We start from the raw sequence: 144,179 nt of genomic DNA, 5'->3' as shown, positions 1-144,179 counted from the left end.
GAAGATTCTGGGAAATTCAGCCTTCCCACCCCAAAAACCCAGCCAAAAATACCTTCTTGACCCCCCCAAAAACCTCCCATCCTAGAAGTCCTGCCCCCTTTAGCCTTCCCATAGTGCCTTGCACCCCCTGACCCAGATGTTCCGCCCCCATTCTGGGAAATTTGGGGGCATTTCAGGAAGCCAATCAGGGAATTTCCTTTGAGGGTGATTGGCAACACTGCCCTCCATGTCAACTGTCATCATCCAGGAGGGAGTGAAAATCCAGCCCAACTCCATCGGGCCTAGCCTGAAGAAGAAGAAGAGCCCTCCCCCCATGGCATCTGACACCATCCAGCCTGGAGGGAGTGAAAAGGCAGGCCCAGCTCCATTGGGCCTGGCCTAGATTATGAAGCAGAGCCCTCCCTCTGGTCCATCGGCCTTGGTCCAGGCCTCAGAGGGAGAGAAGCACTGCTGGCCCTGATCCTCTTCCCCACCACCATTCCCTTCTCCTTTTGTGTTGTGTCTTTTTAGATTGTAAGCCTGAGGGCAGAGAACCATCTTATTAAAAATTGTATGTACAGTGCTGTGTACATTTACAGTGCTATACAAATAAAGCTTAATCATAATCATAATAATTATTATTATTATCAGTGTTTCCCAGTACACTCAGGATCCATACATAAAACATTGGACTTCCAAATATAACTCCAGTGTCCCTACCTATAGGTCACATGCCCATTGAAATGTTTTTTTTAAAAGATAAAATAAATTAGCAGAGAGTGAAACAAGGACAGTACTTGTTGATCAATGTATTGGCAGGAATAAGGAATGATATATTATGGATGTTCCCCCTTAATAAGTTCTGCCCAGATATTTTTGACTGGTTTTCTTTTTCTGTCAGTTGATGAAGCTTTCTCAGCAAGTATTATTGGTTTGCTTTTTAATACATTGCCAACAAATTTTGTTATAGACTCCCTTTTCTTCTACATCTTCAATAGATACATGTACACATATCAAAAGTAAAACACTTAGGAAATTTATAAGCTCTGTGATGGATGTGGAGAGTGGATCAACATGTCCTTTTAGGTGAAAGGGAGTTTCTCAGACTGCATGATTCTCCCAGGAAATAGCAAGTGTGGTCAGAAAAGGGAATTGTGTGTCCTTTGATATGAATTAAAGGCAAGTGGAAGATCTAGGAAAGGGACCACTGATGGCAATACACATCATATACCATTAGGAACAGACATGCTCCCCTGTTAAAAACATCTCCATTAATCTTACTGGAGCATGAGAGGAGCCAGTGATTGATCAGTAACAATAAAAATTAAATTTGTTCCCCACTGTGCCAGGAAAACAGTTCTCCTTTGTCTTTAGGAGACTCTTCAGCTTCATAAACGGCTTAAATGGCCTAACATAAATCTATTGGCAAAACTGATCTCCTCCCCCTCTGCACTGATTTATCATATAATTGGTCAATATCCATCATGCATTGAGAGGGATAAAGGGGTTGAATCTGTTAGCCCTGTCTCTCTTTACCTGATCTTCAGTGGCTTTGGGATTAATAATATGGCCAGAATAGCTTCAGATGAATTTGATTATCCTAGGATCTCCCTTTTGTGTGAAGGGGCTCCCAAACTGTCCTATGGTATGAATATAAGGTCTTTTCCATTCTGTTCAAATGTGGAACAAATAAGGTATTTTAGGTATTATAGCTTGATAGTCGGTGTGGTGTAATGGTTTGGGCATTGGACCAGGATACTGAGAGACCAGGGTTTAAATCCCAGCTTGGCCAAGGAAACCCACTGGGTAACCTTGGGCATGTCACACTCTCTCAGCCTCAGAGGAAATCAAAGGTAGATCTCCTCTGAAGAAACTTGCCAAGAAATCCCTATGATAGGTTTACCTTGGGTTTCCACCATAAATCGGAAATGACTTGAAGGCACAAAACAACAACAACAACAAAGCTTGATAGCTCTAGGGATGCATGATCTATCTATAAAAACTGCTGAGACATGATCCTGGATTAGAACTAGTTTTGAACCACTTGACTTTCTCCTTCAAGTATTCACTCCATGAGCCCTCCCTTTCCCTATGTATGTTTCCCTATTCAATTAAGTTTCAGATATCTGTGTAAGAAATCCAATGTCTAAATCTAATTGCTAGTCCCCATTCAGCCATGGAAACCCACTGGGTGACTTTGGGCAAGTCATACTTCTCAGCCAAAGAGGAACTCAATAGCAAACCTCCTTTGAACAATTCTTGACAAGAAACACTCACAACTTTAGGACTGTCATAAGCCCTGGTGGCGCAGTGGTTAAAATGCCTGTACTGCAGCCATTTACTCAAAACCACAAGGTTGCGAGTTCAAGACCAGCAAAAGGGCCCAAGCTCGACTCAGGCTTGCATCCTTCCGAGGTCGCTAAAATGAGTACCCAGACTGTTGGGGGCAAATTAGCTTACTTGCTAATTAGCTTACTTGCTGTTCACTGCTATGATCTTTGGAATAGCGGTATACAAAAAAAAAAAAGTAAAAATGACTTAAAGGCACACAGTATGAACATTTATGTAAAGCCCATTGGATCTACTCTGGTTGGGACTAGCTGTTGGGTTTAGGCCATAGTCTTTATAGTTAATTACATATAGTATATAGTATAGATTTATTTAGAACCAGTGTGACATACTGGTTTGAGTGTTGGACTATGACTCCAGAGACCAGGGCTTGATTTCCCGCTTGGCTATGAAACCCACTTGGTGACTTTTCTGTCTCTGTGGACAACATTTCTATTCAACCAGTCCAGCAAGCCCACAGTCTTGGTTTTATCTTTGATTCTTCTCTGTCGTGTATCCCTCAGATCCAGACCACAGCCAAGGCTTGTAGATTCTTTTTATACAATATTGCCAAAATCCGACCATATCTCTCTGCCTCTACTGCCAAGATCCTGGTCCATGCCCTAGTGGTCTCACAACTTGATTACTGTAACGTCCTCCTGGCTGAGCTTCCTCTTTCCCACCTCCGTCCTTTAATTTCTGTCCAGCATTCAGCTGCACGCATTATCACATCCGCCCACCGCTCTGACCACATCTGTCCTGTGTTGGCATCCCTTCACTGGCTCCCACTCCCTTTCCGCATTCAGTATAAGCTCCTGCTGTTGATGTTTAAAGCCCTCCATGGACTGGCCCCTCCTTACTTATCAGACCTTCTTTCTCCTCACCTTCCCACTAGGGCCCTCCGTTCTGGTAGTCAAGGTCTGCTGTCCCAGCCCAGGATTTCCTCTGCCCCATCTTGGATTCGCCCCTTTTCACTTGCTGCCCCTCACTCCTGGAACCTTCTTCCCCCGCAAGCAAGAGCCATCACTTCCTTAACCAGTTTCAAAACGGAGCTGAAGACCATCCTGTTCAGAGAAGCGTTCCCAGGCATTGCATAATTGTCACTTGCTATTTGATGTTCTTTTGTTGTCTGTTTTATTGAATCATTTCCTGTATTGCTATGTATTATCTTACTAGACAGGCCCCTTCCCCACCACCACTCCCTTCTCCTTCTGTGTCGTGTCTTTTTAGATTGTAAGCCAGAGGGCAGGGAACCGTCCAATTAATAAGAATGTATGTACAGCGCTGTGTAAATGTACAGCGCTTTATAAATAAAGGTTAATAATAATAATAATAATAATAATAATAATAAGTCACATGCTCTCAGTCTCAGGGGAAGGGAATTGCAAATCTCCTCTGAAAAAATCTTGCCAAGAAAACCCCACAATAGGTTCACCTTAAGTGAACCACTGTAAGTCAGTAATGACTTGAAGGCACATAACAACTGCATAGGTCTATCTATAGTATAGAGCCAGCATGGTACAGTGGTTTGAGCATTGGACTACAACTCTGGAGACCAGGATTTGATTCCCCGCTTGGCCACGGAAACACACTGGGTGACCTTGGATGAGTCACACATTCTCGGCCACAGAAAACACCATGATTTGAAGTACATCTAATACCAACCATATTAGCAGTCCATCAATCAATCAATCAATCAATCAATCAATCAATATAAATTAGGTTAAAACAGCACTGGTTTAAAAATTCAGGCTTACAGTTGTCATAAGACAGAAACGACTTGAAGACACACAGCAACAATAACAATAGATTTATTCTAGTAATATATTCAAGCAATTTATATTATTTCCCTGAGGGGGTGAGCCATATTACATTAACTGCATAAAAAAGCAAGAAAACCAAACCAAAACAAAGAAGTTTGTGACACATAAAAGAGCAACATATTGGTTGTAGCATAGTCCATGAAAGCTTATGCCCCTTCCACTGGCAGGGCTGCTGCACTTTTATTTTTCTTCTGAATTTTTAATTTAGTACTGTTTATATTTATTGGTTGGTTGGTTCTTCTTGTCTTAAGGAGGCAGTGGTCAGACCACTCTTTAAAAAGCCCTCCCTGGACGCCCTGGATAGAAATAACTATAGGCCAGTCTCGTTGTTGCCATTCTTGAGCAAGGTGATCGAGAGGGCGGTTGCCAATCAACTATAGGCAGTCTTGGATGAAGCCGATTATCTGGATCCATTTCAAACCGGATTCAGGGCGGGATACAGAGTTGGGACTGCCCTGGTCGCCTTAGTTGATGATCTCCATCTGGGCATCGAAAGGGGAAGTGTGACCCTGCTGCTGCTCTTAGACCTCTCAGCGGCCTTCAATACCATCGACCATGGCATCCTTCTGGAACGCCTGAGTTAGGTATCAGAGGCACTGTTCTACAGTGGTTCTGGTCCTACCTCTCAGGCAGATTCCAGATGGTGGTGCTGAGAGACAGTTGCTCTTCTAAAAGAGAGCTAAAATTTGGCGTACCCCAGGGCACCATATTGTCTCCCATGCTGTTTAACATTTACATGAAGCCGCTGGGTGAGATCATCCAGAGACATAGGACAGGGTGTTATCAGTACGCTGATGACACCCAAATTTATTTCTCTATGTCTCAGACTGATGCAGTGACTAAGGATGGCATCTCTCCTCTGAATGCCTGTCATAATGCGGTAATGGACTGGATGAGAGAAAACCGACTCAAGCTAAATCCAGGTAAGACGATGGTACTCATTATAGGAAATCCAAGCCAAGGTATGGAATTATGTCGGCCAGTTCTGGATGGGGTCACACTTCCCCTGAAGGACTCTGTCCACATCTGGGGGTGCTCCTCAACTCGTCATTTCACCTGACAGCTCAGGTGGATGTAACAGTCAGGAGCACTTGTTATCAGCTTTGACTGATACGCCAGCTGCGCCCATTCCTGGAACCGGGAGACACTGAAACAGTTGTACAAACACTAGTAACCTCTCAATTGGACTTCTGTAATGCGCTCTACATGGGGCTACCCTCATGCCAAGTTCGGAAACTTCAACTTGTACAAAATATGGCAGCCAGGTTAATTACAGGTTCTTGTGGTAATGATCACATAACACCGGTTTTGAAATCCCTTCACTGGCTGCCAATTAGTTTCCAGGCAAGGTACAAGGTGTTGGTGATTACCTTTAAAGCCCTACATGGCTTGGGTCCAGAATACTTAAGGGAACGTCTTCTTCCGTACTGTCCGTCCCACACTCGGGGGAAGGTCCTCGGGGAAGAATCTACCTCAGCCAATAAAATCTAGGCTAACTTCAGTCACCCAGAGGGCCTTTTCCATCGCTGCTCCAAAGCTATGGAATGACCTGCCAAAGGAGATCCATGACGTTTCTACTCTTACAGCCTTTAAGAAGGCTCTTATGATGGATCTCTTCTGGCAGGCCTTCCCTATTTAGTTCCTCTCCCCGTTTACTGTGATTTACGTCACTCTCTCCACCAATTCTTCTCTTAAATTAATGAGAAGAATTAAATTAAAATTAATAAAAATTATATTATTGCCTCAAGAAGAAGAGCCCTCCCTCCTTCCCAGCTGTCATCATCAGACCTGAGAGGGAGTGAAAAAGACAGGCCCAATTCCATCAGGCCTAACTCTGAATTTCTGTAACTCACGTCGCTCTCTTTTATTTTATTGTATTGTATTTTTTTGTATTTTATTTTATTTTATTCTCTGTATTTTTATTACTGTAACCCGCCCAGATTTCTTGTGATTGGGTGGGCTATAAATAAATCATCATCATCATCATCATCATCATCATCATATTGGTTGACTGACTGAATGCTATTATGGTTGGTATTTAGCTATATTCTGTTTTAATCTCTGTTAGAAGCCACTTTGAGCCCCACACTGGGAGAAAGGCAGGATAAATAAATATATATATAATTAATAAAGTAATGCCTCTTTGTACCTAACAATTAGAGGACACTGATCATTGTCTGCAATGTAGAAGTTAACTGGATCCATTTAAACCCAGAGAGACTATCCTGTACAAACTGATGAATTTGCTTAGATGGCATTTCTACCTGTTCCATGCTCTTTGGACAGTATATTTTAGGATAAAGTTGAGAAATATTGCTCTGTTCAGCAGGAATTTGAGTCATTTGACTTTTTGAATTGAGGCATTAAAAGCCAAAGAGATTACAAGGACAAAAGGAAAATGTTTCCATCAGCCTAAGTGATACAATGGAATCGAGGGTGAGGGTATAGTTGGATGCAGATAAATGAATCTGAACAGTCTGAAAACAGACAATAACTTTTTCAGAGAGTTGGAAGCAGTGTGAAACAGGCATTGTAAACTCATTTGTCAGTTCTGGAAACAAACTGTTTGCATGCATTTGTAGCATTTCAGAACATACAATGCTCAGTTTCATTTGTTTTACTTGTCGTTTCATACCACTTTCAGTGTAGACCAGGTACATCAGTGTGCCTGTCAAGCAACTTTTTACATTTATAAAAACTTTTGTCAGCCTCCAACTTCAGACACAATAATAACTCCTCTTTGAAAATGACTTCATTAGACCATGCTGTCCTTAAAGAGGATAAGCTGCCTTTAAAGATGTCACCTTCCTACTTTTCCCTTACATTCTTTTCTATCATTTATCTGTTCTTACAGAGTTACTCAACATTACAGTTTTAATACAGCACTAGACTTATTCATAGTGTGTTACAGAACAAAGAGAGTTCCTACACCAATGTGAGTGCAGCCTAATTATATCAGAATGGTGCAACAATCAGATTAAGAAGATTCAGGCTGGAGCAAAGGCCTGGTATGTAACTGTGAATCTGAAGCAGAGCTGGCCCTATAATTAGGTGGAATGAGATATTTCCTTCAGGTAGCAAGAGCACTCTGCTGCTGCCTCCTGAGTCCATTCCCTCTCTTTACCTACTTAGCCTAGTTTTAGCTGCTGGGGAGCACTTCACAGCTGTTCACTACAGATCATGTTGCTGCACTTCTGCTACCTGTCACTGATTCCTCAAATAGCACAGGGCAAGCTACTAGTACTCTCTCAGAACTGGTAAGCCATTACATGGTCCTTCTGGCAACCTCTCTGTTTACTTTCTCCCCCTACCTCCACAGCTCACCATCCAAGCACCACCAAAAGAAGAGTAGGGAGGAAGAATGACCTATCTGTCTGTCTATCTGTCAAACAACTCATGAACAAGTGGACTGATGTGATCTGCAATAAAATGTGTCCCTGTAAATTCAGGGGTATATGGGATGGGGCAAAATTTGCTGCTTTGCCTCAGGCAGAAAAATGTCTTGAGTCAGGTCTGGTATGAAGTAGGCCACAGACAGGATAGTGAAGTAAGACAGAAAGCAGAGGAGGAAAAGTCCATTCATAGCATTCCCATACCTGCCCATTGTATGTGCCTGTGCTTAAGTAAACACAGGAAATGAACACAACAGATCAATAATGGGGAGAAAAAAGAAGACATTAATTATGTAGTTTCTCAGGGCAGGTTTACACAAGATGCATCTGAGCCATCCTCACCACTCCAAGGTATGCATTTGAATGGAAAGCATAATATATGAATGGAGTGATCATAGATAAGGCCAGTAGCACTTCCCATGATTGTGGTGGCACTTTGCCCCAAAATCTAGTCAGAGAAATCATTGCCAATTGTGTCCCCAACTGTTTGGTTTATGTATTGTATGAGATACAGTGAGTGTGTACTCAAGGATCATTGGTTGTTTAGGTTTAGAGTGGGGTGGGAATCATGTGTGGTTTCAGATGTTGTAAGACTCCATTTCCCAGTAGCTCTGGCCAGCATAGCATTGGTGAGGAATACCAGATGTCCAACACCATCTGGAAGACCACATGATTCTCACCTTGGTGAAGACAGCAAACTGATCCTTAGCCTTTTCCAAGGTGACTAACTGGACTTTCTGCTGAGATTATCCCTACAGGTTAGTCTGAGGGTATTTCTTCTTCTTGCCAATAAGATCAAATATGTTCTATTTTTAAAATAACAACAACAACAACAATAATGAGTTATAAACTCAGATAGCCCTTTGCCACTCTGGACCCTTTTGTCAGATATCTTTTACATCCAGCTCTCTCTTTCAAATTATTACTCCATATTCTGACTGGAAATACTCCAAGGAGGCCTCACCATTGCAAAGGCCTAATTATCACCTAATTATTTACACAATATTTTTGCAACCTTGTGGCACTGTGATAACACATTTGTTGTATCATCTATAATAACCAGTCATTCTCACTAGTATTACTCATTGTTAATTTTTTGTTTCATCACAGTACTTTGACTATATACATCCTACATTAACTACCCTGAGATATATGTTATACATGTTTTGAATACTACTCTATTATTGGTTTTCCCATTATTATAAAAACAAGAAGCACGTGTGGTAGCTGGGTATCAAACATATAAAAAGTTGTGTATTATTTTAATCAAGAGCCTTCTCCTCACCATTGTTTATGTTCTTAACTTTAAAATAGTGTAAAGCCTTACACTGATTTATTTTGCTGATTTCAACACATTGGCTGTATTGCATATCCTGATGCTTAACATGATAAACATTATTTTTTCCCCAAGGTTTGCATAAGACATTTTGTTGTGGGATGCAAAAGACAAAGATCCCCTACACACACACACACACACACACACACACACTTTCCATGAACAGAATCCAACTGGACTTATTTGGACAATGGTGATGGAATAATGTCATCCCCTTGCAACCCTCCTCATCTACCAAGGGCAGTAGGCTAGTTAGTGGATGCAGAGCAGACAGCATGAAACACACACACAAACACCACTGCTCCCTGATTAGTATGAAATACATGCTACATTGCCCATGATAGTTTGCACCTAAGAGAAGGACAAGACAGAACAGATGGTGACTGGACTGGCAACTGAATCTCACTTCAATTTTAATGGCAGGGCAACATCCTCCAATGCACCTGAGGTTAGCTTAGGGGATGCAGAGCCTGCCATACATTAGGCACAGCCCTGTTCTCCAACAGAAAGGAAAAGATGGAAAGGCATAGGAGAAATGGGTGAGGAACCTATCACTGCTATCTCTCACAAATGCTCCCAGCATCTGCTGCTTGAGGCAGTTGCCTCACTCTGCCTAATGCTAAGGATGGCCTTGTGCTTCTCCCCCCCCCCCCCGCCAATACACTCCTTCTTTTCCATTTCAGTACAACCATTTTTTTTAATTTTAATTAACCACAACTGTCATCACATTCCAGCCTTGAACTGTAGTTGAATATTACTATGGTTTTTGGAAACAAGCCAAATTTATAAATTATGCATTGAAGTGGGGCAGTTTTAAACCAATAGTTAGTTAAGCTTAACCACAGTTTGTCAGATTGAGACAACATGGCAAGTTACAACTAATAAACAACTGAAAGCATGTGGAGAGATCTTGTAGCACCTTTGAGACTAACTGAAAGAAAGAAATTGGCAGCATGAGCTTTCCTAAACTTCTGTCTAGTTCCTCAGATGCATTTGGCAGAGTGGAAGCCAGGTACAGACATATACCGGAATATGCCATTGGTATGTGAGGATTTCAATTCACATTACAAATCCTTTGTAATTTGAACTGAAAGCATGGCTCATCATGATATTCAAATGGACCTGTTCCGTCTCCCTTCTGCAGTTTTATTCTACCTCTTTCTGAGATGAGACATCCAGCACAATATGCCTTGATGAAAATATAGCAAATATTTTTAAAATAAAAACTGTTCTCAGTAATTAAAGAGGAACTGTTTTAAAGAAATACTGTGTGCCCGTGCCCTTATACAAAGTTTATTTTTAATTTATTATATAAACAGTTTACTTTAATGTTACATTAAACTCAGAGAAAGGGGAAATTGTCCACTTACGTTATAACATTACATCAATGGTTCCTAATATTTTTTATTAAAGGAATTCAGTATCTGACTGCTGTTTTTGTTTCACTCCTTCCTCTTTCAGAGATCCCATAGACACCACCTGGATTTATTTGCAACTACATGTATTTACGATTCCAGCATAATGCTATAATGCTAAACACCCTTATTTTGAAGTAAGCTCCACTGCATCTAGAGTGCCTTGCTTCTGAATTAACATACATGCATCTGAGCTGTTACTCCATTCAAGTTATTAGTCTGTGTCTGTTACTCTGTCCGTAAATTATGCATTTTACAATTAGACCCAGTGTGTACAACTGAGCTTATACTCTGGCGTGTAGCACATAGGTGCATGTTGTTTTAAGAGCTAACTTTAAATGAATGTAAATGACATGTGAATGAATAAACAAATGAAGCCACAGTGTCACAATAATTTTACCATAATGTTGCAAGCAGATCCATTGGGATTAGTGTACCAGTCTCACAATGAAAGCCCTGCTATTTTAGCTTTAAACCCAACTTTGACCGAATTATTTGTAATTAGGTTAAGGTTCCTTGCGTCAGCATTAGAAATAAACTTTTGACACAAATATAATTTTTTCCTCCTCCTCTGGGGCCATTTTGAAAAGTACTCATGGCTTTCAGATTTATTCTAAAAAGCAGGAGGGTTAGAAAACAAGGTAAAAGAGAAATATTCTCGTTGTTCCTGACCCTATTGGTTTGAAATCATTTTTCAGGCAGCATTTTTTAGGATCGGCAGGCAGTAGGGAGTTAAAAACTCAGAGACATCTATATTGTAGCCGTATCTGGGTTAGCACAAGGGGGTGTGGTACCCACCATCATCTTGAACAGAGGCTTTCTCTCTCTGCTGCATTAATTCCTTACTTTATAACACAATTTAACAGTATTCAAATCTAATAGCTATCTTTGATGCAACACAGAACAAAATTAATTTGCTGTGATTTTAAACGCCCTGAATCACTGCCTTTGAAACCAGCTCTGACGCTGACAAGAATAGGAACCTAAATTTATGATTAATAGCCGGGGAATACGGATATGGTACTGTGTATAGACCAAATATTGAATGGATAGGCATTTAAGCATTGAGGGGAAATTTCTTTATGAGCTGCCTGTGGAGAAGTGGAAGACCAGTGCTTTGAGAAACAAAGTAGAAAGGATATCTGATGTCCTCATTTTCTAATGGCACAATAGACATGGCGGAGAATCTGTTCTGCTCACACGCTTGGGCTCTTTGTGCAGCAATGTGTATTTAGTAGCAGCTAAAACTGAGGAGAGAAATGGCCCTCCTTTCTTTCTCCCAGGATCTGGGGAAATGATGAAGGTCTGGGCTGTGGCAGCCTGCCTTCCCTGCCTGGCATCAAAATGGCTGGATGCAGAACACTTGCAATGCAGCAAGGCTTAGCCTCCATCCCTCTCTCCCCTCTTGCCATACACTCCTCCCCTTCCTTCCACAGCCTCCCGGTGATGCACACCTCTTCTTCCCTGGCAGCCTCCTTTCTCCATCACCCATTATTACAAAATCTCAACGCAAGAAGCTGTTGCTCTGCAATTTCTAAAGAAGCCAAGGAGAGTGATTTACTCATCAAGCCATTTTAAGAGAGGACCATATGGTGAAACTGAAAGGAAGGAGGGGATCTGGGAAGTGGCTTTTGGAGGAGAGACCCAGCTGCTTGGAAGAGAGAGACAGTCTAGTCTCTACTACTTCCTCACCCAAGCGTTGCATCTGTCTTCCTATGTTCTTCTCCTCCAGCCACCCCCAATACCTGGAACATCTGGAAGGAGAATGAGGAAGAATAAGCATTTGTGTTATGTATGACTCTGGCATTCACCAGAGCAGCTGTCTTTTCTTCTTGTGTCAGGAGGAATGTTTATCATTCACGTGTTTGAGCTTAAAATTGCAGATGAGAAGATGGTGTTCTCTGTAGTTACACAACTAGGGAATGAAATGAGAGTGTGTTCAGAGATGCATTTCTCAGCTTTATGAAGCTGATGTAAGCATGGGTTTTGTTCCCATGTTTCCTCTCCTCCTCCTCCTCCTCCTCCTCTGAGGTCCTCCTAGGTATTCATTGAGTCATTTCCCGACCAGATCTAGAAACCACGGTTACAAAGACTGGGATGAAGCAGAACCTGAAACGAATGTCCAAGGGCGCTTTGCCTCGAGTTCCTGCCTGGCAGAATGGGGTGGGGCCGGGTGGCCCTTGGGCTCTCTTCCAACTCCAGCCTCCTGGGAGTCTTCTTCTATGGTCCTGTGTACAGCGGACCCTTCTTGCCTTGTGCGGACAGAGAGGCCCCGCTGCCTCTGCCATGCAGAAGAAGCACCTGCAAGAAGCTGGCCTGCCTGCCTGCCTGCCTGCCTGCCTGCCTGCCTGCCTGCCACCCTCCTTCCCTTCCGCCTGAGCTTCGGGCCCAGCCTCTATTCCCAACCGGTGATGCGTCGCAGCCGGTGGAGAGATTTGCATCCGCACCGCAGGGATAGATCCGGCCCGAGCCCGCTTCCCTGGCTGCCTGGCATGGGATTCTGGGGAGCCCCTCGTTTGTTGCGGCGCCAACACAGTGGAGGAGCCATGATGGCAGAGAGAGTGGGCTCACTCCGGATTCTTTCTGCAGCAGTGCGGATGCGGCCCCCGAGGAAGCCGGCAGAGGCAAGGAGGAGGCCCCTTTCGGCCATGCCTCCATTCCTGGAGCCAAGGCTGCTGCCTCTCCCGGCGCCCTCAGCCAGGGCCAGGGGCCTCCGGGGAGCCCCGACGGGGAGGGAGGGAGGCCAAGAGCAGGGGCTAGCCCTCCGGCCTAGTAGGAGCAGGCCCCGCCGCTGACTCCCAGGACTCAGGGACCCTCGCTGCTGGCCAAGGAGCGAGAGAAAGGGAAACCCAGGCCCAGAAAGAAGGGCAGGCTCTCCCACAGGAACAGAAAGGGAGACTGGCCCCACACAGCTCCTCCAGGGAGGCAAAGGCCCCCTAGAAGGAAGGAAGGAAGGAAGGAAGGGCAGCTCCCCTCCTGCAGAGGCCGGCCCTCCTCCCTCGCCAGCAGCAGGGCTCCTGCGGAGGGGTGCCCAAGATGGAGAGCCTTCTTCCTTGGGGCGCCCTCCAGGAGGAGGAGGAGGAGGCCGGGCCAGAGGGCCGCGCCGGGTCCCCTGCTTACCTGCTGCTGCTGTCGCTGCTGCTGCTGCTCCCGGGGGCCAGGCGAGGTCCCTGCTGGCTGGGGCCACAAGAGGCGGCGGGTGCCTGGGGTCCGGGGGAGGAGGATGCTGCTGCTGCTGGCTCCTTCTTGGGCCACTGGGCACTCACTCACTCCCTCACTCCGGCGGCGGATGCGCAGGACGGAGGCGGGCGATGGCGCTGGCGCTGGCGCTGGCGCCGGGTCTGTGGTCCCTCCTTCCCGAGTGCCTGCCTCTAGCTCCCAGCGGCTATTTAACCAGCCGCCACCTCCGGAGGCCACGCCACATGGGCTGACAGCTTTGCTCCTGGCCTCTGCGCCAATGGGAGCCCGGGAGGGGCCTGGGACACCGCCAGCCCTGCCCGGCAGAGCAGAGGAGAGCAGAGCAGGAGAGGGCGCCCTCCTTTCCCCGGACGCGCCCGCACCCGCCTCCCCTCCGACCGAGGGGCCTCCGCCTCTCCCGCCACTCGGCGCCCGCCTCGGGAGCGGGCTCTCAGGCTTCCTCCTCCTGGGCAGCACTCAGAAGCCCACGGATTGGACAGATCCAGGAGTGTTTGGAGCTTTTCATTCAGCCATGCCTTACACTTCCCTTGGGAGCCCTCCATTTTGAGCACGACGAACTCATTTAGAGAAGCAGGCTCTGCCCTGGAGGAGGAAGGCCAAAAGGCCCTCCCTTCCGAGCAGGGATTGATTTGTCTTGCAGCTTTTCATTTGCTCATGTCTTTAAGAAGCACACATTGACATTTCTAGGAGTGTGGGGAGCTTTTTCTTTGGCCATGTCTTACACTTCCCTTGAATGCAAACAAAACTCCACCAGGGATGCCTTTCTTGTGGCAAGCTTTGGGGCTCCATGGGCTTCTTCGCCAGGCGAGAGGAGAAAGAAAGGGAGGAAACAACGGGAGATGTTAGTCAGATGCCATCATGCTCTTTCAGCCCTTACTAGAGAGGGGAGGATGGGGAGGAGGATAGCTTTTGCAGACAGGGACTTCCCTCTAATGGCCTCCGTTATCAGCAGGACTAAGAAGCATGGATTTGCATTTATATGCGTGTCTTTAGCATTTTATTTGGTCGCATCCTCCATATTTTTCTCAGCTGCCCTTCATGTTAGGGTGCCTCGTCCTCTTTTGTGCTGAGGACACATCTGGTGCCCATCTCCCCCTCCATCCCTGAGGGCTGCCATGGAGAGGGACCAGCCTGCCACCTGGATCTCATCTAAGATCACCTTAAATCCAAAAACAACTGGGAGGCACACAACTACAACAATGGTTTTTTTAAAACATCTTTACCTGATGAAGAAGCCAGTGGCACTTTGAAAGCTTGCAACATATATTTGTGTGTGTGTGTGCTTTTTGGTTGGCCCCAAACAAAAGGTGGAAGGGACCATCTGCTTTTGTAGAGAGTTGCTCAGCCTGGCCAGGCCCAAAGGACATGCGGCCTCCTTCCCTCCACTTGCCTTCAAGGGACGGAGGTGCCCCTGAGGCGCTCTTTCATGGGGAAGCAACACAGAGCCTTCTTGTGGCGAATATATGTTTCATTTGGCCTTAGCTTTGTGGGACTCATTGTCACTCCCTTCCTCAGAGAGGTACCCCAGCCAGGCTGCCTAAGTCTGGGGGAACAGACTGCTTCCGGCTGACATCTATTGTGCCCTGGGGTGCGGGGTTTCATAAGCATGGCTTAGTAAACTACTAATGTTGGACTATGGCTCTGGAGGCCAGGGTTTGGCCATAAAACCCACTGGGTGGCCTTGGGCAGGTCACACTCTCTCAGCCTCCTCAGAGGAAGGCCATGGTGGCAAACTTCCTTTCAAGAAACCTAGCCAAGAAAACCCCAGGAAAGGGTCCAGTCGCCTTAGGGTCACCATGACACCAGAGGTCCTAACTGCAGTGGTTAAATGCCAGTCCTTCAGCCACTCACTCAAAACCCTAAGGCTGCAAGTTCAGTCCCAGCCAGGGAGGGGCTCAGGGTCGACTCAGGCTTGCAGCCTTCCATCGGTGGCTAAAATGAGTGCCCCGCTTGTTGGGGGCAATTAGCTTACACTTTGCAAACCACTTAGAGACTGCTTAGGTGGTATGAAGTGGTATATAAGTGAAGCTGCTATTGCAATGGCTGACCGCCAAGGAGGGCAAGGCACTGCAAAATGTAGGACGTTGAAGGAGAATGTACACACATTCTTGCAAACGTAAACGTGTACATTGTTTATACATTTTAATGGTTTCTGTGCTAACATGTTGTGTTTTAATTTATAACTGTTTCAACCCCTTCAACTGCTTAATGAATTTTTAAAAAAATTATATTGATATATTTTAACATTCTTATGCTGTTTCTAATTGTATTGTTTTATACATGTGGTTTGCCACCTTGAGTCCCTGTGTTGGGAGAAAGGTGGGATATAAGAAAATAACAACAGCAGCAACAATAACAACAATAGAAACCTATTCTTCTGAGTCCTGCTCAGAAGGGAGGGCCTTTTGGGAGTCCTCTTGGACAGAAGGCCGAAATGGAGGACGTGTCCGGGAAAAGGGAAACAAAAGAAAGAAGTTCAGACTTTCCCATCCTGAAGAGAGAGAGTTGCCAAGCAAAGGACAGGGTCGCCATAAGTAAAATAAAACGACACACAGCAGCAGTAGCAGCAGCAGGAGGAGGAAGACTTGTGTAGTACTCCTAGTAGCAGTAGCCCATCAGTGCCTAACTGATTCCTTGCCTGCCGCCTGGGGAGAGGAAGGCTGAATGAGGCTTCTGGCTGGGAGCAGGTGGCCCTGGAGGGCCGGAGCCTGTCCCTGGGGCCCTGGAGGAAAGGAGCCCCCCTCCTGTGCCCTCTGGCCGGGTTCCTCCCCTGCAAAGCGGGCAAAAGGGAGGAAAGGTAGCCAAGCGGCTAGCCCCTTCTCCTCCTCCTCCTGCTGCTGCTTCTTCTTCCTCGGGGGCTCCCCTCCGTCCTTGAGGCCCGAGGCCAATGGGAGGCCCGGGGACGAGGGGGGAGGCTGGCCTGTCCAATCTGGGAGGCTGCGGGGGAGTTGCTAGGCGATAGGGTGATCAAGTGGTGACTCTGCCGGGGGATGGCTCTGTTTAGGAAATGAAGCGCCGGGCGGTGATGCAAGCAGCGCCTCTCCAGTGCGGCTTATTTCAGGTCATTCACCTCAGCAGAGTGCGAGCTTCCTGGGTTACTACAGTTCAGGCCTGCATGCAAGGCCCCAGCTCCATCCCATGGGCCCTGGCACTGCATTTGCTTCCCCAGCACCACCACCACCACCACCACCTCACACACACAAACACAGGATCCTGGGCAATGATTGTCTCTTATGGTTATGGGCAGCCAGTGCCTCACCACTTTCCACAGCCTCCACTTAGATCTAAAGGGAATGCTCTCTCTCCTGTTGAAACTGGGAACTTGTAGGATCTTGTTCATTTGTTCATCCGCTGGCACTAAAGTCTTCTGCCAGGCTCCCGAGTGCCGACGTCCTTTATCTTGTGCAAGAACCTTGCGGGAGCGCTGAACTTATTCACAGCCTCCCACTTGCTTTGCCCAAATGTAACACTCCCTATTCTGGGACAAAGAGAGGCCGCCTCTTCTTCTTCTCCGGCCTTCTCAAAATTGCTTTTGCCTCTGGTGAAACGGGCTCCAATCCACACCATTACACTGTTATTTAATAACAAAGCAACACCAATGATGTTCAAAAGATGACTGGCAGAAATGGAGGCTTGGAGAAGGAAGCGGAACCTAAGTCATTTTGCACATTACAAACGTGCTCCTACTTGCTCCAAGCTGTGTTTCAAATCAATATGATGTAGTAGTTATGGGTGCTAGACTAGAAACAGTCCAGAAAGGAGGAGGGCAAACCCACTCGGCCATAAAATTCATTTGGTGATCTTTGCCGCTCAGACTGCCTCAATAAAGTGATGTAGGATGGGGATGGGAGAATGAAGAGCTTTTTACAGTAATAATAGTTAGTGTTTTGTGAAGTCAAAGGCCTTCATGGCTGGCATCCATAGTTTTTTGTGGGTTTTTCAGGCTTAGTGGCCATGTTCTAGAAGAGTTTATTCCTGACGTTTCGCCAGTATCTGTGGCTGGCATCTTCAGAGAAAGTTAGTGTTTTCAACATTAATGCATAAAGACGTTGCTAAAATCAAGCAACTTCCAAAACCCTATTTACTCCCTCTTATATTATTGGTAAAAGTACCTGGTTTTGCACAGGCTGGGATAAATGACACTTCAATATATCAATAAAGTAATGCTGCTTTCAGTTGTTCTGCACATTGCACTTGCTCTGGCTGAGTGAAGCCATAGAACCTCTAGGTTTGCTTGCTGCCATATTACTTCCCTAGACTCCCAATGGGGAGGGGTTGCCCCATAGCAAGGGAAAGGGGACAGCACCATAATTTTGTTCCTTGGTCTTCTCCTCCCATGATTCTCTGCAAACATATGCACAGGTTGGAGAAATCTGCCAACTACTGATTGATGATCATACTGCAGGCCTCAGGCAGAGAAATGTAAAATAAGTTAAACAAATGAGCGCTGAAAATAACTCACAGTATATATGCCAAGTTTGAGGTGTCTGCCCCTCATAATGGCTCCAAGAAATAGACAACCTTTAAAATAATAAAAGACTGCCAATTTTTCTCATTTATATATGTGGCCAAATTAAAAGAAATAAATGAGAATAAGGTACTTAACTTTTATCATTTTTCAAAATTAGTTTCCCAAAGTTCCCCTATTTAATTTAAAAAGGTGGAAGGAAGGGTGAGGGGGGGGAAAAGGAATGGTGGGTGGGGGGGAGAAAATATGGTAATGCCTTTAAGACTATGGTATTTATTTTCACATGAGCTTTTGTGGATGCAAACCCACATCCTCGGATGCAGTAGTCTTAAAGGAACATAAAGAAAACCAAAATAATGACCACAGAGGAGCTACACACATTCAATCTAGACAATTAGAAAACTGAAACAGTAAAAGAATTCTTGTACCTTGGATCAAACATTGATCAGAATGGAGATTACAGTCAAGAAATCAGAAGACTGGGAATGGTAAGGGTAGCTATGAAAGAGCTAGAAAAGATCCTAAAGAGTAAAGATATACAACTGAGCACTAAAGTTAGAATCATCCAAGCTACTGTATTCCTCATTACTATGTATGGATGTGAGATCTGGACAGTGAAGGAAGCATTGATTTAAGATGTGGTGCTGGAGAAAGTGTGCTGAGAATAGGATGGCCAAAAAGACAAACAAATGGGTCCTTGAGCAGCTCAAGCCTGAAATGTCCCTGGAAGCTAAGAGGATCCAATTGAGGCTGTCATAATTTGGCCACATTTTGAGAAGGAACGACTCATTGGAAAAGACAATAAGGCTAGGAAAGGTGGAGGTAAACAAAAAGAGAGGAAGACCACAAGCTAGATGGGTGGACTCTATTAGGGAGGTCACAAGTATACATTTACAGGACCTAAACAGAACAGTGGAGGACAGGGAGGCTTGGAGATATCTAATCCACAGGGTCACCATGAGTCAGGGTTGACTTGAGGGCAGTTAACAACAAAAGCAACAGTCTTAAAGATGCCACTACATTCTTTACCCCCTTTTTAATGCTGCAAGAGACTAAAATGGCTACTTCTTTGAAAACTATTTAATTTAAAGCATCTTTGTTTGATCCCAGTCATAAAGGTTCTTTAGTTTCTTGTTCTGTTTAGAAAACTAGATTCAAGAGTATTAAGGTATTCTCTAGACCCTAATTTAAAAGTAACAAAAGGGAAAAGTTGGGAGAAAAGAGGGCTAGGATAGGCAGAATGTAATTCTAAACAGAAAGATTCCATGTCCTATTTCAGCATCTAAAATCCTCTTATATTTTATGTTCTCTTTGACACAGTTAATATCTTCACTTGGTTCCATTTACCTGCACCTATTGCTCCTGGATTCTCAGTGCAGCAACAACACAGACTGGGCTGTTTTCTCTAAGGATTCCATTTCCCTGTGGAAGAGTCCTGCTTAACTAAGCTCCAGTTCTCGGTACAGTCGGCCCTTCTTATACGCGGATTTGCCTTCTGCGGATTTGAGCATCCGCGGAAGGCAAACCCGGAAGTTGTCCCTGGCTTACCCTCACCTTTCCTTCCCTCCCTCCCTGCCTCCCCCCTTCCCTCCCTCCCTTTCCCCACTTACCTTGCTCGTCGCCGCCGCTGCCGCCTCCAAGTCGCTGTTACCGGCGGCGGCGGTGGCAGCAAGGAGGCATGGCCCTCGGCCTCCGCGGGAAGGCTGGGCTGCGCTGGAGGCCAAAGGGCCTCTAGGCAGCCACCCGGCCCTTCTGCGGAGGCGGCGGCCACGAAGCCCTTTGGCCTCCAGCGCCACCCAGCCTTCCCGCGGAGGCCGAGGGCCATGCCTCCTTGCCGCCACCGCCGGTAACGGCGACTTGGAGGCGGCGGCGGCGGCGGCGACGAGCAAGGTAAGTGGGGAAAGGGAGGGAGGGAAGGGGGGAGGCAGGGAGGGAGGGAAGGAGGGAGGGAAGGAAAGGGGAGGGTAAGCAAGGGACTTTTGTCCCCAATGGGGCGCGCGTGCACACGCGCCGCCATTGGGGACAATAGGGACTTGAGTATACGCGGATTTTGGTATACGCAGGGGGGTCCGGAACGGATCCCCCGCGTATATCAAGGACCCACTGTATTTGTACTTGGTGTGGGCACAAGGGATAGATTAATAATTCCAGCACTTTAGGAACCATCCAATTGGCTAATGGCCTTCCACTTCAACCTATGATGGCGATCTCATACTGTTGTTGAGACCCTGGACCTAGGCTTGTTCTTCAGGAACGAGCTCAGGAAATCTCAGACACTTTGTTAAGCATGAGACTTTAGCAGCAAGTCATCACCCCAGCCTGTGATGCAGTTTGAATTTGTGTGTTCTCAGCTGTGCAGGAATATAGTGTTTACTGACTCCTTTGTCCAACTGTTTCTTGGTAAAATTTACACTATCTCTTGCTATTCTCTGAAAGGATGATGGGTCTATTATGATAGTCTGTCCCAGATGATGGAATGTGTGAAATTTCCAAATACTCTTGAGGAGTATCCTGTCAGTATCGCCAGTGCATCTTTCAATGCCCTTGTCGCTTTCTGGGACATGGAGATCACCTGGGCAGCAGAAACAATTGCCCCTAAATACTCTCCCTTGTAATGCAGGTAATTTTTTTTGGGGGGGGGGCACAATGGACAACAAAGTAGGCAAGAAAATGGCTACAAGTCCAGAGTCAGAACTTGGGACCCTTCTATACTGCACAATTATAGCACTATGATTCCACTTTAAGTACCATGGTTCCAACCAATGGAATCCCAGGGTTTGTAGGTTGGCCACAGCCACTAGAGGAGCTGGCAATTCTAAAAGTCCCTCCTTGAACCAATATCTCATGATTCCACAGAATGATGCTATGGCAGCTAAAGTGGAGTCATATAGCTATTATTGTATAGTGTGTTAGAGCTTCACACGTGAATCTAAACACAGGTGAGAGATTATTATCAACCCCACAGTGTGGCAGTATGGCAGTGAAAAATGAGCAGTTCTGTATCATCAGTACAGTTTGGCCCACAACATAATGCACTGTAAAGGAACCTTCAGAGGCATCTTGTGAAATATTTGCTAAGCACTCAGAGGATAAGAATGCTTATCTCTGATATGGTTTCTACAGATGAACCCAGAGCACCATCTAGACACTAACAAGCACCATCAAATAAATTTCAGTTGCTGCATTCTGAGAATGTGGACAAGGTGCTTGACAGAATGCGGTCTGCTCATCACTTCCCATATTGTAAAGGGCACAGTGTTTTAATGATTCAAGTCCTATCTGAAAGGCCAATTCCAGAAGGTGGTGCCGGGGGCTACTATTTGTCTGGGCATTTGTGTTCCTGAGCTCCAAAGGGCTCTGTCTAGACTCCTGTGATCGTTTAACATCTTTACCAAGGATGGGAAACCTCTTTCAGCAAGAAGGTCAAATTCAATTTCACACAACTGTGTGGATCAAAAATACTAGCATATTGTAGCTTAAAGCATTTGCTTTCAGAAAGCAAACTTTAGAAGAAGCGTATCGATTTTTCATACTGAGAGAAAATCTATAATAAAGCTAGGAGCCAGTGTAGTGTAGTGGTTTGAATGTTGGACTAGGTCCCTGAGAGACCAGGATTTGAATTTCTGTTTGGCCATGGAAGGCTACTGAGTGACCTTTGGCAGGTTACACTCTCTCAACCTTATAGGAGGGCAAGGGGGAACTGCCCAACTGTGGCGAAACCTGCAGCTGGGAGGCAAAAGCAAAGGCAGGAGTGAGTGGGTGCCGCAGTGTGGACACCTCACCCTCCCTGCCCCGCGTTCAACCCATGCCACTGCCACTGGCCAAAAGGGATTTAAGTTAATGGGCAGTTCTGCCACCACTAAATGGGGCAGCTTGAGATGTCAGAAGTATGTGCTGAATTGAGTTTTTTCCTCCTAACAGCCCAACTTGTCGCTGTCGCTGCCGGGCGGCTCCCTGGGCGGAGAGGACACCTGCGCATCTGCGCATCGCCACAGGGGAGCCGTCTTCGGACTGAAACCATCTCGACACCTCAGCAACAAGCCAGGACTGAGGAGGGATGAGTAACACCTGGGGGAAGGCGGGGGAGAGGGCGTGTCGGTGGGAGTGGCGTGCATATAGCCGGCCTGCCTGGCTTCCTTCCCCGTCCCACCCCCGTGCCTGCCTCCAAGGAACTGTGCGAGTTGCTGTTGCTGTTGTCGCTGTTGGGCGGCTCCCTGGGCGGAGAGGACACCTGCGCATCTGCGCATCGCCACAGGGAGGCCGTCTTCGGACTGAAACCATCGCAACCGCGCAGCTGCGCAGTTGCGCAACTATTTTGTCCTGGGGGAGGCAGGCACTGAGCTGTGCCCCGGCTAGCTTGTTGTAAATTTGATATTGTATTTTATTGTATTGTGCTGTTTTGCCGCTGGCTGTATTGAGATATGCATTGTTATTGCTATTGTCATGTACTGAGATTTGTATTGATATTTACTGTATTGAAATGTATTGCTATATGCTATTGTGATATGTATTGATATTTGTTGTACTGAGATATGCATTGTTATGTTATTATTATGTGAATCTGTTGTAAACTGCCTTGATTAAGTTTTTAGAAGGGCGGTATATAAATAAACCTTATTATTATTATTATTATTATTATTATTAACTTGTGTTGCTCCTCGGCTGAACTTCTGGAGGCCGTCAGCACTGAGGCCAGCTTGGCTTTGCAGCACTTGAGGGAACACATCCTCCACCACCAGGGCCACCATCCCGACACACCAACCTTGGCGTCTTCCTCCTCCTCCTCCTCTTCAGCTGGGCACGGGGCCCCCCAAACAGGGCCTGGGCTAGAGGAGAGGCGAGACGAAATGGCGGTGGGAAGCTGGAGATGTCGGTAGGCCGGAGGAGAGGCGAGCAAGCCAGTGGACAAGAGTGGCACAGGGTGTGCATGGAGTGGCATGTGCACGCATGGCCTAGAGTAGTGTGCAGGGGGGCTGACTGAATGTCACCCGGTGTGGTCCGCACCCCCCACATCTCCCAGTGACACTACTGGGTGGAATCTCTTTTCCTGTAGTTTGAATCAGATTCAAATGAGTCAGTAGAAATATTAAGTTAGTAGGGGGGGGGGGGCAGAACAGAATAGGCCTGAGAAAATGGAGGTTCTGCTGGTAAGTTGTCTGCTCAGGAAAGGCAGTGCTTGACTTAGTCTAACTAGGATTGTTTTTCTACCTCCTACAATTTACGAATGATGTCTACATTTTGGATATGCTCTTAGATCTGATTTTATCACCACCAGTCCAAATGGTTTCAATATTACAGAGTTCCTTCCATCAGCTGAAACAAGTGTGCCAACTGTGACCCTTCCTTGGACCAAGAAAGCATGACCACAATAATTTATTCCATGTGAATGGATGTGCTGAAAGTAGAGAGAGAATACTTAACAGCTGCAGAGTTCATCCTGATATTGTTCATACCACACTCTGCCTTCTGTAGCTTGCTCTTCTGTTTTCCCCAAGAAAAAAATAAGTCTAACCTTGAAGCAGCAAAGATGCAGAAGTAGCTGTGTTGGCCATTTAGTAAATTCAAACAAAAATCCACCAAAGAATGATACCTCTATTGGCCAACCAAAATGCACAATATACTTGTTGCAAGCTTTTGAAGCTCCACTGGCTTCTTCATTAGGCAAGATGTTACATACCAAACAGGAGAAAAATTGGAAATGTTAGTAAGATGCCTGAATTTTTTTGTTTCTGTCCTTAGTAAAGATGGTATGAGGAGCAAATGATGGGAGAGCTCGCAATCCAGTCCCACCTTCTCTAGTTGGCAAAAGTGCTCAGGTTGCAATTTCCTACCATAAGAGGGGATAGGGGTGTCAAATAAGGGTATTCCCCCGTCCCCTGATAATTGATCATTATACCTCCTCAGATGAAATTTTATTTCAGTTAAACCTCTTTTATAGAGACCCATGACTCAAGCCATCTGCCCTTCTGTTTTTGTCTCTGCTGACCAATGAAAGTTGTCTCACTACATCCCTGAGAAGAAGAGGCCTGTCAGGCTCCCCTCCTGTCTGTTCAGAGGCCTCTGCTGTCTACTACTTCCTTCTTTGTGATAAAGTTTTTTTCCTTGTGAAAGGAAGAGAAATGGGTTGCTCTGGCCAAATACTGACCCTTCACAAACATTATTGACAGAGGCTTGGAGGACCCTCTCAAGGGTTCTCGAACCTTCAATAGTAATGGCCCTAAGGTGCAAGTGATTTTGAAGAGTGAGCACAGCGATGTTTACTCATCATCCTTATACACAGCAGTATCAGCAGTATTCACTTTCTTGCTTCACGCAAGGCTATCAGTGTTTGTGAATGTAGCTTGCTGAGAGGGACTGAACTGAAGAAATGCCTTTCTCTGGCTCTCCACCATCTTTAGAGCAAGCATTTACAAAGATATGGATATTTCTTTCAGCTCTATTTCTGTCTCTGCACAGAAGAGGAGAAGCAGCTGATGGGCCAACACTAAAATTAGGTAAAGGATTTAAAGTACCAGTTCTGGTATCTATCATTGTGGCTGCAGCAGTTCCTGCAGAAGCACCTAATGACTTTCAGGGCTAAATGAAAACTTAATATGGGACAGTATGTGGCTATTAGGTGTGTAACTCAGCAGTGTTTTCCTGGAAGGCGTTGTTTCTCTTGTTGCTTGATGGAGAGAATCAACCCCAATAGTTATGGTACTCAAACTTTTTACCTTTGAGATCCCCCTTTACAGATGTACATACATGTGGATCCTGCCCCTCCCAATGTAGTATAAGAATAAAAATATTTTATTTAGTGTGCATATTTTTATTTGCACATTTGTGTACAGCGCACCTACACCAACCATGGGCTTGCCATCTGCGGTTTGAGCTTCCGCAGATGTTAAATCCTGGCTTTTTCAATGGGCACATGTGTACACAGCAGCATGAGTGGGTGCGTGTGCCCACTGAAAAAAATGGGACTTAAGGTCCTGTGTTTTCTGCTATCCATGGGGGGGGGGGGGGGGGGTCCCAAATGAATATTCCATAGATAGCAAGGGCGTACTGTATATTCATGTTTTAACATTTTATAAGGAAATAAAACTGTTCATCTTAGAACAGTTTTTAAAAAATGAATTCAGTACTGAATTCAACACGTGTACATTTTACATATCAAAGAATTTGGGAAGAGGATGGGGAGAGATCAGGGCCTCCACGTCTTGCAACCCCCTTGAGCAACTCTCGCACTCCCCCCAGGGGTCCCACCCCACCATTTGAGAACTATTGCAATATCAAAGTAAATTGTCTTTTTGAAATAATTTGCAGGAGGGGCAGAGAGAAGCAGCAAGGGAACTACTGTAGAAGATTACCACACTATACTCTTATAGTGCTGCTATTCCACTTTGACTGCTCTGGCTGCCTCCTGTTACTTTCTGGGGTTTGTAGTTCAGTGAGACCTAAGAGCTCTCTGGCTGGGAATTCTAAATGCCCCTCCCTAAACTGCAAATCCCAGAATGCAACATGAGGCAGCCAGAGCAGTTAAAGAGGAATAGCAGGACAATGGAGTATTAATTATCCCTGATGAAAGAAGGCAACAAGTGAATGCAGGTGAGAGTTACGTTGTCAATACTAACAGTAGAAAAGGATGATTTGGGCTAGGAGCAGTGATCAATGCAACATCCCTCCACCCTCGAGCCTGTGAAGTCGTGATGGCTTAAGAAATGTCTACCTGCCACCTAATTTCCTTAGAACATGTTTTTTGCAAACTATTCTAACATTATTTTATTAATGCTGTTTTGTAACTGTACTTTTGTATTCTGGTGGGTTTTGTTTCATATGTTTATCATGTAGGCTCAAGCATGTCTTTCTTTCAGGTTGTCTTGTACCTCATCCTGGGAGAAAGACAGGATATAAATCTATCAGCCATACAATCAAATGCCATGTTCAGTCTGATTTTACTTTCCAGAATAACTGATGGTTGGTTTCATGTGTTCTTTTTTATCTGTTCTACATTAAAGTAGATTTTGTGTGTTTTAGATAAGGTAGGTGTTCCATCTTCCCTAGGAGAATTTTGCCACCACCAGCCAAGCAAATAGCCTGAGTGTGATTTAAATGAAGACAAGGAACACAGTCCTCAATTTAAAGTGTGCATACAGACCCCTCTCCAGATCACTGGTGGTAAGTGGGGGGAGGCGTGAAATGATCTCAGTGTGCACAGAAAGGAAAACTAAACCTCCTTATCTTTGTTTATTGAGATTAGATTGAGGTATGTATGCCTGTAAAAACATAATATATCTATATGAGTTACAAGTGTGTGTATATATGATCATGATAAAAATTTAGGCATAATGTAGACTGTTGTATGAGTGAACTGTTATATGATATATGGAGAAAACAACTGAATTCCATTATGTCTGGTTTCTAAGTTACAGGAAAATGAGACTAGGGACTATAATGAGTGTAGAAACAAAAGTTATGGTGTAATACTACATTACTGTGGATATAGCGCTGAGATTCATTTTCCATGGCTATTCAGACTCAAACATTTTTCACTTAACTCTGTCAAAGACTGAAGCACACTTGAAGCACACTGATTCAACAGTCCTTTAACAGGTTAAAATACAAAGGAAAAAGATGAATTAAGCATTTTCAGAATGTAAGAACACATACACTAATGACATTTTATTGCCAAATCAGAAATGAAGAGCTTAGTTAGTGACTTTTTTTAAAAAATGAAGTACTAATGAAATGGATGAATTAATACTTACATTTGATCTCACTGTTTAATAGCAAAAATCTCTGGATATTTTAGATTCCAAACTTTGTATCATTTGAAAGGCGCAATTTATATCACTGAAAGGTTAATCCTTTACATTGTAGTTTCGGATTTTGGTTATTCGTTGAGAGGTTTGAGGCTTCCTGGACTGTTTATAAGATGGCTTTTTTGGTTTTAGCTTTGAGTGGACATGAAATTTAGTCCCCATAATATTCAAGGGAGTTTCTAGTGCTTCTTGTATATGTCTTGCTTGGTCTTCATCTTCAGATTTATGGGCAACCTGGGATTTTTCTGAAAATCAAAAGGAACAGAAAGCTTACATTATTCTCAGATCATGCCATCTGTCCAGAGCAGCAGCAGCAGCAAGAACAACAGTGACACTGGGTAGAGCATCTGCCCACTTTTATGTACTACTGCCACCTTTTAGGGGAGCACACAGTGCTACTCTGACTGGATCATGGGGCACAGGTCTAGGCCTCTACAGCCTAGGAGGCTTCCAAGTGACAGTGTCAGCAGCTGCCATCACTTTACCTTTTATAAAGCAACCAGGGAGCATAGGGAGGAGGAGGAGTCCTCCAGAGGGTATCTGCCACTCAGGAGAGGAGCGTCAGAGGCCATATTATGGCACTATTTGCTACCAGTTGTTATTCTGAGGGTACTACCACCTGCCTACAAATATTACATTATTATGCATTACTTTCAGAACCACCATGTTTGAGAAGGGTTATACAAATAATTATTTGTTTCTTTTATTTTGAAATATTTGTATCACGTAATCAAGAAATACTGTAGAAAATTACATCTTTGCTAGTCTGCTGCATGTATTGCCTTGTCCTCAACTACAGTTATATGGCATTTCTATTTGTCTGAAATTCTGTTTTCTAGTTTATGTTTAGTATTTGTATTTTATGTAACTGGAAAAAAGGCTGCAGTCTGAAAGCAGAGTCTTTTCAAATCATAATATTGAAAGAAGACATAGCGATCCTTAGAGCATAGATTTATCTCAAAAACTTACATATCTATTACTGAAACCTAGTGGTCAATAAACTCCACCAATCCTATTCCTAATTACCATTAACTGAAGTGAATTTAGGAAAGCTACTGTCTGCAAACATACATTCCCCATGTGAATACAGGTAATGCTACATGCTACTGGAGAAACAGGTTATAATCTAGTCAAGAAATGGAATGGTTCATTTCTTTACTATCAGCTTGCTTTCCATACATACTAGGCTAGCACAGAAGCATTTTGTTCCCCACCCAGAACGAAAGATGTCTGAAGGAAGGTAACTGAATGGAAGATGGACAGAAGAATGTGAATGCATGTTAGTGTGAATGTGCGTAACAGTATGAGAACATTTGAGTGCAAGAATCTAGCCACAATTGCTATTGTCTCCACCACAGCTAGCACTTGAGGATGCAAAAGTTGTTCATCCTTGCGCTGCATGGAAGACAAAATGGAGAGGCTAAATGGTACTTTGCTGCGTTTACAAAGGTAAGAAAAATGTTTACATTATAAATACCTTAAAGATCTTCCTTTCCAATATGAAGTGCTCACACTTTTGAGTATAGGTGTATAAGATGTATATAACTGTTGGGGTGTTTTGGTTGGTTTTGTTGTTGCTGAATTACTGTTTTGCCTTATGGTTTGTTAACTGTAATAAAGGCTTGTTGTTATTGTTGTTAAAATAGCTTAAAGGTTCTGTTTAAGTTTTTGTTTTAATTAAGGAAGGAACTATTTCCTGAAAATGTAAGACCTTCATCTTCTAATGATGTCTTTACTCAGACATAACTGAATGGAAATTTTGGTCATGCCTACATCATTTCCAAGAAGCAGAGAATTTGGAACAGACTGACCTGATCTGGCTTTGTGACCATTATTCTTATAGTTAAAATCACTTCTTCTCATACTTACCAGCTTTGGTTTCAATGGTTGAAATTCTCAAGTACAAAAAATCACATCAGAATAAGCTAATATTTGTAAAGCACTTGGAGGATGAAATGTCTTACATAAGAGAGAATGGAAATTGCATGCTTTGAACAAAAAAGAAGTTCGCATCTCTTTATTAGTTAATATTTTACCCAGTCCTCTCATTGTGTGGTGTTTTTTTTACCCAGATCATGGGTAGGGTGTTGAAATTTTGTCTGAAAGGCAAGAGTGAAAGATAACATTTGACCCAACAATAATTGGACTCAAACTGATGAATTATAATAAAAGTGGCTCTTCAGTTTTCATCATCTGTGTTCAGATATTGCAGAATAACAACTGTTACAGTTGAGACCATCCACTTATTTTTCTACCCTTTGCCATCTTTTTTACATGCAGCTATAATTTCTCAAGGTCTGGAGCTCTGAAAATTAAAAACAAACAAACAAAAAAAAACCACCATAGCCACAGTAACCCACTATTCTTCTTTTTCAAGGTTGACATTGAAATTATTCATCTAAGACTGTGTCTCAATGCAGTTAATTGTTTCAGCAGAAGAGGTGAGCCATTTTCTCACATGTAAAACAGTACAACATGGGAAGCAACTATACTGAATGACTGATATTTAAGGAATAAAGGCATATATCAGCGGTGGGCAGGCACAATGAGTGCAGGGACTAACTTCTGCACCTGCTGTGAGCAGCACCACAGCAATCTGGCATAACATTCATTTAAAAATGATCACATATGAGATTGGGCATATTAGAAACCCGGGGTAACAGAGAACCTGTGGAACAAGCACAGTTCTCAAACTTAGGTTTCATACAATGAATGCTATTTAGTCATAATGCTTGCTTCATATTTGAGGGAAACATTAAGTTTGTGTTTCTGAATCAGGAAATGTGAGTTCTAGCAACACCATTATGATGGTCTTTAAGGAGGATTGCAAACTCATACTGAACAGGTGGTCTGATAAACCATTAACTAGTACTTGTCATGTTAAAGACTGAGCTTCAGTTGTGTTACTGTGAGCAACAGCAGATGAGAGATATTATTTTCACTCCTGCCTGCATGGTTTCTCATTGTATTCTATGGCACACTTAGGGGCTGTGCAGACAGCCCCTAAGGGGTGGCCTGCAGCCACATCAGGACCGCAGCAACCGCATGCTGCAGCTCCAATCTAGCCTTTGCAGGGTGCAAAAAGGAGCCGCCAAGGGCATGATAGCCACGCCTCTGCAGTTTTATGGCACTCCTTTGGTGCTGTGTCATGCAGATGCAATGCCAGAGGAGTGCCACGATGCCATGCACGGTGTGGAGTGGTGCATGGCATACGCCACCCTAGGGACAGAGTCGAGGTGTGCATCATGTGGATGCCATGCCCTGACTTTGCCCCCCCCCCCCCAGCCAGCCTCTACGGCTGGTGTGCACAGCCCTTTAGTCTTTCTCATGATGTGACAATTCAGTGTGCATATTTTTGGCCATGAGCAACTACTTTCAACTGAGAATAACCAAGAGGTGCTAGGCTTGAATATTGTTAATGGTCAGGTCCCAAAGTTCTGTTGAATCCCCACACCACAGTATTTTCCAATGAAGAAACAGAATTCAGGATTGGGATAAACAAGTGAAGGTGCAGCCTATACAGGTGCTTCCAAGGTGTCCTCCCCCAAATTATTTGACACAGAGTAAATGGCTAATATCTAAGAGATAGTGTGGGTGGGTGGAGGCTGCCTAAGATTCAGATGGCAGCCAAGGCAAAGAGCAGTTTTTACTCTCTGCTCTTGTACCACCAAGTGAGCCACACTCTTGTCTCTCATAGGTAAAGGTGTGCCTTTCACTCCTATGAGGAAAATGAAGCATTAGAATCATGGATAACTTGACACTGTGAGGAAAATCTGTCCAGTACTGACACTGGGTAATCTGGTCTTCAACAGCAGTAAAAGATGAGATTTCCTGTCTCCTTCCCAGAGATGTGTATGCAGCACAGAAGCCCACAGATCTGTAGGCAGCACAGAATTCGAACACAGGCAGCTATCATAATAACAGCCAATTCAGCTTTAGCCTAATCAGGCCTAGCCACAAACTTTGCCAGCTTCATGAAGTACTCTAAAGGGAGATAAATTAGTTGGATGAAGGGGAAAATATTTGGGGGTTCTTCTTAGCGATGGTGATGGAGTAGATGCAAGTCTAATCTTCCCTCCAAACCAGTTTTACCTATCTTAGGCAACAAGAGCTTAATTTTTATCAAATATTGACAAAATACAAATCTCTGCCGACAGTTATTCTGGACAGCTGGGAGGGAGGGCAATGGGCACGACACAGCTCTCCCAATGCCCTTTCCCCAGCCAATCTGCAACTGTTTAAATGTGTGGGGAGATGCAACTGGCATTGTCCAGCTGCTATTGCACAGCCTGGGCAAAACCACTGCTCAAGGAGGTACTAGATATCTCCTTATACAACATCCCCAAAAGTACTTGCACAGGTCATTCTTGGATACTCCGATCATGAAGAAGATTCTAGTCAATGTTTCTAAAGCTGAGACAGAGGAATAGTTCAGTGATTTTTTAAAGCAACACAAAATATTAAGTGTTGCATCCAGGTATACAGAGTGTGAAACATCAACCAAAAGCCATTATCAGTAATTGGTGCAAATGACACTTTACAAAAGACTTTACAAAACCATAAGCTTTATATGTTATCCTTAAAAAAAACCCACCAAACAACTAAACAGAACAGTTCAGTGTTTCAGACATTTACCACCCATTCAGATTAGGAATCGTTGAGGTTTATTGCCAACTGGTGTCAAGTCAACTTCGACTTATAACGACCCTATGAATGAAAGACCTTCAAGTCACCCTATCTTCTACTGGCCTGGCCTGCCCAAGTCTTGCAGACTCATAGATGTGGCTTCCTTGATTGAGTCTATCTGGAATGTGGGCTTCCTCTTTTCCTGCTGCCTTCTACCTTGCCAAGCATTATTGTCTTTTCTAGTGAGTCATGTCTTCTTATGATATGGCCAAAATATAATAGTCTCAGTTTAGCCATCATGGCTTCTAGTGATAGTTCAGGCTTGATTTGCTCTAATACTCATCTGTAGTCGGCCCTCGGTATCTGCAGAGGGATCAGCAGCAAAAGCCCGTGCTATTTCCGATGGTGGTGTGGCCACATAATAAGCAACATCAGGGACTGCCTGAAGGAAGAGGCCCCTCCCTCTTCAGCTGTCATCGCGGCCTCAGGGGGAGCCATCAGGCAGACCCGGCAACATCGGGGACTGCCTGAAGGAAGAGGCCCCTCCCTCTTCAACTGTCATCTCGGCCTCAGAGGGAGCCATCAGGCAGACCCAGCAACATCGAGGACTGCCTGAAGGAAGAGGCCCCTCCCTCTTTAACTGTCATCTCGGCCTCAGAGGGAGCCATCAGGCAGACCCAGCAACATCAAGGTCTGCCTGAAGGAGGAGGCCCCTCCCTCTTCAACTGTCATCTCGGCCTCAGAGGGAGCCATCAGGCAGACCCAGCAACATCGGGGACTACCTGAAGGAAGAGGCCCCTCCCTCTTCAACTGTCATCTCGGCCTCAGAGGGAGCCATCAGGCAGACCCAGCAACATCGGGGACTGCCTGAGAGCTGGTGGAGGACTACTTCTGCCGCTGCCCCCCCCCCCATGTCACCTGGGAAGAAGCTCCCCAGAACTGCGGAGGACTATCTTGCCGCTGTGGTGGCTTTTTACCAGGGGGGGAGGGGTCAGTGAGAGAGGGGTGTTTTTATGTATTCTTAATTGTTTTATTGATATTTGCTGTGAACCGCCCTGATCTATGGAAGGGCGGTATAAAAATAAAAAATTTATTTATTATTATTTATAATAATAATAATAATAAATGATTTATTTATAGCCCGCCCAATCACAAGGAATCCGGGCGGGTTACAGCAATAAAAATATAGAGAATACAATAAAATAAAATACAATAAATAAATAAAATAAAATAAAAGAGAGCGACGTGAGTTACAGAAATTCAGAGTTAGGCCTGATGGAATTGGGCCTGTCTTTTTCACTCCCTCTCAGGTCTGATGATGACAGCTGGGAAGGAGGGAGGGCTCTTCTTCTTGAGGCAATAATATAATTTTTATTAATTTTAATTTAATTCTTCTCATTAATTTAAGAGAAGAATTGGTGGAGAGAGTGACGTAAATCACAGTAAACGGGGAGAGGAACTAAATAGGGAAGGCCTGCCAGAAGAGATCCATCATAAGAGCCTTCTTAAAGGCTGTAAGAGTAGAAACGTCATGGATCTCCTTTGGCAGGTCATTCCATAGCTTTGGAGCAGCGATGGAAAAGGCCCTCTGGGTGACTGAAGTTAGCCTAGATTTTATTGGCTGAGGTAGATTCTTCCCCGAGGACCTTCCCCCGAGCGTGGGACGGACAGTACGGAAGAAGACGTTCCCTTAAGTATTCTGGACCCAAGCCATGTAGGGCTTTAAAGGTAATCACCAACACCTTGTACCTTGCCTGGAAACTAACTGGCAGCCAGTGAAGGGATTTCAAAACCGGTGTTATGTGATCATTACCATGAGAACCTGTAATTAACCTGGCTGAAATATTTTGTACAAGTTGAAGTTTCTGAACTTGGCACGAGGGTAGCCCCATGTAGAGCACATTACAGAAGTCAAATCGAGAGGTGAACAGCGCATGTACTACTGTTTCAAAGTCTCCCGGTTCCAGGAAGGGGCGCAGCTGGCGTATCAGCCGAAGCTGATAACAAGTGCTCCTGACTATCGCATCCACCTGAGCTGTCACAAGCTGTATGTGGCCACATGGTCATGGCGCCATAAGGGATAGCCCTCGTTGTCTCATGGCAGCCCATGTACACAGCCACACCATCACTGGGGACAATAGGACTTAATGGCAGCATGGCCAAGTGCAAGCACTGCCATAGGAGCTATCCGTAATAGTGGTGTGGCCACATGCATGCACCACCATTGGGGACAGCATGGGCTTGCCGTCCACAGATGCTTGGATCCACAGATGGCAAGCCCATGGATACTGAGGGCCGACTGTATTTGTCTTTTTAGCAGTCCACATTAATTGCAGAACTCTTCTCCAGCACCACATCTCAAATGAGGTTATTCTCTTCCTATCTGCTTTCTTCATGTATTGTTTAATTTGGGGTAGGTATTGTTGAACTTTTTTAAAATTTTAAGTTAATGGGAACTACTTAGCTGTCCTATTCTAAGAGCTTTTATTTTTGCCAGTTCCACTTTTGTCATAGTATAATTATAGGGAATTGTATGTGATAGAGGATATGTTACCTTCCTTATCTTTCTTGTTAGGCCAATAACTGATCATCCCAGTTACAAATGCAAATTAACTTTCCCCTGAAGAACTCCTTCTACCACACCTTCCTTCCCAAAGCCAAAACAAACATAACCCATCATCTTGAAGTTGCTTTCAGACAATCACCCAACCTGGAATGGTTACGTATCAGCAACAATGCAGACTTTGGGGCAGACAAAGTATCCAGACACAAGGACCAGTGACAAACCCAGATGCAAACTCTTTCCCCATGTCTGCCCTGAATACACTATTACAGGACCCAATAATATTATCCATAACATCAGTGGTTCATACACGTGCTCATTCTTCAGTGCAATCTATGTCATAAACTGTCACCAATATATTTCCTTTTTACATCAGACAAACAGGTCAGTTTTAATGCAACAGAACAAATGGACACAATCCTGACATCTGAGGCAGCATGACTTACTCACAAATAACGTTGAACCTTTAGACTGTTGTTTCCCCACTCACCAAGCCTTCGAATGTCTTGGACAGTTAAACTACTCCAGTTATGCATCTCAATTTATATGTGCTATTTGCCTAAGGATTTCGGGAACAGACCAAGCTAGCGTCTCAATTTACATATGTTAACCGAATAATGAAATGGGGAGCAGAGGTCAATGAAAAGGATTTGCAGATTATTTCCTCCCCCCCCCCCCAAAAAAAAACCCCGAAACCTCAGGCCCTCCATCCCCTGATGTCTTTACTGAGCCTTTCAAAATGGATCCTGGCTTCTGAAACCTAAGAATCCTAAAGTCAGTGAGGATAAGCTAGAGAAAGATATTGTGCAACAGCTTTAAGATGAGAATCCCCAAGCTAAGGCATTGCAGCTCATAAACATGAAACTGGTTAGGCTAGCAGTGAAACCAACTTGATTGGTGGTGGTGGTGGGACCTATCCCTTGGTACAGCCCAGGGATGATAGTTGGAGAAATCACCTACTATACTTTAGCTTCAGATTTGCAAGAATTGGTCACGAATCTGGAGAACTACATTGACAGGTTGAACCTCTGAATTTATAGAATGATAGAATGTGAGGAGGGAGCCGATATGATCACCTTTATAATATAGGTTGGCTCTGCCATGAGGCTGGGTTTTAGAGTTCTACTCAGCAGCACAGACATACATTGGCAACTGTTTAGTGACATAGGAGGGGTTATTTTGTACTACATTAAGGCTAGTGGGATATTTTGTGGTACCTGGGCGGTTTAAAGAGATAAAGGCAGGAGTTAATTTGCCTTCTTATGAGAACATCAAAATACCCATGCCTCTGCCTGTGTCCTACCTAGGAATGATGTGGTGGATGACTTTTCCTCTTAGTGGGCTGTTGTTATTGTTATTGTTATTATTGTTGTTATTATTATTATTATTATTATTATTACATCTTCTTGAACAGATGCTGGATTCAAAGTTGCACAATAAGAGTTCTTTTTTATGCCTCCCAGCCTATTTAAGCTTTGGGATCCTTCTTACAATTGTCTCATCCTAAGTGGGTGATATACACCAGCTTATTCATGCACAGGGAATCTGTTGTTTTAGCCCTGGGAGTCTAGGTAGGCTTAGTTGTTTAGGAAACCAGTTATACCATCTGCTGTAAAAGAATACTGGAGAGCCAACAGATAATGAACCAATAATTTCCTCTGCTGAAGTTTGTCTACTTCATCAGTTTATAACCACTAAAGCTCCAGTGATGTTTATCAATCTCTGTACCAAGCAAAAGTGTTGAGAGGCCTACAACTGTGCTTAATTCCAGCTCAGAATGACCTTCTTCACCTGTTGGCTGAAAGAAATTTGTCCAGATCTCTATGTAACAAGTGCAGATAGTGAGTGTACATAGGACACTGGGCATGAGATTACAGTATCATGATAGGCCAGAGACATTATCATGTAGTTTGTCCCAAACACAGGAGGAAGGGAAGTCTCAAAGTGGAAATATAAGGACTCTGGATAGCCTTAAAATAATACTGTTAAATACAAATGGGTTCACAAATGTCTGCAAATAGTCACCTAGATTCCCTGCCTTCAAGAAACTAATCACAGCAACTAACTTTGCTATTTAATAGTGTAAGGGGACCTAAAACCTACTTAAAAGGTCCTCTCCCCTGCTCTTCTTTCCTAGAAGTCTCTAGCACAGAAAAATAGGCAGTCTGGGGGTTTGTAACACTGAATTTCCACAGTAATCATTGTGCATGGCAGGCCTGGCGGCCAATTTTAATATCCTAAAGCTAAGATATAGTTGGAGTAGAAGGAATAATCTTCCAATTACTGGATTAAAAAAAAGTCTTATGATGTATTGGTAACAATGTGAGTTAATGTATAAAGGAGTCCAGAATTGGTACACTATAGTATAGTGGGATCTTGGTATCCCTTGGGGATTGGTTCCAGGACCCCCCATGGATACCAAAATCCATGGATGCTGAAGTCTCATTAAATACAATGGTGAAAAATTGTGTTTCTTGTATAAAATGACAAAATTAAGGTTTGCTGTGTGGAATTTTTTTTAAAAACTATGTATTTTCAAGCTTTGGTTGGTTGAGCCCATGGATACTGAGAGCCAAGTGTAATATCTTCCCAGGCGCAGAAGTCTAATATAGCTAATATAGCTATATCGGATTATGTATTTATTGTATCTAAGTCATAATTTCTTACCTTTTAAAAGATGCACATGCTATATCTACTTTTTGCTAGTGCTGGGGGAATCACATCAGATTGTCAGGCAGTCAGAGATATGATAATATCTATTGTTTTGAGACCTACTCCCTAAAAATAAATGGAAAGATTACAGCTGTATATGAGACCCAAGCTTGCCAGTTTCTATAATTTAAGCAGACAGATGCTTCAGTTAGTCCATTAAATTAATCTTTTGCTTTAAATGTGGTACAGCCAAGGCCTACTCTTTTGCACATGATTGACAGTGGGGTGGGGAAAGAAGCATCTCTTTATTCCAAATACTGTGACTGGATTGTCAGGTCTATGTATATCAATTCTGAACACTTTGAAGAGGATATTACATTTCTCACACCCTTTATGAAAATTGTCTGTTGCCAGGTTGTTGGGTGTGCTTAGCAAAGTCTGCCCACATGAAATGATAGCAGCAATCAGACTGTGTAAGGCAGGGGTCGGCAACCTACGGCCCGCGGGCCGGATCCAGCCCGCGGAGACCATGGGACCAGCCCCAGGCCGGCCCTGCCGCCGATTGCCGCCGGCAGCCTGCTCCCTCCCCCACCCTCTGGGGAGGCCTTGGCCTTCCCACAGGGCGGGGGGGAGAGGCTCTGGGGCTGCCGATGAACGCGCCAATTGGCGCAATTGCCGGCGGCCTGCTCCCTCCCCTGCCCTCCGCGGAGGCCGAGGAGAAGTGCACGGGGCCACTGGCTTCGTCCTCAGCCTCCATGGGGCCCTGGCTCCGCGGAGGCCGAGGAGAAGCGCGCGGGGTCGCTGGCTTCGTCCTCGGCCTCTGTGGGGCCCTGGCTCTGCGGACAGCAACCCGGCCCCCGGCTCAAAAAGGTTGCCTACCCCTGGTGTAAGGTGTCTATTCGATAGTAAGCCTCATGAGTTCAAGGGGCATATTCTTAGGTAAATGTGTATAGGACTACAGCTTTAGCTGTCTTTAAGTGAATCTTTCACTTTCTCTTTGCTACATCCATCTATTTAAGGAACTCATTCATCTATTTCAGACTCTTTCCTAAGCATCCATGATATTCATATTCTGTAGAAAAATCCCTAGGCTGTTTTTTGGGAGACTTGGTAGCTGGGTTTTGTTTTGGACTGAAGATTACAAAAATGATTATATTCAAGTTCAGGATGTGTTTCTTCCTCTGGGCCAGACTTATTTGTAAGGACTGTGTTTTGTAATGTATTGCACAACAGGATGGCCAACCACTATGAGTCCTGGAGCTATTTTTCTGCCCTTGGAATGCTTTGGGGTTCATGCAGACTGCCCAGAATGTCCCCAAGCCCAAACAAAAACCAGCTAGAAGTCCACTTCTGAGTTTGAAAAAGTGGTATGTTTTGATGTTAAAGAGTGTTGGAACTTTCTGAAACCTACTTAAAAGGTGAATTATCTTTCCTGGAAGGTACCAGGAAAGGAAATTCACCTTTTTCAAAACCAGAAAAAGCATGATATGGGGAGGTCAAGAACTACAAAAACAGTTTTTTGGGGGTGTTCTTTGTTCACCCATGGCTATAGTCAGTTATATACCTAACAAAGCCTATACTCACCTTTTATAAAAAGACAATTTAAATTTTAAATTTTAAATTTTTTTAATTTGTATTACACCTTTCTACTAACACAGGATTGAAGGTGGTATACTACAGTGTCCTATTTATAATTATTATTCCACTTCAGTTTTACACATCTTATCAAGAAGCAAAGCAATAGAATATTTTGATCAACAGTAAGTCACAGCCATTATTAATTTTAGCAGTTTTTGAAATTTATTTAGAAGAGAGTAACAAGTGAGCAACAGGATAAAAGGAACTTTTAGAGCATGTCCCCAGAGTGGGTAAACACAACACAAAGAATGAAATACTTTAATTCCTAGTTCAGTGTGTTTTGCAAAATCAGGATCATCCTTTTCCTTTTCAGTGGTCTTTACAGTCTCTCTGAAATATACAACTTGACCCACTTTCAAAGTTGCATGTTCTCAGAAAAATCAAAGTTGCTTTAAAATTCCAAGTGAAGCTGAAAGGAAAGGGTTGCTGCTTAATGAAGACATAATATTTTCCCTTGTAAAAAGACAGAGAGTGGCAAACAGTAATTTGGCCTGAATCTTTATCCATGCTCCAGAATTACTGACTTGTTCTCTTTAGAACAAAATAAATAAATAAATAAATAATAAACATTTAAAAATATATAAAAATATGTAGAAGCTAATCTATGTACCCTCCCCCCACAAAACAAAACCAACCATTATAGCTTCATTAACAATGAGCACATGCATCTAATATGCTGCAGATATCCCCACTTAGGCCCATGTTTCAGATACACATCCATGGCAAATCACTGTGATATGCTTTTAGGTGACATGTTCCTGCATCTTTTAAATTGTTCTGAAAGCTAATGAACAAACTTTCCATTTTATGGTATCAGTCTTCTATGCCAAGTATCCAGAAATTAAAGGGAGTACAGTCTATATGGCACATGCTGACCACTAAGTGCTAAGCTACTTGACCTAGCCATAGTTTAAAAAAGCATGATGAAACTGGCTACTGGTAGTTCACTGGCGAGAGGAACAGCCATAAGGCCTGATCTGGCCATCCTCCTACTCTGAAGCAGGGGTCTAGGCCAATTTCCTACTAAACTGCCTCCTAGCAGCTTTTTGCTTACCACAGTTCTGTTTATTACTATGTGGCAGCAAGAAATAATAGTATTTTCATGGGCAAGTAGCACCTGGGGAGGTAGATTTTGGACAGGAATCTGGCATGGGCCTCTAATTCAGACTGGAGACCTGTGGCAGTATTTTATTTCCTTTAAAATAAATTTGAACAATTTAAGAGTGTTTTTTTTAATTAAATTGCATGCAAAATACATATTACGCTTTGCCATGCGCTTTTTACATGCATAGTCTGTCAAATCCAAAGACCAGTAAATTTCATCCTGAAATAATTATACTAGAAAACAAATATATACTTTGGATATGTCTTTAACTAAAAGAACATATCCGCTTTAAAATCAGCATAGGGCAGAATGCTGCAGGAAAAAAGAATACAACATAGAACAGGCAGCAAAGAGCCTTTAGCAATACATCATTTGGCTCAGTCCTTTTTGGTGTTAGAAGGGACATGTAACAAATATAAAATGTGTTCTGATTTTATCTGTAAAATGTTGAACAGAAAGAGATTTTAAAGTTTTGAAGTATGAAATTAATGTCTATTTCAAAAGAATATAGGAAAAACAATACAAAAGTTATTACAAAAGGCTGGACTGAATCCAAGGTTCCTTTCCCCAAAACCAGCTTGCACACATTATACGATAGGCTATCTTAATTGGAAATAGCAACCATTTTTATTATATTGCACCAGACTTTGGGTATCTGGACACAAAGTGCCAGAGATCCTATTCTGGATGAAAGTTTCCAACACCAAGTTAGGAAACTGGTGTCCTTGTAATGTTGCCAGTTGAATTTCACCAGCTAAAAGCATGAAACATTGGGAAAGTTGCTGTGACATCTGAATGTGCAAATACAGTTTCAGTTTTATCAACAGGTTCTTGACCTGTAATATCTTTTCTATGCCTCAGTCCAGTGACAAATCTGAACACAGCATATGAATCACACATGCAAGCCCAGACTGTTATCCTTCCTTATTGCCACATGGTTGTCGCTGTACAAAAGCACGTTATAATTCCATGGTACACTTTCTGTTTTCAAAGACCTCGGTAGATACTAACGAGAAAATCATAGTTTGGGAGCTACTCTTGAGATTGTTTTTTAGTAAAACTGTCTGGTGGATATAACAAACATAAAATGCCTACATAGCAATATTAAGAGCCAAGAGATACAGTTTTAAAATCTAATAGCAAAGAGAAAAAATACTTAGTTTATTATTACAAACTAGAAAGATGAGCTGAGTCATACAGACATCTTCCTTGCAAAAGTAAGATGAAATAAGATAGAGCCAAGTGATTTCTATGAGATTTTTTAAAAAAGCCCAACAGTAAGACAGTACAAAAATCAGGCATACATAAAATAAGCAAGTAAACAATATTTTTGTAAGAAAAAAGATTGCGTTTTTGTAACAGTACTCTTTATAACTCGGTTTTGAAAAAGCAGCAAGACCAAAGCAAACCAACCATGGACTAAATCATCCAGATTACTAGAAACCCCTTCAAAAATTTAAGATGTACCTTCAAGTAAAGACCCATTCAAATGCATCCCCAGGTGGCCAGTTGCCATTTTGTTCATAATCCTTTCAGCAGGCAATGAGAGGCAATCTTCCACCTAATGCTTCATACTCCATCCCAGAAGTTAGCTGTCTGTGGTGCCCTCTGCTGACAGATATAGTGTGATATCATGTATGAAGAACATGTGCCACTCTTGCCCACTACAGCATTTGAGGGGACCTACTGGGGTCTCTCCCCATTTTTGTTTTACTTTACAGAAGCTGGGAAGTCAAATATATGAACTATGTATCTTCTCCTGCAGTTTTCCCTCTATTACAGTCAGCAAACACAATTAAATTGACAGAGTTCTTGGCCAGATACTGGCTAGCTGACCATGCATAATCAAAATAAAATCAAAAGACAAAAGACTACTCCAGGATCTTCAAATATTGAGGAATCAATTAAATAAAAAAATTACTCAACAAGTGGCCAATAAAATAAAATATATAAAATTTATTATTATTATTATTATTAACCTTTATTTATAAAGCGCTGTAAATTTACACAGCGCTGTACATACAATCTTTTTAATTAGACAGTTTCCTGCCCTCAGGCTTACAATCTAAAAAGACATGACATAAAAGGAGAAGGGAAAGGTGGTGGGGCTAGTAGGCTAATACATATAAAGTACATAGCAATACAGGAAATGGTTCGATAAAACAGGCATCAAAAGAACATCAAATAGCAAGCGACAATTATGCAATGCCTGGGAACGCTTCACTGAACAGGATGGTCTTCAACTCTGTTTTGAAGCTGGTTAAAGAAGTGATGGCCCTTGCTCGCAGGGGAAGAAGGTTCCAGGAGTGAGGGGCAGCAACTGAAAAGGGGCGAATCCGAGATGGGGCAGAGGAAATCCTGGGCTGGGACAGCAGACCTTGACTACCAGAACGGAGGGCCCTGGTGGGAAGGTGAGGAGAAAGAAGGTCTGATAAGTAAGGAGGGGCCAGCCCATGGAGGGCTTTGAACGTCGACAGCAGGAGCTTATACTGAATACGGAAAGGGAGTGGGAGCCAGTGAAGGGATGCCAACACAGGAGAGATGTGGTCAGAGCGGTGGGTGGATGTGATAATGCGTGCAGCTGAATGCTGGACAGAGATTAAAGGACGGAGGTGAGATCAATATCAATTTGATCATGCTAATCAAATAGGAAAATGGTTGGCATATAAAACAAACAAACAAAAAAAAAAACAAAGGGAAAGGAATATAATAATGAAAATAAAAGATAAAGGGAAAGAATACAACCAGCAGGAAAAAATAAAACAAATAGCGACAGAATATTATGGAAGATTATATACCGCTGATAAGGTAACAGAGAGCAAGAAAATAGAGATCCAAGAATTTATTAAAAAGGAACAAATCCCTCAATTTTCAGAAGAACAGAAAAGGGAACTAAATCCCGCAACAACAATGGAAGAAATACAAACAGCAATAAGACATTTAAAAGATAATAAAGCACCGGGTCCAGATGGCTTAACAGCTAAATATTACAAAAGTTCAGTGAAGTGTTTTCACTACCTTTATATAAGACAATAAAAGAAATAGAAAAAAATGGGCAACCACAAACACGGAGTGACACAGTGATTACATTAATACACAAAGAGGATAGAGACCCTAAACAAATAGAGAATTACAAGCCAATATCGCTGTTTAATCTTGACTACAAGATATATGCATCAATTCTGGCAAAAAGATTTTAAAAAGCTTTAAGCATATGGATACATGAAGATCAATGTGGATTTCTTCCAGAGAGGCAATTAAAAGACAACATAATAACAGTAGTTGACCTAATAGAATATTATGAGAATCGTAAAGAAAAAAAATTAGGAATTTTGTTCCTAGATTTGGAAAAGGCATTCGATAATGTAAGTTGGGTATTTATGAAAGAGATATTAAAACAAAGTGGAGTAGGTGATAGATTTAAAAATTGGATTAATATAATGTATGAACGACAACATGCACAATTAATAATCAACGGGGAGAGGTCAGAAAAATGTAATATATCCAAGGGGACACGCCAAGGATGCCCTCTTTCCCCACTGCTTTTCTTAATAACAATAGAAATTTTATTGAGAAAGATAAGAAAAGAGAATCAGATAAAAGGAATCCAGATACAGAATCATAAATTTGAACTAAGGGCTTTTGCAGATGACATCGCAATATTTTTGGACAATCCTACAGATAGCATTAGAAAATTAATCAAACTCTTCGAAGAGTACAGTCTAGTAGCAGGAATCAAGATCAATAAAAAGAAAAGTGGATTATTAACGAAAAATTTTACAGAAAAAGAAGAAAAAGAATTAGGAGAAAAGACTGAAATCAAAATAGTTCGGAAAGTAAAATTTCTAGGAATTGTAATCACAGATAGAAACTCAGATCTTTTTGATAGTAATTATGTCACCACATGGAAAAAAGTAAAGGAAGATTTAAGGAAATGGAAAGGACTACAATTATCTTTAACAGGAAGAATAGCCACAATAAAAATGAATATCCTTCCAAAGATGTTATTTTTATTCCAGACTATCCCCATAATCACAACAAATGAACCATTTAGAATCTGGTCTAAAGACATTAAAGAATTTCTATGGCAAGTTAGAAAACCAAGGATAAAAACAAGAGCGCTTGTAAAGAGGATTGTAAAGAAAAAGGAGGAATGGGCCTACCAAATCTGCAAATTTATTATAATGCTAGCGCATTTATCTGGATTAAGGACTGGATAAATTTAAAAGAAAAAAGATTGCTTGCCCTAGAAAGTGATGGTTTGGCATGCTTATCTGTGCTACAACGAGAACATAAATTGCCAAACCTTCAACAAACATGTAATAAGGAAAGCCTTATTTAAAATATGGAATAAAAATTATATATATATATATATATATATATATATATATATATATATATATATAATATCCCGAGATGGACTTCTGTTTTAGAGGCCTTCTATAAAACAGGAAAGACATATAAAGGGAAATGGATTGCATATAATGACATCTTAGTTAAAAAAGGCGAAGAAGAAAGAATGAAAACAATAAAGGAATTACAAGAAGAAGGAATAGATGTATGTTGGTTAACATACTATCAAATTAGAGGAAGATTCTTAAAAGATGTTAAAAATACAGGAATTGAAAGAGAAACAAATGAGTTAGATAAAATTATATCTCAAAAGAAAGAAAAATGATAACCAAAATATATAAGATACTTCTTGACATAGAATTGGAAGAAGAGACAGTAAAAGTAAATATGGTTAAATGGATGCAGGACATAGACCAACAGATCATATTAGAAAGCTGGAGGAAAGTTTGGAAGAAGAGTCTAAGATTTACAAGAAGTACCTATCTAACAGAGAATTATTATAAAATGTTTTATAGATGGCATCTCTCACCATTAAAATTGGCCAAGATAAAGGGAAATAAAGACAGCAGCTGCTGGAAATGTCAACAACCTAATGCATCTTATTATCATATGTGGTAGGAGTGTCCCGAAGCGACTAAATTCTGGAAATTGATACATGCTAAAATGCAAGATATTTTGCAAATCGAATTCGAACTAAACCTTAAACTATATCTATTGAATATTATGGAAGATGTAAAAGTAAAATAAAATCAAGATGAAAGAGGAGTTGTTCTGTACTTGGTCAAGCAGCTCGCCTTACATTTGCTAGACACTGGAAGGTATTAAGCACAGATCTACTTGAAGAATGGATTATGAAAGTATCTGATTTATCTATAATGGATAAATTGACAATGGTTATAAATGGAAAAACGGAACAACATTTCCAAAGGAAATGGGAAAAGGTCAACAGGTTATGGGATTGAAATCCCCAGATTTAAGACAAAAGGCTATAGTTTGGGCGGAACTTATTTCTATATCTATATTTACTTTATTATCTCTGTCAACTGACAATATATTGTATATATAATAATATAGACGAAATGCGAATTTCGGACTCTCTTTAAGCAAGGTTTTTTTTTTTTTGGTGGGGGGAGGGAACCCAGGTTCCTTATACCCCCAACACCAGGTTGTTTCTGTTTTGTTATGCTTAAACCAGTTTTCTCCCACGAATATGTAGGACTACACCAACATTAAGTAACAAAATACAATTCAGATGTTATGGTTGTTAGCTTAAATAATAATTGTTCTTTTAAAAGTTATCTGTTAAAGCAAGTTGTTTTGACTGAACTTATGTCAACTGAAGGAATTGATTATGAATTGTATGCCTTACACTGTGAAATAAAGTAAAAATAAAATAAAATAAATTCAGTCAAGTTCAATGAAATTTTAATCAATAAGTTCTAGAACGAAATCTGTTATGAGTCTTATGTAGACCAGACCCACTGAAATGAATGCAACTAGTTGGTACAATTAACATAAACCCTATTAACTTCAATGGATTTACTCTAGGCAGGATTAATTATGGATTTAGCCCTTAAGCAACGTTTACATCATGGCCCCAAATGCATGGGCCAAATAAGATGGCTTTTGCTCGCTTTGGGGGTGTGCCGTTTACATGACCCATGACAGCAAAGTGTCTGGAAGGAAAAGCTGGACCTTTAAGTGGAAATAATCTGCTCCTGTTGGCAACTGGCTTGGGACTGTGGTGGCAGCCCATTTCAGGAGCAGGCTGTGTGGTCACCATGGTCCCAGCCCGATCACTGCTGGAACAGCCATAGGCTGCTCCTTTTGGGCCATGTGCTTCAGCCCAACACATTTAATGATAATAAATGTGTCCACTATATATTACTATGTATTGCAAGAACTATTCCCAAGAGCTTTACCATAATACAAATAAACTATTTTAACAACATTACAAATATATACAGTGGGCTCCCACATTATGCAGGGGATCCATTTGGATCCCTCTGCATAAGGGGAAATCCGTGTATGCTTGCGTCCCATTGGAAACAATGGGGCATGTGCATGTGGCACCACATGTGCACACACCATTGTTCTTATTGCCACATGGCTTCCATGGAAGCTGGAAGCCGCGTATAGTGTGTCTGAGTATGGCATGGGTGCACTGTCTCATGTATTAAGAATATAGTGTTATATCTTGTCCAAATATGATGCAATAAGAACAGGAAATTAACACTGGTATTTCTCCCTCAGAAGTTTATATTCACAGTTAAGTAGTACATAGTCTGAATGATAAAACTAATAGAGAAGAGTGAAAGAGTCTCTCTAATAAGTCAAAATGATAAACCCAAGCAGCTCTTCAGCAGCTTTCCAATTATATATAGCTGGAGTTATATACAACTGAGAACTAGAAGCAGTACTTTCCATCCATTCTATTTGCAGCAACATTTGCCACATTGCTTTATCTGCTGCGGAGTTCCTGAACACCATTTGCTAGATCTCTGTGCAATGTAAAGGCCAAAGCAATATGTTCTAGGGCATCACTTCAGTTCGTGTAGGAATCAAGTGAGCACCTAGAAATTACACCCAACAACTACATCCCATGCACCTATATACTGCAGGATAACAATAGCAGTGACAGGCAAGCTGTCATTTAGGGAGTTCTCTACAGCACCATTTGAAAACTACTAGGGACAGAAATGGACACCTGAATGTGTGGCCACCAGTTACTGAAGCAGAAACATGAGTGTGTTCCCCACACAATTCAAAGGTATGAACAAGGTGGAGGAACATGCCAAATTGATTCACAAATAAGACAGTTTAATTCCAATATATACTGACCAGCACTGGTTAAGTCCAGAAATTTCTGTAGTACATTTCACTCAAAGGAAAATTAAATAATCACCCCCATCCATACCATGCCTACCTTGATCATTATTACTCTGAGGGCTGAGAATAGAAGGGCTTGATCCCATCTCTAGAATCTGCCAGATTTCCTCCAGGGAGTTGTGTGTACCAGATGATGACAAAAGGCCTTGCTGGAAATGGCTAGGACTTTCTTTCTGGTGCTGTTGAAGCTGGTATGGCACTAAGGTTTCATGCTTCAGGCCTTCTGCAGTAGAATTTCTTACAAAGGATACCATCTGAACCTGGTAAAATGAAAGTATTTCCCAACATTTGGAATTAATGGCATAGGGTGGAGATGTGCCAAAAGTCCAGAACCAGATTAAATGACCCATAATTATTTCAGTGTTCAAATCCAGTCCTGCAGTAACTTTTAACATACAAGCAGAAGAATGGATTAAGTAGCATGTGTGTTGCCTTTTAACTAAACTAAAGGTGCACAGCCTATCACATCACATCTCATTCAGATTCACTTCAAAAAGCATTCAATAGCACCTAGGACCAATTTAAATTCTAAGCAAATTTCTCCCAGTTAACATGGAGATTTACCAACATTCCATCCAATCATCTAATGCACAATTAGTAGAATAAACAGTAGGTACTTCTGCAGCTTTTGTTAAGTTCCTGAATCACTAAGAGGGGAAAAAGGCATTGGATAGGTGGGTAAGGAGAAGTGTGGCCAGTGTTTTTAATCAGTATGCCACGAGTGTAAGTAAATGAGAGTCTCACCATGGTGCATATTTGAAGGACTGTCCCTTTTACCTAAGTCTTCTAACCCTCCACATTCATTTGATGCCTTGCTCAGTTTTCTGCAACTTCAGAGACATGGTTAATGAGAACATGGTAAGGGGCCAGTTTGGATGTAGCATCTAGACTATGGACAAACCCCAGAGAGGCTCAGTTGGCCCTATCTATTTTAATGTTAAAGATATTGTCTTGATCATTTTATTTTGCCTTTTGGTCTCTGCTGAATCCTGCCCTCTTACTTATTGTGGGGTTTTCCATGCTCAATTTGCTGGCTCCTTTTTCAACTGGCTCTTTTTATATTCTTTACATTTATTTATGTTTTAAATTAAGGATAAACTTACATGGGGACCTTGTATGGGTAAAAAGGTGGGCTGTAAATGGTAGGGGAGACAAGGCAGGAAGGGTCAATATGCATATTAAACCCCCACATGTAGGTGGAAGCAACTGAGGGGATTTGGAGCACAAATATTTAGGTAGGAAAATGGGAGATGTCCAGAGATTTTGCTCTCCAAACTCCCCTTTTCCAATTTTTGTAAAGAAAAAATAAAAATAAAAATGTTCTTTTTAAAAACAATGTATCTTTAACAACACCATCAGACACTAATTTTTGCATTGACATATTACATGTTGTTATCCCCTACATTTCTTTGATTTAAAGAATAATAAAAGTGATGGAAGATGTCATAAATAATTAGGACACCAATAGCCAGCCTGGGTTTAATTTCAAATTTGTAACAACATTGGAAGAGTGGAGCAGAGATACTTGAAAAACAAATTGGATACAAAAGGCATAAGGTTACAGTGTATTACTAAGCAATCTGAGTTCATTTTTTTAAAAAAGAAGTTACTATGAATTAACCCATCTGATTGTAATCTTAAAACACTGTATCAGGGATAAAACCTCACTGAACCCAGCAGGACTTGCTTCTGAATAAATAACTTTAGGACTAGACTGCGGAAGCTCTAATGAAGAATATAAAGCACTCACTCTTTACCATACCTCTTTCAAAGGGATTTCTCCTCCTCCTGTACAGATGCTGCTACTTGGGACACTTTCACTGTTTGTATTCTCAACAAATAGAGGACATTTTCCTGTGGCATGTTTTTGCTGTGCATATTGTAACTCCTGTCACGAGAAGCAGCAGTCTAAATTACTACCTTGCATTTATTACAAGTTTCTTCTTTTATTCTCTGAAACTATATGTACCCACTTAATTGGATATATTAATGTAAAAATAAGAATTTCAGGGGGAAAAAGCAGACACAATTGATCTCATTCTCTGTCAAAGTCTGCAGTCAAAATTAAATTCCAACCTAAAACCTAATCCCACATCCAGTTATGTATGTTTAGGTCCTTTAGTTTCACTGAATATAATAATAGGATCTTCCGGTGCGGCTTTCAGCATATGCTGAAAGCTGCATATGGCACGTCTGCATAAAACAGATGCGTGCTGTAGACATATTTCAGAGGTAGCTGAAGACAAAAACAACAAACAAAAACACCCTGTAATAATACTTTTTCTGAGCCAACCAAATGACACAAAAATATACCAGTCTAGCTTCTAAAGCTTCACAGGCTTCTTCATCAGGCAAAGATGCTGAAACAGTATTAAGGGAAAAAGACTGACAGTGTTGTGGTCATATTGTATACATTTTGGATGTTACAGGATGCATTAGTAGATGAAAAGTCCTCATCCTCCGGCCTGCGAGGGAGTTGGCCAGGCAGACCCAGCTCCATGAGGGCTAGCCTGGAAGAAGAGACTCCTCCCTCCATAACTGTCATCCTCCGACCTGCGAGGGAGTTGGCCAGGCAGACCCAGCTCCATCAGGGCTAGCCTGGAAGAAGAGACTCCTCTGTCCATAACTGTCATCCTCCGGCCTGCGAGGGAGTTGACCAGGCAGGCCCAGCTCCATCTGGGCTAGCCTAGAAGAAGAGACTCCTCCCTCCATAACTGTCATCCTCCAGCCTGCGAGGGAGTTGACCAGGCAGGCCCAGCTCCATCAGGGCTAGCCTGGAAGAAGACACTCCTCCCTCCATGACTGTCATCTTCCGGACTGTGAGGGAGTTGACCAGGTAGGCCCAGCTCCACCAGGGCTAGCCTGGAAGAAGAGACTCCTCCCTCCATAACTGTCATCCTCCGGCCTGCGAGGGAGTTGGCCAGGCAGACCCAGCTCCATCAGGGCTAGCCTGGAAGAAGAGACTCCTCCGTCCATAACTGTTATCCTCCGGCCTGCGAGGGAGTTGACCAGGCAGGCCCAGCTCTATCTGGGCTAGCCTAGAAGAAGAGACTCCTCCCTCCATAACTGTCATCCTCCAGCCTGCGAGGGAGTTGACCAGGCAAGCCCAGCTCCATCAGGGCTAGCCTGGAAGAAGACACTCCTCCCTCCATGACTGTCATCTTCTGGCCTATGAGGGAGTTGACCAGGTAGGCCCAGCTCCATCATGGCTAGCCTGAAGAAGACGAGCCCTCCCTCTAGTCTATCTGCCTTGGTCCAAGCCTCAGAGGGAGAGAAGGATGCTGGACCTGATCCCCTCCCCAACTCACCATTCCCTTCTCCTTTTGTGTCGTGTCTTTTTAGACTGTAAGCCTGAGGATAGGGAACTATCTATTATCCCCTCTGTTGTAAGCCGCCTGGATTCCCAGTGATTGGGCGGCATATGAATAAATCCTATTATTATTATTATTATTATTATTATTATTATTACCTGTGGCTATAAGATGAATAGGAAAAGAACCAATAAAACAAAAGCCGTTTGACTTCTCTGTTTAAAATTACAAAAGTAGTTGGTGCTCTCTAGCTTCTTCAAATCGAGAAACCAAACTTCCTCTGTTTTACAGTTATGGAGGTGAGCACTTTTTGTTCATGGGAACTGAGATGATTCCAGGGCCTGTGTCCACAAAACCCTTTTAGAACATAAAAAGATCACCAGAATTTTGTCTACAGAGAGATGATAAAATGTTTCTACTGAAAAAAGTCTACTCTGTTCAGTTCAGGACATTTCCAACCATCTGAAGTGTCATACAAAATAGCACTTATATTTCAGTCCCAAAATTACAGGTGCAAAGAAGAGAGGGGCAAATGTTTCTAGGAAATACATTTTCTTAAATACTTCTGACCCTTTCACAGAACCTGTTCCTCATGATGCAGAGCCTCGCTTTCAGAGGTTTGTGGGTGCGTGTGTGTGTAATGTGATGGGCAGGATGATGCTTTGCTCTACCTTAAGCAGCAAGACAATTTGGTAGGCACTCTGTTTACTCAAGTACATTTAACATATTAGCCAGTATATTGCTCTCTAAATCTTCTAGTGTTTCACTCCTCCAGTACTACAAGCTGCCTCTGCATCTGAAGGAAAAGAAGAGGAGGAGGTGCTATGCTGAGTTGTACATGACTAATTGTATTCTAGAATGGAATGAGATCACTTGCTATAAAATTGGCACAAAGTACGTTAGCATGCACAGTGTGTGTTTCTTTCCACAATCCAGTCTAGCCTTGCTTTTGGGCCACTTGTATACAATATTGCTCAGAGAGTCTGGCATTGTGAGGACAAACTCACTCAGAATCAACCATGCTGATAATATTTCATATTGGTGCATATGGTAAGCAGCAGACTGTATGTACTAACATGTTGCCTATAGGAACAACATGCCAGTCCATAGCTACTAGAGAAACAGACCATGGCCAAGACTATACTTTTTTAGCACAGTGTAAATATGTGCTAGCATTATTATACTGGATCTGTCAGTGGTGCACCTGCTTGCACAATGGTTGGCATCACCTTAAGCTCCATTGTTGTGCAACAGGCAATTAACTCCCCCACCTACCAAATAAAAAATGAGAGAAAGAGGTTATGTATGCATTTGTGAAATTATTGGTTGAATGAGGGGCTGCACTAATAAAACCACTGCAACACTTTTTATGCTAGTGTGGTGCCCCAGTAGGATTCCAGGTCCAGCTCATATTACCTGAGTTGTAAGCTGGTATTGTAATTGTTCTAAGGCTAGAAGACGATGCTTAGTCTCTTTAACAAGTTCTTTAGGGTAGAGGGCACCAGGGATGTTGTGTCCTTGATGTTGCTCTGAGTGCTTGGGATCCAGAAATCCTACCAACATGAGGGAGAAAATACATGTGAGTTTTCTGAATTGCATTTAACAACTCATTTTTTATTCGAACTAAGATTTTATCTGTAGCTGTAATTACACAATGTTCCAATATTCAGAATACAGTGGTAAAAAATAGGTTTACAAAATAGCCTGGGAATATCTCTTTTCAGCAATGACCTTTATGTCTTAACCTCATCCAAAGAAGCTGGACTATAGTATTCAAACTTTAAAATGGGATTTACTTAAAAGACTTCTACTTTGGCCTCACATTTGTTACACAATAATATCATTTCACATGCTTTCTAATGTCTAAGAAAAAACAAACAAGTTATTGTTTCAGAAATCTTTACAAATACTGTACATCATAAATACATAAAAGAAGTTATTCCCCCCCACCCCGATTATGCAACATGCAGTTGCCACCTTGACCTTCTAGTGGCAGTACTCCATAATCAAGGATAAGAAACAAATACTGAGTCTGTTCATTTTTTTATCCCTCCGCTTTCAGTGTTTCAAGCAAGTGCGACATAAATCACTAATACTTCATTGTTGTTATGAGCCCTGGTGGCGCAGTGGTTAAATGCCTGTACTGCAGTCACTCACTCAAAACCATAAGGTCGCAAGTTCAAAACCAGCTAAAGGGTTCAAGCTCAACTCAGGCTTGCATCCTTCCGAGGTCGCTAAAATGAGTACCCAGATTGTTGGGGGCAAATTAGCTTACACTTTGTAAACTGCTTAGACACTGTTTAGGAGGTATGATGCAGTATATAAATGAAGCTTGTTTGTTTGTTTGTTTGTTTGTTATAACTGGGTCCTCTTTTTACAATAGGCCTCCATCTCCTAGGCCATTCTCCTAACGATCATAATCTCAAGAGGATGAGTTCTTCACAAAAGGCCAAGATTCTTACATCCAACAAGCCTACCTTCCTTTGAAGCTGTTCCAAATTCTGCTCTTAGTCCATTTACCATCTCTAGCAGCTGCTGTTTCTCTTTGCTTAGACTGCAGATCTTTCTTGCAGCTTCCTTCAATTTATTGTATAGCCATCGTGCATTGTTTTCTATGTGCTGATTGGGCCCATCACCTGCTCCTATCCCAAGTAATTGTTGCCTGAGATGTACAGAGTTGACCTGAAGTCTCTCATTTGCTGGATTCTAGAAAATTAGTAGGATGTGGATTTTTCCAAATCAGTCTTAATGAAGGAAAATGTTGGGAAATATATATGTGTGTGTGTAGCAATACAGCAATAATAGAGAATGAATTGGGGCCCAAAGCCACCAGAGACAACTACAGTTTTGAAACGTATATGAAGTGTGCAATAAAATAAAGCAATTCAGCTAATCCAGACACTCCCAAAGTACATACCATACTGAGAAGTGTTCTGGAAAGCCACTTTCTGGATGCACTCACTATCACTTTGTGGCAGAGCTTAGAAAATGGTTATTTCTGCACTGTAACTCTCAGAATCATCAGGGGCTGTGGGATTATATAGTTCCAAAAACTAACTTTTTAAAGTTGAAGGTTTCATGTCCAGCATCCATGGTTTTTTGTGGGTTTTTCGGGCTATGTGGCCATGTTCTAGAAGATTTTTTTCCTGATGTTTCGCCAGCATCTGTGGCTGGCATGCCAGCCACAGATGCTGACGAAACGTCAGGAAGAAAATCTTCTAGAACATGGCCACATAGCCTGAAAAACCCACAAAAAGCCATAACTTTTTAAAGCTCTTTTAAAATGAAAAAGACATTAAAATGAATAAAGATGTATGTGAAAATATTTTATATTAACCAGTCAACAATCCTGCTTCAAAGATGCCCACATCTGATGTGTCAGAATACACAGTCTGTTCTAGATACTACAATGCTGGAAAGAGGCTTAGTTTACAACCCACAGCAGTTTCCCTTTAAATGGCACCTGTCTTCATTCTGAAAGTTATTTTAGATGGTTACTGGAAGCATGAACAATGACTTCCAAAATACAGTTCGCCCTTCTTATACACGGATTTTTTATACACGGATTTAAGCGTACACGGTTTGAAAATGTTCCAAAAAAGTATAAATTTACCTTGATGTTCCATTTTTTATTAGGAACACCATTTTGCTATGTCATTATATTTAATGGGACTTGAGCATACACGGATTTTGTTATAAACGGGGGATCTTGGAACCAAACCCCAGCGAATAACAAGGATCCACTGTAGATTTTAGTATATTAGTAGGACTATATGGGTCAAAGCTCTGAAATGTCACTTTTTGGACTACAGCTTTTAGAATTCCTCAGAGAAGGGGAGTCCTCATAATTATTCCATCTGTTCATCAATTTTACACTCACAATATAGAGTGTTGGTGGCTTCCTCTTGACAGTGAAACTACATTCCACATAGATTCTCTGTCATGCAAGCCCTTGGAAGGCTCACTGTTAGTTGTCACAATTGGGCTAAAGTAAGACTGAAATACAAGAAGCACTGTTAGCATTTGAATGTAAAACCAGTGAGTTTCAACATGGGGATTTTACTAGAGGTGTCTGATATGGAAAGAAAATAATTTAAGAATGTATCAAAAGCAAGATAAAATGCTGCCACCTCCCTCAGTTTACTCAGCCGCAAATTTAGCCAAGAAACTTGTCTTTCTGTAGTACAGTGCAGAAACACTAGTTACTCTGCTTTGTGTCCCTCTCCAGTTAATCTAGAGACCAACCCTTTTAGAGTAATAAGACATGATGGCTTATAAAAACATCTTAAGACTGCATTAATTGTGTCATTAATCAATACCCAAGAGAAACATGTAGCCACACTGCCGCCTAGTGGAGATCGAAGGATAGGCATTGATTTTAGCTCCTAGGATGTAGATTATAAGTGCAATGACTAGGAGGTTATGAGTATATGAGGCTTTTCAAAACATAAATATAACAAATTAATTTTAGACAAATGTTCTTATTTTGTCCTGAACATAAAAAGCATTATTTAGTCATTAAAACTTTGTTCCCTTCATGAACACCCTTTTACAATCTTGGTGGCACAAAGGTATCTCAACATTTGCCTACCACCTGTGTTTCCACTGAATCCATTTGAGGAGCTTCAATTTTATGCTTTCTCGGGCCCATGTTGTCTGTTGCAACGTCATCTTCATGCAATGTACATGTAAGAAAAAAGCAAATAAAGAAGATGATAACATGAATAAAAACCCTATGTATTAAGCAAATGCCTTTTTTCCTGTCCTTGTGCCATGAGCCCAGTGGTGGGCTCTTGAAAATGCAGGCTCATTCCTGTGAAACATAACACAGGCCTGTGATGAAATGTTTTTTCAGTATTGTAGGTGTTTTTCATGTATTTTGGGGTGCTGAATTAGAAAAATATAATAAAAATGTCATACTACAAAACATTAATTCACAGATTTGACATTTTTAACATTTTTATAATATAAAACTGGGCCTTATGAAATAGTTTGTTAAGGCAATACAAAAAAGTGGAGAATCTTTTAAGTATTGCTGCAAGACCCTTCCTAATCTATCAGAAGCAAAATTAAAAGAAGGTATTTTTGTTGGCTGCTGTCAGATGAAATCTTCTTGTCAACTGACTGAAGTAGAAAAAAGAGTCTTGGAGTTCCTTCAACAGTATGATTGCTAATTTTCTTGGGAATAATAAGGGTCCCGACTATGCACTCAATGTTGAAAACATATTGGAAAAATCAAGTTTGTGTTTGCTTGACAAGATTCACTCAGAAGGGGTTTCTCATTGCCTTCCTCTGAGGCTAAGAGAGTGTGACTTGCCCAAGGTCATCCAGTGGGTTTCCATGGTTGATTGGGGATTCAAACTCTGGGCTCCCAAAATACTAGTCCAACATTCAAACCGCTATATTATGCTGGTTCTTACACACAATACATTTTTTAAGGTTACAATGAGTTATCTAGGTATATACAAAATTATAATCTACTTGCTGTTTTCATTTTTGGCTTTTTTTGAACATTAGGAGATGTATGATATATTAAGTGGTCTTAAGACTGTTTCTCTTACCATCTTTTCCACTGACAATACTGTCTTGATGGGAAGTCTGAGTACTTTTAGTGCAAATGGATGAGTTCTGAGAAGGCACAAAGGATTTTCCAGGAAGTTTAGGTGGATTTTCATGCTGTCTGTCCACTGCCCAGCATTTTCTCTTCAAATGTTTGATCTCTTCTTCCAGGGACTGAACATAGTCTGGGGGGAAAGTGTTTGGCTGAATACTTCGCAGATGTCAAAATGACTTTGAATGGCTCATTGTCTATACATATATTAAAAAAAAATCCCCAGAAATACAAAAATATTTATCCAGAGCTGTTCCATCCGCATAGTATGATGTTCTTTCCCTTTGTCTGTCAAATAGAGTGGCATCTGCTGGTTATTATTTGTCTTCAAGTTATTTCTAACTTATAGCAACCTTAAAGGGAACCTATCATGGGATTTTCTTGATGAGGTTTTTTTCAGAGTGGATTTGTTATTGCCTTCGTGTAAGGCTGAGAGTGTGTAACTTGCCCACGGTCACCTACTGGGTTTCCATGGCTGAGTAGGGATTCAAAACCTAATCTCCTGGACTCCTAGTCCAACACTCAAAATACTACACTAGCTCTCTTCTGCATCTGCTGGAGACATTAAAGCACTGGGGTATTATGTCTTAGGGGGCGAAGCAGATGAGCAGCATGAAGCGATCTCTGGCCACTCCAGCCACGATCGCCTCACAATCAGCCGGGGACTGCAGCAACACAAGGACCTGCTCTGAAGGTTGGCCATCACTGTGGTCCCAAATGGGCCACCAGCAAGGAGTGGACATTCACTGTTCCTTCTGTTAGTGGTCTCAGAGCAGCTCCTGGCTGTGTTAGAGATGTGCATCATCTGCACCCCAAAGCAGCTGGAAGCCACACCTTTTGGCAAGTCTGTTTTGGGCCTAAGATAAGATGACAGAGGGGTCATGAAGATGCAGCCAATGGAGTGGGTAGAGGCTAGTCCCACCCTGTGCTCACTGTGGGACTGTGACAACCAGATGCTCGCTGCCATGGTACTGAACAAACTGCCAGCAAGGAGTGTTTACTTTTTACTGTTCCTTTTGTGGCCAGGTTTGGGCCTCCTTAGGCAGCCTCAACGTGGCTTTCATGTGGTTTTGGGGCATGCATCGTTTGAATGCCATGCCCCCAAAGCATTGTCCATCTGTTTGAGGCCTGACTCTACAACCAATATAAAAAAATATAAACACCGTCAAGGTCTGGACAGACACACACAGATTTTAGTAGTATTTAATGTTGTCTCTCTACAATTCAAGATGTAGTGTGATGTAGTAGTTTGAGTGTTAGACTATGACTCCCCACTAAACCATGGATACCCATTGGGTGAGCCTGGGCAAGTCACTCTCTCTCACTCACAGGAAGGCAAAAGCAAATCCCCTCTGAACAATCTTGCCAAGAAAACCCTGTGATAGGGTCACCAAACATTGGAAATTACTTAAAGACACACAACAACTTTACATATACGTTTTTAAAAACTAGATTCTCAAATTATGAACACAAAATACAGAAATCTGTGAACTGTGTCTAATGAGAAAGTGATAATCATCGCAAAGTTTTCCTAATGTCCTTGGGAATATTATAATATTATAAACATCATATTACAAGCTGGCTAGAATAATCTGGTACATGTAAAATAAATACATAAAATAATTTATGTGGCAATAATTCCCCCATATTTTGTAATTACACAAGTTATGCTTTGAAAGTAAGTTGAATGTAGAGAGAAATGTTCTGGAGTAAAATACTGAACATTTCCTTAAGATTCACTTGCACTGACTCCCATCTCTTAAAACTTAACTTTATCTATAATGAGATAAATATTAATTTTTGCTACTGTTGAATGAAGTTGGGAATATATATTGTATGATCAGTGTCTATTAGCCATATGTCAAAACTTAATGGAACACCTCAAAGAAGAACATAAACAATTTTGTTGAGAAGATGAACAAAACATCTGTTTAAAGAGAAATCTAGCAAGGAGTACAGTTGGCCCTCTGTATCCACAGATTCAACCAACCACGATTCAAAAATATTCACAAGAAAAAAATATTATAAAAAAGCAAACCATTTTACATAAAGATGCCATTTATATAATGGGACTTGAGCATCCACAGACATTGATATCTACAGTGGGTCCTGGAACCAAACCCCAGAAGATACCAAAGGCCTACTGTATAATCCAGTGCTCCTCACTATTCTTAATCCAATTCACTTTATTACCAGGATTGAATGAAACTGCAGCAGTGTCAGCTCTATCCATATCTTGTACATTCATTTTGGTGTCGTCAGAGGGAGGTGCCTGATTATTAAGTGTCTCCATTTCTCTTCTCATTTCTGAAATAACAGCCCTCAGAGTACTGTTCTGCTCTTGTAATCTCTGGATTTCAGCAGAAGGAAAACCTTGTCCAATGACTCCTACATTAGTCTGCAAGGTAATCAAACAATTGAAGAAGCAAACTAAAATTACAAGCCAAGAGGAAAATATGTAACTCAAGCAACCAACCAAAATTGCACTAATAAATACTGTAAGTGATTTTGCTAAAATGACAACATAATTTTTTAAAAATTAAGTGCCACATGCACAGAAGAAAAAGCAACACTGGAGGTAGCCAAATAACACTGCAGCTATCTGAGAAATTACACTTTGAAAAGCAATAATATGTAAGATACAATCTGAATGTGTTACATGACAGCAGCCTTACTGGGTCAATTCAGTCTACAGGCTTGGATCCTAAGAAGTTCCAGTGGAAGGAATTTGGAAGAAGGACAGTTTGCATACCTGCAACTATAGTTCTTTGAGTGGTCCTCTCTGAACTCACATGAATGGATTATCTTATACCTGTGCAGTGCATTATTTGGAACCTTCTGGAATGTTATGTGTTTTGGTGATGGTCCCACCAACCTCCAGCAACCCTATATAAGGGCTTCCCCCCGAAACTGCCAGTTCCATGGACACCAATGCAGACATCCATAGGACCTATAAGACGAAACAAGCGGAGGATGGGCAGGGTTGTGTGATGACACTCAAAGAACTGTAGTTACAGGTATGTAACCTGTCCTTCTTTGTGGCCTCTGTGATTCACATGAATGAGAGGCTAGCAAGCTACACAAGAAGGAGGCAGGAGTGTTGTTACAAACAAATCAAAGTTTTCTGAATGTTAAGTGAAATGGAAAACATCATCATCATCACTACTACATTTATTTATATCCTGCTTTCCCCCCTGAAACTGGGACAGAAAGCAGCTTACAATTTAAAAACACAGTACAATTGAAAACATAACAAGCGACCATTAAAACAGAATTAAACTACAGTGGTACCCCGGGTTACGAAATTAATTCGTTCCGCCGCCGCTTTCGTAACCCGGAAACTTTCGCTAGCCGAAATGCCCATAGGCGCTAATAGCGAAAGCCGCTTTTTGGTGCGAAATAGCGTCGAAAAGCACCAAAAGTTTTTTCGTAACCCGAAAAAACTTTCGTAACGCGGAACAGTTTTTTTTAAATATTTTTTTTTCGTAACCCGGAAATTTCGTAAGGCGGCGCATTCGTATCCCGGGGTACCACTGTATTACAATATTAAACTGGATCAATTGTTTTTTTAAAATAAAACAGAATACAATTAAAGAAGATAAAAGCACTTTAAAAATGTACACTTTAAAACAGTACAACACCCCCAGGATGTTAAACATGATCATGAGCAAGATGCCTACTACCCTTATTAGGCAAGAATAGCATACAGTGGACCCTTGTTATATGCTGGGGTTTGGTTCCAAGCTCTCCCGTGTATAACAAAATCCGTGTATGCTCAAGTCTCATTAAATATGACATAGCAAATTGGTAGCAAATTATAAAAAATGGAAAATCAAGGTTTGATATTTGAAATGTATACTTTTGGGGAACATTTCAAACTGTGTATGCTTGAATCCATGTATAAAAAATCCGTGCATAAGAAGGGCCGACTGTATAAGGAAAGCTGACACCATCTTTGGAACTACCCTGAAACATCAAAACACAGTACAGAAGTCAACATTTAAAGATAGATTCAAGGCACTCCTTTGAAGCTAAGATTTGTCTTATGTTTCCTCTTTGCTATCAATTACATCTCGACCTCTGATACTGTCCCCAGGGTGTGTGTGTGTGTAAATATACACATATCACTGGGTATCAGAACTTGCCCATGCAGCCTTTGGAGTGGTTAAGATGGAGTCTGCTAGTGATAGGGTTACCATTTGTCCCAAAAAAGCAGGACAGTCCTGGTTTTGAGGCTTGAGGAAATGTCTGGCCAGTTGCAGCTGCCTGTCCCAGCTATGATGCTGAGGAACGGCATTGTGGGACCATCCTGGCTGCCTTTTGGGGGTTCTGAACAATCTTGCCAAGAAAACCCTGTGATAGGGTCACCAAACGTTGGAAATTACTTAAAGGCACACAACAACTTTATAGTTTTTTTAAAAACTAGATTCTCAAATTATGACCACAAAATACAGAAATCTGTGAACTGTGTCTAATGAGAAAGTGATACAGATCCAAAAGGATCCCAGAAACTCCCTATCCAGGCAGCTTGGGAACTTTGTTTTTCTTTGCTCTTTGGTCCTGGCCCGCGGCCTGATGGAAATTGCAGTCTCTCCAGGGAACCGTGCAGGCGTAGTGAGGGGCTGACTGGTGAGGCCCATCCTTCCCAGCATGCTGCGTGGGCAGAAGAGCAAAGGTGGCAGGAGCACAACCAAAATGGCAGCTCTGGGGGAGATGGCAGTCCTGACACTGCAGTGCAGAGGGTGAGCCCCGCCTTGGTAAGGGCCAAAGGAGAGCGGAGCGGTGCCAGGGAAGTGTCTATGTGGGGGCAGTGCTATGCCCATGCTCAGGGGCACCTCTTTCCCTCTTTTGCTCATCCTGTCCCCTCGCCTTCTACTGCTGTTGCCGCCAACACCACCCTTGCTGCGCAAGAGGTGTGTGCATGTGAGATGTGTGTATGTGGGAGATGTGCATGGTGTGTGTAACTTGGGAAGTTGTGTATGTGGGAGATATGTGGGGAGGCCTTGCCTATCTGTTTTTGGCTTTTAGTTGGTTATTTCTCCATTTCCCCACCATTTTGTCCTCCATTTTGTCCCAGTTTTGTGAAAGAGAATTACAGTAACCCTAGCTAGCGACCACTTCACTCCATGTCATGTGGAAGAATTAGCCAACAGGACTGAAGCAGACTTTAAAAGTCACTCTGTGGCTTGCATATTGACAGAGGTCAATAGAAGATCTATCTGCGGTGCCCATCCTGTCAGAAGTGAATGGCTGTGAAGTCAGTATCTGAAGCCTGAGGCAGGGACGTAGCTAGGATTTTAGGAAGGTGGGGTTCCAGACTAAGTGCCACCATTATAATGGGGCTTGGGTGCGGTGGGGCAGCAGCACACACCATTCATTTTTCTAATTGAAGGGGGGGTCCGGACTCCAAGAACCCCCCCCCCCTTGGCTACGTCCCTGCCTGAGGGCCTGGTCATACAAGAGTGGTTTCAGCCACAATTCCTGTTTCTTGTCACTTGGGGCATGAAGGCAGTACAGCAGGCACAAGTGGGAACCGCATGAGCTTCGCCAAAACAACCAAGATATTTTCAAGTCTCCATCTCATCTGAGAATTGTAGTGCTGCAAGAAATGGATATTTGGAATGATGCCAGTGAGGAATATAGCCCTAAAGGCAAGTATGGCTTTGACTGCCAAACACTAGACCAGGGGTCGGCAACCTCCGGCCTGCGGGCCGGATCCGGCCCCCGGAGGTCTTCCTTGTGGCCCCCGGGGGAGGTTGCCGCCACCGCCGCCGGGCGAAAAAATGACGGCGCCCAGAGCGGCAAAAAGCCGTGCTGGGTGCCGCCATTTTTTTGCCCAAAATGGCGCTGAAGTCTCGCACGACCTTCTTTGAGGTCGCGCGAGAATTCGGGCCTCGAAGCCCTATTCGAGGGCTCCGGCGATGGCATCAGGCCTCCTGGAGGCCCGATGCCGTCGCTGGCGCCCTCGAATAGGGCTCCGACGGCCGCATTGGGCCTCTGGAAGGCCCGCTGAAGCCGTTGGAGCCCTATTCGAGGGCCCTGGCGGCCGCATCAGGCCTCCTGGAGGCCCGATGCCGTCGCTGGCGCCCTCGAACAGGGCTCCGACGGCCGCATCGGGCCTCTGGAAGGCCCGCTGAAGTCGTCGAAGCCCTATTCGAGGGCCCTGGCGGCCACATCAGGCCTCCTGGAGGCCTGATGCCGTTGCTGGCGCCCTCGAACAGGGCTCCAACGGCCGCATCGGGCCTCTGGAAGGCCCGCTGAAGCCGTCGGAGCCCTATTTGAGGGCCCTGGCGGCCGCATCAGGCCTCCTGGAGGCCTGATGCTGTCGCTGGCACCCTCCAACAGGGCTCCGGCAGCAGCAGCGGGCCTCTGGAAGGCCCAATGCCACCGTCGCAGCCCTATTTGAGGGCTCCGGCGGCGGCAGCAGGCCTCCTGGAGGCCCGATGCCATCGCTGGCGCCCTCCAACAGGGCTCCAGCGGCGGTAGCGGGCCTCCAGGAGGCCCTGTGCCATCGCTGGGGGCCTCCAAGAGGCTTTTTTGCCGGCCTCTAACAGGGCCTGGGGCCCCGTCAGGGGCCTGCAAAGATGGGGAGGCCTGGCCCCCGGAGGGTGGAAGTTCCAGCCCCGGCTTCGGCCCCCCCAGTCGCCTGAGGGACAGCAACCCGGCCCCTGGCCCAAAAAGGTTGCCTACCCCTGCACTAGACAATCTGGAGAATCCAGAGACTGGCTAAGACTGGTGTTGAAGCAGCCAGCAGCTATGATCAGAAAACAAAAGCAGTAGAAGAGTATGCTTCCTTTTATGCTGCTGCAGCAGCGGACAAAAAAGAGCTGGCAGTTTTGGCAAGAAGAACCTTACATGGGGCTGCTGGAAGTGGGTGGGGCTACTGCCAAAACACTTCTATGAGATTCTAGAAGGTTCTCAATGATACTCTGCACAGGCGTAGGATAACCCATTTGTATGAATTACAAAGATCATAAAGAAGAAATGGTTTTCTGAAAATGAAATGCTGAGTCAGCAAATTGTATCCTATAAAACTGAAATTACTATGTCACTGAATTTAGAAATACACAGCTCATGTACAGAAAGTCAATTAGTTCAAGTTGGCAACTCAATTAATTTATAAAACTTCACCATGACATGTTCAAATCTGATTTCTTCTGGCATAACATAAAATTCCAAACATGCATGATGAATATGTTGGGGGGTAGACGAGCTGTGTCCTTTACGACCACATACAGAGTTGATGCGCATAGGCAGGAGGTCTGCTAAGAGCGAAGCTTCTGCGAGGCCTGCAGCTGCACAGCAAATTTCCTCCCACACACAGGCTGACACTTTGAGATTCCAGCCTGAGGAAATAAATCTCCAGACACCGAGAGACGAGGGCTTTTAAATCTTTGTTGCAAACTATTTACAAAGATTACACGGAGTATCAGGCAGCCATCTTGAATACTCACAACTATACAAACTAACAAAGTGCTTTGCCAACCACCAACCACAACAACCCAATAATGGAGATAATCACCTTCTCCCTTATATAGGTGGTCTGCTTGGTAGTCATGTGATAGTCATGCCACCAATGAAACCTGGCTGCTTTCATACCCAGTAACTATTGCATCAGAATATTGCCCATGATGCACTGCTGGCTGACTTCACCTACTGTGCATGTTGCATCAGACTTCCCATCATGCACAACTCAGTAAATGCTGATTCATGCACCTGCCACTTGAACGGTAGTAATCTCTGCTCCAGTTCCTCCTAGTGGCCACATCCATGTCATTTTCAGACCAGTGTGCCACATGGTCCTGACAGAATAAGATATTGGTTTGAATTCAGAGTTCCCTCTCTCCTGCAGATTCCTAGGCCTTCTAAAATCTGGACTAGAAGGTTGGGAATTTTCCAAGAAAATTACACTGGAGGCCCCAGGAACAAAGGAAGAATAAGTAAAAACGGAGGCTCCATTGGATCCCAGTTTTCCCTACCAACAGAAGAAGCCCTTACACTCATGGTCAACCCTGGATCTAATCTGACATATTTCCCAGCTGATGTCCTTTGAATCTTAAGAAGTTTTCCATCCCAATTACAGAGATTGGGTTTCATGAGTTCTGAAAGACTAAGATGGGCTAGATGAGTGAGTACAAATAAGATGATAGAAAAGCTATGGAATAAAATCTTAAATCATTTCTGAAATCTAGATTATTATGGTTTACATCTTAAAAACCTGTCTTTCCAAATAATATTTTCATACTCAAATTGTATTAGGCATCATTTTCTTAGAAAGTTGAGTAATGTTCTCTTGAACTAAAATTTCTGTGACTCAGTTTATAACCATGCACATTCTACAGATATTCACAGAAGACATGCTTTTTGAACCAACAACAACTAGAGGGCAACCCAGAGTGCGGCACAAGATATTTCTCCCTTCAGCTTTCAAAATAGTCTATCACAACACAGGCTTTGCTACTACTGTGTGTGAAAAAAGTTGTTATCAGGGAAAGAAGTGTCATCACTAAAAGATCAACGCAATTATCAGGAACAGTCTGTCTAGACCTGGGAATGGCATGACAGTTCTCAGTGGTTCACATTCTGAACAGGATTTAAATCCTATGTAGGGGCTGAATTACAGATGGCATTTGTGTTGACAACACAGAAAAACATTGGGGGTTTAAATGGGCTTTGGTTACACTTTCTTGCTCTCCTGCAGTGCTGTACTTAGCAAACAGCAGGTTGTCTGTGATGAGAAGTCTTCCGAGATTAATACTAAAGCTCAGGGTATCATAGTGCCAAACAAATTACTTGCTGAAACACCTCTGTCTTTGCTACGCATTGGAATGTAAGCAATGAAAGAGCAAAAGAGGCCTCCTTCGGGAGGTATTTCCTTAATGTATGTAGCCACATCTGAAAAGGACTACCAACAGTGCTCTTTTGCCAGCAAGAAAATACTGAGCAAAGCTTCAGGTTTTGATTAGAGTCCATGGGCAAATTCACTCAGCTGGAGGCAACTCTTAAATCTATCTAAACATTTAAAGGTCAGTACTGATATAGTCAGATACAGAGGTCAGGGAGGTAGTCAAAGAGGAATGTAAAAATATGGTATCGGTGACCAAAGAGAAGAAGAAAAAACAATAGATGACAGATGAAATGCTTCAAGCAGTTAAAGAAAAATGAGAAACAAAAGAAAAGGGAGACAGAAACATAATCAGAACACTGAATGCTACTATCCAACAGTTAGTGTATAAGGATAAAGAGAACTACTACAACAATCAATTTAGAGAAATGGAAGCCAACAATAAAAAAGGAAGACCAAGAGACTCTTCCACTAGATAGAATTCAAACAGAGGGTGGGTGCTCTACGATCAGAAGAGAAACATGATACTGTACACGACCACAATTAAATTAAAAAGAAAAGCTGGAAACAGTACACAGAAGAGCTATATAAAAACTGTGAAAGGTTGAATGACATAAGGGAAGAAGATACTTACGAAGATGAATCCCAGTGTGGGCGTGTTCGCCCGGCCCACGGGAGCCGCCCCTGGGATTTGCTCCATGTTGCTATATGTACGTCGCAAACACACACCGAAACCAGGAAAGGTCGTTCAATAACAACACCAACTATTTATTTCTTCCTTCACCAGTTACAAATAACTCCACCGTAGGTCCAGTTGCCTCACTGGAACAGAGGGGAGTCCTTGCACCTCGCGGCTTCTACCACGGGCCAATTAGTAACTCAGTTACCTCACTGGGAAAAGACTGTCTCTTTTGCCACGTGGGTGGATTCTTTCTTCACAGGGTCCGAGGACGCTGGGGTTGGTACTCCCTTGCAAAGTTCTCCTGCTCCCTATCCTCTGGGGCCCTTGGCGTCCCAGCTCCCCTACGACGGTTCTCTCGTAGCACCCACCACGGCTCTTCCCCTGCTACCAGCCCCTCTCGACTCCTACTTACTTCCGGGTTCCACGGCTGGGCACCTCCTTCAATTTCCCGCCTAGGGCAGGCCGGGTGGGTAGATAATACCGGACCAACCCGGACTCTTCCTCCCAAGGAGGGGTCTCTTTGAGCCTGGTGGCCTTCTCTGTACTCTGGTTGCTCTTTCCCTCGCCCGAAGCCTTCCTCCCGTCTCAATCTTCCGCTCTCTCTCCTCCCCTGATGCGCCTCTCCCTCCCTTCTTATCGGGCTCCCCGAAGCCCCGCCCCTCTCTCTCGGCATTGCCCTTAATTGCCTTCCCATCTCCAGCTGATCCCCTCCAAGTCCCTTCTCCTCTCCTGGGTCCTCTTGCCCTCCTTCCGCCTGCTCAACCCGACCTCTAACCTCCTCCTCTCTACACCCAGATTTTGGAAAGCAAAGTGAAAGCCTCTCTCAAAACAATTGGAAAGAACAAATCACCAGGAACAGATCACGTATGAACAGAACAACTACAATCCACGTAACTCTGAACATTAAAGTAAGGATAGTCCAAGCAAAATCATGCCCAAAATTCTGCAACAGATTCCAACCATACATGGAGACAGAACTCCCAGGGGTTCAAGCGGGATTCAGGAAAAGAAGAGGCAAACATAAGATGTCTAATGGAGCGCACCAGGGAATTCCAAAAGAAAATCAGCATGAAAAGCTATAGAATGGCCTTAAAGACATGGGAGTGTCAACACATCTGATAGTCTTGATGAAGAATCTGTACTCAGGACAAGAGGCTACTGTCAGAACAGAACACGGAGAAACAGATGGTTCCCAATTGGCAAAGGGGTCAGACAAGGCTGTATCATTTCACCCTGCCTCTTCAACTTGTATGCAGAACATATTATAAGAAAAGCAGGCTTGGACACAGAAGAAGGAGGACTGAAAACAGGAGAAATATGCCGATGACACCATAATACTAGCAGAAAACCTCACAGACCTGGAATACCTAATAAGGAAGATCAAAGAAGAAAGTGCAAAGGCAGGTTTAATGTTAAACATAAAGAAAACAAAAATAATGACCACCAAGGAGCTTCACAAGTTCAACCTAGACAATGAAGAAATAGAAATAGTTTAAAAATTCCCATATTTGGGCTCAAATGTTGATAGAAATGGGGACTGCAGTTAGGAAATCAGAAGCAGATTAAGAATGGGGAGGCTGGCTATGAAGGAACTAGAAAAAAGTTTATAATGCAAAGATATAATAATAATAATAATAATAATAATAATAATAATAATAATAATAAATATTTATTTATATCCCGCCTCTTCCGATTGAGGATCGAGGTGGGTAACAACAAAGTAAATACAATATAAAACAATGAAAACAACAAGCCCCACAAAACCCCGACCCAACCCACCCTCCCTCCCAACTATAAAATTAAACAGTAAAAAAAAATGTTTAAAAAGTACATAACAATACATCAAAGTTAAAAACAAATCACAAATAATAAAAATAATAAAAGGGGGATTCAATTGGTTCTGGACATTATCAATCAGGGAAGGCCTACCGGAAGAGAAAGGTTTTTATCGCCTTTTTAAAAGCCTCGAGTGAGGATAGTTGGAGAATCTCTTCCGGCAGGTCATTCCAAGTTTTTGGAGCGGTGACAGAGAAGGACCTCTGGGAGGTCACTGCCAGTCTGGTTTTTCTAGATTGTAAAAGGTTTTGCCCGGAGGATCGGAGTGTACGGGAAAGATTGTATGGGAGGAGGCGTTCCTTCAAGTAGACTGGACGCATGCCATGTAGGGCTTTATAGGTGATAACCAACACCTTGTACTGTGCCCGGAAGCTAATAGGCAGCCAATGTAGTGATTTTAAAATAGAACTGAGCACAAAAGTTAGAATCATGCAAGCCACTGTATTTCCTATTACCATGTATGGATGTGAGAGCTGGACAGTTAAGAATGAAGATAGGAAGAAAATCTATTCATTTGAGATGTGGTGCTGGAGAAGAATGCTTAGGATTCAATGGACAAACAAATGTGTCCTAGGGCAGATCAAGGCAGAAACCTCCCTGGAAGCCAAGATGACTAAACTGAGGCTGTTGTACTTTGGACAAATTTGCAGATGACACCAAATTAGGAGGAATAGCTAATACTCCAGAGGACAGGATCAACATTCAAAATGATCGGAATAGACTAGAAAGCTGGGCCAAAGCTAACAAAATGAAATTCAACACAGAGAAATGTAAGGTACTGCACTTAGGGCAGAAAAATAAAATGCACAGATATAGGATGGGGGACACTTGGCTGAATGAAACTACGTGTGAAAGGGATCTTGGAGTCCAAGTAGACCGTAAGTTGAACATGAGTCAACAGTGCGATGCGGCAGCTAGAAAGGCCAATGCAATTTTAGGCTGCATCAATAAAAGTATAGTGTCTAGATCAAGAGAAGTAATAGTGCCACTGTATTCTGCTCTGGTCAGGCCTCACCTGGAATATTGTGTCCAGTTCTGGGCACCACAATTCAAAAAGGACGTTGAGAAACTGGAGCATGTCCAAAGGAGGGCGACTAAAATAGTGAAGGGTCTGGAAACCATGAAGCCCTACAAGGAATGACTTAGGGAGCTGGGGATGTTTAGAAGGTTAAGAGGTGATATGATAGCCCTGTTTAAATATTTGAAGGGATGTCATATTGAGGAGTTAGCAAGCTTGTTTTCTGCTGCTCCAGAGACTAGGACCCGGAGCAATGGATGCAAGCTGCAGGAAAAGAGATTCCACCTCAACATTAGGAGGAACTTCCTGACAGTAAGGGCTGTTCGACAGTGGAACACACTCCCTCAGAGTGTAGTGGAGTCTCCTTCCTTAGAGGCCTTCAAACAGAGGCTGGATGGCCATCTGTTGAGGATGCTTTGATTGTGATTTCCTGCATGGCAGGGGGTTGGACTGGATGGCCCTTGTGGTCTCTTCCAACTCTATGATTCTATGATTCTAGGATCCGGATGCAGGAGTAGTCAGGGGATGATGGGATAGGTCACGGGGGGTCCCCGGGGCCAGGATTGGCATGCAGGAGCAGTCAGGGGATGTTGGGATAGGTCGCAGGGGGTCCCTGGGGCCAGGATCAGCAGGAGCAGTCAGGGGATGATGGGATTGGTGTCAGGGTGAAGAAGTGGAGCAGATGGGGGTCTAGGAGAAGGCAGGGGATGATGGGATTGGTGGAAGGAGGGGAGCAGATGGGGGTCTAGGAGAAGGCAAGGATGATGGGATTGGTGGGAGGCTGAAGGAGCGGAGCAGATCGGGGTCTAGAAGGACGCAGGGGATGATGGGATCGGCTGGTTGGCAGAGAGGAGGAGATGGCATGAAGGAGGAGGAGGGGATCGAAGGAGCAGGATGCATGGGCCAAGGGGGGTGGCATCGGAGTGCTTTTCCACACCAGAACAAATCGCGGTGCAATCGAAGGCAGCCTGGAAGCAAATTCTCTGAAGTCACTTTTTTCCCGTTTTTACCAAAATGAGGGATGACTTCAGAAACACTGCTGAAGCAATTCGCAAGGGGCTCCCATAGAAATCAATGGTGTCTGATAAAACAGTCACTTTATGACATGAAACCTCTTCATTTGAAGTGCAATCACTTTGGAAGTGAGCTGGAATGGAGCCACAAAACCACCAAAAAGCTCCGTGTGATATACTCCATACATACAGAATAATAATAATAATGATGATGATGATGATAAACTCTTATCAACTACAGGTTGAGTCTCCCTTATCCAAAATGCTGAGGACTAGATTTATTTTGGAGTTTTTCAGAGTTTGGTATATTTATATATGTATAACTCATTCATGTTTCATATGCTCATCCTCAAGTAGCTCCTTTTATGCCCTCCTCCTTAGCCCTTGCCTTCTTGTGCCTCCTCTAAGTGTCACAGAGCATGAACAGAGTGTCTCTGAGCATGAACAGAGTGTCTGCCACTCATTGCTTGAGCAGCTGCACTTTGCTTTATCAACCTGAATTTATCCGATGTGAACACCTTGAGAGGAAGGACTCAGTTTGCATCTGCACTAAAGAAATAATCCAGTTTGATGCCCCTTTAACTGCCCTTGGCTCCATGCTGTGGAATGCTGAGATTGGTAGTTTGTTGTGGCACCTGACAGAGATGGATAAACAGCTCCTCAAAACTACAGATCCCATGATTCCATAGCACGGAGCTATAATGGAAGTTAAAGTGGTATCAAACTTAATTCTGCAGAGCAGATACAACCATAAAAACCAAACTGCCTTGGGTCCTTTTCTGGGGGAAAAGGTGGCATAGAAATGAAATGAGGAGGAGGTCTGGAATCGCAGTTCAGTTTCTTGTAGCTGACACAGATGGCTAAATAGCTCCCAAAACTACAAATCCCAGGATCCTATAGCATGGAGCCAGGGCAGTTAAAGTGTTGTCAAACTGCATTATTTCTGCAGTGCGGATGCAGCCTTGGACCTCTTTTGTTGATGCTATTTGTAAGTTGGTTCTGACTTATGGCGACCCTAAGGCAAACCTATCATGGGGTTTTCCTGCCAAATTTTTTCAGAGGGGGTTTCTCTGAGGCTGAGTGGGACCAGCCCAAGGTCACCCAGTGGGACCTGTATCAATGATTTAAATCAGCGGGTGCCTGAGCATGTACAGAGTGTCTTTCACTCCTTCTCTCCTCTCTCTTAGCCAAAGACCCCCTCCTCATTTCACCACCCTCTTGATGCATAGGTTTGGCTGATTTTAACCTCTGGAATTTTATATTTTATACTTTATATTTGTAATTTTAAAAATATATTTTTTACCATTTTAATTGTTGTCTTAATGTGTTTTATGTATGTTGTTAGCTGCCTTGGGAGAAAGGCAGGATTAAAATAAATTAAATAAATAAATAAATAAATAAATAAATAAATAAATAAGTGGGCTACCAAAACCTGGATGGGAAAAGCAAAGTGTGACTGTGAGGAAGTCTACTTCCAGAATGGAAAACACACACAGAGAGACACACACAGACACACACACACACACATATATATCTGTATCTATGTATAAATGTTCAACAGTGTATGGTGTGCTAGCAACCACAGAAGCTTCCAGGAAATCCTTCTCCTCTTTTTATAACAAAATTATTATTATTATTATTATTATTATTATTATTATTATTATTTAATTGGGGAGGATGGATGGGAGGACCACAAAACAATGACCCAGGGCCACAAATGGGCCATAGCTGCCCTCTTTAATCCTCATACTCCATAGTGTTTTTTTCACTGGACTACTATGACTCTGGAGTCCAGGGTTCGGGTCCCAACTGGACCATACAAAGCCATTGAGTGACCTTTTGCAAGCCACAAATGCATCTGAGGAAGTAGGCTAGGAAAGTTCATGCTGCCAATTTCTTTCTTTCGGTGAGTCTCAAAAGTGCTGCAAGATCTCTCTACATATTGTTGTTGTTATTGATGCATCTAAAGGCCCTCCTCCAACCACCATCTTGAGGGGGAGAGAGGCCTGGCCTGGAAGACAAAGAGCCCTCCTTCCGACCACCATCTTGAGGGTGATAGAGGCCTGGCCTGGAAGACAAAGAGCCCTCCTCCCGACCACCATCTTGAGGGTGATAGAGGCCTGGCCTGGAAGACAAAGAGCCCTCCTCCAACCACCATCTTGAGGGGGAGAGAGGCCTGGCCTGGAAGACAAAGAGCCCTCCTTCCGAGCACCATCTTGAGGGGGAGAGGGGCCTGGCCTGGAAGACAAAGAGCCCTCCTTCCAACCACCATCTTGAGGGGGAGAGAGGCCTGGCCTGGAAGACAAAGAGCCCTCCTCCAACCACCATCTTGAGGGGGAGAGAGGCCTGGCCTGGAAGACAAAGAGCCCTCCTCCAACCACCATCTTGAGGGGGAGAGAGGCCTGGCCTGGAAGACAAAGAGCCCTCCTCCAACCACCATCTTGAGGGGGAGACAGGCCTGGCCTGGAAGACAAAGAGCCCTCCTCCAACCACCATCTTGAGGGGGAGAGAGGCCAGGCCTGGAAGACAAAGAGCCCTCCTCCAACCACCATCTTGAGGGGGAGAGAGGCCAGGCCTGGAAGACAAAGAGCCCTCCTCCAACCACCATCTTGAGGGGGAGAGAGGCCAAGCCTGGAAGACAAAGAGCCCTCCTCCCGACCACCATCTTGAGGGTGATAGAGGCCTGGCCTGGAAGACAAAGAGCCCTCCTTCCGAGCACCATCTTGAGGGGGAGAGAGGCCTGGCTTGGAAGACAAAGAGCCCTCCTCCCGACCACCATCTTGAGGGGGAGAGAGGCCTGGCCTGGAAGACAAAGAGCCCTCCTCCAACCACCATCTTGAGGGGGAGAGAGGCCTGGCCTGGAAGACAAAGAGCCCTCCTTCCGACCACCATCTTGAGGGTGATAGAGGCCTGGCCTGGAAGACAAAGAGCCCTCCTTCCAACCACCATCTTGAGGGGGAGAGAGGCCTGGCCTGGAAGACAAAGAGCCCTCCTTCCGACCACCATCTTGAGGGTGATAGAGGCCTGGCCTGGAAGACAAAGAGCCCTCCTTCCGACCACCATCTTGAGGGGGAGACAGGCCTGGCCTGGAAGACAAAGAGCCCTCCTCCAACCACCATCTTGAGGGTGATAGAGGCCTGGCCTGGAAGACAAAGAGCCCTCCTTCCGACCACCATCTTGAGGGGGAGACAGGCCTGGCCTGGAAGACAAAGAGCCCTCCTCCAACCACCATCTTGAGGGGGAGAGAGGCCAGGCCTGGAAGACAAAGAGCCCTCCTCCAACCACCATCTTGAGGGTGATAGAGGCCTGGCCTGGAAGACAAAGAGCCCTCCTTCCGACCACCATCTTGAGGGGGAGACAGGCCTGGCCTGGAAGACAAAGAGCCCTCCTCCAACCACCATCTTGAGGGGGAGAGAGGCCAGGCCTGGAAGACAAAGAGCCCTCCTTCCGACCACCATCTTGAGGGTGATAGAGGCCTGGCCTGGAAGACAAAGAGCCCTCCTCCCGACCACCATCTTGAGGGTGATAGAGGCCTGGCCTGGAAGACAAAGAGCCCTCCTTCCGAGCACCATCTTGAGGGGGAGAGAGGCCTGGCCTGGAAGACAAAGAGCCCTCCTCCCGACCACCATCTTGAGGGTGATAGAGGCCTGGCCTGGAAGACAAAGAGCCCTCCTCCAACCACCATCTTGAGGGGGAGAGAGGCCTGGCCTGGAAGACAAAGAGCCCTCCTTCCGACCACCATCTTGAGGGTGATAGAGGCCTGGCCTGGAAGACAAAGAGCCCTCCTTCCAACCACCATCTTGAGGGGGAGAGAGGCCTGGCCTGGAAGACAAAGAGCCCTCCTTCCGACCACCATCTTGAGGGTGATAGAGGCCTGGCCTGGAAGACAAAGAGCCCTCCTTCCGACCACCATCTTGAGGGGGAGACAGGCCTGGCCTGGAAGACAAAGAGCCCTCCTCCAACCACCATCTTGAGGGTGATAGAGGCCTGGCCTGGAAGACAAAGAGCCCTCCTTCCGACCACCATCTTGAGGGGGAGACAGGCCTGGCCTGGAAGACAAAGAGCCCTCCTCCAACCACCATCTTGAGGGGGAGAGAGGCCAGGCCTGGAAGACAAAGAGCCCTCCTCCAACCACCATCTTGAGGGTGATAGAGGCCTGGCCTGGAAGACAAAGAGCCCTCCTTCCGACCACCATCTTGAGGGGGAGACAGGCCTGGCCTGGAAGACAAAGAGCCCTCCTCCAACCACCATCTTGAGGGGGAGAGAGGCCAGGCCTGGAAGACAAAGAGCCCTCCTCCAACCACCATCTTGAGGGGGAGAGAGGCCAGGCCTGGAAGACAAAGAGCCCTCCTCCAACCACCATCTTGAGGGGGAGAGAGGCCTGGCCTGGAAGACAAAGAGCCCTCCTCCAACCACCATCTTGAGGGGGAGAGAGGCCTTGCAATTTTTTGTATTGTATTGCAATTTTACTGTACACCGCTATGATCATTGCGGAATAGCGGTCTATAAATAAAAATTATTATAATTATTATTATTATTATTAAAGAAGTAGACTGTCTCCAAAAGCTTGTGCTGTCCATTTCTTTCTTTCAGTTAGCCTCAAAGGTGCTACAAGATCTCTCTACATATTATTATTATTATTATTATTATTATTATTATTGCATCTAAATGCATCTGAGGAAGTAGATTGAAGTCTACGTGTGGGTGTGCTTTCTCTCCCTCCCTCCCTCCCTCTCTCTCTTCCCCGCCCCCCTCCGCACGCAGGTTGCCCTCCATAGAGCAGATGAGGCAGGAAATCGCCCAAAAAGGGACCATGCCCTGGTTGCTGCTCCTGCTTCAGCAAGAGCTCCCTGTGAGGCTTGGGGAAGGCGCTAGGGCAGTGGGAGCTCCCGAAAGGAGGATGCCAGGGAGCAAGTCCTCTTTTTTCTTTTTCCTCCCCTTTCCTTCACTCCAAGGACAAACTTCTCTGCTGAATCAAAAACATCCCTGCCCTGGCTTGTTTTATTTTTCCTTCCCCACAAAAGACGACTGTCTTGCCTCTCCTTTCCCCTGAATGAACCCGAGGAGCCTTTGGCATGGCGTAGAAGGGGAGCAGCCCCCTCCCCTTCTTCCCCTCCTCTTTCCCCTTCCTGACTCTTTCTGTGTGTGTGTGGGGGGGTCCATACAGATACTTAGTCTGGACCCCCCCCCCTTACCAAAATCCTGGCTACGTCCCTCCTGCACACCTTGAGAAAAAAAATATTAATCATTAGAAAAGACAAGGATGCTAGGAAAGGGGAAAGGAAGTAGAAAGAGAGGAAAATCACATGTCAGATGGTTAGACTCGATCAGAGAGAAGGACATGGGGCTGGGCCTGCAAGACCTGAGCAGAGAGATGGAGGACAGGGGATCTTGAAGATGTCTCATCCACAGGGCCATCATGAGTTGAAGTTGATTCGAGGGCAGTTAACAACAACAACACTAGTATTTTGAACTGAATGGTGAGTGTGTGTCAGAAATAAATAGGCAGTCAATGTAGATGGAAGTGTATCAGGGTTAAATGATAAATATGATACAAGCCAGGTAATAATCCTAACATTGTATTAAGTGAGTTGTCATTGCCATACCTTCCTCTGAGGCTGAGAGAATCTGTCTTGCCCAAAGTCACCCAATAGGTTTCCACAGCTGTGCAGGGATTCAAAACCTGGTCTCCAGAGTCATAGTCCAGTGCTCAAACTGTACCACCACAGTAAGAGCCAAAATAGACTGGCTCTAAAAGCCAGCTTCCTGGCGGCTTGAGGGTGTTGTGTTTATGCGCCGCATGTCCCCAAGACATCTTGAAGCCACCCAGCTGCACGCTGCCGGAGCACCCTGCAGTTGGCTTCAAGCTGCTGCAGGGCATAAAAGCCAGCTTTTTGCCCGATGAAAAAGGAGTGGACCTTTGCCCCAACCCGTGTTTGGAAGGGCTGGCCTCAAGCTGCCCCTTCTGCCTGTCTATTTCACTCTAACTCTCTCAGCCTCAGAAAGGTAAAGACAAAACCCCTTTGAACAAATCTTGCCAAGAAACCCCATGATAAGTTTGCCTTAGGATCACTATAAGTCAGAAATGATTTGAAGACAACAACAACAGTTTCCATACACATTTCAGAGGTAGCTCTATGTTACAGAATTCTGAACTGGATATAATTGTTGTGGTTGTTGTGCACCTTCAAGTCATTTCTGACTTAAAATAACCCTAGGGTGAACCCATCATGAGATTTTCTTGGCAGAATTTGTTCAAAGGATGTTTGCCATGGACTTCCTCTGAGGCTGAGAGAGTGTGACTTGTCCAAGGTCACTCAGTGGGTTTCCATGGCCAAGTAGGAATTTGAATCCTGGTCTGCCAGTGACCTGATTCAACATTCAAACCACTACACTACACTGGCTTTCAACAATCAAGCAATTTGTAGTTTCCATACACATTTAAGGGACAGCTCTATAATATGTCACTGAGTCTGAAGCAAATGATATTACTGCACAAATAACCCCAGCCAAGTTTGTTTTATTAAAATAACTGTCATATTAACTGAAACTGGAGAAAAATACTAATAGCTAACAAGATCACATTGGCAATTCAAAAAATAGTCCTGGACCCAGAAGTTCCAGCTATGTATGTAATTCTTTGGTTGGAGTTCAACTCCTTCTAAAACAGACTTATAATCGATTTCTGGTTCAACACAAGCTTAAACCAACAGTATCTCCAGTTTTTCATGGACCTTCCATCCAATATTTATATCATATGTTTATTAATAACTTCCACCACATCTATGGAATCAGATGGCTTATGTTTCATTATTAAACATAAAACCAAAAAACATGAGGGGAAGGAAGGCAATGTGTTTGTCTGCATGCATCTGTATACATATGTGCAGATTCAGCTCACCAGTCAGCACCACATACATACGGCAGGCCCTTCATATCTGCAAGGCTATGGACCCCATACAGATACGAAAAAACATGGATGATCATGTCCCATGTTATTAAATGGTGGTGATGTGTCTGCATTGTCATCGCTATTAATAATATGGGGTGTGACGAACCATAGGTGGTTGAATTTGCAGATCTGCAGCCTGCAGATCTGGAGGGCCAACTGTACATTGAGGCAAAAATTTGCTCACCCAGTTCTACGTACTTTGTATCCAGAGATGACTAGACTGCACTACATTTCCATAATAATAATAATAATAATAATAATAATAATAGGATTTATTTATATACTGCCCAATCACTGGGAATCCAAGCGGTTTACAACAGAGGGGAAAACAGACGGTTCCCTGCCCTCAGGCTTACAATCTAAAAGACACAACACAAAAAGAAGGGAATGGTGAGGGGGAGAGGGGATCAGGTCCAGCATTCCTCTCTCCCTCTGAGGCCTGGACCAAGGCAGATAGACCGGAGGGAGGGCACTCTATCTTCAGGCTAGCCCTGATGGAGCTGGGCCAGCCTATTATCTCCCTCACAGGCCGAAAGATGACAGTTATGGAGGGAGGGCACTTTATCTTCAGGCTGGCCCTGATGGAGCTGAGCCAGCCTATTCTCTCCCTCACAGGCCAAAAGATGACAGTTATGGAGGGAGGGCACTTTATCTTCAGGCTGGCCCTGATGGAGCTGAGCCAGCCTATTCTCTCCCTCACAGGCCGAAAGATGACAGTTATGGGGGGAGGGCGCTTTATCTTCAGGCTGGCCCTTGATGGAGTTGATCCAGCCTATTCCCTCCCTCACAGACCGAAAGATGACAGTTACGGAGGGAGGGCTCTCTATCTTCAGGCTGGCCCTGATGGAGCTGGGCCAGCCTATTCTCTCCCTCACAGGCCGAAAGATGACAGTTATGGGGGGAGGGCACTTTATCTTCAGGCTGCCCCTGATGGAGCTGAGCCAGCCTATTCTCTCCCTCACAGGCCAAAAGATGACAGTTATGGAGGGAGGGCACTTTATCTTCAGGCTGGCCCTGATGGAGCTGAGCCAGCCTATTCTCTCCCTCACAGGCCAAAAGATGACAGTTATGGGGGGAGGGCGCTTTATCTTCAGGCTGGCCCTTGATGGAGTTGAGCCAGCCTATTCCCTCCCTCACAGACCGAAAGATGACAGTTACGGAGGGAGGGCTCTCTATCTTCAGGCTGGCCCTGATGGAGCTGGGCCAGCCTATTCTCTCCCTCACAGGCCGAAAGATGACAGTTATGGGGGGAGGGCACTTTATCTTCAGGCTGCCCCTGATGGAGCTGAGCCAGCCTATTCTCTCCCTCACAGGCCGAAAGATGACAGTTATGGAGGGAGGGCGCTTTATCTTCAGGCTGGCCCTTGATGGAGTTGAGCCAGCCTATTCTCTCCCTCACAGGCCGAAAGATGACAGTTACGGAGGGAGGGCTCTCTATCTTCAGGCTGCCCCTGATGGAGCTGAGCCAGCCTATTCTCTCCCTCACAGGCCGAAAGATGACAGTTATGGAGGGAGGGCGCTTTATCTTCAGGCTGGCCCTTGATGGAGTTGAGCCAGCCTATTCTCTCCCTCACAGGCCGAAAGATGACAGTTACGGAGGGAGGGCTCTCTATCTTCAGGCTGGCCCTGATGGAGCTGGGCCAGCCTATTCTCTCCCTCACAGGCCGAAAGATGACAGTTATGGAGGGAGGGCGCTTTATCTTCAGGCTGGTCCTTGATGGAGTTGAGCCAGCCTATTCTCTCCCTCACAGGCCGAAAGATGACAGTTATGGGGGGAGGGCGCTTTATCTTCAGGCTGGCCCTGATGAAGCTGAGCCAGCCTATTCTCTCCCTCACAGGCCGAAAGATGACAGTTAAATAAATACTGTATTTATTATATTTAAGTACTTTAAAACTAACAACTCCAGTTCTCCCTGATTTAATATTTTTGTTCAGAGTGTAATTCCTCATGATTTTTCATTTTTTATATTTTGTTATTTCATTCTTCAATGTGAGATAATATCTCGGTCTGAACATGCTCTAAATAATCCAGTAACAAATATAAAGGTACAAAAATTCTTACATCATGTAATGTTTCATAGGGCAGTAAAATATATATTTCACTTTCTAGGTAGCTGGGGGGAAAAAGAAAAGAAGCTTATAATGTTTAAGTTTTCTTCAAGGATATTGTCCTCAATAAGACTGTTTGTCTTAGGCAATGATGGGTTAATAAATGGAGCTCTATCCACTACATTATTTAAAAGAGAAATTCTGCAGAGAGATTTCAGGCAATTTTCTATTTCTGGTCATACACAAGCCACATTTGAGGCAGTTGCCCATGTACATCTTCAAGGGCAGAGGGTAGTGAGAATGACTCTGCAAATAGTAGAAGTTATTCTCCTTCAGTATGTGTCAAGAAACAGCCTTTCAAAGCTGGCCAAAATACCATATTAATGTAAGCTAAAAGAAAGGCTAAAATATGAGGCTAGCAACCACATAGTTCTGTATGGCTCCTCCAGATGCTGCTAGACTGAAACTCCCATCCTTCCTTACCATTGGGGGTTTGCTAACTAGGTCTGCTGGGAAATGCAAGTCAACAATGTCTGGATGGGCACACATTCCCCACTACTGATTTAGTCCCACAATCACATTTCAAGAATGTTGCTTAATAATATTAACAACAACAACAACAACAACAACAACAACAGCCACATAATAGATAAATAATAATAACTACATTTAAACTACACTGTATTTTCAATCATTCTTTTTCAAGTCAAGAGTCTACAGACTCTTGGCCTAGACCACAAACATATTTCTCTCTAAATGTACTTGTGGTTCAGCATATTTGTAACTCTAATCCACATCAAGAGACTAGCTTGGATGCTGGAAATGTAACCGTTACAAGGTGGCTTTTAATAGTCACAAAAATACTGAAAGTGAACATGCTGCAACAGAAATGTTATTTTATATACATATTTTTCAGTCAGTCTTCTCCTCTCCCTCTTTCAGTGGATTGGCTGAGAAACACTGTTTGTTGAATTGCATCCCTAAAGGAATTACTTTCCCAGTAATGCAAAGCAAAACTTCTAACTTCTACAGAACCTAATATTTTATGCCTCTTCAGAAAAACTTTCAAAAGGTTGCTATACAAACAATGTCTCCACTGTTATAGATAGTAGACTTTTCAAGATTGCATATAATAACCAGTTTCATATTATGGACAACCTGAGGTAGCTGTCATTGTCCATCATCTTCCCCAGTATGAGTTGTGCAATTAATTAATTCCATACACAAATCCTTCTCAATAATCTTATGGTCTGTGAACTTCTTGCCAATTCACAACCTGAAATGCACACCCAAGGAATCATAAACATTCACTTTAGAAGTTGCCATGCAAAGAACAATCTACTTTTCAGCGCTGCTTCACACATAATGTAATTCTCACACTGCAAAAACCTCCACGTAGGAAAGATGTTCAGTTTTGGCACTAAACTGGTGAGAAATTAAACTGTGTAGGGAGATGGGAGCCTGCCTCTCTCTATGTCTGGCATCCTGTTTGTTAGTCCAAACTACCCTGTTTCCCCGAAAATAAGAGATATCCATAAAATAAGAAGTAGCAGGATTTCTAAGCATTTGCGCAATATAAGCCATATATATATATATAAGCCATACCCCAAAATAAGGCCTAGTGATAGGTCCGGTGCAGAATGGAAAGGGGTAGGAAGGGAGCGGAAAGTTGGGGCCAATGGTTCTCAAGGAAATGGAGTTGCAAGAAATTCAGGATGGAATTCCGGGTTTGGGGAGTTATGACAATGTTCCAGATTGTTGTGCCATACTTAATAAAAATGAGACATCTCCTGAAAATAAGGCATAGTGTATCATCTTGTGGAAAAATAAATATAAGACAGTGTCTTATTTTCAGGGAAACACGGTAGAATAGACCCATTCAATCACTGAATGGCAGGCTAACCTGTAAATAAATCCCACTGATTCAATGGATCTATTATTGTCCGAGATAACAACAGCATTTAGGCCTATGTTCCCCAAAGTCTACCCTGCTCCCCCTCAGTATTCTGAACTTGTCGTGTTGAACAACACTAGTGTTTGACTGAATGGCTTGAGTGTGTGAATGTTCCTTCAAGCCTTGCTGCTCAATGCAGCAAGATCAAAAAGTGAATGGGAAGGGGCTAGTGCACAGGAAATGTGGAACATAAGTAAAGGGCTAGAATGTGTAGCTTCACCTTCTAAGCCCATGATAGCGAACCTATGGCATTTTTTCCGTGGCACGTGGAGGGCAGGGAAGAGGAGGAGCAGGTGTGCGACTGTTCCTCCTCCTTCCCAGCCGTCCTGGGAAGATCCAGGAGGGTGCAGGAGGAGAAGGAGTGTGTGTGCCTGTTCCTCTTCTTTCTGGCCATCCTGGGCCTCCAGCTGCCTCCAGAGAGGCAGCTAAGGGCCTGGGAGCCAGGGGAAGAGGAGGAACAAGTGTGCACCTGATCCTCTTCTTCCCCCCTCGCCCTTCTGGGCCTTCAGCAGTTTCTCCGGAGAGGCAGCTGAAGGCCCAGGAGGACTGGGAGAAGAAGTCCCACCCCAAAAGTCCCACCCTCAGAGAGCAGAAGTCCTGTTCCCAGAGAGTGGAACTTCCGGCCTTGAGGTCCCCCCTGCCCGGAAGTCACCTGGTGCTGGATGGCCTTTTAGTTTGAACACTTGGTCCCTAAAAGGTTCACCATCACTGCTCTAACCCCTCCAACATTAACAGGGCAACCTTGTGCAATGGACTACCAACTGCAAGGTTTTATTACATGTACACATGATATTATGTATTATGTATTCAGAGGAAAGAACTGGCAAAACCACCTCTGTGTATTCCTTGCCTAAGAAAACACTATATAATTCATGTGTTTTCAAGTGACTTGAAGGCACATATACACAAATGTGGTGAAAACCATGCCAAATCAATACTGCATAGTGCCTACACATCAAGTAAATATATATATATATATGCACAACTGCCCATACAATACACATTGCAAACTGCATGCCATCTCTATGGAAATAATTTTATCATACCCACAGTGATTTCTACACAAAAAATATCCCAGAAAAATCATTAAGATTAGCTCAACTCAAGAAATGGGCATCACATAATGTTAACCTGTTTTTCTCCTTTTGGCAAGTGACCATATTTTTGAAGTTCTTGAATGGCTTGGTCTCTCTCAAAGGTTACAGCAGCCAGGGTCATTTCCAGTTCATGTAATTTCTGTTCCTTCTCTTGTAGTCCAGCAGTAACCTACAAACCAATATTATTGCAATTTAAGAAGACTTTCTTTGAAGAGAAAATTATCTTGATATCTAGTATTATTGACAATATCTCCTGCCCTCAGCCAATAATCATAACTATTGATGTGGCTTCCTTAAAAAGATGGAAGACACTGTGTTACAGTCATCCTTCCTTATCCAGAAATTCCTTATCTATAGATCCAACCATCCATGGCTTGAAAATATTCAGAAAAATATATAAATTCCATAAATTCCTTGATTTAGCTTGATTTTGATTTTTTGATATAAAGGACACCATTTTACTATGCCACTATATTTAACGGGACTTGAGTATCCACAGATTCTGGTATCCATGGGAGGGTCCTGCAACCAAACCACAGCAGATACCAAGGGCCCACTGTATATCAAGTTTTTTTTTCATATATCTATGATAGCTATTCATCCTCATGACTAATTTTTATTGAAGGGACTGTCAGTACCCGGGATACATAAAGAACTTCAGAACCCAGGCACACTTCACTCTTCTTCTGTAGTACTGATGCATTAGCTGCTGGTGCACCAGGCAGGGGCCGGGGAGAATGCTTCATGCTCCATTATACATAAGACAGACCCCACAGATTCCCTTGGATGTAGGGAAAATACACCAGTTTCCCACAAGGTGTTATGTCATCAGCATGTTCTCAGGTCATCATGAGATAATTGTAGGAAGGAAACAAGCTGTCAGTGGCTGCTGCTTCCTATATTACAATATATCTACAAGAGGCAGACTACACTGCAACATTTTAATTAACACCCAGGTTGTCAGATTCTTGTCTACCTCTTCCTTGCTACTTGTTACAATCCAATAAAGTTGCAACCTGTCTTTTATTCAACTGGTGTTTGATTGAAATTCTATTCTCTTTTGCAGATGCAAAGAATCTTTCCAACTAGTCCTATATTAGGATCTGCTGATGCTATTTACACTAATTAAAATCAAATAAATTCAGTGTATTCTGTGTCAGCACAGACTGAATATGTTACAGAAAAAGTGCGCTAAGAATGTCCTAACCACCTGAAAAAGGTGGAACAAGTATTTGTTAGAAGCAGTGGCATCACTAGGCGGGTGTGGGGGTGCAGACCTCACCAGGTGACAACCTAAAGAGGGCGACACTACTGCTCCTCAGACATCTGCATTTTGGCAGAATAGGGCTGTGGCATTCAAATGTATTTCTTTAAAATGCTGAAGAGATGGTGTGAGTGGGGTGAGGTTCAGTGGGAGGAGAAAGGAGAACCCTGGGTTTATTTTTAAATAAAATTTCAAATTTTAATTTTTAATTTTCATTTTTTTTAATTTAAAATAACATTTTAATTTTTTTCTTTAAAAACAGCACATTTTACCAAATTTTCACTTTAACCACATGAATGTAAACACATTTATTCTATGCATATGATATTATAATTTAAAGGTATACATTTAATTTTGCTAGTTGTTTATGTTACAACTGTTACCGTTACATTCAGTGATATATGGGAATTACGATTTATAAGTAAATTAGTACCTAAAATATTCTTAAGGATTCTGTATGGAGTGGTATAGGAGGAGGTCAGTGGGGGGAATGACACTATGAGTTATCACACCAGGTGACGCCAACCCTAGGGATGCCACTGGTTAGAAGCAAATAAGAATGATTAATCCAACATCACAAGATCACAAAAGATTATATTGCTAATACTCTGTGCTAAGCTACTTGAAATGTGATGCAGTTCTAACCTGGTCCCTAGCTGTTGACAGACTCTGTATCAGAGCCTCTGATTTCTGATACTGATTCCTTTCGGCATCCTCACACCGCCGCTGCCAGTCCAGCTCAATTTGCACTTTAGCTCTTTCTAGAATCTCTTCTCTTTCTGCTGCCACTGAAAGCTGCTGCTTATACCTGAAACAGGGAGAAACACATGTATTTTTCAGACTGCTAATTTAGGAGGGAAAGAAATTCATTCCATTAATGCAACTATTAATGTAACAAAATGATGCATTAAAAATCCTTTACAACTGAAGTGTAGTACATAGAATGCAGAGCGCTCCAGCCCACCAGTAATTAGATGGTTCAGTGTACGAGATACCACATTAATTTTGAATACAGACACAGAAAAGATCTAATGGTAATCCACCTACCTAGATAGCTGAGAGAGAATGTTTAGGCAAATTAAGAATTTCCTTACCCTAGGATACATTTCTTTCAACAGAACAGATTTTATTTGGGGGTGGGTGGGTGAGAAGTTTGATAGTTTTTATTAATTGTGAGAAACTTTGTGAAACTTTTGTAGTTTCAAAACAGACCAATGATATCAGAATACAAGACAAGACTTTCATAGACTGAAAATATGGAAAAGTAGAAAAAATATTTTTTCAGCAGAAGTCATTAGCTATTAGCCATCATTGCAGATGGTGGTTGAACCAAGATTGTTTTGGCCACATGGAGCAATCAGGATGCACCTTGCTTGATCATGATGAAGTGTCACAATGACTCTGAGAGGGAATGGAAGGAAGGTGTACAGCTCAGGACTGTGCCAGCTGAAAAGGAAGTTATCACCTTGTGATCTGCCCTGACTTATCCTTGAGCAAAAGTCTTGACACTAAGCATTGTGAACCGAGGCAAAAAGGCCAAGTTCAGGCAGACCCCAACTCTGGAAGATGGGCCTCAGAACCTCAGGATGGAGCATCCAATTGTGGCTGGAATGCAATGCCTGGCTGAGGGCATCCACAAGTACATTCTCTCTGGGAAGATGAAAAGCCAAGATCGAGATGCTCTTCTGTATGAACCAATCTTAAATCTGAAGAGTGAGGTGAAGGAGGATGTGGGACAAGTGCAACCTTGCTTGTTCAAATAATACATGACCATGGTGTTGTTGGCCAATACCTGCACTACCTTTCCTGCTAGCAAAGTTTTGAACACAGAAACTTCTGAATAGTCTTCGGTACCATGAGTCCCTTTCTCAGAAAGTCTTAAAGTGGATCAAAGGATTTGATGATGATGTAAGACTGGAAGGGGCACATCTGAAGACAGGCATTCAGTGTCACTGAAGTAGTTGATGCCATATGCCTCAGAGTGACTTGATCTTGTTGGGCCCAAAAGCGTTGGTACTGAAGACGTCCTTTCACAGTCTTGCAGAGGTTGCTGAAGCAGCTTGAGCCATAGAATCCACGATTACTCTGATGTAATGAATCCGATGCATCGAATGCAGATTGGACTTGTCCTTGTTCAGACAGTCCTAGATTGTCCACCAACCAGTCATCAAAGTACAGCATGGCTCTCACTGCCAAAGAAAGGCAACTACCACAGCCATAACCTTTGTAAAGACTCAAGGTGCAGTGCTGAGACTGAATGGTAGGACTCAGAACCTCTATGCATCCCTCCCACAGCAAAGTACAGTTGGCCCTTCTTATACACGGATTTTTTAATACACAGATTCAAGCATCCACGGTTTGAAAATGTTCAAAAAAAGTATAAAATCACATTATTATTATTATTATTATTATTATTAATTTCAAATATCAAACCTTGATTTTCGATTTTTTATAAGGGACACCATTTTGCTATGTCATTATATTTAATGGGACTTGAGCATCCATGGGTTTTGTTATCCATGGGAGATCTTGGAACTAAACCCCAGTGTACAACAAGGGTCCACTGTAGAAGAAGCATGTGTGATGCAGATTAATTAGAATGTGAAAGTATACATCCTTTTAGTCCAGTGTGGCATGCCATTTGCCTCCTTGCATGAGAGGAAGGATAGGTGACAGTGTCACCATCCTGAAACATTTTGGCTCAATGTAAAAATTCACACTTCTCAAGTTCAGAATCTGTCTCCTTCTTGGTGAGAATGCAGTACCTGAAGAAAAACCCAATAGGTATTTCAGATGGAGGGATGGTCTTGACAGCTCCCTTTTGAAATCAAGTGTCTACTTCTTGAAGCAGCACTGGCAAAGGAGCAGTAAACTGGAACACCCCCAAAGGAGGAAGGGATTCAAATTTAATGGTCTCCTCATGATGTTGAGCACCCATGAATCTGTGGTGATGGAGTTCCACACTCGATGGAAATGCTGAAGCTGATTGTGAAATGGAGGAGAAGATGTTGTTAGATCAGTGGCTAAAGGCTCCAGAACGTTCAGGATGGAGAGTGGTGGAATAGAAGGCGTTGGTGGTACAGATGGAGGAGTGGCAGCCAAAGTGTCATCAAACAGGAAGTCAAAGATGGTGCTTAGAACCATCAGAAGACTTCTTCAACTGTCCAAACTTAAACCTCTCATCTGAAGTCAAAGTCTTCTGTGTCAAGGATGCAGTAAGATGATAACTATGCTGAAACTCGGACCTTGATGGAGTGTAAAATCATCTTGAAGACTCCATTTACTTGTAACTGCCATACCTGGAGGGAGGTTGTACCAAGAGGTTGAACCTGAACTTCCTCACTGTCAAATGCGTTTTGTGGGTGTGCTCTAACCTGTAGTCAGTCTCAGGCTGGCATCATCAAAGGTAAGGTATTCAATGACAGCATGGGCTTGGTCCAACAAGCCAGAGGACCAAAGCCATGCATGTCAACAGAGAGCAATGGCATCAGACATAGCCTTTCCCCTGCAATCAGCAATGTGCTTAGAGGTTATAATTTGATGACCTGCCAGCTTCTGAATGTAGGAGAGAAGTCACTCTATGATCATCATCACTAAGCTGGACCAAGAATGGAGTCATCTCCCAGATGAGATGGTTGTAAGCACCCATACACGCCAGAGAGTTTGAAATCTTAGAGATAAGAGGAGTTGAGGAGTAGAACAATCTCCCCATGATATCGAGCTTCTTGTCCTCTTTATTCACTGGAGTGAAGTGAAGGTGGCGTGAAGCCTTGGACTGGGCTGCATCAACAGTTATAGAGTTTGGTTTCAGATGCTGACCCAGATGAGCAATGATGGAACCATACTTTCTAGAGACCGCACATATTGCCAACATAACAATGCAAATGAGCTTTCCATCTTATGTTTTTGAATCAAAGGAAACACAGACTAGGTTAAGAGTTGTTCCAGGAGATCTGACTTAAAATAGTTTTTATAGCTTTGGTGGATTTTTTAAATAGCTCAGATGAAGAATTTGATATAGGCAAATATATAGGCAAAACTCTCCTTGTGAACAGAAGAAACAACTTCCAAGAGATAAAAATGTCAGAGGGAAAATATTGAAAGCACAGTTTAAGAAAAGGCTTAAAGTAAAAGGGAATGAAATAATTAGGTTTAAAGAAATTCCTGAAAGAATACTGAAAAAAATGTATATGGTATAAATTATTGATGGAGGTGCTCAGAAAACAAGATATAACCTTTCACTGGATAGGCCCAGAAGGTTTGATAACCACTTAGGCAGATAAAAAATATACTGTGGATAATACTTTCACCATTTGAAGCCAGAGAGAAGATGATCTGACCATGTTTCTGAACCATCTGAACAACATCAACTCGAACATCCAATTCATGATGGAAAGAAAAAAGGAAGGAACATTGCCATTCTTGGATGTCCTGGTCATCCGCAAACCAAACCAATGTTTAGGCCACACAGTATACAGAAAACCTACACACACAGACAGATACCTGCACAAGAACTCCAACCATCACCCAAGACAAAAAAAAAAGCACAATAAATTCATTGGTAGACCTGCCAAAAAGGATCTGTGAACCCCACTTCCTGGAAGATGAATTGAAGCACCTAGACTGGGCTCTACAGGCTAATGGTTACTCCAGCTCAGACATCAGAAGGCCTGCCAGGCCCAGAAAAACCCATAGGAGTGAAGACAAACAACCACCCAAAGGGAAGGTATTTTTACCATAGATCAAAGGAGTCACAGACAGAATATAGAAACTGGGGATGAAACACAACCTCCAAATGGTCTACAAACCGACCAAGAAAATTCAGCAAATGCTGCATTCCGCGAAGGACAGCAGAGACCCTCTCATGGCCGCAGGAGTTTACCACATACCATGCAGCTGTGGACAAGGCTACATAGGGACCACCAGCAGTGTTCAAACATGAATCAAGGAACACGAGAGACATGGCAGACTGAGCCAGCCAGAAAAATCAGCAGTAGCAGAATATGTTATAAACCATCCTGGGCATAAAATGCTATTTGAAAATACTAATGACAAATGTTGGAAATGCAGGACGGAGAGAGGGTCATATTATCACATGTGGTGGGGATGTTCCAAAATCAAAAACTTTTGGGGAAAAATCCATTATATCATACAAAGAATGTTCAATATAAAATTCCCCATGGCACCAGAATTGTATTTATTAAATATGACTAGCTTTATGGGAAATACAATAGGAAAAAAGTATTGGAAAATTACTCTTCTTTACTTTGTAACAGCTGCTAGAATAATATAAGCCAAAAGTTGGAAAAATTAAAAAGTACCAAATATAGAAGAATGGATACAAAAAATAATGGATCTGAGAGAAATGGACAGATTGACTATGATATTAAATGATAAAAAGGAAGAGGATAAGAATTGGAAGAGATTAGACGTTTTTCTGAAAGATTACCGGAAATTACATGGTTAAACTAAGGGCATAATATTAATATGGTATGCAATGTGTATGGATACTATGAAGAGTAATAAAAATATTTAAGGACAGTTAAAAACTCATTATTTAAAGCAAATAAAAGTGGAAAGTTTAGCGGAAGGAGAGGAAGAGGAGGAGGAGGAGGAAGAAGAAGATGAAGGGAAAGAAGGAAGGAAAAAAGGAAGGAAAAAAGGAAGAATGATAGGGAGGGAGGGAGAACTAAAGAAAGGAAGGAAGAGGAAGGAAGGAAGGAAGGAAGGAAGGAAGGAAGGAAGGAAGGAAGGAAGGAGAATAAGGAAGGAAGGAAGGAAGGAAGGAAGGAAGGAAGGAAGGAAAAAGGAAGGAAGGCTCTAAAAGGAAATATAAAAGAAAGAAAAGGTAACTTCTGACTTTCCTTTCAGCAGCTATATTCATATACAATATAGTAAAATATACATACAGAATCATCATCATCATCAACATCATCATCATCATCTTTTATCAACTACAGGTTGAGTCTCCCTTATCCAAAATGCTGAGAACTAGATGTATTTTGGATTTTGGAGTTTTTCAGAGTTTGGTATATTTATATATGTATAACAGGATATCATGGAGATGTGATCCAACTCCAACTATTAAATCGATTTATGTTTCATATGCATCCCATAGACATAGGCTGAAGGTAATTTAATACACAATATTTTTAAAATAATTTTGTGCTTCCATACACTGAGCTGTCAGCAAAATCCTGAGACCACACTAATAATTCAGTAATTTATCTAAACCTTCAGGATTCCCAAGTTTCCTTTAGTTGAGGTCAAACCAGATGCTCTCATGGTCAGTTTTGGATTTTGGAATAATTCAGATTTCAGAAGTCCAGATAAAGGAGACTCGGACTCTACTATATACATTTCTTCTGATAATGAACTCATGTTTTCAAAAACAGTCATTTCTGGATTTTTGCAACAAAAAAAGGAGGGTCTGTGATGCAAAAAAGGAAGAAACTTCCTTCCAGCTTTGTTTTTTCTCTTTTTAAAAATAAAAATAAAATAAAATACAGTTAGCTGGCCCCTTTTCAGCATGTCAATGGGGATGCTTTGATTGAGAGTTCCTGCATGGCAGGAGGTTGGACTGGATGACCCTTGTTTTTTCTTCCAACTCTGTTATTTTATGATTTAAGGAATCAATCTAAGTGGGTCGCCAATGAAAGGTCAGCTGCAAAGGTCTGGGCCACTCTGCCCTCCTGCCTTGTAAGCAAAGTCCATTGGCAGACCTCTGGGTTTTAGTCTGCAAGGAGTTTTTATTTTCTTTATTTTTGCCTTTTTAAAGGATTTTCCCCTAAATTCTGCCAGATAATGAATCAGAGCTGTTGAGTCCTATGGCCCTGCTCTAGGCAATGCTAGACTACAGGTCCCATCATCCAGCAGCATCACAGACTGCTAGGAACTGCAGTCTAATAAGGTTGCACACTGCAGAAATTCAGTTTGACACCACTTTAATGCTATGGAAAATCCTGGGATTTGAAGTGTGTTGTGGTCCTGGCTGCCTATTGGTTTCTGGGCCCAGTACAAGGTGTTGGTTATTACCTTTAAAGCCCTAAATGGCTTGGGTCCAAGCTATCTCAGAGACCGCCTCTTCCCATACAATCCTCCCCACGCTCTCCGGTCCTCTGGGAGGAACTTGTTGCAGCCTCAAAAACCGAGGCTTGCGGGGACCTCCCAGAGGGCTTTTTCTGCTGTCGCCCCCAGGCTCTGGAACGACCTGCCGGACAAGATCCGTCAATTAACATCTTTGGACAGCTTCAAAAAGGCTGTCGAGACGGATCTCTTCAGGCAGGCCTTCCCAGACTGAAATATCCCGGCCTCAGGATCTCAGGCTCTCACCCCTCCTCAGTAATGTCTCCAAAGCCCCCTTTTCTTTTCTTTGGAACTGAAGTTGCAGTGGTTTATCGGTTGGTATTATTTTGTTTAATTTATTGTTGTTCTAACTAGTTATTGTGGTTTTAATTTAGATATGCAGTTTAATAACTTTTTAAGGGGGGGGGGGGGGAAATATATTGTTTTTATGCCGTATGTTATTTCAATGTTGTAAACCACCCGGATTGTTTCGCCACAGGGCGGTATATAAATAAAATATTATTATTATTATTATTATTATTATTATTATTATTATTATGCACCAGAGCTCTCTGACAAAGAAGGCTAAATGTCTCACAAAACTACAATCCCCCGATATTATTATTATTATTATTATTATTATTATTATTATTATTATCATCTTATATCCTGCCTTTCTCCCAATATACCGACTCAAGGTGGTGATTTTCCATAGCATTAATCTAAACTAGTGTCTTTCTACAATGTAGATGGACACCCCCATTACATAATTATAACACTCTGATCCTACTGTGATTTTAAGTGTTTGTAAAGTTATACAGTTTTAAAGTTATAAAGTCTTATAATGCAAGCCATGCACTGATGGACTATTGCACTATAACTTTTTCTTGATTGATTTTATATCCTGCCTTTCTCTCAGAATAGGATTCTCTTAAAGTGGTTTGTTTTTCATAGAAAGAAAGGAACATATTATTGTAATGTGTCTTAGAATTAAAAGTTATTATATAGATAGATAGATAGATAGAGAGAGAGAGAGAGAGGAGGAGGGTCTTGGAATTAAAAATTGTGTGTGTGTGTGTGTGTGTGTGTGTGTCTTGGAATTAAAAATCCCTCTTGGAAGTGGGAATGAAATATTGTGTGGATGCAGCCTGGGTTCTTAGCTCAGCTCAGAAGTTGGAATGCAGTTCAGTGCAGAGCTGGGGAGTTCCCAGAATCCCCGAGCCAGCTCTGGCAGGGGGATTCTGGGAGCTGTAGTCCCCCAAACCCCATAATTGTTCCAAGCTCTGGTTTGGCATTTGGAGAGCGAGAGTGGGTGGGTGGGAGTGAGAAAGACTCTTTTCCACTGGCAAACCCCTGTGTTTCCTGCAGCTTCTTTTGAGTTGAACCAAAAGAGCTTTAAATCTGTCACCAGTGGCTTATAAATTATCCATAAATGCACCATTAAAGGCAAAGAGATCTATATGGGCCAGGAGGATGACACTGTGAGCTGCTTTAAAACACCTTTGTGCGTTGTGTATGTTGTGCTTTGTGTGTGCAATGAGTACAGATTACAAAGCCTGGGTATCAAACACCCTCCTATCTCCCAAATACTCATCCTTGGGTAGCTCCTTTTTTTGTCCTCATCCTTAGGCCTTGCCTTCTTGTGCCTCCTCTGAGTGTCTCAGAGCATGAACAGAGTGTCTCTGAGCATGAACAGAGTGGCTGCTGCTCATTGCTTGAGCAGCTGCACTTTGATTTATCGACCTGAATTTATCTGATGTAAACATCTTCAGAGAAAGGACTCAGTTTGCACCTGCACTGAAAAAATAATCCAGTTTGACATCACTTTAACTGCCCTTGGCTCCATGCTGTGGACTGCTGGGATTTGTAGTTTGTTGTGGCACCTGGCAGAGATGGCTAAACAGCTCCTCAAATCCCAAGATTCCATAGCACGGAGCCATAATGGAAGTTAAAGTGTCATCCTGAAGTAAACACTCAACCCTCTTTCTGTGTCTTGGAGGGGAGGTCTCTTAGCCTCTCAAAATGGTGGCACTTAGTCTGGACCCCCACCTTTTCAAAATCTTGGCTACGTCCCTGCATACCTCCAAAGTGACTTGAAGCAGCTTTATTTTGGCCTGTTTGTATGGGCCCAAAGTTTGGCTACCAGTCCTGAAAAACACCAAAATCAAGACCCAACAAGTGCAAATGAAAACCATCCAGGGTCAGGGGTTTTCCCAGCAGACAATGGATCACTAATTAAATAGACAAATTGAGTTCTTGCCATTCAACTACAGTCCAGCTCACAGATTAATATACAGTGGACCCTTGTTATACGCTAGGGTTTGGTTCCAAGATCCCCTGTGTATAACAAAATCTGTGTATGCTCAAGTCCCATTAAATATAATGATGTAGTGAAATGGTGTCCCTTAAAAAATGGAAAATCAAGGTTTGATATTTGAAATTTATACTTTTTTTTGAACATTTTCAAACCATGTATGCTTGAATCCGTGTATAAGAAATCCGTGTATAAGAAGGGCCGACTGTATAAATCACTTCCTCTTAACCAAGGGTCACACAGTATATATATCCCACTCACTTCCATGCCAGCATTCTCTGAAGATGCCAGCCACAGATGATGGTGAAATGTCAGGAATAAACTCTTCCAGAACATGGACATATAGCCCAACCCCCCCCCCCCAAAAAAAAAAAACCCTATACAATAAACTCTTGGAGAGAGTGACACATTTGTTCAAAATGTTGAAGGAAGGAGCCCCATAATTTAAATAATTAAGAAGTTGTCAACAAGAAATGATAACAATAAAATATTTTAATAAAAAAACTAAAATTAATTTGAAAATAATTAAATGAAATTTAAATGGATTGAATTTGCCCCAGAAAAAGTTTTTCATAGAATCACAGAGTTGGAAGAGACCGCAAGGGCCATCCAGTCCAACCCCCTGCCATGCAGGAAATCTAGAATCATAGAATCATAGAGTTGACTAAATCAAAGCATCCCCAACAGATGGCCATCCAGCCTCTGTTTAAAGACCTCAACCCCAAAGATTAAATTACACATCTTCAAGATACTCATATAAGAAAAGGAGCACTACAACATTTGCATTAGGTCCCATTTTCACGTTAGATGGGGAGACTGGGGGGCTTCTGGGATGGATCACCTGCTGGAAAGGTAAGGAGTGCGGGGGTGGGAGACTGTCTGAACAGCCTGGTTTTGCCATGGAGTTTCTTAGAAACTCCATGGACACCCAGGGCTATTTTACCCTGGGCTCTTTACCCCAGGGTCAGATTAGATCCTCCAGATCCATGTCTGCACAGGCAGGATCAGGCCTCATCCTGACATGGGGTTTTTGGACTGTGTCATCTAAACTAGAAGACGTGAGTCCAGGGGGAACCCAGGCCATTTGGCCTCTCTAGACAACCCCTATGTAATAATCTGTGGCTATTACTATAGTAATTTTAGTAGGATTATTTAGTTGGATCTGTAATGGTAGAATAATTTTTTCTTCTATTTAAAATTTTCTCTTCATTACAGAGTGGACTGGGGGTCGCGGAACCTCACTGTGTATCAGTTACATGTCCCCCCTCACTTTTCTCCTTCTTTACTTTTCTTCTTCACATTTTCTTCTTTCTTTATCTTTTATTTGATTTGATTTTGATTGTAAATTAGACTGTTTGTACTTAAAACTAATAAAAATTAATCTAAAAAAACACATTCACCTTTCAATATCTTGAAGTAGGGTAGTCAGTTGTGCTCTCAGCTTTATTTCTTCCTCTTGCAGTGCTTGAATCTGAAGATCTTTTGTAACTGTCTCTCTGGACATCTGAGCTACTTGAGAATCAGCACTTGTTTTCATTGCCTCCAGTTCTTGTTCAAGTCTATAAAAATATACAGAACACAAGCCTGATCACACTAATAGCTTTTTCCGTTTCAAGCAAAATAAACAGAGGAAGAGAGAGAGAGAGAGAGAGAGAGAGAGAGAGAGCACAACAATATCAATATCAGTGGATTTCGATACACTGAAACATCAAATAACCTAAGCAATGGATTTCTATATGATACAAATACAAACAAGAAGGCAGCTGGAGCTCTGTTACTAGGAATATTTTGAAGAAAACAACTATAATATTATCTACTGGTAGCATATTTTCTAGCCAAAATTTAGTTTGTATAGCTTACGAGGTGATGGTCCTAACCTCTGGTTAAGGGAATCTACATTTGTAAATGTATTTCATTCATTTAAATTGGCTTGTACCTAGCTGCCAAGGCTAGATGAAGAAGAAAATGATGAAGAAATGTTATCCTTAGAACAGTCAGTAAAACACACCTGCCCCACACTCTCAAGTAACAACTGGGAAGAATCTATTAGAACATTAACCAAACAGATTTGTAATGACTTCCCAAAGAGCTTTCACTGCAGCTGCTCCGAAATTATGGAATAGTCTCCCGGAAGAGATCTGTTTTATTGCCTCCTTGGAAGCCTTCAAGAGGGCACTTAAGATGGATCTCTTCCAGTGATCTTACCCACCTGACCTTGTGTAAGAAATACTGTTCCACTTTCTGATCACTATGTATAATTGTATTGCATTGCTGTATGACAATGAGTTAGTTTTAATGTAATTATTTTTATTGTATTTTATTGATGTGTTCTTGCATGTATTTTATGGGTTGTAATCCCGCCTCAATCCATTTGGAAGAGGCGGGAAAATATAAATTTATTATTATTATTATTATTATTATTATTATTATTATTATTATTTCCTCTGCCCAAGCATAATCTCCATTATGTGACCAAATGGGCATCTCAAAATGTAATTTGCCCAGATCAAGGAGATTCAGTAGGCTGTCTCTAGAGGTTCTAGCATACTTATTTAAACAGATCATAGGCAAATCTAATAATCCAGACAAATCTAATAATCATTTTGATGTCAAATAAAATGGAAAATCATTTAGCAAACAATATGAATCTCATCTTATCTTATGCCAGATAATCTTTTTGAGGAGTAGCAGAATTAAAAGTCTTCCTCTGTTTAGTTCCACTCATCACTAACTTCTCAAAAATATAGCTGGTTTTCTGACTCTTCCATAATTTATGTCTATACACAATGTATGTGTATAATACTAAAAAAAATCTGCATTTCTGTCCATCACAACCAAAACAAATCAGGACACTGATGCTTCAAAATTTGACAAGAGTATTGTGGTTATCATCTAAGTTATAGTGTTGAGTTTCAAGTCAAAATTTCCTATGGGAACTTTGTTAAAAGTAAAAAATAATGTCACTCAAAACTCATCAAGAAATAATGGTAAACACCTCAACATGTGACAGAACTTTAAATCAAGTTGCAGTGCCCAGCTTCAAGTTGAAAAATCAAAATTTTAAACAGGTGACTTCTAGGAAGAAAAAAAGGTAGCCTGCCATACTCATGAAATAATGATAAACACCTCAGGTTCTGACAATGTTTTGACTATTGTCAAAGTTCCAAAGTACCCACTTTCAAGTTGAAATTCCAGAGAGGAACACTGTACAAGCAAAAATGGGGACCTTCTATAATTCATTGAGAATCTGTGAATATACTGTATCTCAATTTGGCTGTTTCTCTTTCTAGTCTTCCTTTGAATCTTGTTTTTGTTTGAGAGCCACAATTTTCAAATCTCATTTTGTATATCCAGGAAAACTGAAATGCTCTTCAACTGGTTTCTGTGGAAATGGGTGCTGCCATTTCTAATGTCTATTTATCCTCTTGCACAGAGACTGTCCCATTTGTCCACTGCAGATTGTGGAGGGGCATAGCTGACATAGGATGACAGATATCACATTGGAGGAGGAGCAAGCAAATACATCTTTGATATAGCTGGTGATTTTATTAGCACCTGTAATGTTTATTTCAGAGTACATGCAGCCAGAGTTGGCATCTGGGTTTGTGGCAGTGTTTTGTCCCTTTATTACCACACATAGCAACTCTCTGAAGATACATGGCCAAAATCGCAAATTGCATATTTCTGTATCCTATAACATTTTATCCCACTCCCATAATTGTACTTAAAAACCTGTGACTTTATTATTTATTTATTTATTTATTTATTTATTTACAGTATTTATACCCCACCCTTCAGCCCTAAAGACTCTCAGAGCAGCTTACAATTATTATTTTAATTAGATGGTTCCCTGCCCTCCGGCTTACAATCTAAATCACTCTATCAGTTCATCTGAAGGAATAGATTGATAGCCACACAAGAGCTCATGCTAAAATATAAATCAGTCAGGGTTCAAGGAGCAGAATTTCTGCCCTCAATGCAGTAGCCCCTGCAGCTACCTGAAAATGTAGTTTCACAGTCACTAAAATAAAAGTATTTTTTAAATTAGACAAAAACATAGATAATGCATTTGTCAGTGGCAACAGGCAGGTACTCGACTCCCTGGCACCAAAGATCAATAAGCAGTGATGGATATCTGTGTCATCCTTATGAGTACCCTCTGTACTAAGGGAATCCCCGTGGGTTTCTGGATGTGCTCTCCTAATGAAGAATTTTCATCTCAAATTTTAATTGACTCACTAGCAAATAGTGTTGGACTAACCATTATGCAAATCAAGTATTTTCCTTACTAGACAGCTGATGCCTTCCATCTTCATGTCGCTCCAGGAGATTTAGAATGTTCTGTTTCAAGGAACAGTATTTGGTTTCCCTCAAAACTATAATTAGTAGCACCACCACACAGGGACTGCACTCTCATGGCCCAGAAGGTACATGCAGGAGCCCTAGCTCAGACTATCAAGTCTATCACTAGCTGAGTGAGTGATTTTGGAGATGATCCTACATTATTTCAGTCTATTTTTCACCAACAATAAAACAGAAACAATGATACACACTGTTCTGCAAGCTCTAATCTGTCAGACATCATCCTCTAGCATAGTGCTGCTCAGGATGACAGTGGACTGGTGAAGGTCCCTGAACAACAGGCTGCCAGTTACTGGAGAGTTTCCAGAATAGTCCAATCTTTGACTTTATTGAATATTTATAACAGATGTTATAATTTTGGACTTTGTTGTATCTCGAGGCAAATTATTTAATAGAATACTGTACAGCTGTACTGAATAAAAAGAAAAACCTTTGTCTTCTTTGTTTAATTCTACTGTTAATTTTGTTTGCTGATTCCTTCTCTTTTTATTACATGAAATAAATGTAACTGAGTATGTTTATGAGAGCAAACACTTTACATATTGAATACATACTCTCCATTGGGTCCTAATAATGTTTCTCCCCTAGAATGGGGAACAATAGTACTGGCCTCTGAACTATGTAAATCTTATATATGGGTATACAGTAGAGATTGAGTATTCCTTATCCAGAATTCTGCAATTCAAAATGCTCCAGAATCCAAAATTGTCCACATAGGTGTCTGAGATAGTGATAACTTTGCTTTCTGATTGTTCAGTATATATAAACATTGTTTCAAGCACAAAATTATTAAAAATATATTATGTATAAAATTACCTTCTGACTAGGTATATAAGATGTACATGACACATAAATGAATTTTGTGTTTAGACTTAGGCCCCATCTCCAAGATATCTCATTATGTACAGTGGACCCTTGTTATACGTTGGGGTTTGGTTCCAAGATCCCCTGTGTATAACAAAATCCGTGTATGCTCAAGTCCCGTTAAATATAATGACATAGCAAAATGGTGTCCCTAATAAAAAATGGAACATCAAGGTAAATTTATACTTTTTTGGAACATTTTCAAACCATGTATGCTTGAATCCGTGTATAAAAAGTCCGTGTATAAGAAGGGCTGACTGTATATGCAAATATTCCAAAATCCAACACTTCAAATCCCAAGCATTTCACATAAGAGGGACTCAACCTGCAATCACTTTGAATTGATTTTTTCTTTGGCTTCCCTCATATGGTACCCACTGCAACCTGTTGGTTCTTTTATAATCTGCCTACCTTTTCAAATTAAATACAATCTTAAACTGAGATTGGCAATTTAAATAGTAAAATGATTTTAAAAGGTTAAAAACATTAAATAATTAAAAGGTAAAAGAAGACAGATTAAAACCAGTTAAAATAGTTTGACAGGATTTGAAATCATACGGATATGTATAAAATTAATTAGGCTCCGAAGGCTTTAGTAATAACAAAGCAAAATAAAGGCTTTAGTAATAACAAAGCAAAACACGTTTCTACTTGATGCTGGAATGACAACAACACTGGCACTAATCAGGCCTCCAGAGGGAGAGAATTCTGCAACTGGGGTACCCCAGCAGAGAGGGCCCTTTCCTGTGTCCTCCCATAGTGCATTGCCCTGACTGATAAGTCAAAGAGGAGGTCCCCTCAAGCATATTTAACTTACATCATACTATAGCAAAAAGTTTAGAAATTGTTTTCCTTTCTTATTAACTCTTATAAACAATAATTCTCTTTTAGAATTAGTGAAAGGATAGTAATTACAAGTATTTACTCATTCAAAATCTATAGTATAATTTGCTTGTATAGACAGATTGCAACTTAATTCCCGTGCACAATGTAAAATTTAATGTTTTCCATTTGTTATAAAGTTTATCTTGGTATCCAAGTAATCTGTCAACAATTAATATTATGACTGTTTCGGTCCATATAATACACTTACTGTTGTAGTTTCTATTTTCAATTTTATTTTTACTGCTTCTTGGATAGCAGAAACAAATATACTAAATATATAAACTAATATGCTAATGCTTAAGTAATGTAAGATGCATTAGATGGCAGCTCTCTCTTGGTATTGGTATAAATTCATAATTGTACAAAACAAAGAATCATTATACATGAATATACACCCAGACACACACAATATACTGTAAGTAAAGAGAACAGACCATGCCCAAACCAGTGCAGTCATGAAAAAGAAGAGAGGTGTGATAAAAAACATTTTCAAAAGAGTATGTTCCTTTCTTTCATAACATGATTGCCAAGAGACACAAGGCATGTGTAATAATGTCCTGAGTCCATAGTTTACAGTATCTGGCATCTTGTAAGTACTTTTAAACACACTAGAAGAGAGTGCATGAAGTGGTATACAACAGGCCTATATTTCTGCTTTTAGAGTATACCTAGGCAAAATACAATATTTTGCCCTATCAATACAACTAATACAGCAAGAATCTTGCACTCGACCAACTACATTTTTTTTATTTATTACCTGACTTTCCCCCAAGAAACTGGATACAAGACAGCTTTCAAAAATTAAAACACATAGGCACACCCATATCCACATATGTCTGTGTACAGTATACATAATATATATATACACAAAACATTGAAAATGTGCTTGAAATGTAATTAAAATGTCTTCAAAATTTAAAAAAGAACAAAAACATTCATTAAAAGACAAGAATTAAACAAGAATTAATAGAACACTCTTAAAAGTCTCTTTCTTATAAACATAATAGCTTTGATACTGCAAGTGACTCTAGCAATGATAATCTAGTGACTCTAGCAATGATAATCTAGTGAGCACAAAGAGTATCCCAATACAGAACAGATTCCCTGTTCATTGGAGGGAGCCAGCTTGCAAACTTATCTTTTGGCATATGTAGACAGGGCTTCCCTTAAGATAAAAGAGATTCCCATAGACATCATTTGATAAAAGTATGTTTAGAAGTGTAGCTTTTAGTCCTGGGGGACCTCAACATCCCCTTCGAGGCCGGCTTATTAGACCTAACAGGTGCGGCTCGGTTGTTCATGGAATCCATGATAGCCAGGGCCTGTCCCAAATGGTCTCGGGTCCAACACATTGTGCTGGTAATACGCTCAATGTAGTCTTCAGTACGGACCGAGAATATCCGTGGGTGGAAATAAATTCTATTTCCCCCTTGTCATGGACGGACCATTCTTTGGTCAAGGTAGGACTGAAAGCCACGATCCAAAAACCACTCGGGGGTGGAGGACCCATTACAATGGTCCGCCCTTAAAGGCTGATGGAACCCAAAAGGTTCCAAGAAGCCTTAGAGGGTATTATGTTTGGGAACGATGGCGACACTGTTGAAACTCTGGTTGACAATTGGAATACGAACCTCACCGGGGCAATAGACAGTATTGCTCCCGAGCGTCCTTACCAGCCCGCTCCTAATAAAAGATCCTGGTATACTAAAGATCTTCGCCAGATGAAGTGGGCTGCGCAACGACTAGAGCGCCACTGGCGGAAACATCAGAACATATCTGACAAGACACTCCATGAGAGCTTGTTACGCTCCTACGGAGTGGCAATCGATGCAGCTAAGAACTCGTTCTGTGCTGCACGGATTGCATTAGTAGAGTCTCATCCAGCAGAGCTGTTCAGGGTGGTTAGGGAATTAACCCAACCCCTGACCACCCTGAACACTTTATTAGAGCCATCGAGAGCCTGTTGTGACACTTTTAACGACTTCTTTGCTGATAAAATCTCTCAGATAAGGGCTGATCTTGATGCTGGTCTTTTGACAGAACCTATAACAGAGGCATCCAGTGACTCTGGAAACAAGGTTATTCTGGATAGTTTTGAGTTTGTGAATACCGAGGATGTGGACAAGCTCCTTGGCTGTGTGAAAAGGACAACATGCCCTCTCGACCCTTGTCCTTCTTGGTTGACCGTTCAGGGAGAAGATGCCATAAAAACCGCATTACATCTTATAATAAATGGATCTCTTCGGGAAGGTATATTTCCATCGGCCTTAAAACAGGCAATAGTAAGACCTCTTCTGAAGAAACCCTCCCTTGATCCCCTGTTAATGTGTAATTATAGACCGGTCTCCTTATTACCATTCTTGGGCAAGGTGATCGAGAGGGCGGTCACCTTTCAACTCCAAGCAGTCTTGGATGAAACCGATTATCTGGACCCATTTCAAACTGGCTTCAGGGCGGGCCACGGAGTTGAGACTGCCATGGTCGCCTTAGTCGATGATCTTCGTCTGGGCATCGACAGGGGAAGTGTGACCCTGTTGGTGCTCTTGGAATCTCAGCGGCCTTCGATACCATCGACCATGGTATCCTTCTGGAACGCCTGGGAGAGTTGGGTATTGGGGGCACTGCACTCCAGTGGTTCCGATCCTACCTCTCGGGAAGATTCCAGATGGTGAGGCTGGGAGACAGTTGCTCTCGTAAAAGAGAGCTGACATCTGGTGTCCCTCAGGGCGCCATTCTGTCCCCCATGCTGTGATATGGCTTTTATGAACCACGGCCACTCCTCCCCCTTGCCCACTTTCCCTAACCTGCTCCTTCAGCGCATACCCGGCTGGGAGAGCTTTGGCCCAGGTCACACAGCTATCCTCCCCCAGCCAGCTTTCCGTGATACATGCCAGGTCGGCGTCCTGATCATCTAATAGATCATATATGATGTGAAATTTGTTTTTCACTGACCTGGCATTACATAGGAGCAAGGTCAGGATCTGTGGTATGTTTGGGACGATCCTCAGTTCTCTCGGGTTAACAAGGTGACTGGAAGATGGGATAGATATTAAGCATTGATCTTGTCTTCCTTTGGAAATACTATTCCATCATCCGGAACCATGAAGCACGGTGTTATCAGTACGCTGATGACACCCAGATCTATCTCTCCATGTCTCTGACTGATACAGTGACTAAGGATGGCACCTCTCCTCTGGATGCCTGTCTGGGGTCAGTAATGGGCTGGATGAGGAAAAACATGTTAAGGAAAATGCAACATGGGATATACAGTAGGAGAAATAAAACATGTATGTGAAAGTCACTATGACTAAGCAAAAGCAATTAAGAAGCCACACAGGTGAAAAAGCTAATGTAATTTAGAAGTCTTGAATGTCAAGGACAGAATTGTAGAATGTACAATTGGAAGCACCTGAGATTCATTAAGTGTACAAGGTGAAATGATGAAATTCTTAAGTATGGGTGGAACTATGAGAACCAATCAAAATGGATGTACACGCCCACTGGGTGGAAACTGACTAGTGGGTGGTGTTTGACAGTGGCTATAATAATTGTTATGTTTGCCAATGTATTGTGTGGGTAGTTGGAGTAGTTTGGAGATTGTAGAGATTGTGATTTGTGAGGGCATATAGTATTTTGTATATAGTAGAATAAAGTAGATCTTTTATATAAGACTACTAAATTGTCTGGTGTCTTGAGTGAAGATACAAGAGCCAGCAGGATCCTGGAGAAGTTTGAAGACTTCTCAGGAAGAAGAGTGAGAAGGCTTGGAGAGTTTGTCAGGGTCTTCAGCCTATTCTCTGAAACTCTGCTGCTTTGGAGAAAAGCACTAACCACTGACCAAAGCTGGTCAGCTCCGCTGCATAACAAGGTGGTGAGTTAGAGCCAGAGGTGAAGAGCTACAACTCCCATCATCCCTGACAAAACAAACTCAGGCTGAATCCAGAGAAAACAGAGGTACTTGTCATAGGTTCCCCAAGTCCAGACAGGGAAATTTGCCATCCAGTCCTGGACGGGGTCACACTTCCCCTAAAGGACAAAGTTCACAGTTTGGGAGTACTCCTGGATCCATCTCTACAGTTATCATCTCAAGTAGATGCGATGGCCAGGAGTGCTTGATACCAGCTTCGGATGATACGCCAACTGCGTCCCTGTCTGGATCAAAAGGACCTAGAAACTGTAGTACCCGCACTGGTAACCTCTCGTTTGGATTTCTGTAATGCGCTCTACATGGGGCTACCTTTGTATCAGGTTTGGAAGCTTCAACTGGTTCAAAATGCTGCAGCCAGATTGGTCACGGGTACAGCTAGATCAGATCATATAACCCATGGGTCGGCAACCTACGGCCCGCGGGCCGGATGCGGCCCGCGAGCACTGTAGGACCGGCCCCTGACCGACCCTGCCGCCGATTGCCGCCGCCCCAGGGGGCGGGGGCAAGCGCTGGGGCCGCCGGAGCGCTCCGTTTCCCCGCCCCCTGGGATGGCCTCTGGCCTCCCAGGGGGCGGGGGCAAGCGCTGGGGCCGCCGGAGCGCTCCTTCCCCCCGCCCTCTGGGATGGCCTCTGGCCTCCCAGGGGGTGGGGGCAAGCGCTGGGGAAGAAGGAGGAATGGAGGAGGAGGAGGGAGGAAGGGAAGAGGAAGGATGAAGAAGAGGAGGAAGAAGGAGGAAGGAAGGAAGGAGCAAGAGGAGGAGGGAGGGAGGGAGGATGAAGAAGAGGAGGAAGAAGGAGGAAGGAAAGAAGGAGCAGGAGTAGGAGGGAGGGAGGGAGGATGAAGAAGAGGAGGAAGAAGGAGGAAGGAAGGAGGGAAGGAGCAAGAGGAGGAGGGAGGGAGGAGGAAGAAGGAGGAAGGAAGGAAGGAGCAAGAGGAGGAGGGAGGGAGGGAGGATGAAGAAGAGGAGGAAGGAGGAGGAAGGAAGGAGAGAAGGAGCAAGAGGAGGAGGGAGGGAGGGAGGGAGGATGAAGAAGAGGAGGAAGAAGAAGGAAGGAAGGAGCAGGAGGAGGAGGGAGGGAGGGAGGGAGGATGAAGAAGAGGAGGAAGAAGGAGGAAGGAAGGAGGGAAGGAGCAAGAGGAGGAGGGAGGGAGGGAGGGAGGGAGGATGAAGAAGAGGAGGAAGAAGGAGGAAGGAAGGAAGGAGCAAGAGGAGGAGGGAGGGACGGAGGATGAAGAAGGAGGAAGGAAGGAGAGAAGGAGCAAGAGGAGGAGGGAGGGAGGGAGGGAGGGAGGGAGAAAGATGAAGACATGTAGTCTTTCTGAAGGTGAGACAGTGTGACTTTCCAAAGTGCATTTCTATGTATTTTCAGTGCTTTCAATGCTGAAAGGTGTGCTTTTACAAGGAGAGTGGTAGTGATGGTGATATGTCAGTTTGTGGGACATGCAGTCTTTCTGAAGGTGAGACAGTGTGACTTTCCAAAGTGCATTTCTATGTATTTTCAGTGCTTTCAATGCTGAAAGGTGTGCTTTTACAAGGAGAGTGGTAGTGATGGTGATATGTCAGTTTATGGGACATGCAGTCTTTCTGAAGGTGAGACAGTGTGACTTTCCAAAGTGCATTTCTATGTATTTTCAGTGCTTTCAATGCTGAAAGGTGTGCTTTTACAAGGAGAGTGGTAGTGATGGTGATATGTCAGTTTGTGGGACATGCAGTCTTTCTGAAGGTGAGACAGTGTGACTTTCCAAAGTGCATTTCTGTGTATTTTCAGTGCTTTCAATGCTGAAAGGTGTGCTTTTACAATGTGAGTGGTAGTGATGGTGATATGTCAGTTTGTGGGACATGCAGTCTTTCTGAAGGTGAGAGAGTGTGAGTTTCCAAAGTGCATTTCTATGTATTTTCAGTGCTTTCAATGCTAAAAGGTCTGCTTTAACAGTGAGAGTGGTTTCGGCCTTCCCCTTCGGCTGAAAGGGCCCCTTGGAGCCCTTTCGGCTGAAAGAAGGGGCGAAGGAGGAGAGGGCAGGCACACGCCTCCTCCTCCCCACGGGGCTTTGGCAGCCCTGAGGTGTCTTTCGGAGGACACCTCAGGCCTGGCAAAGCCCCGAGGACAGGAGCTGGGGCCGCGCGCCTGTTGCTCCTGCCTCTCACGGGCCCTTACTGCTTCTCTGAGAGGCAGCTGGGGTCCACGGAAGGGCAGGAGGAGCAGGCGCGCGCCTGTCACCCCCTCTCCCAATCCCCCCCTTCTAGCTGTCTCTCAGACAGCGGGAGGTTGGGAAAGGGAGCAGAGAAAACCCTGCCCCCAGAGGGTGGAAGCTCCGCCCCTGGCACGCAGCCCCACCCCCAGAGGGTGGAAGCTCCACCCCCCCTTTCAGCCCCCCAGTTGTCTCAAGGACAGCAACCCGGCCCCCGGCTCAAAAAGGTTGCCTACCCCTGATATAACCCCTGTGTTAAAATCTCTTCACTGGCTGCCAATTCGCTTCCGGTCCCAATACAAAGTGTTGGTTATTACCTTTAAAGCCCTACATGGCTTGGGCCCGAGTTACTTGAGGGAACGCCTCTCCCTACATAATCTGCCCCGCACTCTCAGAACAATGGGGAAATTGTTGCTTGAACACCCCAAGGTGAGACTGGCAACGACTCACCAAAGAGCTTACACAATGATAGCTCCAACTCACTGGAATGCACTCCCAGAGGAGATTCGATCTATTTGTACATTGGAGGCCTTCAAGAAGGCATTAAAAACTTATCTCTTCCAGTTAGCATACCCTCCCGATTCCTTGTAGAAAGTATTCCCCGACCAGATTAGACGACTACCCATAATAGATATCCCAATTATCTTAGTTATACTGTTTTAAAAATTGAATGTTTATAACTGTTTTAAAACTGTTTTTAATTATTGTATATGTATCATTGTTTTACCGTATGTACACCGCTTTGATCTGGAGGAAAAGCGGTATATAAATAAAAGCTTTATTATTATTTATTAGTATAGGACAAACTGCAATTTCTTCAGTTGTATTTATATTGAAAGATCAGCTAAATGAGAATGTGACAGAAGCCCTCACAATCGAGGTCTCCAACTTAGTACACTCCAGCCTCCACCCTGACAGGCATGTGGGTGATAGGAGTTGTAATCAAACATCTGTGAAAACTGAGTTGAAGACCATCCTGTTCAGAGAAGTGTTCCCAGGCATTGTGTGACTATTATTTGTTATTTGACATTTTTAAGTTGTTGCCTGCTTTACTTAATTGACCCCTTTCCTGTATTGTTATGCATTATTTATATGTATTATGCTATTATTTCTTAGATTGTACACCATGGGCAGGTTTACTTTATCCATTTTATTGTTTGTATGTACAGTGCTGTGTAAATCTACAGCGCTATATAAATAAAGCATAATACTAATACTAATAAATTAATAAGATTGCTCTACTCAAAAGAGTATAACATCCATCAATTTATAATTAGCAAGATGTGGATTGAAACCTTTCTCCTATTATGTGACTCCAAAACACATTTCCAACAAAAGGCAAAAATACTGACTGACTCAATACATCTAAATTTACATTTGACCTTTGTCTGAACAGTGTCTGAGAAAGGTTCTTCTCTGTAGAGAAGATACTGCCATTCCCTATCACTGACAAGTTACAGATTCCTACACTTATTCCAAAGATATTAAAATATTTCTCATGGAAAACTGCCTCACAACTGAGAACAATACACTATACTTAGGCAGAAAACCTGTATCTTGAAACAACTTGACAAAGAGACACTGCAACTGAGTACATGGTGTAAGAGCAAACATTTCATTTACCCCATCCCATTAAAGGCCACATTCTAAGGCTATTCTAAGAACTTAAGAGCTGCTGATGCCATTTATTTGAAAGCCCAAGGCATATTAAAAAAACAACAACATGAACTGGTGCTCCATTATTGTGGGTTACCAAATCTGCCATTAATAATGCATGTCTCAGTGTCAGTAGCAAATAATTTGGTATCCATACTGTATAAAGTCCCAAGGATATTCAGGTGTCCATACAGATGTTGTTTGAGCACTATGCTTTTCACATATATACCTTACAATTAAATCCTAATTTGATTTTAATAGCCGCTCTGAGAGCCTATAGGGCTGAAGGGCGGGGGTATAAATACTGTAACTAAATAAATAATAAATAATAATATAACTGATCCTTATTTTTTGCACATAAATACATGTAGAAATTTTATTTCTTTTTCAAAGCATATGATCTAAACACTAATATGAATGTAATGAACATATACACAAAGAAAGGTCTAAATTTCTGGTTTATGATATTTGACTTTTTATGTTATTTTAAAAATATTCATGCTTTGCAGCAGTATTCACTTCTTAATAAACATCTAAGTATGTTGCTCTGAATATGGTGCTGGAGAAGAGAGTTGAGGATACCATCGATGTCCAAAAAGAGAACAAAAAAGGGGGGAGGGGTTCTAGAATAGATCAGGACTGAATTCTTACTGGAAGTCAAGATGAACAGTCAAGTCAAGACCTTCCTTGGAGGTTTTTAAACAGAGGCTGGATGGCCATCTTTCGGGGATGCTTTGATTGAGAGTACCTGCATGACAGGTGGTTGGACTGGATGGCCCTTGTGGTCTCTTCCAACTCTACGATTCTATGATTCTATGAATAAGGGCCAAACACACTGCAGAAATCCAGTTTGAGACAGTTTTAACTGCTCTGGCTCAATGTTAGGGAATTCTGGGAACTGTAGTTTTGTGAGATATTTAGCCTTCTCTGTCAGAGAGCTCTGATGCCACAATAAACTACAATTCCCAGGATTCCCTAGAACTGACCCAGGGCAGTTAGTGGTCTCAAACTGGATAATTTCTGCAGTGTGTTTTGGACCTGAACTGAGGTTGTTATACTTTGGTGACATTATTAGAAGACATTACTTACTAGAAAAGATAATAATGAAAGGAAAGATGAAGGGTAGTAGGAAGAGAGGAAGACTGCATACTAGATGGATAAATGCAAACAAAAAGATCATGGCCCTGAGCCTGCAGGACCTAAACTGAGTGGTTGAGGAAAGGGGAGCTTGAAGATATCTCATTCATAGGGTTAACATGAATTAAGGTTGACTTGAAGGCAGTTAACAACAACAAACCTAAAACAGAATAAATTGTTGTATTTAACATAACTGTTCCTTACTCTACACAGATTTGATTTATTTTAACAACAATTCCATACAGTTAAGACTGAGGCATCCTTAACTATGTGAGATTGGTTTCAAAATCTTATTATTGTCACTAATATTTCCAAAATCCTATTACTTCTTATTGATTTTATTACTCTCACTGCACTATGTAGTAGGAAGCTTCAAAAGCAATCATGCAATCATAACTAATTTCTAAGGGCCAAAGCAGACGGCCTGGAAGGAGCGATCTTTGGCTTCTCCAGCCGCAATTGCTCCAGGAATGCGGCAACCAGTCAGCCTGCTCCCAAAGTGGGCAGTGGCAAGAGCCCTAAATAGGCCGCCAGCAGGAGCAGATTAAATCCGGTCCTTTTGCTGGCAGCTTTGGGCTGCCTTAGGTAGCCTTGGAGCATCTTCCAGCTGCTTCAGGGCCATGCATCGTCTAAACACTAAGTCCCCAAAGCAGCCGGAAACCGCTTTATTTGGCCCATCTGTTTCGGCCTCAGATGGAAGTCTCTCACTGTTTACTGATAATGATTTCTTATACACATTGTTCGATTGGAGGTAAATTCCTGGACAGTTATCCCCTTTTCTGAGAAAGATGTAGACTGAATCAATACCGATTCAGTCTCCTTTAGCAGAATTTGGAAATGAAAGTATTTCTTTATTATCTTTAGTAAAGTAAATCAGATAGGCAGTATTCAATTACTTAACGAAAACAATACTGGTTACATTGAAGAATACATGCAAAAACATATACCTACATTGCTTAAGTCCTGCGTACTTAAAGGACAGTTTCAGGTAAAGGAGTAGCTTAGCTGAGCCAACATTCATGATCTTGAGGGAGAAACGAAAAGAGAGAGGGGGATCCTTTATGTGGTTGCAAACACAAATGCAAGGTTCTCTGGTCACATGGTGTGCCTGTTTGGATACATGGATATAGCGATCACCATGTATTACAATTGGGTGACTGAGCAAACGGGGAAAGTTCTAGAGGCAGTATGTAGAAAGTAAAGAGAGCCAGTAAGGGAACCCTTAATGACTGAAGCCCCATTGTTGTAGTAGCAACTTGAAGAAGTAATATAGAGAAATGCTTAATTGAGCAGGATTTTCCAACATATATAACTGTCCCCTTTACACGAGAATGCTCTGGGAAATTAGTGTAATACACTCTATATAGAAATTCCCAGTTTTTAGGACTTTGCTTGCAATGAAGTTTTATTCACCAATTTGCTATAGATATCAATTGTGCATGTAATGTGGTTTAGAAGATTTTTTTAAAGCATGTACCAACCCCTAGATCCCTTTAACACTACACAGTTACAGCACTATGGTTCCACTTACACAGCCATTGTTCTATCTTATGAAATGACACAGTGGAGGACTTACCATGAAGCCCATTTTTGCCAAGGAGAAAAAAAATGTTCATGAATGGGTTTAACGCCTGTCAAATAACAGGAAAGTAGAAGAAAGACTTTCCAAATTAAAGAAAAAGAATCAATGTCTTGTCATCTAGGGTGGGGCTGATTGACTTCTTCTCCTTGGCAAGAATGAGCCTTCACAGTAAGTCCTCCAATGTGCCATTCTCAGCTGAAAGGGAAGCAGCCATCCACAAATGGGATCTATATGTGTATCCAGATGGAAAGATGGCAAGAGTGTGCTCCAGTGTGTTGTAGCTTGTTGCAGAACTCTCCCATTGATGGCAGCCTCGCTGAAGCAAACTTGTCTAGTTTATAATGTTTTCTAAATGAGAACAGAACTGTTCATGTAGATGTTTGGCAGATTTCCACTAGAGGTGCAAAATCCACAAAAGAGTGTCACCTTTAAGGCAGAATTACTCAACACCTTCCCTTCTCAGAAAAGGGAGCTCAACCTGAGGATAATGGAGCAGAGGACAGATTAGGGGAATTTCAGCACAGAATAAGTAAAGAGATAGTAAAGGAATACCTTGTTAATCTCAATGAATTTAAGTCTCCAGGACCAGATGAACTACATCCAAGGGTATTAAAAGAACTGGCAAATGTAATATTGGGGCCATTAGCAATAATCTTCGAGAACTCCTGGAAAACAGGAGAAATCCCAGCAGACTGGAGGAGGGCAAACGTTGTCCCCATCTTCAAAAAGGGGGAAAAAGAGGATCCAAACAATTATCGTCCAGTTAGTCTGACATCAATACCAGGAAAGATTCTGGAGCAGATCATTAAACAGAGAGTCTGTGAACATCTAGAAGGCAATGCCATAATCACAAAAAGTCAACATGGCTTTCAGAGAAAGAAGTCATGCCAGACAAACCTTATCTCTTTCTTTGATAAAATTACCAGCTTGTTAGATGAAGGGAATGCTGTGGATATCGTATATCTTGATTTCAGTAAGGCCTTTGACAAAGTTCCCCACGATATCCTTGCAAACAAGCTTGTAAAATGTGGGCTAGACAAGGCAACTGTTACATGGATTTGTAATTGGTTGACCGACCGAACGCAAAGGGTGCTCAACAATGGCTCCTTTTCATCCTGGAGAGAAGTGACCAGTGGGGTCCCACAAGGCTCTGTCCTCGGGCCAGTTCTATTCAACATCTTTATCAATGACTTGGAGGACAAAATTGGGGGAATACTTATCAAATTTGCAGATGACACCAAAATAGGAGGAGTAGCTAATACTCCAGAGGACAGGATCAAGATTCAAAATGACCTGAACAGACTAGAAAACTGGGCCAAAGCTAACAAAATGAAATTCAACACGGAGAAATGTAAGGTACTGCACTTAGGACGGAAAAATGAAAAGCACAGATATAGGATGGGGGACACCTGGCTGAATGAAACTACATGTGAAAGGGATCTAGGAGTCCAAGTAGACCATAAGTTGAACATGAGTCAACAGTGTGATGTGGCAGCTAACAAAGCCAATGCGATTTTAGGCTGCATCAATAGAAATATAGTGTCTAGATCAAGGGAAGTAATAGTGCCACTCTATTCTGCTTTCGTCAGGCCCCACCTTGAATACTGTGTCCAGTTCTGGGCACCACAATTCAAAAAGGACATTGAGAAACTGGAGCGTGTCCAAAGCAGGGCGACTAAAATGGTGAAAGGTCTGGAAACCATGCCCTATGAGGAACGACTTAGGGAGCTGGGGATGTTTAGCCTGGAGAAGGGAAGGTTAAGAGGTGATATGATAGCCCTGTTTAAATATTTGAAGGGATGTCATATTGAGGAGTTAGCAAGCTTGTTTTCTGCTGCTCCAGAGACTAGGACCCGGAGCAATGGATGCAAGCTGCAGGAAAAGAGATTCCACCTCAACATTAGGAGGAACTTCCTGACAGTAAGGGCTGTTCGACAGTGGAACAAACTCCCTCGAAGTGTAGTGGAGTCTCCTTCCTTAGAGGTCTTCAAACAGAGGCTGGATGGCCATCTGTCAGGGATGCTTTGATTGTGATTTCCTGCATGGCAGGGTGTTGGACTGGATGGCCCTTGTGGTCTCTTCCAACTCTACGATTCTATGATTCTATGATTCTTTATTAGCCAACCAAAATGCAGAAAATAGAGGTGCATTGATTGAAAAGGCAGCAGCTGACCTAGTATGCTGTTACATTCTGAGGTTATGGGAAACCTAAGGTCTCATAGGCCAAAAGCAGCATGCTTTAATCCATTGGATTAGTGTGGCAGAAGATACCTCAGGAAGGTGGGAAGAAAGGCAACAAAGAGAAACTCTGATTTTCTAAATATATTGAGACATCTAATATATAGTATTTAGGCTCTTCTGACATCTAGTTTGTGAAACATATTTCCAAAGAGTGCACTCAATGAGAGCAAAATGAATGGAGTATTGTGAGTTATGGAGGGTAGAGTTTATATTGAGTCTTGCCATAAAGAAACTGTCAATCTCAAACCTACAGAGAGATGAGGCTATAGACAAGGCAGCCAGTTCCAAAATCTGTCTGTCTGAATTGACTGCAACCAGAAAAAGGTTCTTAATAGAAAGAATCCTGAACAGCACAGTTCTAAGTGGTTCAAAGGGCTTTCAGTCTTTGTGAAGGTCCTAGGAGGGAAATCACAGGACAGCTGAGTAGGGTTGCCCCTCTGAGAAGTCCCCTGCTGTGTCAAATGGATGAAAGAGAGCACTGCAATGGAAGCTAGTGCTGCTGTTTGGCAGAGCAAGGAGGTGTTTGGTTTAAGCCTCATTTCTAGACCTGGTTGTAGGAATTCCAGAATGCCTTTAATCTTTGCTGTTTGTGGGGAGATGATCAGACCACCTGAGAAAAGCCTTCAAAGTTTTTTCATAGATCTGAATGGTGAAGGGTGTTTACTTACCCTGTGATGGACAGGTTGCTTACCTGTAACAGTATTTCTTTGAGTGGTCATCTGCGAATACATACAAATGGGTTTTACTGTGCCTGCGCAGTGCTGCTCGGAACCTACTGGAATCACTGGGCAAAGTTTACTTTGCAATATATAGAAACTTTTTGGCGGTAACTCCGCCCACCCGTTATAAGGCCCCTGCCTTCCCGCTCTTTTCCCCAGTTCCGCAATTTTTCCGCCAAGCAGGCGATGGAAAGAGCCAATAAGAGCAGGACACTGAGGGGATGGACGGGTGGGATTTGTATGTATTCGCAGATGACCACTCAAAGAAATACTGTTACAGGTAAGCAACCTGTCCTTCTTCTTTGTGGTCTCTGCGAATCATACAAATGGGTTTAGACTGACAAGCTTAGGTAAGCGGCGGAAGGAGTGTCCTGAAACCAAAGCTATGGTAAACCAAAGGTATATTTATTGTAACAATAAACACCTTGAACCCTAAAAGGAGTCAGTCTTTTTGTTCATGCACAAATCAATATATAGCAGCAACATTGCTAAACCTGAGAAGGGGACACAAGGTCGTGCAAGACCAGTCCCAATGAAATTGTGCAAATCAACACTCAACAGAATGTAAAAACAGTGGCATTATGTACATAAATGCTGAAACAGAAGCATCAGTAGTGCAATCAGTGCAACCCTGAAATCAACACAGCCCTCCCGAAAGCTGCGTCTCGGATGGCTCTGGTGTCCAACCTATAATGCTTAATAAAAGTCAGAGGTTGGGACCAGACAGCAGCCTTGCAGACATCCTCCAAGGGAATCCCCAACAGGAATGCAGAGGATGCTGACATTGCCCTTGTGGAGTGGGACCGAACCCTGCCAGGGAGAGGTTTGCCCAAGAGTTCATAGCAGAGGTGGATGGTACTGGCCACCCATTTGGAAAACCTCTGCGCAGACACCGGCAACCCTTTCTTCGGCTCCAAGTAGCATTGGAAAAGTCTCTCAGAGCGGCTAGAGGCAGCAGTTCTGTCCAAATAGAAAGCCAGAGCTCTCCTGACATCGAGAGAGTGAAGGCTTCGCTCCACATCCGAAGTCGGGTTGAATGTGAGAGTAGGCAACACAATGTCCTGGCACATATGGAAGGCAGACACCACCTTAGGCAAGAAAGTAATGTCCGTCCGGAGGACCACCTTGTCCTTGTGAAATCTCAGGAAGGGTTGGTCCCTTCGTAAGGCACAGAGTTCGCCCGCACGGCGGGCGGAGGTGATGGCCACAAGAAAAGCGGTTTTCCAAGTCAATAGTCTCAAGTCCGCTGTGGCCATCGGTTCAAAGGGCTTGGATTGGAGGGCGGACAATACTGCCTCCAGGCTCCAAGCCGGCGCCGGTACCGACACAGGAGGATACATGTTGGCACATCCCTTAAGGAACCCCTTCACCAAGGGGTCCTTGAAAAAGGAAGCCCTCCCCCCGAATTGGTACTTGGCACAAATGGCAGACAAATAGCACTTGACGGATGCGAGGCACAGCCCCTCATCCAAAAGTGCCATCAAAAACTCCAGCACTACTGGAGTGGACACCTGAGCAGGAGACAAGCCCTTTCGATGAAGGAAGAGGCTAAACTTCCTCCATTTTAGGGCGTAGGACCGCTGGGTGGAAGGTTTCCTTGCAGCCAGGATCACCGTCCTCACCGCCTCCGGCAGGGTGGATAGGGCCGTATCCTCCAGGCCACCAGCGGTAGGCTCTCGATGTCCGGATGGAGAATCCGTCCGTCCTGGATCGACAGCAGGTCCGGGCGAGGGTTGAGGCGGAGGAAGCATCTCTTGGAGAGGTGGAGAAGGGATGCGAACCAGGGCTGTCTTGGCCACCACGGAGTGATCAGGATCGCATGCGACCGGCCCGTTGTCATCTTGAACACCACCCTGATGATGAGAGGGAACGGAGGGAAGGTGTAGAGGAGCTCTCCTGTCCAGAGGAAGGCGAACGCGTCTCCGAGGGATCCGTCCATCCGCTTCCTGGAGCAGAACTGGGGACAGTGGCTGTTCCACCTGGTCGCGAAGAGGTCGATCCGGGGGGTTCCCCACCGGTCGAAGAGGTCGCTGACCGTCTCAGGATGGAGCCTCCACTCGTGGCACACCGACGGCGATCTGCTGAGGCGATCTGCCAACTCGTTGTCCTCCCCGGGAAGATGAATCGCCTGAAGGAGGACACGTCTCTGGATGCACCAGTCCCAGATGCGGAGAGTAAGGTCGAGCAAGGTCCTGGATCTGGTGCTTCCTTGCTTGTTGATGTAGTACATCACGATGGTGTTGTCCGTCCTCAGGAGGACCACTTTGCCTGTGACAGCGAACTCGAAAGTCCTCAGTGCCTTTTCCACTGCCAGCATCTCCAGAGCGTTGATGTGGAGGAGCTTGTCCTGAGCCGACCACTTGTCCTTGACGACTAGGTCGAGCAGGTGGGCGCCCCATCCCTCCAGGGATGCATCGGTTGTGAGAGTCAGTTGCGACTGGGGCTGATGGAAAGGCATCCCGGTGCACACGTTGCGGCAGTCCAACCACCATTTCAGGGAAGCAGCTACAGGTCTCGGTACCGTGAGCCACTTGGACGGGGAGTCCTCCATCGGGGAGAAGACCGAGAGGAACCAGGACTGCAGAGGTCGGAGGCGAAGTCTTGACCAAGGTGTGACGAACGTCGTTGATGCCATGTGGCCCAAGGCGACTTAAACATCTCTGGCCCTCACCCTTCTGTGGGAGATGCAAGGCTGGAGCGACGCCGTCAAGGCCTGGAAACGGTCTGGAGGAAGAAAGGCGGAGCATCTTTCGGAGTCGAGGATGGCCCCGATGAACTTGACCTGTCTGGTCGGTGTGAAGTGGGACTTTTCTCGGTTGATGACCAGCCCGAGGGAGTCCAAGAGGTGCAAGGCGAACGAGACTGCCTCCTGCAGTTCTTGTTGGGATTCGGCGGCAAACAGCCAGTTGTCCAGGTACAGGAAGACCATGAAGCCCTTCCGATGAAGGTATGCCACCACCGGTGCCATGCACTTTGTGAAGACTCTCGGTGCGGTGGCCAAACCGAAGGGGAGCACGTTGTAGTGGAACAAGGCGGAACCGACGGCGAAGGCGAGGAATCTTCGGTGGGACTCCCGGATCCCTATGTGGAAGTAGGCGTCCTTCAGGTCGACGGTCGTGAACCACAGGCCCTGATGAAGCAGAGGCAGAATGGAAGCCAAGGTTACCATTCAGAAGCGACGGTACTCAAGGAACAAATTCAATTGTCTTAAGTCCAGGATGGGCCTGATGCCCCCGTCGGCCTTCGGTACCGTGAAGTACCTGGAGAAAAAGGCCTTAAAACGTTGCTCAAGCGGCAAAGGGGAGATTGCCCCCTTTTCAAGCAAGGTGTGCACTTCGTCGAGAAGGGTGTCCGAGGGGAGAGTGGACATAAAGGCTCCGGTTGGAGGGAGCTCTTGGAACTCGAGGGCATATCCCCTACGGACGATGTTGAGAACCCACGAGTCCGATGTTATCGAGGCCCAGGTGTTAACAAAGGGTCTCAAAATGTCCAAAAAGAAGAGGGGTGAAGGGGAGACGAAGCGTGCTGCGTCCCTTCAGGCTCTCTTCTTCCCCTGGTCGGTGTCCTGCCGGCGGGACTTACGGTACCGAGGCGGGAAGTTGCGACGGCCAGAGGAGGAGGAAGACTGCGAGGGGTAGCGATGTCTCTGGGAGCCCTGCTGCTGAGACTGCCGATCCTGGGAGAAGGTCCCCTGTGACTGACCTTGTGGCTGCCACAGGCGCTGCCGCTTCCAGAATGGCGAGACGGACGCGGAGGACATCCCATGCTTCTTCGCCGCTGCCTTCATCCTGAACTTCCTGTTCAGGCGGTCGTCGGTATCGGCATGGAACAGTCCGGTCCCGTCGAGCGGCATGTCCTCAATGGCCGCCTTGACGCTGGGGCTGAGGTCCGAGGCCCTCAACCAGGCGTGTCGTCGGAGTGCCATTGATGCTGACATGGCCCTCCCCGCACAGTCAGCCATGTTCCTGGAGGCGGTGATGAGCCAACTCCCGATGGAGTGGGCCTCGTCCCTGACCTCGACCAGCTGCCTCTGGATCTCATCCGGGATGTCCGGTATGAGGGGGGAGATCCGCTCCATGAGAGTCTGTATGTAGGCCCCCATGCAGGCATTATAGTTAATAGCCTTCACTGCAAGGGCCGCTGCCGAGTAGGCCTTCTTGGCCAGGCCATCCACTTTCTTAGCCTCCCTATCGACGGGGGAGGTCGCTTGCTTTGGGACGAAGCTGTGTTGGGCTCCTTCTACAATTGCCGAGTTCGGCTTGGGGTGATCGGCCAACCAGGTGCAGCTTGCCGGGGCGACCCTGTAGAGGGACTCAACCTTGCAGGATGAGCCGGACAGGGAGGCCAGTGAGTCCCAGGACCTCCGGACTATGGTCTCCAAGGACGGAAGCAGAGGGATGCAGGGTGGTGTAGGCACCTGTCTGTGCACTCGACGTTCCACCGGGTCGCGGGCATCATCTTCCGGAAAGGAGAGCTCGATGTCGAGAGCCCTGGCCATCTTCATGACGTGCTCACTGAAGGAATGCACGTCATCCGATGGTGAAGAGGGTTCCGGGTGGTGCATCCTCTGCGGGGAAGCAGACGCCGAGAGGTCGTCTTCATCCGAGGGGACGTCGGATGGAGGCAGGGGCTCGTCCTCAGAGTCTGTGTCCGAGGTGAGAGGGATGTCTGGAACCCTGACCTGGGATCTCGGCCGAACCGGGATGGGGCCTGTCGAGGAGTGAGAGCGCCGACGGGGTGACGGTGGAGGCTTCTCCATAACCGTGACACTCGGGATTGACCGGGCAGACGTGCCCTCCCGCGGGTCAGCAGGGCGAGGGTTGAGCCTGGTGAACTCCTTGAAGGCCACATCCCTCGGGACGGACATGAAGTACCGGCCCGTCTCGGAGTTGAAGAACAGGTCCGGGGGTTCGTGTCTACGGGCCTCGTTTCCGTCTTCCTCATCCTCGGAGTGGGGGAACAGCGGGGGCAGTTCCCCAGGAGGGGGTGGCGCCTTCCACCTCGTGGACGAAGTCCATGGTGGGCTGAGCTGGAGTGTCCGGTACCGGGACCAGTTGTACCTCAGGAGCGGGCTCCAGACCGGGAAGAGCTGCGGGAGCGTGGGCCTTCTTCAAAGGGGAGCGCTTTTTATCTTTTGCCTTAGAGGGCAAGTCCGTCCTGGCGTGTTCTTTTGGCCGTTTGGACTTTTTGGGCGCGGGGTCCCGATCAGCCTCCTTGTGGTGTCTCTTCTTTCCCGATCTCAGGGTCTCTTCCAGCGGGAAGAAGGGGTTCTCCGGGAGGTCCAAGAGGACAGCGGCGGCTCCCGACGAGGAGGGCTTTGGGGACCTAGCCCTGTCGGCCGTCGCTCCCGAAGACGAAGCCGGCTCCCTCGGCTTGGAGGCATGTTGGGATGACTTGGATGCCTTGGAGGATGAAGGCGAAGCGAGCCGGACCTCCGCCTCCGTCCGTTCCCTCACGTGCGAGCCGTCCGGTTTCCTTCCGGATTTTGGTTTCGGTTCGAGACCCTCAGTCCCTGATGACTTATGGGGGAGCTGGGAGGGTTCGTCGGTGGTGCTGGGCGGTTTCGAGCCACGGGCCACATCGGAGGTGGTGGGAGCCACTGTCCCGGCCGGGACAGACACCACGCTGGACACGCTGGCCCTGACAGATGTCACACTGGACACGCTGGCCCTGGAGGATGAAGCGGGCGGCACGGAAGGCTGGACGGATGACGAGCAGGGAGCTCCCTCCTGTACCTTGCCCAGGGCGATTGCCGAAGTGAGCTGGGACTCACGGTTTTTCCGGGCTTGCGCCGAGAGGGACTTGCAAAGCGGGCAAGCCTTGGCATCATGGTCCTTGCCGAGGCACAACAGGCAGGAGGAATGCGGGTCCTGGACGGGCACCTTGCCCCCGCAAATGTTGCACTTCTTGAAAGGTGCAGGGATTTCCGAAGTCGTCAAAGCCAGAGGGGAATGCAAAGCGAGGTCAACAGTCCGAAATCCGAAGTTACCAGGGGCGGGAGACAAAGAGTGGTCAAAAACGGTCCGAGGTCGGGATTTGAAGTGATTCCAAAGAGCTAGTGAAGCGAGCGAAGTTCCTTCAAGCAGCTAGCGCGGCGGAAAAAAGGAACTGGGGAAAAGAGCGGGAAGGCAGAGGCCTTATAACGGGTGGGCGGAGTTACCGCCAAAAAGTTTCTATATGTTGCAAAGTAAACTTTGCCCAGTGATTCCAGTAGGTTCCGAGCAGCACTGCGCAGGCGCAGTAAAACCCATTTGTATGATTCGCAGAGACCACGAAGAAGAAAGTAGTCTTCTTCTATTTTTTTGCTCAGCGACCAGGCAGCTAAGTGGAGCCAGCCTGGGAGCTGGTGGACCTTCACCAGGAAAGTGAGGAAGTATTTGGAGCATCAGAGGTGCCTGATTGGAGAGAAGAGATGGAAGAACTACAGTCTTCCTGGCCAATGTAGTGCCACTAGTATAACTGACACCCTTCTGAACTTCATCAGAATCCTGGATATGTGAGGGACTGGGAGAAAGGCATACAACCTGTGGCCAGGAAGTCAGAAGAATATCTTGGGCTTTTCCTTGTGGGAGTGAAACCTGGTGAAATACCTGGGGAATTTGTGATTTCCATCTGTGGTGAAGAAGTCGACCCGAATGTTGTTGAAGTGTGCCAGCAACTGGTTGAAGGTGTGTAGGTCTAGACTCACTATCTGGATTCAGTGTGTCACAGCTGAGGAATTCACCTGCTTGTTCAAGGTACCCTGAATGTCCTGGGCTGAGATGAAGGTAATGTTTTTCTCAGCCCAAGATAGGAAAAAGTGAGCTTCTCTGTGTAATGGGCATGTGTTGGAAACTCCCTGTTTCTGGACTTAGGATTTGGTTGTTTCCTGTGTGAACTAGGATGTGAGAGGTCCTCAAAATATGCTGTAGATGAATGAGGGCTAGTTTGATGGCTCAAAGTTCAGTCACTTGATAATGTGAGACTGTTCTGCTGCTGTCCAGACTCCCTGGATTGATAGACCCTAACAGTGTGCTCTCCATCCCATGAGGCTGGAATCTTATAAGGACTAGTCTAGGTGAGTACTGTAAAAGAATGCTATGTGAGAGATTGATTGATCATCCACCATAGAAGAGAATGTCTGACCTTCTGGGGAAGATGTGGCTGCTTGTGGCTATGAAAGTTTTGAATTGTTTGAATAGTCAGGAATGGAATATTATTATTATTATTATTATTATTATTATTATTATTATTATTATTAACCTTTATTTATAAAGCGCTGTAAATTTACACAGCGCTCTACATACAATCTTTTTAATTGGACGGTTCCCTGCCCTCAGGCTTACAATCTAAAAAGACACGACACAAAGGGAGTGGTGGTGGGGAAGGGGCTTCTCTAGTAGGATAATACATATAAAATACATAGCAATATAGGAATGATTCAATAAAACAGGCAACAAAAGAACATCAAATAGCAAGTGACAATTATGCAATGCCTGGGAACACTGCCCTGAACAGGATGGTCTTCAAGTCCATTTTGAAGCTGGTTAAAGAAGTGATGGCTCTTGTTTGCGGGGGAAGAAGGTTCCAGGAGTGAGGGGCAGCGAGTGAAAAGGGGCGAATCCGAGATGGGGCAGAGGAAATCCTGGGCTGGGACAGCAGACCTTGACTACCAGAACGGAGGGCCCTGGTGGGAAGGTGAGGAGAAAGAAGGTCTGATAAGTAAGGAGGGGCCAGTCCATGGAGGGCTTTAAATGTTGACAGCAGGAGCTTATTCTGAATGCGGAAAGGGAGGGGGAGCCAGTGAAGGGATGCCAACACAGGAGAGATATGGTCACAGCGGTGGGCGGATGTGATAATGCGTGCAGCTGAATGCTGGACAGAAATTAAAGGACGGAGGTGAGAAAGAGGAAGCCCTGTCAGAAGGATGTTACAGTAATCAAGTCGTGAGATCACTAGGGCATGGACCAGGATCTTGGCAGTAGAGGCGGAGAGATATGGTCGGATTTTAGCAATATTGTACAAAAAGAATCTACAAGCCTTGGCTGTGGTCTGGATCTGAGGGATACACGACAGAGAAGAGTCAAAGATAAAACCAAGACTGCGGGCTTGCTGGACTGGTTGAATAGAAATGTTGTCCACAGAGACAGAAAAGGAGTGTTGAAGGGTGGGCTTAGGAGGAAAGACAAGAAGCTCCATCTTGGACATGTTGAGCTTCAAACGCCGATGGCGCATCCACTGTGAGACAGCTGTGAGGCAAGACGAAACATGCTGTTCAAGCCTTGGAGAAAGGTCAGGGGTGGAAAGATACAACTGGATGTCATCGGCATACAGATGGTAGGAAAAACCAAAAGAGCTGATGAGTTTACCTAAAGACAGTGTGTAGAGAGAAAACAGAAGGGGACCCAGAACAGAGCCCTGGGGAACTCCAACAGATAAGGGAACAGGAGATGAAGTTTGACCACCTGCAATAGTCGGAATGAATGCAAGAAAACATGAAGCCCAGGAGATGGGTAAGAGACATGAGATCCCTGTATTTTGATTTGGGAAAGAGGGCTTCTGTCTGGAGAAGGAGATATGTGCCCCTTTCAGGTGTCCACAAGGGCTCCAAGGTGAACAAGCCACTGCAATGGAAGATGACACTTTTTCTCATTGATTACAAAGTCACATTGTTTTAGCATGGAGAGAGTGATGAATAATGCGTGCTTTATTCCTTAAAGGGAGGTTTTTACAAGGAGATTGTTGAGGTACAGGAAGATGTGTGTTCCTTGTAATCTCAATAGGTCTATGGGCACTATGATCAACTTGGCATATGCCCTGGGGAGTCAAACCCAAACCAAAAGAAAGTGCTTTGAATTGGTAATGGATGTTGCAGTATGAAAGATGAAAGTATTTTTGTGAGGAAACATGAAAGCTCTTTTCATGTAAGGACATGAAAATAGGCTTCTTTGAGGTCTATAGAGAAGAGGAGGTCTCCTGGGGAAAAGGTGTTCCCTGGATGGTCTGAAGACTCCATCCAGAATTTTTTCTGTTTTATTAATTTATTCATGAATTTTAGGTCCAAAACTGGGCATACTCTGCCCCTCCTTTTTGGGCATGATAAACAGAATAGGATAGACCCTGGTGATGTCATTAGGAAGTATAAATTCTATGGTTCTCTGTTCTAGTTAATGGGATCTGGCTTGTTGGACTGCTAGGCCATTTGTGTGAGACATTAATGTTGGAGAGTATAAAAAACAGTTCCTTAGGAATATGGTAAAACTCCAAGGTGTATCCCCCATTTATTATGCACAACGCCCGCCTGTTTGACGTGGAGACCTCCCAGGCATGTAGGAAAAAGGAGAGCTTTCCTCCTATCTGATGTGTATGAGTAGGGTTGCCATAAGGCAGGACCTCCAAACCGGGACAAATGTAGGACCACATTTTCAAATGTAGGACACATTTTTTAAAAAAAATGGAGGACACATGAAAAAATTGATACTTTTTTTTAAAATGTTAATATAAATGCATGTTTCTTAGGCATGCTCAAAATGGAGGACATTTTGGCATTATTCCTAGAAAGAAGGCTGAAATGTACTTCTCGTTCTGGCCAAACACCCCCCCCCCCAATTCTACAAGAACATTTCCCACTCCCAAGCAGCCATAGCATTTGCAAAATCACAGGCAGTCCCTTGTGCCACTGCAAACTACATTTCCCACTCCCAATCAGGCATAGCATTTGCAAGATCACAGGCAGTCCCTTGTGCCATTGCAAACTACATAGCATTTGAAAGATCACAGGCAGCCCCTTGTGCCACTGCAAACTACATTTCCCACTCCCAAGCCTTCTTAGCAATTCCCCCCTTCCTCCTTTTCCTTGCCCCCTCCAACCCCCCCAAACCCCTCGCCCCCTCTTTTCCCCAGGTATGTCTCAACTTAGGAGGGATTTATGGGACAGATCCAAAGCCTTGAGAAGCCCTGGACCCCTGAGAAGAAGAGGAGGGGGGCTTAGAGAGAGGAAGAAAGAGAAAAAGAAGATGAGGAGGGGGAAGAAAGGAAGAAAAAGGAGAGGAGGAAGAGGAGGGGAAGAGGAGGAGAAGAAAAAAAACGGAATAACAAGAAGAAGAGAAGGAGGGGAAAGAGAAAGAAGGGAAGCAGCTCGCCTGAATGCAAATTCCTCCCTGCTTGGATGTTGCCCAAATAAGGAAGCAGAGGGCTGGTCAATAGAGGCAGGGCAGTGCAGCAGCCCCCACCCCTGCTGGTTTCAGTCGTCCTGCTGCTGCTGCTCCAGACAAGCTGCATAGGCAGCACGCTATAGAAGGCAGGCAGCAGCCCTGGGAGCTCAGAGTTGGGCAGCCACCCGGGAATGGGGGTGGGGGCGGGACGGGACCGGGCACGCCCCCCAGGGGGCGGGAAAGTCCCGCCCACCGCCATGAAATGGCAACCCTATGTATGAGAGTCACAAGGTTTTCTTATTCCTTGGTGGTTAGTGTCCTTACTTAGGGGCTTGATTAGGCCTTCTTTGTGAGTGGAATGGGAAGTGAGATCTTCTCCAGATGGCCTTAAAGTATCAAAACCCCTAAGGTAGGAAAAGGGGTGAAAGGAACAAAAGGACTGAGATGGTTGTTTAATCTGTTTACCTCCTTCTTTTGTATAGAAGGCTTGGCTTTCGTTTGATCCCTGGTCTTGATGAGGATGTCTTGTGAATCCTTATTCCAATTGAGCCAAACAGATCCTCTGGCTAATGCAGAGGCAAAAACTGAAGGAGCAGAAACAAGCATCTGCTACAAAGGATAATAATAATAATATTTTATTTATGTTTCCCCGCCTCTCTCAGTGGATCGAAGCGGGGTTACAGACTAAATAAAAGCACAAAATGTTTACAAAAATTCAATTACAAACAGCTAAAAACAATAAAATATCCAACATCATAGAATCATAGAATCGTAGAGTTGGAAGAGACCACTAGGGCCATCCAGTCCAACCCCCTGCCATGCAGGAAATCCAAATCAAAGCATCCTTGACAGATGGCCATCTAGCCTCTGTTTAAAGACCTCCAAGGAAGGAGACTCTATCACCTTCCGAGGAAGTGCATTCCACTGTTGAACAGCCCTTACTGTCAGGAAGTTCCTCCTAATGTTCAGGTGGAATCTCTTTTCCTGTAGCTTGCATCCATTGTTCCGGGTCCTGTTCTCTGGAGCAGCAGAAAACAAGCCTGCTCCCTCCTCAATATGACATCCTTTCAAATATTTAAACAGGGCTATCATATCACCTCTTAACCTTCTTTTCTCCAGGCTAAACATCCCCAGCTCCCTAAGTCGTTCCTCATAGGGCATGGTTTCCAGACCCTTCACCATTTTAGTCACCCTCCTTTGGACACGCTCCAGTTTCTCAATGTCCTTTTTGAATTGTGGTGCCCAGAACTGGGCACAATATTCTAGGTGGGGCCTGACCAAAGCAGAATACAGTGGCACTATTACTTCTCTTGATCTAGACACTATACTTCTATTGATGCAGCCTAAAATAGCATTGGCCTTTTCAGCTGCCACATCACACTGTTCACTCATGTTCAACTTATGATCTACTTGGACTCCTAGATCCCTTTCACACGTAGTTTCATTCAGCCAGGTGTCACCCATCAGACAATAACAATAGCATCAACAAGCAAGTCATGGATAATACACAAACAGGGGCATGTCCTCTCTATATGTATAAGGCTGTATACATTTTTAAAAGAGACTTGCGGAAGCAATTTCCACTTGGTTGATGAAAAATCCTGAACCCAAAGCATAGATGCTCTGTTTATCAGCGAGGTCATAGATGAGGTTTGCACAGAGAGGGCTCCTCTAGCTCTCCAGATGAGTTAGATGTATTACTCAGTAATGCTGCATAAAGAGGAACTCAATCTAAGTCTTGGAGGGGAGTTGGACTGGATGGCCCTTTTGGTTTCTTCCAACATTATAATTGCATGATAAGCATTAGAGCACTTAGCACTTGCTACATGCAAGGAGACTGAGTCTTCACCAGATGAGTTCTCAGCTACTATAGGTCACAATGGCTGTGCAAGGTACATGTTATTTTCCTCTGTGAAGTGGGGGGGGGGGGGTTTGAAGGGAATGAGGGGTAGATGCTCTAAACAATTATATTCCAATAAAAAAATGGAAACACGTCTTGCCATAGTTCACTACACAAGCTTTTAAAATCATACAACTTTAGTTTCCATGAGTCTAATTTATGTTTCTTTTATTTTTGTTATGTTATCAAAATCTAATTTTTGCCCCAAATATTTACAAATATTATTTTGTGTGTCTACTCAGGAAAATAGAACACCATAGCTATATACAGATGAGACTCCTTTCTCTGACATGTTATCACCTTTCTTTTGACGTAGTTGTAGAGAGATCTTGTAGCACCTTTGAGACTAACTGAAAGAAAGAAATTGGCAGCATGAGCTTTTGTAGACAAAAGTAGTCTACAAAAGCTCATGCTGCCAATTTCTTTCTTTCAGTTAGTCTCAAAGGTGCTGCAAGATCTCTCTACAACTGATTCTACAGACTAACACAGCTATATTTTTGATTTCTTTTGACATGTTATCATCAACTTAAAATAAATATTCAGGCATAAAAATGTGTGTTTCAGTCCATACAAGTGGATGATATCCTCATGTGGATCCTGACAAAAGAAGTTAATAAGCCAAATTCAAGACAAATTAACTCATACTCACTTTTCAATGACAGCATCTTTTTCTCTCAAATGATCTTTATGCCTCCATTCAGCCCGACGTAATTCCATGTCTAAAGTTTCATTATGTATATGCAATTCTCGGATTTGATTTTCCCATTTATGTTTTTGTTCTGCATGAGCCTCTTTCACTGAACAAAGCATTGCATCCTTTTCTCTGGCAAAGTGATCTACTGCTGCATGTCTTTTAAAAAAAGTTTATATTATAAAAAGCATTATTCTCTTTGGGATGCTGCAAGTATTATGCTCCTGGGAAAAAAATCTATAAACCATCAAAACTTTCCCATCTTGCACATGATTTGCTTTGGTTTGATGTGGTTATTCTCCATTTCAAAAAACAACTTTGATGCTCACACCAGTTCTCTAGGTGTTATTGTGTAACTTAGGTGGTCAGTTGCAAAATAGAAAAAGTCTTCTGTATATTTAATAGTTGTGTAAAAGACAGAATGTCACAAGGGGTAACTACAATTCTCTCTGCTGCACACTTACTGAAAGTGCAGGACTGTTTTCCATCTGGTTACCCTATGAGCAACTCAGTGGAGCAAACCCAGTGCCAATTTTCCTTAGGTGCTTGGCCAAGTGAATGACTGCATTTTCAGTCAGTTCTTGAAGTTGTCAAGAGTGGTCTGCTCAACCAGCAGTTATGATCAAAATTTAAATCTCGTATCACTGGGAGACGTTAAATGGAGGCTAGCCCAACTTAACTAGAGATCTTTTTTTCTAATCACATTAAATCAATGCTAACTCTAGGCATTTGCCCTCATCACAGCAGCAACCACCACCAATGCATGAGTAATCTGTAATTAATTCATGTGTCTAGACTCCCAAATTGAGAGAGAGGTGTGTGTGTGTGTGTTTTTATAGAATTAAATGGGATTTTAAAAATGATGCTATGCAAAATCTTCAAAATAGATTATTTGATATCATAAATCTACCAAAGTCAACTGAACACACACACACATATATGCCGCCTTGGGTCCCTTCATGGAGAAAGGCAGGATATAAATGAAATAAACACATACACACACACGAGATGCTGCTATTTGCCTGCTAGCTTCTCTATAAAAGTTTGTCTATATTGAAAGATTTTGGGAAGAAATACATTCTTAGAAGCTTCTTATGCTATTTTATTCTTATAGTGAACATAATTTCTATAGGCCTTCTGGTTTTTCGTATATGATTATTTTGACTTTAGATTTTCAGAAAGTGAAAAACTGAAGGGCACTTATGTCAAGGGTAGGGAGATGCTATCAGAGGAAACAATCCTTTTATGCAGCAGAAGACTCCAACAAGAAGCTTCATATTCACCCTCTTTCCAATATATCCCTTAGATAAAGTAGGGATGGGGAAAGCAAGTGGTTCTTCAGATGTTTATGGACTGTAACTTCCATCATCCTTCACCACTAAATAATGAGTTAAGGTTAACTATCTGCACCTAGTGCACCTTTTCTCTGCACCTAGTGCACCTTTTCTCTGGTGAGATCCTAATGCTAAATTACCACCTGTTTTTGAAATGCTCTAGTTTAAAAAGCAATTAAAGCACACAGACAAAGACACAATGGGCTTATAGTTTTCATACTTTTATAAATGTGCTTCTAAGAGGATTAGATAGAGGTCAGAGGACTGTACGTTCAAAACAAGTGACTGTGTACGATTGCCTAGGCAAGAAACTATTTATTTATTTATTTATTTATTTATTTATTTGCGGTATTTATACCCCGCCCTTCAGCCCTAAAGGCTCTCGTATCACTGGGAGATGTTAAATGGAGGCTAGCCCAACTTAACTAGAGATCTTTTTTTTCTAATCACATTAAATCAATGCTAACTCTAACAATGTCAGTAGATAAAGGAAGCAGCTGATGTAGGGAGGGTACTATCATTCAAATGATAATGTTAATGCAGGAAATATGTTTTTCTACCAGGTAAGATAAAAAAAACCTAGTATTGTTTTTTTCTATCTAACAGGAGAAAAAATCCTTCAGTCTTATCAAAACACCATGTGGCTATCTGCAGCAATCTCCACCTTTAATTAAATGAGTACTTACAAAAAGCACAGTATATTTAAAATGAAAGGGCATGTATTAAAACTTACTTTTGCTCAAATATTTCTTTTTCTTTTCTCCAACTCATCTGTACTGAATCAAGCTTGCTTTCTAAGTCCTGTATCCTATATTGGAAGAAAAATTTAAAAACATAGTAGGAGTCAGGATTCAAAACGTTCACCTGGTCAGAAAGGAAATAAGATCTGAACAATTATTTTCAATAATGGTTGAAAAAATCAGATATTATAGATGGGCACTATGTGGCCCTTTAATGTTGTTGGACTACAGTTCCCATCACTCCACACTACTGACTGCAGGGGCTCGGTTTCATAGGAGTTACAGTCCAACTATCTATGAGCTTCCTCACATTGGACTTAATTGTGAGTTGACATGGATAGGATTGCAAATATATCATTTTAGAAAAGGCAAGTCAACAAGAAGTACACCAGTAAGTAACAGGAGAAAAAAAAATTCACAACGGCCTCAAACTGACAGGCAAAAAGCACCGCCTTCGGGACAATCCGGGAGTGTGGCGTTCAGATGACGTACGCCCCCCTGCTTGGCCTAAAGCCGCTCCGCAACTGCTTAAGACAGTCTGAACCTGGCACAAAAAGGAGTGCAAAAGAAGAGCTCCTTGCCAGCGGTTTGGCAGCGCATGACCTTAGGACCGCAGCATCTTACCGCCATGGTCCCGTGCTGAACGAGGAGCCTCTGGCCATCCCTTTTGCCCCATCTGCTCAAGGCCACTGATAGGTATACTAGGACAGTATTTTGACATGGAGTAAAGATAATTCCCTGATGATTAAACACCTGATTCATATCTAATTTGGTAGAGATTAAAGCAGCAGAGAAATACAGATGCTGGAAATCAACACTAAACAGCTTTAGACTATATTATGCTGCAGTTTGAGCCACTGATATGTCAGATGTGACCCTCAAGAGCAACAACAAGCATGAATTGTACTCTGATACCCATTATAACTGGATTAAGAATGAAGTGGGAAGAATTAAGAAGAAGTGAGCTAAAACAAAACGCCTCTTTATTCTCCATGGAATGGTACAGTACTGCATATCTTTCAGAGCTGCAAGATCCTTTATTTCCCAGTCTTTAGATTTGATTTCTTTCTGCAGCTCCAAGTTAGTTGTTTCTGCCATTTTCAATGATTCTGCTGCTTTTATCCCAGCTTCTTTCAAAGCCTCCAGTTCCTTGGTCAACAACTTAACCTTTCAAAGGAGAAGAACAAAATACATAAACTATTAATCCTTTCCCCCATCAAACCTGAAATTATGGAATAGGCTATCATATCTGTCATAAAGGGTGTATATGCACTGCAGAAATAAACCAGTTTGACACCATGGCTCAATGCGATTGAATAATAAGGATGTTTGTTTTGTGAGAGTACTCTGTCAGAGAACTCTGGAGCCGCAACAAACTACGGCGGGGTACAGACGGGCAGGGGAAGACATCTTGGAGGTGTATTCTGCTGAATACGGAGCCTCCAGACCGCCTGCCCCGGGGGCGTGGCTCTGGTGATGGGGCTTCCACATGGGGGGCAGTGAAGACGCCTCACCTGGGGCCGTTTCTGACCCACAGTTTCCAAACCGCCGCCTCGGAGGACGCTGCAAAGAGAGAGGCAGCTTCCTCACGGGCGGCCAAAAACGGGGCTTTTTTTTTCCTTTGCCGGCTGGCGGATGCGCAGCTGCGGCACTCAGCAGCGGTGGCAGAAAGCCTATGTGCACATTTAAAGCGCCCAAGCCCCTTTAAAACTTTTTCCCTCACCCTTCCCAAGAACAATAGTGGTCTCCTGGCAGCTGGTGATCAGCTGGTGTTGGCATCCTTGTCCGCTTGCACGTTGCCAATGTCACCAGCATCATGGATGCCTCCTCTCCTTTGGTCCCCGCGCTCTTGCTGAATCTGCAATGCACAGCCACAGCTGTCGCCGCTGCCACCGCTGTCCCCCTGCCATCCCCCATCACCTCCCTTGTACATATGTAAATATTTAAAGTTTTAGAGGTTTTTATTGTTAGGTGAAAATGGCACAGGAATGTGTGTAGGGGTTCACTTTACATTCCAAACTTTCCCCAATTCTAGCAGCGCATGCGTACATGTTGCTCTAGGGTTAGGGTTAGGGTTAGGGTTAGGGTTAGGGTTAGGGTTAGGGTTAGGGTTACGAGTCTTAAAATGCGCTGCAGCTGTGCTGCAGCTTCCACACCTGCATGGCAGCTGACACTGCAATTAAAGCCTGACTGCAAACTGCGCATGTTCCAGGACCCCGACTCATTATGCGACGCAGCAGACACGGAGCTTTTAAATGGGCAACTTAAATTAGCAGCGTAACAATTCTGGCGTACCGGTGCAGCAGCTTACAGACGGAGCTGCGCAGCTGCGCATCATACAGAAAAGAAGCGGGGAAAAGCAGCACCTTTTTAATGCCGCTTCTTCCTGCTTGGAGCGTGCGGGCGGCGTGTTCATGGCGGCATTCAGGTAAGGGCCGTATGAAGGCTCTACCTTCATGATGTCATGAACACACCCCTTTTTGCCCGTCTGTATCCCGCCTACAATTCCCAGAATTCCATCACACTGAGCCATGACCAATAAAGTGGTGTCAAACTGGATTATTTCTGCAGTACAGATGCAGCCACAGTTAATTTGCAAGGTTACCATACTTTACAAACACAAAGATAGAATACACATCACTTTTCATAAAGGATATGAAAAATAACTATCCAGTTTAGTAATGTTATCATTTCAAAAATCAAAACTGTCTAACTGTTGAACATAATTGTAACAATGAAAAAAACCTTTTCTTGAAATATTTGGTCAGCCAACCAAGTGGAAAATGAAAACAAGCAAGCCCCTCAAAGCTAGAATGTGTATTTATATTTGGAACTTTAAACTAGGCTTTGGGTTAAATGAGAATTAGTGCAAATCATGGTTTGGCACAAAATTTTGTCAGAGTCTGAACTGATGCTTTCTAAATGGCCGGGGGGGGGGGGGGGGATCTTTAAATGGAAAGAGTCTACGGCCTGTTACAGACTGCCAAAATAAAGCTGCTTTGTGTCTCTTTGGAGGTATGCTGTTTAAATGATGCATGCATCCTAAGAATCCGGAAGCTGCACCAAAGCTGCACTCCAGTGCTTAGGAATGGAGTGTGGCTTTGGCACAACCTCCGGACTCTTAGGACCCATGCATCATTTAAATAGCATACCTCCAAAGAGACCCGAAGCAGCTTTATTTTGGCAGTCTGTAACAGGCCTACATATCACCAGCATCTCCACGTTCATTCAAAAATCTTAATAATATTTGGGGAACCATGAAAATACTTTGAAGACAAAGGGGTCAAGCAGACTGGCAGGTTACTCCCTGTTTGGCGTGGGACTGCAGTGAACAGACGCCATGATCCTGAGGCTGGGCACCATCCCAGTCTGAAAGGGCCACCAGCACAGGGCGCTTTTTTTGTGCTCCTTTTGCCAGAGGCCATAGGCCACCTGCCATGGTGCAACTTTGGCCCAATCTGGAAATGTGTGTCATCTGTACACCACGTCACTAGATCAGCCCAAAGCCAACGCTTTTGGCCCATGTGATTGGGGCCCAAGGTATCTTTAGAGCCTTCACAGCATAGCAAAACATGTCATCTCTTCATACATTGTTTTCCACAGGTTTGTGTGTGTGCACATGTGCATTTACATTTTTCCTACTTTTTAAAAATAAAACTGCAATCCTAGAAATAATTGCATAGAAAATCAACTGAAAAGTTGAAACAGTATTTACAAAAATATTTTTGTTATCGTTTCTGATGGAGTAACTAAAAGAACCATATGCCCTGGATGGTCTAGCTAGTGGGCAAGTTATTTATTATGTTTGTGTGCAAATATATTTTCAGTAAATTATTAATGAAATTATCTTCCTCAGTGCAAAAGTAACTACTGCATCAATGTCAGCTGTAGACATTTTCACATTTGAAGTAAAAAAGAATTAAAAATGCCTCCTTTCTTATCCCAATCCCATTTGAAATGGAGAGTATCTATTTAATAGCAAATATAGGTTGGGTCAATAAGGAAAGTGTTATCTTCTCGGGAATCTTTTCCTTAAACTGTTCAGTTCATATTGGTCACTGGAATGTCTATCTATGAGTTCCAGTAATCAAAGAATAAATGAATTAGGAGTTGTAGCAAAGCTTACTGATTTGTTCTTAACACACTACTGTGTGTATTTCACACTTTAAAGGCACAGTTACCTTAAGCTCATGAGATAGAACTAAATTGCTCATTTCATCTGCTTTCAGATGAAACTCATATTCTCTCTTTTTCATTTCTGCATCAAATTCCACTAGCAGCTCCTGAAACAGAACATTAAAAATTGTATGTAATATTGAATTCTGATATTAACATTGAAATGCAAATAAGGCTCACAGGATCCATGAACAGGAAAATAAGGCATTTGAAAAACATAATGAATAATTTTGCCTTTCCATACATAAAAATGTGAAAGAGAGGCATTTATGGAAATTGGGTCTGCAAGCATTAATTGGGTATAGAATCATAGAATTGGAAGAGACTGCAAGGGCCATCCAGTCATGCAGGAAATCTAGAATTACAGAATCATAGAGTTGACTAAATCAAAGCATCCCCAACAGATGGCCATCCAGCCTCTGTTTAAAGACCTCAACCCCAAAGATTAAATTATATGTCTTCAAGATAGTCATATAAGAAAAAGAGCACTATAACATTTGCATTAGGTCCCATTTTCACATTAGATGGGGAGACTGGGGGGCTTTTAAACTGTCTATATATTTATCTTATTAGTTAATTCAGGCCATATTTAACTGAGAAGGGTATAAGCTAAGGTGTTTGTCTTGCAAGTGTTTTGATTCCAGAAAGTTAGCATAATACAGGGGTGGGCAACATCCAGATATCTAGGGGATGCATCTGGTCCCTTGGGACTTCAGAGAGCTATACCCACCTTCTGCAACCAATGCCTGTCCCCACCTCCAGGTTGTTTGGATGCAAACAACCAATAGCATCCGCTAGGCAGTGGTGACATTGGGAATTTAAGATATAACTGCTACTAACTGCCCTGAAATCAATTAGTATAAGGGAGTACATAATTATAAAAAGTAAACAAACAATCAGTTAAAATGTCTCAAGTCAGTTGACAGTCCTTTTAATGTTACACACAAAGCTGAAAGGAAGAGAACCCTGAAATCAGAGATGTAATGACTGCTGGCAGAAACTGGAGTGTTTATTTAGCCTTTCCAACTGCTTAAAGCTGGTCTTGATTTATAGTTCTGACCTTCCTGAAATTTCAAGGTTGGTGAATTTAGCATAGCAGTTTGGCTCTCTCCCCCCAAGAATTTTACACCATCTCATTTTACTACACACAATCCTACCAATTTTTCCCAGTGGGAGACTGCCAGAATGGGAAGAAGAGCAAAAAGATAAAAACTACCTGATACAGTATTTTGAATGGTAAACCAACTGCAGACTTGCCTATTTCTAAATGAATACAACAGGGGTATATTTACAACACTGAGGTATAATGCAGATTTCTTTGTCTTTTTTTTCCTGTGAGAAACACAACATACAAAATCATTCCTATTCAATTAGTTTAGAAAACTTTTTGTACCTGTCTTTGCAAAGCAAGTTCACCTTCTACTTCCCGGAGTCTTCTCTCCAACTGCTGTTTCATATTCTCATACTCTTCACGATGATGGCTAATATCAGAGTCTTTAGAACTATAAATGAAAATTCAGTAGTATTTTTTTTTAAAAATCCAGAGTGAATTTATAGTAATGCATGAATAACAGTAATTTAGAGAGCAATTTTATGTTTCCTGGGAAACAGCTTTAATGCCAGAGAAGATCTGATGTATGATCTGTCCTTCTTGCCCTCTCTTTGATGATAGAAAAGAAGAAAAGAGATAGAACTGAGGAATGATATGGACACCGTAGGAAAGAGTCTTATTAGTTTATGTACAAAATCATGATACTGTAGATATTGGTATGACATACACATTGTACACTGGGGCCATTAGTATTACTGGTCAGCTGGAAATATTTACTCTCTAGCACACACCAGAGGAAAACAAACTCTGGCAACAAAAGGCCAAACAGTCATGACATGCTTGAGGTAGCCTATTCATCTGTCAATCAAATTCTTATGCAAAGTCACGGGAGTTCTAAGATAGGGATGGTTAACTGACAATTCATTGCTCAGAGTAGATCATTCTCACCTCTAGATGACCCATTATTCTCTCCATGTTGTACTGGAGGTTCATCTGCTATGATGAGGATAGGAAAGACCAACAGAATTGCATGCCATCTCCTTACTTTGCTTTTTCCCAAATAATAATAATGGTGGACCCTACACATTCACTAATCTCCTAGACAGAACATATTAATCAAATCCGTAATTAATCAGATCTGCAAAAGTCAAAGCCGCAAATGCGGAGGGCCAACTGTATAAAATTAATTCACAAAAAGCAATGCATTTCAAGACCATTGCTGTATTTTATAAACACTGCAACAATATTATCAACAGAAGACTGGTATTTTCCCATTACTTTTTTAAAAAAGGAATTTGTGTCTATTACTTATAATTTCTAATCAGTCACTCATTGTATAGATCCTGTTGGCAAAACATAATTCAATAAAAATAATGGAGGTCCTGTGAATATTCAGGTTGGTTTGAAACACTGGGGTGGAGTAGGATGATTATATACCAGCTGCAATGACAAACCAGACTGTGAATTTCCTTTTTGAACAGAGACCTAGTCACAAATAAACTTTATTAAAATGTCTATCCAGGATCATGATGGGACAGGCAAATACTTTATAAGAAGAGATATTATCTTTCCCTAGAAGTAGACTCCTAATAAAATCAATTACCAGGATGAGATGCAAAGGACACCAGAAATTCTCTAGACAGGAATACCAGCTGACACAGACATGTCCTAAATGCATGTAACTATCATTCGTTCTCTACTTTCACGAATGTTAGCTTCTCATATAGAATATACTCCACATATATCACATCTATGTATAGGTGTTTCTATGAACTACAACGTGAAACCGTGTGGCATTCAAAGGTATGAAAGGCCACGTTGTGTTTGCCATAAATGGTCATCACATCTATGCTTATTTATAATTAATAACAAATTTAGCCTGGCCACACATCTACTGTAACAGATATGCACTGCAGTTTAACCTAGCGCTACCTAAATTGGTGGCCGCTAGACTGGTGTCAGCCTGTGAACCATCAACTGCTTTTCCATAACAATACAATTCTAACATGGCACTGGCCCCTGATGCAACTGCCAGTCCACCACATCAGATAGTTTGGGGAGTGCTGGTTTAACCAATACACAGGCACAGAGTAGTTTACAGTGAATTGTTTGGTAGCTAAGCAATGCTAGATTCCAGTCAATCAACAGTGGGTTGAGCAGAGACAATGGTTTCTTGGCACACTACAAATAATGCAGTGTAGTGTTATCCGTGGGCTTGCCACCCCAAGGACTTCAGGTAAGCCCCATTGTTTGAGGACAACAGGGGTTTACCTGAAGTCCTGTTGTATCTAATGGCGGTCTGGAATGGATCCTTGTGGATACCAAGGTCCCACTGTATAACACTAAACACCCTAGCCTCATGAGGGTGTCTTGATCAGTTTATCACATCTTCTTCCTGGTTCCCAGCCAGCATAACACTATATTCCAAAACTTCCTCCACTATCCATCTTTCCTCCTGCCTTGGTGCCTCAACAAACATAGTTAAAACTGACTTTGTCACCTCATCACCATACCCACATATTTCAAATTTCTATGGCTATTCATAGTTTGATTATAAAGATCTGTTCCCAGACATAATGCCTCTGAAGAAGCAGAGTAAGGTCCAAAACACACTGCAGGAATAATCCAGTTTGAGATCACTTTAACTGCCTTGGCTCAATGCTAGGGAATTTTGGGAACTGTAGTTTTGTGAGACATTTAGCCTTCTCTATCAGAGAGCTCTGGTGCCACAATAAACTACAATTCCCAGGATACCCTAGCACTGAGCCAGGGCAGTTACATAAAGCAGTCACATCTGTGTGTTTTGGGCCTCAGTCTCAAAGGTACTACAAGATCCCTTTGTATACTGATATTCCAGACTAATACAGCTATGTCTTTGAATACAAAAGTCCTAGATTTGGAAAAGGCAATTTTTACACAGCATCAGACATATCTTACCTGTGAAGCTGCTTCAATTCTAACTGGTGTTCTTTAAGTTTTTGTTGATATTGGTATTGTAGAGCCTCTTGTTTTTTGGATTCCTGAGCAAGTACCTTTTCCAACTTAACTATTTGTATTCTAAGCTCACTAACCTCTGCCTGTTTGGCATTTTCAACCATTTTAAGATGCATGAATGATTTATCATAATGCTCCAGCTCTCTATCTCTTTCCTCAAGAACTTTAAGATTATATGTAAAATCTTCCTTTAAACTGTTGAACTTCTTAAGCATTTCTTCCAGTTGCTTTTGGGTTTCTTGCACTGCAGTTTTCTGGATATTCGTCTGACGAGCTTGTAGTTCTTTCAGTTCTTGCTCTTTATAAATAAGAACTTCATTTAAATCTTTCTCTGTGTATAGCATTGTTGAACCTGAGAATGATAAGAATTGTTAATTAGACAAGAGATTAATGTCTTCATCATTCTTCTCAAGTTCCATATAATGTTGCTGTGTGCCTTCAAATCATTTTCGATTAATGGTGACCCTCAGGCAACCTATCACAGGGTTTTCCTGGCAAGAGTTGTTCAGAGGGGGTTTGCCCATGCCTCCTTCAGAGGCTGGGGGAGTGTGACTTACCTAAAGACTCCCAGTGGGTTTCCATGACCAAGTGGGAATTTGAACCCTTCTCTCCAGAGTCATAGTCCAATGCTCAAAGCAGTACACCATGTTGGGTCTCTCTATATAGTGTAGAATGTATGATTATCATATACAGCTGAGATGATTATATCAAGTATACACACAATGGGTAAGAACACCATTGATAAGTTTACAAAGGTCCAATACACTGCAGAAATAATCCAGTTTGAGGCCACTTTAACTTCCCTGGCTCAATGCTAGGGAATTCTGGGAAGTGTAGTTTTGTGAGACATTTAGCCTTCTCTGTCAGAGAGCTCTGGTGCCACAATAAACTACAATTCCCAGGATTTCCTAGCACTGACCCTAGACAGTTAAAGCAGTCTCAAACTGGATTATTTCTGCAGTGTGTTTTGAACCAAAGGCAACATATTCTCTTAACATCCAGGAATGACTACTGCAGTGTGCTGCCCATGGGATGCCTCTAATGATTTATTTGAAGCTTCAATAGATTCATCAGTTCTACATTTTATTCAATTTATATTCCACTTTTTCTTGCCACAGCATCCACTGCAGCTTACAACATAAAACCAGCCATATCAGCCAAATCAACCCTGGGAATCAATGGCTTAACAGATGTTGCAGCCAGGTTACCTTCACATTACAGGAGGTTGAAACTATGTTACATATTTTATTATTTTTCTTTATTATTTAATATTCTGGCTCCGGAGCTGCCCTGACACACACACACACACACACACACACACACACACACTTTACCTGGGGCTTTCCGTTGCAATGCCAGGCAGCTGTTTGCATCTTATTCCCACTGTACCACTTGGTGCTGCCACTACTGTGGCAAGTTGCTTGCTCTTGAGCTCAGAAAAAGGCACTCAATGTTGATCACATGGCTGGGCGCCTTGTTATGACCTCAGAGTGAGTGACTTGTTATGGCAGCATCAGGTGGCAGAGTGGGATGTGTTGTAAACAGCCACCAGCATCACAACAAATGGTTTTCTGGAGCAAACAAATTATTTTTTTACAAAAGATATTTTAGGGGGAGGGGAGTATACACCAGATTCAGTGCTGAATTGGCAGACATTGTCCAGATAACTCATACCAGGACCAGAGACTGTGTCCTGCATCGGCCAGACTTGTTGTCATGGTAACAGGGAGAGGATGTTTTTTTCGACCTGTGCAGTCAGGGCCCTGACCCATTCTCATATGAATCTGCTTATACAGTAAAGTCTTTATTTGAGGCCTATGTTCTCCCATATTAACAGGTTAGACAATATGGACTGATGATGGTGATTATAACAACAAAAACAAAATTTATTTATAATGCCCTTTTCACCAAAGGGTGTTATAGAGCAGACCTTTTCAATTATGGCACTCCACTTGTGGAATGATATCTTTATTTTTTAATCAAGACCTTTTTTATTACAAATATTTTAAATTAATTTTGGTCCAGTATGAGACCGTTTCAACTGCCCTGGCTCAGTGTTAGCGGATCCAGGGAATTGTAATTTATTGTGGCATCACAGCTCTCTGACAGAGAATGCTCAATGTCTCACAAAACTACAGTTACCAGAATTCCCTAGTATTGAACCACAGCAGTTAAAGCAGTCTCTAACTGGATTATTTCTGCAATGTGTTTTGGACCTTTGATGTTTTAATTTTCTGCTATGGTGGGTTTTATTAATTTCTCTCTCCTTCTCACTGCTGTCTGTGATTCTACCCTTACCAGCCATATGGGGATGATCCAGATGCTGTGTCTTCATCTCAGCCACCTACCCTTGATGGTGCAAGAAGCAAAACACCACAGCAGGGCAGGAATACATCCTTGCCCCCTTTTTAAGGATCCATGCATTCATTCAGAGATACATATGAGTGACAGACTGACCTACAACCCCACTCCCAAGGTTGTGACTTTGAAATTATGCAATCCTGCTTCTAGGAAGTCTCATAAGAAGCCAGAAAACTCTCAAGAGACTGGGCAGGTTGTAGCACTATATATGGTAGAGATGAAAAAGAGATTGCTCTCTGCTGCACTGCTGAGAGACAAGAGCAGAGAGAAGAGGAGAAACTGGATGCTTGTTAACTCTCTCCTGTCTATTTCTGAAGGAAAGAAAATGTGGGCAGGCCAAAGGGAAAGCCAAAATAAGGACTATATATATGCCTTCCTACTACCCTGGCATAGTTCAAAGGTGCAGCAAAGTCTGGATCTCACCTTCAAGTCATTAAGCTCCACAACTTTTTGAATTAGGTCCTACAAAGATGCAGAACCCCTACGTGTGATGCATAGAGACTGCAAAGAAGAAAGTATTTACTGAATGTTACGTTTAGCCTCTAAGCTCTAAACAGACTTGCTAGGAAGCCCCATGAAACATAGTAAGACTTTTCTTCTGAGTAAAACATGTAAGATGAAGCTCTTGAAACTAGCTCTTTCCCTTACTGCCCTTCATAGTCACAATTCAAGGCCCCATACAGACTGCCAAAATAAAGCTGCTGAACTGTACCAGCAATGATGCTTACATGTGACATGCAAGAGGCAACTGCACAGGCTGAACTGCAGGCATAATTGCTGTTGTTGCCGCATCCACAACACAAACAACACTGAGACCACACAGCAACGACATGTACAACACAAACCTGGAATCAGGGCTGGAGACAAAATGAGTTGTTTGTTTGTTTAAACCAGTTTGTTTTTATTTTTTGCATTAATGTGTAGGACTACACCAATATAGGAACAAATCAGAAAATTCAGTAGAAAAATGCAGTTCAGATGCTATGGTCACTAACTTCAATAACAACTGCTCTTTAAAAAACACTTTTAAAGTAAGATGTTTTGGTTGAATTTATGTTAATTGAAGGATTTGTTTCTGAATGGCATTTCTTGCACTATAAAATAAAATTATTAAACACAAGCAACTGACACTGAATGCTGGTCTCACAATGAACAACTACCAATAAAGTCTGAAAGTTACAATGTTTAAATTCAAAGTCATTATTCCAGTAAGAGGGTTGGAGAATTGTAATAATAGCCAGTTTTTAAAAAAGATATATGGGCCCCATACAGACAGGCCAAAATAAAGCTGCTTCGGGTCACTCTGGAGGTATGCTGTTTAAATGATGCATGTGTCCTAAGAGTCCAGAAGCTGCGCCTAAGGACTGGAGCGTGGCTTTGGCGTGGCTTCCGGACTCTTAGGGCACATGCATCATTTAAATAGCATACCTCCAAAGTGACCCGAAGCAGCTTTATTTTGGCCTGTCTGTACAGGGCCATGAATAATCAATATAAAAGACCTGGAGTGTTTTTTTAAAATATATATATATTAAAAAGGTAATTTGTTTTAAACCAACCAACCCTGCCTGAGATGCATTCTCTTAAAAGAAACGACAAATACACTCAAGACATTGTTGGTCCAAATCCAACCCTAAGCAAAATAATTAATCTCCCTAAACTCATGGAAGAAACAGATATGAGCAGAGAGCAGTAGCCTTGTACGAGGTTGCTAGATCAAATTATCAGATGAACTGCAGCCACTGCCATGTCAATCATGTGCATATGGTGAATCGTTAACAGATAAAAGCCTAAACACAATGGCCCCACAAATGGCAAGTCTATTGGAGATAGGGGCTACATCAGACATGTGCACAATATCAAAATGGCCCACTGGTGGGTGCAGAGATGTGGAGTGAAGGAATATGGGATACATGATGAGAATGCTGTTTCCCCAAGCATGTTGCCTATTCTTGCATTCTGTTTATTCCACTAACTTATCTTCACTGGCACAATCACTCTGCTGTCAGAATATCTATCTGAGGTGCTCCACCAGCACTTTTTTAAATAGCAAAAATGTATCTGGCACTTCAATACACACTGGAGATCCAGTGCTTCCCATGTGATGTTGCCTCAGAGGTTAATAGTGCACCCTCCTGCCCCCATATATTTCCTAGGAATCCTGTTACAGATCTTCCACACTGCGAGCCTGGGGGGGGGGGGGGAGATAGCAACCTGTATGAGGATCACTGGACAGTGGAAAGGAACTGAAGTGCTATTATAGGGGTAAAATGTGGGGAGGGAGAGGAATTCAGCTGCAGCAGCAGTGGAGTCAGAGCGCCCTGAACAACCATGGGTAAGACTTGTGGGGGGGGGGGGCACATGAAAACTAAGGGCTAGTTTTGCACTCTTGCTAATGCCTTTCAGGTAGCAGATCTTCCTGTTCACTAAGCTAGTATAGAAAAATAGCATTAAAAATATCGAAACCATTTTAAAAAGTACATATAGTTCAAGAAAAGCATATACAGTATTTGAAAAATACCTAACAAACAACATCTCAGCAGGGACGTAGCTAGGATTTTAGGAAGGGGGGGTCCAGACTAAGTGCCACCATTATAATGAGGCTTGAGTGTGGCAGTGCAGCAGCACACGCCATTCATTTTTCTAATGGAAGGGGAGGTCCAGACCCCAAGAACCCCCCCTTGGCTACGTCCCTGATCTCAGGCTTGGCCAAATTGATCACCAACAATGGTCCGCCCTGGCCTCGCACCAGGAGGCATGAAGACGCACTATCCACGATGCTGCAGCCTTTTTCGAAAGCTCACTCCAAATGAGTCTCAAAGAGAAACGACAACACAGAAAGAACCACAACCTGGAACCATCACCCAAGGAGACTTTCTGCTGTGCTTTCTGCAACCGGACCTGTTTATCCCAGATTGGCCTTTTTAGTCATCAATGCACTTGTTCAAAGTGCGGGATGAGTCCTTCCTGAATCTTCGTTCACTAAGCAAAGCCAGAGAGGTTTACTAGAACATACAATACTTGTATAGACTTAGGATAGCTGAAAACACTCCCCATTTGGAGTTTGATTCATACAACGTTATTTAAAATTAGTAGCTGAATACAGTACTTGTAAGACCACAATTCTGCAGCATTCATTATAAATTAGTTCGCTACTAGAACACATGTTCCAAGAAAACAGTTATAACAGATGAGGCAAAGATCTGAAGAATATTGTTTGAAGTCTTGCTTTGGATTTTATATTGGTGACCAACTTGTAACTGTTATTCATTTTACTTTTTCTATTAATAATAATATCTGTTCATTACCAAATTTATTATAGTCTTTGGCTGAAACGGCATAGTTTCTCTTACAATTTCAGAGCACCCATACCTCATGTGGGTGGGCCCTAGCCCAATGGACAATAATGTTTAACAAGAGAACAGGACTAATAGGACATTTTAGTTACTTACATATGTGCACCTAGGGCCTAAATATCCTGAAGGCTCCAGATTTCATCTGATCTTGGAATCTAAGGAGGGTCAGCCCTGGTTACTCAGCACTTGGATTGGAGATTACCAAGGAACACCAGGTCCTGTAGGCTATGAGGAAGGCAATGGCAAACCACCTCTATGAAACCACCTTGCCTAAGAAAACCCTATGACATTCATGGGGTCATCATAAGTTTGATAGATGACTGGAAGGCACGCACGTACATACACAAACACGTGAGCTTCAGGCCCCAGAAGATGAAGTTATTGTAAATCCATGCAGATGGGTTGAAGAAATAATACAGACACAGAGAATGTATGTTTGTGTGTGTGTGTGTGTGTGTGTGTGTGTAAAAACTGGGAAGTGGATTGTTTATGTATGGTCCAGATGTCACTGGACACATGCAAGAAGAAGAAGAAGAAGGCAACTGTGTGAAAATTAAATCAGTAGATTTTACAATGTGCATTTAAAGTTTCTCTTTCCTTTATACAGTCAGGCCTCCATATCCATGGATTCAAACATCCACAGCTTGAACATACACACACACACACGCACACACACACACATTATTGTTTTAAAAACCTCAAAATCAAACCTTGATTTTGCCATTTATATAAGGGACACCATTTTACCGTGCCATTGTATTTAATGGGACTTGAGTATCCATGGATTTCCAAGGGTTCCTGGAACTAATCCACAGCAGATACCAAGGGCCCACTGTATATTTATCTAATCCTTTATGCTTGAAGTACACTATATACATGTAAAGGAGAGGCAAAGCGAATTGGCAGATAAATGAGTGCTGTGGGGCTGGCGAGGAGAGGTACATATTTTTAGGCTTGTGAGACTGAATTACATGGAAGAGAGAACTTCAACAACTGTAGTTTGCATGCCTCCAGATAACAAACAACACCTGCTGAAATTTCCTTTTTTTACACAGCCATTAAAAGTACAACAGCCCTCCCCAGCTTTCAATCATTTTATATAAGATCACAACCAATCTTTCAATGAAATGTCAGTAACAAAAAATATGCTGTCAATTAGAAATACAGAAGATGTTTTAATGATGAATTGAAACCTGAATTTATCTTTCTTTCAAGTAGTCAAAGAAAAAGCAAGTATTGCTAGGTCCACGCGTTCTGTATTCATCCACGATGCTGTTATTTTGTTGCCATGGGACATCTGTGACCTTTACATCATGCAAAGAACTGCGTGATATTTAGGATCCTATTTTGCAAGCCTTGTCTCCTCCTCGGGTTTCCTCTGATGCATTTACTCCCTGATGGCCCAGTAAGGAAGGCAAAGGTGGAGTGTGCTCAGAAAAGTTTTGAAGCACACACTTGGATACACTACACAATAACATGGGGGGGGGGGAGGAATAGGCATGCCGCTTACTATTTTTGTACCTTACAATAACAAACAATACAAATTCAAAGACACATCTGTGTCAGTCTGGAAAATCACTATGTAACAGGATCTTGCACCACCTTTGAGACTGCTGTTTGTATGTCAGTGTGATGATGGACATTAAAGCAGAGTTTAAGGGCTTCTAGCCTTGGGGTGGGGCTTTGTCTTGGTTCCCTCCTGGCCTGCGCTGTGTGAACAGGGGAGCCTCAAGTCGAATCGAGGCCACTTTTGCTATTTTGCCAGTGCAGACAAGCCCTAATTGAAAGAGAGGCGTTGGCAGTATGGGCTTTTGTAGACTTCAGCCTACTTCCTCGAAGGTATCTAAGGAAGCAGGCCCAAATCGATGAAAGCTCAGTCTGAGGAAGCAGGCGACAAGAGCTTTAGTCTCAAAGGTGCTGCAAAATCCCTCCCGATGAGAAAATGCCCACAGATGCCACCAGACTGCATACCTCTCCCTGCGTCCTTCCACGCCGCGTCCCCAGCACCCCTCCGCCTTTATCGGGGCAGCAGAGCCAGGAGCTCATGGGCCTCTCTCCTGAAACGCCCTCCCTCCCTCTCTCCCTCCGCACAAGGAGCGCCAGACGCCTCCGGTGACACAAAGGCCGGGGCTAATATGGGGAAACAGGCCCCAGGGCAGGCATGGTGAGGCTTGAGAAAGAATGGCTGCCCCTGCCCTCTCTCCCTCACGCCAACCAGGCTGGCTTTGCTCTGCCCGGCGGCCAAGGCCCCGTTGCCATGGGAGCACCCTGGAAGTACCTCCTCCGCAGCAGGCGCCACAGCAAGGCCTCCACGGCGTCGGAGCAGAGGCAGGGCCAGAGTGGGACTTCTCCAGGGGGAAGGGGGCAGAGGGCAGAGGGCAGAGGGCAGGGGGGTGTCGTTTGCCCTTCCAGACGGGCAGCTAAGAAGGCCAATGTGATTTTAGGCTGCATCAATAGAAGTATAGTGTCTAGATCAAGGGAAGTAATAGTGCCACTGTATTCTGCTCTGGTCAGGCCTCACCTGGAATATTGTGTCCAGTTCTGGGCACCACAGTTCAAAAAGGACATTGAGAAACTGGAGCATGTCCAAAGGAGGGTGACTAAAATGGTGAAGGGTCTGGAAACCATGTCCTATGAGGAATGACTTAGGGAACTGGGGATGTTTAGCCTGGAGAAGAGAAGGTTAAGAGGAGATATGATAGCCCTGTTTAAATATTTGAAGGGATGTCATATTGAGGAGGGAGCAAGCTTGTTTTCTGCTGCTCCAGAGACTAGGACCCGGAGCAATGGATGCAAGCTACAGGAAAAGAGATTCCACCTCAACATTAGAAAGAACTTCCTGACAGTAAGGGCTGTTCGACAGTGGAATGCACTCCCTTGGAGTGTAGCAGAGTCTCCTTCCTTGGAGGTTTTTAAACAGAGGCTGGATGGCCATCTATTGGGGATGCTTTGATTCAGAGTTCCTGCATGGCAGAATGTGATTGGACTTGAGGGCCCTTGTGGTCTCTTGCAACTCTATGATTCTCTGAGTTTAAAGCACATTAGTTGTTGTTGTGTGCCTTCAAGTCATTTCCAACTTATGGTGACACTATCATGGGGTTTTCTTGGAAAGATTTGTTCAGAGGAGGTTTTCCTTTGCCTTCCCCTGAGGCTGAGAGAGTGTGATTTGCCCAAGGCCACTTAGTGGGTTTCCATGGCTGAGTAGGGATTTGAACCTTGGTCTCCAGAGTATACTCCAGCTCTCAAACCACTGTGACACCACTCTGGCTCCTACTTTCCAATTGTGTGTTGTTTGCCTTCAAGTCTTTTCCAGCTTATAATGACCCTAAGGTGAACCTATCCCTGGGTTTTCTTGGAAACTTTCTTCAGAGAGGGTTTGCCATTGCCTTCCTCTGAGACTGAGAGAGTGTGACTTGGCCAAGGGCACCTAGTGGCTTTACATGGCTGAGCTGGGATTTGAACACTGGTCTCCAGAGCCCTAGTCCAACATCCAAACCATTGCCACACACTGGCTCTGAGATTTGCCTTGGGGTCACCATAAGTTGGAAAACAACTTGAAGGCACCCAACACAGAGACCTGATTTTTTAACATCTTTTGCCTGACGAACAATGGAGCTTCGAAAACTTGTGAGCGGCTTGTGGGGAGCATCCTACTTCCCGTGAGTAAAGGCCAGGCTGAGGAGGAGGCTTGTGGGAAGCATTCCCTCTCCTTCCTCCTCTGTAACCCAGGCCTCTATTCACAAGTAAGGCCGGGCTGAAGAGGAGCTTTACCTTAGCAGCCAGCTACCACATCATCACGGGCTGCTGGAAATCCTCCAGTGGGCTGCATATGGCCCATGAGCTGTATGTTGTACAGGCCTGCCATAGACTTTTGGGATCGCTGTGGCAAAGCTTCACCTTCACTAAACTGTTTACTGTCAGGGTGACCAGCTGTCCTCTTTTTCCAGGACATGTCCTCCATTTCAGCCTTCTGTCCAAAAGGAAGAGGTCCTCCATTTGGAGCATGACTATGAGTGTTTTATCTTTTTATTTTGTAATGTCCTCCATTTTTGAATGTCCTACATTTTGCGGTGCCTTGTCCTTCTTTGTGGTGAGAACATCTGGTCACCCTGGGTACAGTATCCCACTAGCTTTCGCTGTATTTGTTCCTAAAAGTCACCCATCAATTAGTTCTATCAGAACTCCTAATGCAACATCTCCACCAATGAAATATCTCCTCCAACATCTCCTAGCAGTATTTGTCAATACTCTAATCACATTCCTTATCATCATGATATAAAGAGTACTTCTCCACTGTAGAAATAA

The 144,179-nt window shown here is 43.3% G+C and overlaps 1 protein-coding gene across 11 annotated transcripts; it reads right to left on the bottom strand.

The window, feature by feature from the left end:
• Positions 1 to 26,699: 26,699 nt before the first annotated feature.
• Positions 26,700 to 142,214, bottom strand: CCDC57 (coiled-coil domain containing 57). 11 transcript variants are annotated; one of them, XM_089537839.1, is made up of 18 exons: positions 142,153 to 142,214; positions 134,104 to 134,512; positions 131,509 to 131,617; positions 130,121 to 130,222; positions 126,949 to 127,106; positions 125,933 to 126,007; positions 123,824 to 124,024; positions 92,978 to 93,136; positions 82,844 to 83,006; positions 80,969 to 81,103; positions 57,682 to 57,886; positions 55,439 to 55,621; positions 54,469 to 54,548; positions 52,355 to 52,583; positions 51,294 to 51,430; positions 48,329 to 48,454; positions 46,604 to 46,826; positions 26,700 to 26,985 (listed from the first exon to the last, which is right to left on the bottom strand). In XM_089537839.1, the coding sequence occupies exons 2-18, from the start codon at positions 134,502 to 134,504 to the stop codon at positions 26,780 to 26,782; spliced, it is 2,892 nt and encodes a 963-aa protein (XP_089393965.1). In that variant the 5' UTR covers positions 134,505 to 134,512; positions 142,153 to 142,214; the 3' UTR covers positions 26,700 to 26,779. The 11 variants fall into 11 exon arrangements, with proteins under 11 accessions (XP_089393965.1, XP_089393958.1, XP_089393975.1 ...); XM_089537832.1 differs by lacking the exon at positions 142,153 to 142,214 and adding an exon at positions 141,846 to 141,926; XM_089537849.1 differs by lacking the exon at positions 142,153 to 142,214 and adding an exon at positions 135,495 to 135,517.
• Between the last annotated feature and the right edge of the window lie 1,965 nt (positions 142,215 to 144,179).

Source organism: Sceloporus occidentalis, unplaced genomic scaffold (assembly GCF_023333645.1).
Source record: "Sceloporus occidentalis isolate IW3139 unplaced genomic scaffold, rSceOcc1.0.p SCAF_1, whole genome shotgun sequence".
NCBI lineage: Eukaryota > Metazoa > Chordata > Lepidosauria > Squamata > Phrynosomatidae > Sceloporus > Sceloporus occidentalis.
This window is presented reverse-complemented; position numbering and strand designations above follow the sequence as displayed.

Bases quoted from the DNA above. Each gene is read 5' to 3' on its own strand.
- CCDC57 (XM_089537814.1), bottom strand. From the start codon at position 134,742: ATGGAAACCCACTGGGAGTCTTTAG. The intron at 51,431-52,354 runs GTAGGCTTGTTG...TCATGTTGGTAG, and splicing joins TGGAACAGCTTCAAAGGAAG to GATTTCTGGATCCCAAGCAC. The intron at 46,827-48,328 runs GTATGGTAAAGA...TCATTTTACCAG, and splicing joins GAGAAATCCCTTTGAAAGAG to GTTCAGATGGTATCCTTTGT.